Genomic DNA, 134,979 nt, shown 5'->3' with positions numbered 1-134,979 from the left:
GCCCATGGGGAAGCGGAGGGAATAACCTCCATCTGCAAATGCACCCTTGTGGCAGCTCTGGCCTCGGCAAGGAAGGGTGACGCAGCACCCTCTGCCCACACCCTCATCCCCTGCTACCAGGAGCTTAAACCTAATGGAAGAGGAGAGGCAGGGCTGGGGCACCCTGCAGCCATCCGTGCCTGCTGGAGCAGACCACCCCGCTAATACCAGCTCCCTGCATTATTTACAGAGCATCGCAATGTCCCAGTGCGACGGTGATTCATGGGGCACTTTCCTCCCTTTCATTACACTAATAAATCTCCCGGCAAAGCGGGGATGGTGCATCACGGCATGCATCCATCCCACCCTCACGGCCAGCGGGCATCTCTGCTCTCACCTCCAAGAGGATTCTGTACAAGGCAATTCTGGTGGTGGTCTGTAGGATGGAGGAGGGAAAGGCTCCAGGAGGATTTGGGCGGGCAGATGAAGCTGAAAAAGGCAGAACAAGTCCCTGAGTAGTTTCAGCATAAACACCTCTGTGCAGGTTTATGTGCAAAGCAAAGTCTATCCCTGCTGGCAGGTGGGCAAATGCTTTCATTCTGAAGCTCATTTCTGCAAGTTTATTGCAGTAGGAGAAATGGGGAAGAGCCATTAGCTCCAGCAGATGCCTGGGTGCCCCGTGGCACCCCCCATCACCCCTGCCCCGGGGTCCTGCGACTGCGGGCAGAAGGGGCCGGACAGCACGGCTTGGGGGGGAATGCGGCACCCCGCGGGGGGAACAGCATGAGAATTGCAGCAGAAAGGGCCCCCACGATACCTTCTTCCCACTGCAACTAGAGCAAGATCAGAGCAGAAACATTTCAGGGTGGACTTTAACACAGGGCTGTGTTGCCATACGTAAAACCTGCCACGAAGACAGACCTGAAGGCAGTGCAGTCCTGCCCAGCACCGAGGCACAAGGGGCAGGAGACACGCGGGGCGAATCTGAGCACCATCAGCAGAGAAAGCAGACATGTCCCTTGGCAAGCGCAGCTCTGCGACACCAAACCAAAAGCAGACAGGCACAAACAAGTACCCGAGGGGGAGAAAGCATCTTTGGAGGATGCTCCCACCCTTAACTGGGTGTGAAGCAGCTCCGCAGCAGCCGCACGGACATGAAGGTCACTCCAGACCAACCCTTCTCCAACTCAGATTTTTTTATATGTTTTGATTTTTTTTCCTAGAGGCAATATAAAAAGTGTCAGTGCAGCCACAGGTACAGCACAGAGCAGCAGGTTTTGCCCATTTTGACTGACACAGTAGTCACGTACCTTCACTGTGCCCACCTTGCCGGACAGGAGCTCCTGCACTTCAGGTGTAGCTTTGACCTGTACCTGTCCCCAGACCTCCCCACAACTCAGCCACAGGCCCAGGGCTGGCTCCTGGCACCAACATCCACCCCAGAACTGGATCTGGCATTCCCAATCCCACATTTGTGCGCTGGGTGCAAGACCACGCTGTCCCCTCCCAGTGCCTGGTGATGCCACCAGTGTGCTTCTCCCACGAACCGCTCCGGGTGCTGCAGAAGCTGCGTTAAAAATACTCGGGTATTGCAGCCAGGTCAGAGAAACGGGCTTCTTCCCTGCCTTGCCCCTCACGAGTGCAGAGGGCTCCCCGTCCTCTCCACCCAGGCATGGCCCCGTTTTTCTCTGCCCCATTTTTTGGAAGGTGTGGGGGACTGAGGGTGGTGGGGTGAGGACCCATCACCCATGCACAGGGCCAACAGGAAGGGAGTCATTCCCAAGGAGCATTGCTTCTAAACCACTCCAATATGGCAAGGCAATGTTAACCAGCTGGGAAAACGCTTTAAAGACCCTTAATTAAAGGCTGGCTGTTGCACAAGCCCCTTTCCCACCCCCACCAGAAGCTTTTCCCAGTTTCCCGGCCTCTCCCCCGCTGCCTTCCATCCCTCGCACTTTCTTTCCCGCTGGCATCTGCCGGCAGCATGCTGCGGCTGCCGTGGGGTGTCTCTCCAGCAATCAGCCCCTGCCGTCAGATGGAAGTTTGCACTCATAGGAAAAGGAAAAAAAGTGAAAAATTCTGTCCCTGTTGACTTTCAGGCATGGTTGGAGGCAGCAGCTGCCTGCGTGGATGCTGGTGCCGGGACAAAGCTAGCATGGCCATGCTAGCCTGCTCCTGCCCAGGCACTGGAACCATCAGCTTCATCATCTGGCCATGGTCTTCACCACCCCTCACCAGCCACAGTAAATCAGGAGAAATGCAGCTGAATCAGACCGTCTAGCACCGCTGCTCACCTCTAACATGGGCCCTCATGTAATGAGCTGTGGCATCGCTCGGTGCCCCACCACAAGCCAGCCCCAAAGGCCCCGGCCATCCCCCTCCTCGTGCCAGCTTTGTGTGTCTGTGGCCCGTGGGGAAGGAGCGGTGGTGGCAGTGCCCCATCCCACGTGTCTCCCTCTACCCTGCACCCATGGGAAGTAATGGGGGGTACATGATTAAGTCCTGGGGCTTGCCTCCCGCCAGGGGAAAGCTTGCCAGAAAGGCACCAATTTATTCTTTCTATTGATATAAATTGATTAATTATGCGAGGCAGCATGTTGCTGTTTCTAATCAAAGAAAAAAAAAAAAAATCAGAGCTCTTGCATTAGCCAAGGGAAGCACCCAGCCTGTGCAAGGGTGCACAGCCTGATGGGGTGGCTCTGCGGGGCCACGCTGCCTCCGGCCAGGATCTGGCCCCCTCCCACAACCATGATCTCAGCTCTTGGAGTGGGAAAAAGGATGCTGCAAGCAAAAGAGACCTTCTTCTTCCTGACCACATTTGTCACAAACCCCATGCACAGCAGCGCCTTTGTGAGCCCATGAACCCGCCACACCCCTGCCGGCAGCACCAGCAGGATGGAGAGGACTCCAAGCACCCAGAATGAACAGGATGACCAGAGCATTTTAAAATGGCCCTGCAATTGAGTTAAACCTGCACAGGAGGAGGCCGAGACTGGCACCCCTCCTCCTTTGGAAGCCACGTCTGTTTGAATGCACAGGCAAGATATTTAAACCTGAACAGAGAAAGGACTTGCATTTTCAGAATGGTTCAAAGAATACTTTTTGTTTGCACCAAGAAATGCAAATAAACTTAGTGGAGCTGGTTTCCTGCCAGCAGCCACACTGCTTGCACGTCTTTCACATTTGCTCTCAAGAGCCACAGGGTTTGGAAGCAGCAGGGGGGACCTGGGGCGGTGGCAGGATGGGGACCGGGGCTGGGAGATCCAGCCCTCACCTGCTGCAGGACCCCCGGAGACAGCCTCGCGGTGGGGACATGCCAGCAGCATGCCCTGTCCTAGTTTGGACAGGCACTAATCCCAGCAAGTTGCTCACAAATAAATCATTTGGTTAATTATTTCAGTAAGTAACTACTATTTTGCTAAAAAACATCTTGCTGCCTGCTCACAGGCTTCCAGAGGGTCTCAGCACACAGGCTGTGCTCATCTCGCCCCAACTCCAGTTAAACCAGTGAATAACCTCACCCAACATCAGGGCACAGGTTGAACCAAGGCAGCCCAGCTCGCTCCTGCATTAGACACAAGCACCATGTACTGCATTTTCTTTGTTACATTCATCTACCCTGGAGCTGCCTACACCTGATGGTGGTTATTTGTGCCCACATGTGGGATCCAGCCCACGCTCTACATGACTTGGAAGCCACCACCGGGCACCTGGTTGCAATTACAGCAGCCTCTCCCTTGACATGGGCATTTTCTTGTCTATTGGGGAATATGGCATGAGTTTATTTTATGTATTGAGATCACGTCAAGATCGAAACCAGAGCAGAAGCTAGCGGAGTTGGCAGCCCCAGATGCTGCGCAAGGGCTGCGTGTGGTGCTGGGGAGCTTTGCAGGAAGGCAGGACACTGCGAGGGGACAAAAATGTCCCTCCCAAGAGCTCTCCTCTGTGCTGGCCAGGAAGGGAAGCCACCACAGTGTGCCCTGAGGCAAGAAGCATCACAGCCCCAGATGTCCTCAAGTATGGGATGAGGCAGAGGGTTGCAGGTGATGCTGTCTGAGGCAGGCGGGTTGCAGGTGATGCTGTCCGCTCTGCAGCTCATTTCAGCGGGAAGCACGGCCGTGTCCTGCGGGGATAGTCCCAGCCCTGCTCACTGCCCCACTCCCACGGAGCCACTGGGCCCTCATCGTGTACCAAAGAAGCACCAGTGGCCCTAGGGTGAGCACTCGGACACTCGGGGAGATACAGGACTGCACCATGGGACAGGCAAAGCTCCTCTTGCAGACCCCGAGCACAAACACTGGAAACCTCAGGATGCACCAGCACCCACAGACGCTCCCTGAGCACTGCTGCTCCATCCCCAAACACCACACTGTCCCTACAGCCCCCCCCCAAGCAGCACAAAGGATGCCTGACATCCCTGGCAGTAGACCCCCTGTCCCCTCTTACGAGCCAGCTCCTGCTCCCGGAGCCGGGACAGCCCTCGGCACTCTCCACAGCTGGAGCAGGTCCTGCAGGGAAGATCCAACCCCCCCCGCCCTCCCTGCATTTATAGCCTACAGGTGCCCCACAGCCCTGGCAGCACCAGCCCCACCTGGGGTCTGTGCTGTGGGACACACACCCCGTGGCAGGCAGGGAATGGGGACGGATGGGGCATTTTCAGGGAAAAGCGTGGCTTTCCCTCTTACAGGTTATAAAACATTCCCAGGGCACATCAAAATGAAATGTGTAATTGCAAATTAGTCCTGCTGCTCTCCTGCAACTCCAGACCTACGCAAAGGCAGGGAAGTTTTAATTTCTTCCTTTTGGAGCTTTTTTCCCTTCTATTTTTGTTCTTTCCCTTCTGCCCTCCTAAATTTGGTATAAAGGCAAAAGGAGTAAACAAAAATTTTGGAAAGCTCTTGCAACCCTGCTCTTCCTGGCTTATGAAGTGGTTGGGATGTAGGGGGAGGCCCAGGGCACAGGAACCACAACACTTTGGATAGCTGGATTTTCAAAACAAAAATGGGGTTAGAAATGGAAACTTTGGTTAACTGAGACAGGGATGAAAACTTCATTTCACACTCAGAGCAAAGCTGGATCTCCATCACCCTCGTGCTCTGGCACTTCCCCTATATAACCTGGTGCCCCAAAGGCATTTCTGTAGCTCTGGCAGCGCAGAGGATCTTGCCATCGTCCTCTGAGCAAGCAGACACGGGCACGCCACTGCCCAAACTCTCCTGGGAGCTTACTTGGAAACACTTCCCCAGGGAAGCACCAGCAACGTGCTGGGGAGCGGATAGACATCAGGTGCTGGCCTGAGTTTTTAAGCACATTCTCCCAGCACCTGCTGTCCTGGGGGGAAAATATCACCTTCCAGGTTTCTGGATTTTTAGCAAGCTGAGATAGACACAACTAAAGGAAAAAGTCATAAAAGCAGCCATGTGGGACTATGTCCCCTCCCCAGCACACCCCAGGGGTGCGCAATAGCAGGCACATATAAGACATCAGCACAACTCAGGATCATCTTCTTATAACTTTATTTCCAGAGGTCTTGTGCGGAAAGATACAGCCGTGATGCCTGTCCCTGAGCCTCTGCGGGAGTTTTCCGGGGGCATTTCAGAAAAATTCCTGACCCCGCAGCATCTCCCGCGCAGGGACCGCAGTGCACCGGCGTGAGCGGTCGGAGCCCCACCACCCTGGCCGGCCGGTGGTTCCCGGTAGTGCCGCTTCCCGGCAGCACCGCGGGGTCCCGCTGGCTGAGACCCCCTGGCCCCTGCCTGAGCCTGGCAGCAGCAGCCCCAAAGCCAGGTTGCACGGGCTGATACTAATGATTACAAAAACCACTGCAAAGGGGGCTTCAGCTTCAATTTTCCTAAGAGCCCACTAGCCTGTTATCAGGGAAAGGGTTCCCAAATAAGCTCCACCAAAGCACCTACAATAAACAGGCAGATTTCTTTTTCTCAGTAGTCCTCGGCTCTCGGTGAGACGGCACAAGAGCTGCGTTGTGCCTCCACTCAGGTGTGAGCTGACACCTTCAGTAAATCAGCTGCTGGTTTTTCTTAAATCTCCTTTTTTTAATTAGGTGGCTGAGGCAGTGACGGCAAAGGCGGTTTCTCCTCCAGATAGACATGAGAAACATGTTGCACTAGCACGTGATGGGATCCCAGTCGGGCCAGTGAAGAGAATCCACCCGACCCTGGGGAACGAAACATCACGGTGGAGAAGTGCTCGGTGAGCACGCTGACTTTCAGGCAATCGCTGCTCGAGCGATGCCCACCCTTCCCACGCCCCAGCCCTTCCCTTGCACGCCGACTCGCTTCTCGAGCCGAAACCCCCGTGATGCTGGGTGGACCCACACCACAGGACAGCGCGAGTGGGTACGTGGATGCCACGTCCCCCCGTGCTGCAGGTGACCGGAGAGCGACGCGGCACAGATCTTGGCAGAGCCACCGGCCCAGCCGCCATCCTGCACCGAGCAGCTTTGGTTGGAAGCGCATCGCTCCGCTGGGGCTCTTGAAAGCGACAGAAACGACCCAAAAGGCTGCCGTGCTGGACATAAGCCTTTGCTTGCGCTCAGAGCAAGAGCCGGGAGATTTCACCCCGGGTACCTTCCCCCTTCCTACCCAAAGCCGCTTTTATTGTCTTGATCTAATGAAGTGCAGACTTCACCTGGACAGACCCATAAGTGGCTCCTCTCGGAGGCAATGAATACAAATACTTGACCTCATGAGCTGCGGGGCAGCAATTAGTTTAAGCAGGGGGTTTGTGTAACACTTCAAAAGTCTTAATCCGTGCGGTCAGCCCTGGCACGGTATTTGCCAGAACCTATTGAGTAGTCTTAATGAGTCTGCAAAGCAAGCTTTCAATACATTTTGGGTCGCTTCAGATGCTTTAAATGGCATAGTCTATATGGTATTGTGCGGCTTTAGAAAGGCCCGGGCTTTAAAAAAGTATGGCTCCCTTTCACAGGGCAGACAGAAACCATCTTTAGAGCCGGGACCCTTAACGTTTTGCATATCAATATGGCTGGGGCTGAATGCAGTCACTCAGCTGAGAAATAGGATCACTATCAGCGTTTCCAGGCTTTCACAGGCACTTGGGAAACTTTAAAGCCCTTCGTGGAGAATAATTTGGTCGAATGTCGTGGCTGGAAACAAAACCTAAACAAGCAGAGCGCAGTCCATCATGCGGAGCTGCCAGCGAGGCTGACAACAGGCTCCAGCCGCTCCGACATCCAGCCCCCAGCGGGTCGGCGGCCGGGGCACTTGCGGTCCCGGGGGGACCCCGCTCTGGGCGCGGGGTGCCGAGGCCCACCCGGCAACGGCTGCGTCCCTCGGAGGGCTCCGGGATTTTAACCAGTCCCGATTTCAGCTCTTGTTACTGTTCTTTTACAATATCGCGGTTTCTTTAGAGTGGCCACAAAGCCCCCAGGCTCTGGCATCGCACCGGTGGCATCTGTGTCTGTCCCGGCACCTCTCACACGCGTGGACCCACGCCACGACACCCCGCGCAGAAACAGGCAACTGTTTGCATTTAACTCCAGCATCACATTAAGACCGTCCCCGCACATGTCACTTGTCCTGGCAGTGACCAGACGAGCCCAGGGGCTGAACTGGGCAAATGGGCTCAACTTCAGCTACAGCCCGGAGCATCAGTACAGAAAATACGCGTCACCTCCAAGGGACACAAAGGAGGTGTCAGCAGCCGGGACGGAGGAGCAGGGAGAGCTGTGCGGGATAAAGCACAACGTGCTGGTGTAAAACCACTCCTGGAGCTGCGAGGAAAGGGGCCGGTGCCTGTTGTGCATCCCAGGAGAAGGGGTACCTGCCGCCTCCATCACTCCTGGAGAGCAGCAGCGAGGAGGGGAGGCGATGGCACGCCTGGCAGGACACGCCTGGCAGGATGGTCAGCTTTGCAGGATGGAAGAAACCACAGCCAAAGCATATTTGCAAACAATCCAGGGCCTGAGGGCCCTTGAAAACATGTAATTAGCTCATTAAAGAGACAAATACAAGTCACTAATAAGATATTAGAGGTTAATTAAATGTTTTCCTCATCTTTAATTAAGGGAAAACTAGTTAATTCAGATTAAACTAATTTCTGCAGCCTCCCATGATGGCCTTCTATGGCTGCAGATTTGAAAATCTATTGAGATTATTGAACTGGAAGGTCAGAGTTTGGGGCTTTTGTCTGCTCTGCTTGGGTGAATTTAGGGGAAGCAGGGATTTTCATCCTAAGGGTTAGAAATGCCCTGCTTTATCATCTGGGTTACTCAAAGAACACAGGAAGGTATGTGATACGCAACTCCCTCTCCCTAACCCCAGACCTGGCATTTATTCAAAACTACTGCTGTTAATTGTTTTTCTTAACTAGGAAGTTCCTGCAGACTATTTTCTGTCTGCAAAACATACCCCACGCTTGGGGCCTGCTGCTCGGCCGGCCTCACCCACCACCCCACGGCAGCCGCTGCCTGTGCTCAGCACCGGCATTTGATTTACCAAAAACCCACTGGCCGCACAGCCCAGAGGCTGACTGGTTTCCAAAGCTTTTATTGTGGATGGCAGAGCCGTCGTCCCCGTGCACGCACACGCACCCATCCATGCACTCACACACTCCCACTCGCCACTCAGAATGGTCATGGTTAATATGGATTAGCAAGATTTATATGGAAGAATATTTAATCTGGTCAGGGAGGGGAGAGGGGTCATCTGTGTTTTTATTTCTTAAATATTTCTCTCTACTCCAGAAGGGTCCATTTCTCACCAGAAAAGGTCCAATATAAATTAGAACGAAGGGAGGAGGTTGCTGGTGGGGCAGCCACGAGCATCCCTGGATCACGGTCCCGTCTCTGCGCACCGCTGGGCAGACCAGGTCCCAGCATGGTGGCATGCCCTGTGGATAGCTCAGTCCCACCCGAAGTCCTGCCCTGTCATCTGGTAAAACTTCATATTGAAGGGTCTGTAAAACTCCCGCAGGCGCTGGACCACCTGCACGTCGATTTTGGGGTGCGGCCGCCCCTTGGATTTCCCCAGGCAGCGGGGCTTGCTGCCGCCCTCCGGCTTCTTCAGGCAGGGAAAGCCCTTGGTCTCATTAAAATAGAAATGTTTGTCCGTCACCACCCTCTTGAGACCCAGAAAGTCCTGGACACGGCCCATCTCCCCGGCTGGGTCGCTGACGAGCCTCTCCCCACTGACGAAGAGGAATTTGGAGAGGGGGAAGTACTGCAGCCAGTTGTCCAGGTGCTTGGCATAGATCCCAATCCTCACCGCGCTCCAGCTCGTGTCGATAAGTCCCGTGCTGATGTTTTTGAAGGCCAGGGCCTGGAAGCTGGGGATGGCGGGGTTTTTGGAGAGCGTCTGCGTGTAGTCCGAGATGGCGCGGGTGACGGGGTTGCGCACCACCACGATCAGCTTCGTGTCCCGAGACATGTTGTAGATGCGCCGGGGAGCCTCCTTGGTGACGAAGTAGCTGGGGGTCTTCTCCATCGTGATCTGCCCCTCCAGCGTGCGCGGCATCAGGCTCCTGGGGAGAGAAAGGGACACGGTCAGGGCTCGAGGCACGGCTGCTCCGACCTGATGCCACAACAGGGACGAGCGGGAGCAAACCCCCAAACTCGGCCAGAAATGCCCAGGGGCTCCTCAACTGCAACCCCATCTCTCCTTCCCCTCCGACCAGCCAAGGACACTGCCTTGTCATACCCCACCGGTCACCTCCTCGTCTTCAAAAGCCTTCCTAGGAGCCCCCCTGCCCGGGTCTCTCCTTTCCTCACCTCATTTCAGCCTCCCCTTCGTCCCCCCTGCCAGGGTCTGTCCTCGGGAAGGGACTCCCTGTCACTCTGCCCCCCCAGCAGCACCGTCCTAGAGGGCACTTGCAGGCTGTCGGTCCCCCTCAGAGGTCCCCGACAACCCCCTTCCCAGCCCTGGAAATTCCTCCTGCCCCCTTCTCCTCCACCCCCATCAGTTTCAGCATCTCGACATGTGGATTTTGGGACAGGGCAGGTTTTCACCCCAGCCTCCAGACAGATTACATGTCCTGGAGGTGCTGACTTGCCACGTAGGGTTGCAAAGAGGAAAAATCTCACCACGGGGGTGTGCACCCATGGGGGCTAAGCCCAAGTGGCGGCTGGGGATGGAGATGCCCACCGAGGTTCCCAGCTCCTCTGCCTCCAGACAGCAAGCAGTTAAGGCCAGAAAAAGACTGTTTCCTTTTTTAAAAAAAAAAGGGCAGAAAATGTCTCAGGGCCCAGCCATTGTGCTGTGTAAAATTCACTGCCCTGATTGTTCTCTTGTGCGCTTTAATGAGGCATTAATAGCCGAAGAAATTACCCAGGCATGTCACCCTATGAGGAAAGCCAGGGGCTGCAGAATGGGACCTCCCTGCCACCAGCGCAGGCACCTGCCCCAGACCCCCTCACGTCCCCCAGAGCCCCTCACGTCCCCCTTCTTCTTGGGGGTGGACACGTCCCCTCTGGGCGTCCTGGCGAAGAGAGGACTTGCTTTCCCCAACGGCGGAGCTCCACGAGCTGAGCCAGCCGGGAGGCAGCTCAGGGGTCCCTGCGGGCACAGCCCCCAGCGTGGCTCCCCGACACGCAATGCCACCCCCAGCTGCTGCTGCTCCCCACGGATTGCCTTGCTAGCAGATGCTGCAGATGTGCCAAGGGACCGACAGCTCTCGCTGTTGAATCCCAGCCACGTCCCACCAGCTCACTCCCGCAGCACCCATGGGTGCCCTTGCCGATGCACCCCATGTCGCTGCAGCGATGGGGCTTGTTCTTCACAGGGCTCATCTGGGATTGAAACGACTTTGTTTCCTCCATGCTGTCACAAGCCACGGTCCCCATTCCCTCCATCGTGCTCGGGGTGACATGTGTGCTCCCCCTCCCCGGCCACATAAAACAGAGTCTCTTGGCTGAAAGCCCTGGGCTGGAAACTCATTCTGCTCGGAGCCCAGCAGCGTTCTGCTCCGGTGCCAGGGGCTCAGCCCTGCTGTCCACCCGACCCGGGCAGCTGCCCTTGCACTGGGTCTGTCCCAAGCGGGAGGCTGCTTTCCCACAGGGAGGGGACATGAGGCTTTCAGAGGTTTAATACTTTGGGAAATGACAAAACCGCTTCAGTAGTTCTTCTGAAATAAAAACTATGCGTCTGGGCGTACACAGAAATAGATATAACACATACACAGAATAAGCATGCCCTTTGCCCCCACCTAGGACTTTTCTTAGCAGATGGCAGAGCACTTAACCCAGCAGGGAAGCGCTGGTTTACAAGGGGAAACTGAGGCACCAAGCAATGACATTGCTTGCGTAGGAGCTGCTGTGTAGATGCCTACATCCATCCAGCCAACAAACATCCACCATCCTGACACAAAATCACTTGTATGGGTCAGCGAACACATGGGGATTCAACCCAAGCTGCTCCATACCTAGAGGCATCCCAGGATGAGCTCCAGGGATCAGGAAGTCTCTTGGAAAAAGTACCAATACCCGAATATTAACTGTGACAAGGGATAAAATAAAGAAAAAAAAAAAAGGCTAATCGTGATGTTTCACTTAACTGAAAGGAGAGAGTTGGGACTGGACAGACTCTTTCCTACAGGGACTTTCCCTTTTGCCTGAACTTGGAAGAATTCTGGTTTTAAAACTCGAGGTTCCCCCTAGGGTCTCCCCTGAACTCCTGGGGCTGCTCCACCTCGTGTTCCTTGGGGTTCACTGGAAAGGAGAGGAGCTTCCCCCGCCTGCCCCCCTACACCTCTCCTCCCTCACCCAGGCAGGGGCAGGTTTTTTTAACGTCTGTTGTTTGAGGCCAAGCTGACCCACACAAGGGCAGGGAGAGCTCCAAAACCCTGCTCGGGGGATCCCTGCGGGAACGCTGGCAGAGCAGGAGGATGAGGATGGACCTTCCCGCCCGGCTGCGGCTGGGTCCCGCAGTGGGGCCAGCTCTTGGCAGCGGCACTTTGGGGCAGGACGGGGTGTTTCAGGGATCCCCATCCCGCTGCTCGGAGCAGTGGTGGCACTGGAGGATTGTGCCCGGCGAGGGAGCTGGGTCCCCACGGCGGGAGGGGACAGGCCACGCAGCAGCCGGGGCTGTGCTGTGGGGAAGCCGGGGCTCTGCCCAGCAGCATCTGTTCCTTATGTAATGGGAAAAGGCTTGAGGTTTCTGGGTTTTTTTCCCCTGGACGCAGGAAAGAACACTTTATTAAAAGCATTTGCAAGCGATGCTGGGCCCCGCACAACTCCCTCCCCCAAACAGAGGCAAAAGCCACTTGTGGCGTTCCCCCCCCCCCCCTTTTCTTCTTTTTTTTTTGGACAATGCCAGCATTTTCAGAGCCACTTCTTGTCCCCGACGTCACCACCCAGCAGCCCGGCCCCTCCGTTTGGCACCAGTGGTGCCCGGGCAGGCAGGATTCCCTTCGGGTGTACATGCATCCTGGGGCAGCAATGGGTGGTTTCCCCAACCTTTTCAGCACCTTTCCCCCTCCATCCCAAATAACCGTGCTCACCAGAGGGGCTGACTGCTGGGGTTCCCTCTGGGAGGTGTCTTCCCAAACCAGGATCAGGCCCTTACAGCCCCCCACCCCGTCCCCTCCCTGCCGTGCTTGCCCAGAGCCAAGCAAAAACCAACCGTGCATCTCCGAACGCTGCTGTTAGCACACCACCAACCTGCAGTTTTGGCTTTCCCTGCCCTGCAAGCCAGGCCAGCAAAGTGTGTTTAACTCTAATTACATGCAGAAACCTGCCAGGCTGCTTCACGCAGCTTCCCTGGGTGACTCGTTGAGGCGTTTCTGCTGCTCTGCAGTGCTTGCCCGGATGCCACCGGGATTTCCGCACAGCAAAACGGCTCCTTCCTCGTGCTGCTCGCCCGCCCAAAACCCTCTCTCAGCAAACACAGGCTTAAGACCTAAATCAGTCCCTCTCCTCAATGGGCAACGAAGTTTTTATTACCAAACAGTGAATGCTTGGGATTACATGATCCAAGAGCCTGGAGAGCTCACGTTAAACCAAAACACTGTTTTTCTCAGCCTGTGCTCCCCAAACCGGCACTGATTTGACCCAAGCTCAAGAATTCATGGTTGTGCTCAGCTTTTGTAGAGCAGGATGGTTTGGGTTTGCTGCAGTTGCCATCGTGGTGTTCCCAAGGACATAAACCAGAGAGGAAACCCGTGAGCTACGCCTGGAACAGCGGTGCTCTCCGAGAGCACTGACGCAGTGACCACAAAGAATGACGTGAGTCTGGATGCACCAGCAAAGGTTTTGCTAAAATATTTTAATAAAAGCCATTTTACTCCCCCTTTTCCTTTTTGCAGGGAGACAGCAAGGGCCAGGCTGAGTCCCCTGGTCCTGAGGCCATCCCTAAGGGGTCTGTGGGGCAGGAGGACCTCCAGGATCCCACTCACCGCAGGCAGCCCAGGAGACCCACACCCAGCAGCACCAGCACCTTCCCTGCACTCATCCTGCTGACCAAGGGTTTCTCAGCACACAGGAACAGCACCAAATTTCATTAAAGCCAACCACACCACCCTAGGCTTAATTAAAAAGTAATTAAAATAGAATTTTTAATAAAAGCCCGTGTTGGGGCAGGGATTCCCACTCTGTTTGCACAGGTACCACCAGAGCAGCGGCAAGCGGTTCGTGTGCCTGTGAGCTCTGACGGGGTGCAGAGACCTTCCCCCCCACCAGCACAGCCCCATACTTGGTCCCCCCCAGGGACAGCAGTGGGGCAGTGATGTCCCATGCAAATCCCCCCCCCAAGGCTGGTCCATCAGAGCCGTCAGCTCTGCAAGCCAGCACTTAGGCGGACCCTCGGACAGGCTCCAACACACCTACAGCTTTGTTTCTGATGGGAACGAAAGGCGCGCGACCCCCCCACGGGCTGGACATCGCTGACTTGGTTCTAAACCCTCGATCCGGCACTCGGTTAACGCGGAGCCATCAGCTGCTGGGGTCAGGGCGGCGGCGGCGGAGCTGGGTCCCAACATCATCCCGGGACCGCATTGGGAACGGCAGCCTCCGAGCAGTTAATTGTGCAACACCTCCTCTTCCTCAGCAGCTCAATCACTCCCAGCTACTTGCAAGATAATTACACTATTTCACATTTTCATTAACTCCCTAATACTTTCCCCTAAATTACTCCAGTTAATTATTGATAACCCCTGTCTCCCTCCAGATCTGGCTTAAACTGGCAAAGAGCAGACCAGGCTTCCGTTATGCTCCACTTCAGCGCAAGCATTGGAAACTTTAATTAAATTTACAGTTAATTCTTATTGACCTTAAGAAAACACCTTGGGAATGCTAAGCATTGCCTACAGGTAGGCGACACTGCAACAAGGGAGCACCTTGGCAGCCTTGGAGGGAATTTGTATTTCAAGAGGAGGCCGTGTGCCCAGGCAGCGAAACAAAACTCTTTTACCTTTCTATTAAGCTGATAAATTAGACAGTAAAACAACTGGCATTTGAGTGGCATCAGAAATGGGATTTCCTACATAGAAATATTCAACCTGGGAAGCTGTTAATGCTTAAAGAAAATAGCAAAATCACAGAGAGGGATGGGAAATGCCACCATCTACTTCAAAGCCTCCCAGGAGCCATTTAGCTCATCATTTCACCGAGTTTTCCTTTCCACCCACCCCAGTGACCCATCCTCATCCTCCTCTCTCCCTCCCAGTGGTACCCATTTGCTCGGAGGCTGCGCAATGACTGCCGTACCACCTCGTACTCTGCTCGGGCAGCCAGCCACGACCCGGGGCTGCGGTTACCACTCACCGAGGGGCTCAGCCGACAAGCTCACGTCTGTAACATCCCTAATTGCTCTCAGCCGAGGCACATTTCCAAGGGCTGCTGGACCTCTCCGGGACATTCCCTCTATTATAGTCAATGGGAAATTGCAGATTACGGCTGTGCTCCCAGGGGCCCTCGTTTAGATTAATTACCTCCTCTGTTGAGGTAGCAAGGTGCAATAACTTACAGCCCTGATAAAAATGCAGAAAGCTGCATTAAATACAGATTAACAGCCATAGCAGGCAGGTAATCAAAGCAGACTTCAAAAAACTGGGCTGACATAACTTTCCAGGGTTAATTGGTTCATGATTCCTCAACTCCAGGATGATTTTGTTACAGACAAAGGAGAACTCCTCCCAGTACCGAGCTGAGAGCATCAAGTGATGGATGTGCCCATTGGAGGACAACCTCACCGATAAATAAGTCTCCAGCCCGAGAGCATCCCTGCGTTCGCGCCCATGCCGGTTGCTTGTGCAGCAGCTTCACTGCTGGTGGGGCAGGCTCTGCCCACAGCTCATCCCCCCTGAAAATGTATCTTTAGCACGGATGCAGGTCCAACCTGTGCTAGGAGCGTGAAAGGAGGCTCCGAAACCCCCAGATAAACCACAGGTGTGGGTGACGGGTGCCATCCGGATCAGGGCTTGCAGGTTCTGTGTTATCACCAAAAGTGGAAGAGAAAAGGCAGCAAAAAAACCCCTCTCCATTATTATTAAAAAAAAACGAGCACTGACAAAAAAAGCCCCCGACAAAAGCAAGTGAAAGGCAAGGGGATTTCTGCCAGAGGGGATATGGTTGAGAGCTTTCTGCAGGGCCAAAGAAAGTGACTCTTTCAAGGCGATAAGATGGGCGATGGGATGACGTGGGGGACAAAACCGGCCGGGACAGCCCAGCTTAGCGCCGGTGACGGCTCCGCTCGCCCACCCCAGCCCAGCCTTGTCTGGGCAGGGGGCACCCAGTGGCGTCCGGCTGCGGTTCCAGGGGACCTCCTCTCTCAAAGGCGGGGTGACAGGCTGCCCGGGACGGGGCTCAATGGGGGACAGAACCTTTTTTGTGTAAATGTAAAACAGTTTGGAACCAGGAGAGGGGGACAAGGCTTGGGACAGATTTATCCTCTCTCAGCAGACACCCTGTACCACCCGGATCTGCATATGAATCGCCCCAACAGGCTTATCTCACCCGGCGGGACAAGGCTGCCTTTGTGGCCGCACAGTGGCTATGAAGTTGTTAAACTGGAACCAGTTATGTAGACTTTAAGATACTGGCCTTTTCCTTCAAGGCAGCTAAAATAGCAGCACCTTTGCTGGGAAGCAGGGCAGGAGAAAGCGGCGAGGGGGATAGGATGTCGGGAGGGACAGATCCAGCCTTGTGTCCCCGCTCCCGGCTCTGCCACGGAGACCCCGGCTGCCGGGGGTCATGCTGGACCCCCCATTCCCCAAAGCGAGGTGGGGGGCATGTGTGGGCAGCCATGCTTACCCCCCCACCCCAGTCCCCTCCATCACCTCCTCTTCCCGGAGGAAGCACCGGGGCATCTGTTGAACCTCAGTGCAAGGCAATGGAAGGCTGAACTCGCCGGCAAGCCGCTCGGGAGCAAATTAGGCCATGTTCCTTTTTACTCCTAATTACTGTGATATTCCCCCTCTCCTTCCCTGCCGCCCCTTTGGAGGAGGCAGCGGGTCCTGGCAGCACCTCCCCAGCAGGCAGAGCCCCCCGGGCGCTTTCCATCCCAGGCCTGCCTCCATTATTTTTGATTCTTTCACCAATTCAAAAATGTGCAAATGTGGCCACGGCTTCCCAATCAGGCCTGGCCAGGAGCTAATTGGCTTTAAGCAGGGAAACCTGAATATGCTAATGATCGCAGTAACAAGCCTGTGATGCGCCTGGAAGGGGAGCCAAGCCCTCGGCTCAACGATCGGCTGACTCTGAGACACGTCAATTAACAGCAAGGAAGATAATTTATTAATGCGCCTTTGCACCCCCCTGCCCTTTGCTCCTAATTACTGTTTGATACATGAAACATCGCGGAGGTTTGCCCGGTCCTGCTCCCAGCTGGAGCATCCCTGCACAGCCCCAAGCGTCTCCTCCTGCCCCTGAGCAGCCTCTCGCTGGGGCGATAGCCCAGGACCACGACTGGAGGGTCTCCAGCCAACGCAAAGGACCCCGGAGCTCTCCCACCATCAGACCACAGGAGACGGGGTCCCTGGGCTGGGATTCAGCCTGGTCAGGCTGCAGAAGAGGCTTGCTGGAGAAGGGAGATGCGATGGGCTGGGGGGTGCCACCGGCCAGGGCTGCTCCCCGCGGGGTCCGAGCCCCTCAGACCCTTCCCGAGGGGCTCCCTCGCCGGCTGCAGAGCCCGGCTGCTTCATCCTGCGAAGGGCATGGGCTGCAAAGCAGGAGGGAGGCAGCAGTGGGGTCTGTTGGGGGGCTCCAGAAAGGGCCCGGAGCTGGGGAGTTTTGTGTTTGACTTAGCATCAAGATCAGGGAGATGTGGAGCAAGGGAAAGAGGAGAAGCTGGAGCCAGCATTAGCATTTCTAATGGAGTGGCTGCTTTCGCAAGTCACCCGACACCCATTTATTAACCCCAGTAAGAACCGGGGCCATCTGGGAAACCACAGCTGCTTTGCCCACCTATAAAGCCACCCAGACCCCTGTGCACCCCAAGTCCCCAGCCCTGGCAGAAAGGTGAGAAAAAGGCTGTTTCCCCCCCCCCCCAACACCACAGGGCAGCCGCAGCCCCCTGCACCCTCTCCTGCTCCCATGCGGACCCAGACCCGCTCCTTTCCGCCGCCCGGCATTTGCATCACGATCCTGCTCATGTTTACGGCTAGGGGTTGCAATTAGGGGCAGCTCAAGGCCCTGAAGGTTTTTTTCTTTGCATGGTTATTCCAGTGGGGTCGTTAAGGCCAAAGGGCTCCCGGTGAATGCACATAACAGCATATGATTATGAAGAGCAGACACCAGTGTTAATAAGGGCACAGCTCCTTCCCTGCTCGGGAGTGACAGTGCTGGAGGAAGAAGAGGCTGCTTGGCCTCTGTCAGCATCCAGAGGATTCAGAGATGGTCCCTCCTCACCCTTCTCCGTTGCGGAGCTATGATGCACGGGGTCACCCCAAAAATGCAGAGCAGCTGAACTCCCCACTGATGCCTGCCAGGGACCCGTCACGGCCAGCACCGCTCAGGTCCCCCCCGTGCTCTTGCCGAAGGCAGTACCCCCCTCGGCCAAGCCACGGCCGCCCTCGCACTCCTGCTCGCTGCTGGAGCCATCGCCCGCGGCTGCAGCAGTGAGCGTCGGGCACCCCACAGTCCACGGGGACATTTGCTACCTCGAGAGTTCACCCAGAGACAGAACAAGAGCGGGACGGTGCCGCCTGCAGCCCTCAGCTGCAGGAGAGGGATCTGAAACAAAACCGTCCTCGTGTTCCCGGGAGCGATATTTCGCTTGCGACAAGCAAAGATGTATTTTGAACAACCGTTAGTGAAAAAGCAGCTGAAACCGCTGCTTGGGTTAAAAAAGGTAGGAAACAGAATAGCTACGTGAATCCCCCAAAAAACCCTACAGAAAGCGTAGGCTGACATGTGCCCAGCCCTGGTGGGATGTTGGACTGGGGCCGGTGTAAGGCGAGGGCAGGGCTGCAGCGGGCACGCACTGCTCTCTCCATCCCTCTGGAATGAAGCGCGTCTGCAAGGCAGCAATTAGAAATCCTCTTCTCGCTGCTCGGTCCCCGGTGTCCCTTTGATTCCCGAGTCCCGGCGGCCCCGGGGGCATGGGGACAGCCTGTGGCAGGTGTCTTGCCTGTGACCCGGGTCAATCGAGGGCTCTGATCTCCAAATGACCCTTCCCAGCAGTGAATATGTACCCGCGCTCAAACAGCTTGCAGATGAAGGAGCAACAGACTGGAGATGATTTATTCAGGAATTAAAGGTTCAGTACCCCTTTTAAAGGCTGCGCCTCGGCACTGTCAGCCTTCATTGCACACAATTAAAGGGGTTAGCTGCCCTGGCCCGCCACGGCCCTCCTCCCTTCCAGGGGAATGAAATCAAACAAAACCAACCCCCCCCCGCATGCTCCCGCCAAGCCCCGGTCCGGTCCCTCCAATGTATGTTTGGGGGCACGGCAGAAGGACTTGCAAACTCGGTGCACGAATGGCCCTGAGCTCCAGCCCGGGAAGCTGCTCCGGCTCCGTTCTCTGCCAGGGACCGGCTCGGCTCTGCCCGGGATGGGAGGATGCAGATGCTCGGGTTTTGTCCCCACTGGCAAGGGGGGATGCTCGGGGTTGGGGTCTCTGCTTGGCTCGCAGCGGAGCTAGCCCCGGTGCCATCTGTGCAAAGCCTGTTCCTGCAGCTGGGATCTGGCGAGATGCTCCTGGAGCCCGGGACTGGGGAGCAAGGCATGGGGCTGCCCAGGAGCAAACCTCCTCTCTTCTTTATGGCTCTGGAGCAAGACCCGAGCCCCCTCTACCAGCTCAGCACCTTCAAGCTCCGAGCAGGGAAGGCGCTGGTCGCATGTAAGCTCACACCAGCATAATTCAAATGCAGCCTCGAATTTCCCTCTCACACCTGAGAGGGGAGATAAGGATAAAAATTGGCATCGTCCGGATTATTTTTTTTTTCCCTTCCAAATTGTGAGAACTGATGGGGTGGTTTGGCTGCGGTGGGGGGAGCACCGCTCGCGGGCGCGAGCAGCAGGAATTCAATGAAAAGCTTCCTTCCTCTTATAAAAGAAAAGGAAGAAATCTGCTGCCAGCAGCGCCTGCTGATAATCTCTTTCCAAGGCTGTAAATTTTCCAGCAGCTACCCCAGCAAGTAATCCAGCAGATTATTACACCTTTCAGCGGAATCAGCCTTTTAAATACACTCTCCCCTCACCATGCATCTTGTGTTTTATGACCTGACTTGCTGTCTGAGCACAGGGAAACACAAATTACACTCTTCTGCAACCAGACTACAGGCACCGTGACAAATTTTATACCTCTAGTAACTGGGATCCTTGGGCGCTCCAATAAATAAGGAAAATTTGCTCTTAAAGCTGCACGGGGCTGGGGGCTCTGCATCACTGCGGCACGACAGCCTGGGGAGGGGAAGGGACCCCCCCATCCGCTGCTCTGGGCGAGCACCCCGCTAACCCAGGCAATTGCAATGCACACGCCGCTCGGACGGGCATAACACGGTTAATGCATACTTATATGCTTCTACTGGCCAGCTATTTTTTACGGACCAGTTGTCCCCAGTCAGAGCACTCCAGGCAGGGAGCACGCTTCTGGCAGGCCATTCAGATGCAAAATTTACTGCTGTTTAAAAAACTAGAAAAGAAATCCCTGAGATCACTGTAAGTATGTCTAAGGTCTTTGTTTTCAATTACAAATAAAATATATCCATATTGGTTTTCACTAAATTATCCTCTGGCAGCAATGGACTGATCGTTCCTGGTTTCCTACCTAGACCGAGGAGAGCACAGGAAGGACATAAAAAGCCCACAAAATTTCCTTTTTTTCAGGTTTAAAGTTACGTGGCCAGCAGAAACAGGAATTCCTCCACTTCCCAATGCTTGAGGGGGTAAAAGGACAACCGGTCTAGCTAAAAAGCAGTTCCTAAAAGGCAAATCAGAAAGCACAAGGACATCAAGACTGGTTTTCCCATGGCACTGTGCTCTCAGGTCATGGCATGAGCGGCGCAAAACCCATCCCTCCGACTACCTCCTCCCCAGCCCTCACAATTCTACCTCACCCCACGCGGCCAAACTATGGCCGGATCCTGTCTGGATGCTCCAGGGATGGAAAAGCTGTGCACCCACCGTGCGCCCAGCACCACAGTCACCCTCACCTCCGCCCCGGGAGCTCCTCGGGGGAATGCATGATCCCAAGGATCTCTGTGCCCACGGGCAGACAGTGTTTTCCTCTCCCATGGCTTAACCCCACAGGCAGCCCAGCAGCATCTGCTGCTTTTTGGAGGGGACATTAAAAAAAAGAGAATTATCTGTAATTTTGCAGTTGCCTGCGGGGCCTTGGGCCGCTGCACGCCAGCGCCCGCCACGCCGAGGAGCTGCGATACACAAATCTGAGGCAGAAATCCTACAATACTGCAAGCGCATCCATCCCCTCGCTGCCACGCGGCGCCACGTCCTGGGGGACAGCGGCTGCAGGCGGTCCCAGCGCCACGAGCAGTGCCAGCCCAAGCCGCAAGCTCTCAGCTAATTAGCTCAGACTAATTAGCCAGGGCACGGCGTTGGTGGCAGGACCCGCACCGCCCTCGGCGGCGATGGGTCCCTGGGATCCCTCCTTGTCTCCATCACGGGGTGCAGGCGAGGGGCATCCCCGGCAGCCCTGCCCAGCCCCGGGGAGGGCGCGTGGGCAGGAGCCCCACGTCGGACACCCCGGTCCCGGCCCCGTCGCAGGTGCAGGAGCAGCGGGAGCCGGCGCGAGGGAGGAAGAAAGGAGGAATCCACACATGTCTGCCAGAGCGAGACCTTCCCGCTGGCCGGCGAATTGACAGCTGCTTTGATTTGATTAGCAGATGCTGACGAGGCATCGAGACAAGTCCCCAGAGCCATGAATAATTTCAGTGTATTTGTGTTTATTTGATCTCAGTATGGGGCTGGACCCACTGCCTCGCCCAACCCCGGCCCGGACCCTCGCGGGGCGATGGGGAAGGGACTGCCGAGCTCTCCAGATGGCTGCTCCGAGGCCACCGCCGGCAGGGCTGGCTGTCCCCCTCCGGTGTGTGCTCCGGGGAGCAGAGAGCCCTTTGCTGCACTCCTCCACCCGCTCCTCCTGCACAGCCATCCCACCGGGCTGGGGGTGAGGAAGGGACCCTCCCAGCAGCCTTCGAGGAAAAGGAGAGATCCCCCAAGCCTCACAACTTTTAACATAACTCATTCCAACATTTTCAGGTCTTTTTTGCCTTTCCTCCACTTTTAAACAGACAAAAAAGGGAACTTGGAACTTCCTGGTTCCTGGACCAGAGCTGGGATCAGAAGCCATGTGCCAGGGCCACCAGGTCCTGCTGGCATCACCAAGGATCAGATGCTCATTAGAAAGCAATTAATGCATTTCAGAGCCATGAATTGGCCATAAACCCCCCCGGTCCGACGCATAAACCCACCAGAACTTACTTCCGAACCAGTGTACCCAAGCACTGCACCAGGTATTGGGTCTCCCCCGTAAATGAGGGGGTCGGGTGGAAAGGAGAACTGGCCCGGGCTCCAAACCGGACAGCCAGCGGAAAATGCTACTGGCAGAAGGGATCAAGAAAAACTCCCTCCCTGGGACGGCCCGGGATGCTCAGCTCCTCTGCCCCAGCACCACGCTGCGCGATGGCACACGGACCTGGCCAGGGCTGAAGAAAGGGGGTCTGAGCCCAGGGCGAGACCTGAGATTCCACTTGGCTCCTGCCAGAGCGGCTGTGGGAGAAGATGAGCCAGGACCACGCTCAGCAGGCACAGCCTTTGCCATGATGCTGCTGGGGGTCTCCCTGCATCTCCCTGACTTGAGGACCCCGGGTCCTGCTCCAGTAGGTAAATCAAGCAGTAAAAGCTAGGCACAGTCCGTATTTTAAACCAAGCAAATTCAACTGCTTTAACAAAAGCAATTTTAATGTAATTCTCCTGCCCACATGCCCAGTTTAACACTGCACTGGTTGGATCTGATGACTTAAAAATCAAAGATGCTCTGAGCGAGGCGAGAGCCCAAACCTTGCCATCAGAGAAACACCTCTCCCATCACCAGGCACCCATCTAGCACGTAGTGAGTCCATCGACTACATTTCATGGAGGCTTCTGCAAAAATGCTTTCCCAGTCTGGCTCTCCCCTGCAGAACAAGCACCGAGTCCTGTTCGAAGCTTCAGCTTCATACTAACCACGAGTCATTCTGAAACGCATCCAAAACTGTCTCATTTCTACCTAAGAAAACATAAATCAGTCCTCGCACATGAACTGGAGCCAGGTCTGAGGTCTGCAACAAAGCCGTGGGGATCCATCAGCAGTTTCCAGTGACAGTTTTAAGCTCTCTTGGCTGGATCCACAAAGGTATTTGGGAACCTAACGCTCACCGAAATCACCGGTGACTGCACACCTCAATCCCCCTGCGATCGGGATCCCCTGCTCACCACCACCCCAGCCCTCCGAAGGAGGAGAACCGAGCCGGTGCCTCGCTTTGCCCCAGTTCCCCCCACCCTCCATCCCAGCCTGCCGCTGCCTCGGCTTGCCGGGAGCATCCCCCCCACGCTGCCCTTGCGTGGGGGGACCCCACGCCCCCGCAGCATCCGAACCCTCCAGCGCCAGACACCCACTACCAGCAGCTGCCGCTGGGACCGGGGTTTGAGCAGGAGGGTGCCCCGGGCTGCCGGCAGCGAGGGGGGACAGGAGCCAGCAGTGCCAATCCTGCCCTCGCTGCGCGGCGCGGGACCAGCCCAGCTCTGCTCCGAGCAAGCCGCAGCTTCAAGAAACAGCCCAAAGTGATGCATGAGCTGCAGGGTTTGGCTCGAGGGAGGAAAAGCACCATATTGGTGCAATTACCTGAGTGTAGACAAACCTCCGCGGGTGCCTGGGCCGGGTTCAATAGCTGGCAGATGAGCGGCATCATCTGCAGCATCAGCTCTCGGCTGGCGCGCGGGGACCCTCCGCGGCGCTGCCGGGGGGCTCGGGGCAGGGAGCAGATGTCCCGCCGGCGTGCGGACCCGGGACCTGCTGCAGGTGTGGGGCAGGGGGGCTGCCCGCGGAGGGGAGGACGGGGACGCAGCGACGGGGCAGCTGCGCCGCAGGCAGGAGGGGCAGAAATGTGCTGAGGCAGCAATGCCGGCGATGGCAGACCCCCCCCGCCCCGGTCCCCAGCCGCGGCCAGGCTGCGGGCAGGATCCGGCCGTTGCCATCTCCCCAGCGCCGCTGTAATGCCTTTGACAGCTCGAGCGGGCGATGGCTGGGCTGCTGCCCGCCTGGTCCTGGCAGCAGGCATGGCTGCACGCTGCCTGCGTGCTGCCTGATGGCCTGGAACAGGCAGCGCTTCTGCAGAGCAGCAGGTTACCCCCAGGTGAACCCACCCAAAGGCGACGGTTACCCCCGATCCCGAGAGAGCTGCCTGCAAGGATGCAGGGATGGAGCCAGGGCTGCCCAGCCCTCCTCGCCGCCTTCCCCAGCTGAGCAGGGCGAAGTAATGAGAAAGCTTTCACCCTGCGGCTGCAGAGCAAAGCCCAGAGGGTGCCCAAAAGCCCCCAGGCAAGAACAAACCATCCCCTTGTCTCCCCTTTCCCTGGAGCGGAGGTCGCGACAGCATCCATCAGTCCAAACCCCTGCATCCCCCCAGTGCTGCAGTTTGCACCCTCCCTCCCTGGCTTTGGGGGTTGACAGGAGAAATTTTGACTTAAAATCCCCTCGTCGTGGTCACCACCTCTGCACCCGGCTGGTGCCCCCCAGGAGCAGCTCCCGGCTCTCTACAAACTACATGCTACATGTGCTACAGCTCATGACGGCTCCGAGCTGGAGGAGCTCGTCTGCCCTCCCCACCTCCGTCAACAACAAAAACCAGAAATACGGTTTGTTTGGTGTTTGTCTCGGGTCGAATGCTGTCATGCTGCTCTTGTTGGGATGGAAAATGCATCCAGTTTTCCACAGAAACAAAAAAGACTCTCCATCTGTGTCAAATTTATAATACAGCCTGGGGGAAGATGGGAAACAAATTTAGCTCTTTTTTTTGCTATTAGAAAAAGCCCCGTTTCCTGGCCATGAGCAGAGCCGAGTTTTGCCCCGGAGCGCGGTGACGATGTGAGCCACCAGCGCTTGCGCAACCCGAGCTGCTCCGTGCCATCCCATCCTGCGGCATGTGCCGAAACACCGGCAGGAGCCGGGCAAAGGGAATTGGGAGAGAAGCCCTGACATGCAGCTCGTGGCCCCGGAGCGGCTGCCAAATGGTTATTCTCCCCGACAACCTGCTCAGCCGCTTCCATGCGTGTGCAGGACTTCCCTCCCCAATCTGCAGCCCATCACATGGGAGCTTATAACTGTTTCCTCTGCAGATAAGGGAGAAGCTTCAGAAATCCAGCCAAGCCCAGACAACAAGGCTTTGGGATGCTGGGGATGCTGCTGGGCTCCCAGCGGGGCAGCAGCCCGTCCTCCCCCTCCCCTCGCCCTGCGGTTCAGCTGGTCCCCAGGCGAAGGAAATCCCCCACCGAGGAGGGAGACGTGGGTGGATTACGCACTTTGCTGAAAAAAAAAAAAAAAAAAAAAAAAAGAAGCTGTTTCTCCAGCTCTAGAGAAAGGGGCCACGGAGGCACGGGGAAGGCTCAGAGGATACGAGGGTTTCTCCAGCCCCGTGCCCAGGCTGAGCTGTTGGCAGCTCCCAGCTCCCCATCGCTCGCGCTGGGCGAGCCCCAGGTGCTCGGGCAGAGATGGAGGGGCTCCATCCGCAGCCCAGCAGGTTCGGGTCTCTCGCCCCGGCATTGGTGCTCCTTCCCTCCCTCCCTCCCTCCAGCAGGAACAACTGGGAATTCTCTAACAAAACATTTCTTCACTGGAAAAGCATCGGTTTGTGGCAACCGGAGCTGTTTGTGGGAAAGGATTGGATTTTGATTATTTTTAGCCTGGCTTCCTAAGGAAATGTGGCTTAAGCAATCACACGGTCTGTCTGCCTGTCCGCCCAGCTGTCTGCCTGTCTTCCCTCAGCCACGTCTGATCCTACCGGCCGATTCCAGCCGGATTTGATGGAGGACAAGGATCAAAAATAGGAAGTTTGCACATTTCCATTAAAAGCTGTGGCCGAGCGGTGGCCGGGACCCCGACCGCTGCTCTCAGCTCAGGGCAAGGCAACTCCAGCACAGCCCAAAACCCAGCAGCCCCGTCAATGCCAGCTTTACTGGGCTTCAGGCTCCCCAGGTCCCGCTCAGTACCCAGGGTATTTGGGTGGCCAGCATTGCAGAGGAAGGAGAAATACACTCCTTGCAACTAAAACTCATTTGCACAAGCTGGAAAGACTCGTAATAATCTTCTCTTTAAGCAGCTCCCCAGGCAGAGCCAGCTTTGGCAGGCGTCCCTGCCCACCCCACTGGGCACCGCTGCGCTCACAAGCAGGAAAGTCCTCCCTGGAGCCAGGGGCCGGACTCTGCCAGGTCTTGGGCATCAGTTAATAACAGCAGCCAGGCCAGACATCCTAAGGGTCACAGTCCTGACCCCACACGCGGGGGTAATGCCGGCCTCTGGGGACAGCCCGCTGCTGGCTTGTCCCCAAACTGCCTTTTTCATAAGGAAAAAAAATGAGCAAGCATCCCAGCACGTCCCAGCCCCACGATGTTAGCGTGTCTTGCTGCCACAGCCTCTCTTCCCGATGGGGACCAAGACCCTCAGGTCAGGCAAAACGCTGCCTCCGCAAAGGCAAAGCCAGGCAGAGAAGCCGCAGCAAAGAAAAGGCATTTCTGCAAAGTCCCAGGCTCAGGGCTTCAGAAAGAGGGAAGAGGAATTCAAAGGCTACATTATTTGCTCCCAAGTTATGATGTGTCTTCGTATATATCTGAGACAGTCTTAAGCCCTCAGAAGCTGGTGGCCAGCAGAGCAGCAGAGGTTGAAGTGTGGAAGCTGGCAGAAGCAGAAAGCTGTTCTTCATTTTACCCCTGTAGAGGAGGGGAGTAAATCTTGCGCCGCCTTTTCCACTGATGCAGCGACGATAATACATACTTAATTTAATTTGTGCTGTTTCCAGTCACCAACTTGTACGCGCTCCCAGGAAGCAAAGGGTTGACTTTCATTTCTGTGTTTGAAAATTGGGATGTCAACCACCAGCCAAGGTGGTGCTCCCCTGAGAGCTGTGCCAGCTGTGCCAGCACGCTGCCACTTCCACGGCTCATGGACGAGCCCCCCGGCTGCTGCCCAGCCCTGAGTGGCGACGGAGCGAGGGGCACCCAGACCTTCAGCCCCTCTCCCCAGTGAGCTGCCCCTCTCCTGGCTACAGCAAACAGAGCAATGCCTCCATCAGCGAGCGTGGTCCAAACCAGGGCTGGGCATCAGAGACCAGACCTGCCGGGAAGCCCCCGCCATCCCACCGGTGTTTGCCGAGGCGGCAGGACCGCATGAGGTTCTGCCCCGTAGGGATGCTCGGGACTCCATCGGGCTGCCCCTCTAAAGCCAGACGGGACCCTGCCTCGCTTTTACAAGAGCGGCGGCTCCTCGGGAGCCCGAGACCACCGCGTCTCCGCCGAGACCACCGAGGCGGGGTGGGAGGAAATGCTTGTCTGCCCTCAAGCCAGGTTTTGCTGCTGGAGCCGGAGCCTCGGGCTGTAAACGCCGGCAGCTCCCAGCCACCGCCCCTCCAAAAACGACAGACCCCCAAGCACCGCTGCCCCTCATCCCTGGGGACTGATTTAGGGCAAGAAGCACAGGCAGCCCCACAGCGGCTGACCCTCTGATGTGGGCTCTCTCGTGTCTCATAACGTGGGTGAGCTCATACTGAGGCCACCCGTGTGGATTCTCTGGTGTCTAATAACGTGGCTGTGCTGCGGGTGCAGCCCCTCCTGGGAGGGCATCTCCCCAGGACAGGACTGGAGGGGCACAGGCACTAGCGGGGGTGCCCCGTGTGTGTGTATCCCCCCCACCCTCAGCTGTTTACTCACAGCCTGTAGGTTTTGCCCCTAAATTTATCAGCAGTAAAATGTTTCCATAAGCACCAGAGGCTCTCCCGCCTCGGACCGTGGCAGAGCAGGGAGGGAGCAAGGCACAGCAAGCGGTTCTGCAGCAGCAGAGACCAAGGCTGCCCAGGACTGACACTGTCTCCCCTGGGCTGCAGACAAACAGACAGTAACTCCCAGGAGAGGTAAGAACCCAGCTCATTCTTTTAACCCAGCTCATTTTTTGAACCCCACTCGTTTTTCCTCTGAGGCACCAGCAGCAGACAGGCTGGCGGCCACCTCGGCCACCTCCCTTAGGGACCTGCAGGCCAATTGCTGCAGCACAAAACTCTCTTGGTCCAAAGAGAGTCAGACCCAACTGCAATACATGGAAGGACCACAGCCACCTGGCACTTGAGTCATGAAAAAGCAAGAACCATGTTCCCATGGGTTCCTCGCTACCCCAGAGCCCAGCACGGGAACACATGGACACTCGCTTACCCACCTACACAGCACTGGGAATGGTTTGGTGTACCTGGCTGAGAAGGAAAGCAGTAATTCCACCAACCAGGAGTTTGAATCTATTCCTCATCTCCTACAGACTCACTGTGTTAGCATCCTTAACTAGACACTTCAATATCTGGGTGATGATGGATGGGAGGAGGGATGATGGATGGGAGCGTGCGGCTAGACAGACAGATCGATCCCCACATCCCTGGCAGCTTCTCCCGATAACCCAGTCCTAGGCAGGGAGCAGGTGGGGGCTTTGCGAGGGCTGGAGTCTGCAGCTGGGGTCCGGATGGTGAGTTTGGACTGCAGAGCCTGAGGACACGTGGAGCGACGCCCACACCAGGGCCATAACCAGTACGACAGGCTGTATTTAAAGGACTGGTAACACCAAGGCTTGCAGTGGCTGATGGTCCTGCTGGGAAAGAGCTTCATGAACAGCCACTGATAAGGAAAAGCACTGGAGACCACAGCTGTGGACACAGTGAGCGTAGCAGCGCAAATTTGGGCTGTTGTCTGCTAATACCCAGCCTAAGAAATCATCAACAAACAGCACTCATGGAAACCCCGTCCTACACAACTGATGGGGACAGCGAGCACCAGGCACATAAACCCAATGGCAGCCCGGCTCTCCTGCCACCGTCCCTGTCCCATCAATCAGCAACTGCAGCCAAAGAGTCGGTCCATGACGAAGCCCAGCACCACTGGCACGTGAGCCGAGCACCCGAGCATCCACAAAGGCAACGTCTTCGTGTGCTCCTGCAGAGAGGCTGCTCCTGCCCGGCGGGATGCAGCATCTCTGCAACCGGGACCAGCTCCTAGAGCAGCACAAAGTGCTGAACTCCCAGCTGGTGCTGAAACAACCGTGGTGGGCCACATCAGCCCACTGCTCGCCAACACCAGCGCACTGGTCCACCAGTGTCCCTTGGCCAGGTCCCCAGCCACCACACAGCTGAATCGACAGGTCTTTTATCCCCCAGCACAACTACACCCACGCTCACGCACGCACCGAACAGCATCTCTGTTAAAAACAGCCACGAGCAGAGCAGAGCAAGGGCCAGATCCCAGAGCCAACATATCACCAGCCAGGAACAAGGCAATGATCCCATGGCTCCGGCAGGATCACCCACTTAGCAGGGAGCCCGCGTTCCCAGTAGCCGTGCCGGCAGAAAGCGAGCGGGACTCTAGCGTAGTCTGCGTGGCCCCGGGAGGTGTGTGGGGAAGCTCCCCAGCCCACGGCCCCAGCGGCTGCTGCGGGATGACAATTTTCTCTTTCTTCCCCTTTTTGAATGCAACAGAGGAAAAAATCCGGGGCCGTTTGGAGCACATTGAGTGGTGGGAGGCCAAGAGGCGTTCCTCCCAAGGCACGTTCAGCCGCCGGCCGGCACGCCTGGGAACTCCAGCTGCTCTGTAAAAGCAGGGAGGACACTGGGAGCTTGTTTGCCGCTGGACTCACGCAGGGTGGGACGTTACGAGCTGACGGGAGCATTTCCCAGAGCCCCCCCCCCCCCCCGCTGACTCAGCCTCTGGGGTGCCACCACAGCCCCCCCACCCGTGGGACATCTTCCTCCAGCATCCCTGTCCTCAGCTCTGCACTTGGTGATGCGGAGAAGGCACACGATGGGCTGACCCCCCACTCCCCCCCAGCTTCACGCCCCGGGCCAGGCTCTGCTCCCCCTCGTGCCGGGGCCGGCGGCTGCGGAGGAAGGGGAGGCTGGAAATTGGGAAGCTGCGCTCTGGTGTAACGCGGCTCCGAAGACGACCAAGGGCTGCTGGGGAGCAGCGGTACAAACTGTCCAACACGGGAGGGACTCGCTGCTCCACGCCACAGCCACGGGAAGCACCAGCTTAAAAGCCTCCAGGGATGCAGGGGATGTTGTGAGGAGGATGCTGGAGGATCCAGCCAGAAACCCCACCTGTAGAGCTGGGACCCAGGCACAGCCGGGCTCTGGGTGCGGGTGAGAGGCAGCGGGAGCTGCCCCTCTGCAGGGAGCCCCGCGGTCCCCAGGGTCAGCCAGATCACACTCCCATCGGGTCCCCCCACTCCAAAAAGAGCCACACACAGAGGCACCGCGGCACCGTGAAGGTGCTCACGCCGGCTGCAGGGTCACGGCCCCGTCTGCAGGGTCGCACCAGCCCACGGACCCCCGGACCACCAGGACACCGCAGCAATGAGCCCACGGCGTGCCAGTGGCCGGCGTTAGGATGGGAGGGACTGGGGCCACCTCTCCTTCAGCGCGGGTTTTCCACTCCACTGTGTAAGGAGGAAACGCAGAGCACATGGCAAATTAACCCCGGGCTGTCAATGGCAAATTAACAACCAGCTGCCAGCAGCGTTCGCGGGGACACCAAGGGGCACGCGGACTCTCTGAGCTGCGGTCAGGGTAGAGCAACCCCGATGGAAAATGGCTTTTAAGCCAGGGTTGGTCTTTGCAGGCAGGAACGGTGGGCATGAACAGAGCTCTCCTCCCGGTGACAGCAGGTCACCAGGCTGGGCTCAGCCAGGGACGGCTGTAATGGGAAAAATAAAAAGCAAAACAAAGCAGGGGATGGAGAGATAGAGGTGCTGGCATTGGGGAGGGATGGCACTGAGCGCTGGCTGCCTGCGCCCTCCCTGCCCGCCCGGCTGCTCTGCAGGCCAAGGGGATGTCTGGGATGCTGACAGCGATGCTGCATTTATCGAGGTTCACACCACTCACTAAACTCATCTGTTCCACTCCTCAACACCACAACTCAAACTTTATTAGCAGATAAAACAGATCTATTGTTAATCTGCTAGCAGAAGCAGGGCGCTCACCCGGCTCGAGTTCACGGAGCTTGTTTTCAGAATCACTAAAGTCAAAACGATGCAGAGAAAGCACACGTAACCAAATGCCCCGAGAGCCAGGCAGAGCCGCTGCCGGCCAACTGCGAGCCACCCACGAGGACAAGCCTGCAGCGAGGGGACTTGAGCGGCTGGAGAAGCTCAGCACAAGGAACGGGTTTCAGTGTGGGTTGCACAGGTCTATAGCACACCAAAAAAAAATCATAACAAAAGAAAAAATAAAAAGAGCGAGCGATACATTGGCCGGAGCCGGGGCAGGACCGCGCATGCGTCACCCCATGCCAAGGGAGGATAAAGCTCCCATTTTCTCCGTGGCATCCGACTGGATCGCAGCTTCCCCTCAGTCAAACGTCTCAATGGCAAGAGGGGTGCACGCTGCGAAAGCTCCCCGGCCGTCTTAGGACGGCACGGCCGTAATTCATGCAGGTTTGTGCCTGACTGGCAGGCAGCGCCCGGCCCCGGTGGGACCTCCTGCCTGCAGTGGCATTGCCCATGGGTTTCCCATCCCATTCCTGGGGACTGGGCCAGGAAAGCCTCGGGATCAGAGGGGTCGGCGCAGCGAGAGGCAGAGCGGGGCAGGACGGGGCGTTAATGCTGCTTTGTACTCGGTTTTCCAGGGTGAGGGGGAATGAATGGAGCCCATCGTGGAGCCCCACCGCCCCTGCGGGCACCGGACATCCCTCTGTCCGACTTAGATTGAATCGGCCCCTTGGATGGATGGATGGATGGACGGACAGCAAGGCAGCCCAGAAAGCGCTGGTTGTTTCCATTTCAGAGAGAAGTGACCACAGGAATGATCTGTCCTGGGATTTGGGGGTCCCTCTGCACCCCAGCAAAGGATGCCCTGCCTGCCCGGAGCACTTCTCCCGGGGGTGTCCGCCCACGCACCCCCCACCAGCATGGGCTTTTTTGCCGACAGAGGGGAGGATGGGAATCCCGGTGAGAGTGACACCGCACCAGGGTCCCACCAGAGCCCCCGGGCTGGTGCCAGGCACGGGGCACACGCGCCCCCCCCCCCCTCTCCACCAGGGACACGACCCAGCGGGCACGGGGATAACGCCGCACCAGATCCCACCGCGCCGGCGGGTACCAGCCGAGGATGCCATGTGGAGACACATTGGTGGTCAGAATGAATTCTGCTTCAGGATGAAATTTAATGGGGAAAAAAAAATCGTTCTGAAAAGTCACTTTCCAGTAAATTGATTTTTTTCCATGCATGGCAGTAGATTTAAAGTAAAAAAACACAAAAACAAAACAAAACTTCTTTAGGCATTTCAGAATAGTTTTTCCTAGTTATTGTGAAAATTTAGATCAGAAAACGTGTTGGGTAAAATATTCAATTCCCTACAGCCTGGAGAGCCGCATCAAAAATCCATTTGAAGTGTTACTCTCAAATCCCTTACGGCAATGGGATATTTTAAGGTCAGTTAAACTTATTATTCACTCAAGATTTCTTTCAGGTCCCTGCATATTTCAAACAGATTTTTCCCCATCTCTAGCCCAACTGTGTTACAAAAAGCCCTTTCCCCCCCCCTTTTCTTTTTCTGAAAAGAAAAAAAAAGTTGTCAAAAGAAAAGATACTAATCAGAAACAGCTTCCGAAGTCTTAAAACCTGCTACAGTTTGTACTTGTTACCAAAAAACATTGACGCTATCTCCAGATCCCTAAATCCCTTGACTTCTAAAACATTGAATGGAGCTGTGGTTGGAAAAGAAGAATTAACTCAAATTTGTTTTTCTTATTTGCAATTCATTTTCCTTGAAACAGGGTGTATACACAGATTTTTTTTTTTTCTCCCTTCCATTGTGCAAGGAAAGAAAGCAACTTCAAAAACTTCAACCTGCATTATTTATGGATTATTTAGGATTTCCAACTTAATGTAACTGCAATTTCTGTTCCTACCATGCCTTTCCCCTCAAAGGACACCAGGCACTTCTGTTTGGTTGTTGTTTTTAAATAAAGATCACCCAAAGAATATGATTGTTTAATTTCTGAAGTGTCCCCACCTTGGGGAGGAGCACAACAGCTCTTCTAGCAACACATAAAAACCAAGAGGGGTCAGCTCTCAAATCAATGGTGCCTGCACAGGGGTCAGCAGGATCTGTCCCTGAAGAGACCACACAACAACCCTGAATGCAATTTCTCTGCTGCAAAACAACAAATATTTTAGAGAAAATATAACAATATCTGTTTTCACAACCATCCACAGAGAAACTTGACAGCCGATTATGAAGTTCTGAAGTAGCAAAAAGATCAGCCTTTCCCCTAAAACACAAATGTCCGTTTTCTGCTCAAAACCTCCCCAGTTTTGAAACACCAACACTGACCAAATCGAAGATTTCACTTGGAAGATCATCGCTTTCTTTGTGTTTAAAAAAAATGCAAACTCCTGCTTTGAAGAAAATGAAACTTTCGGCCACAACAAATAAAAGCTTGAATTCCCCCCAACAAGCCCTGCAAAGGGCTTGTATTTGTGTCTTCCCAGAGACAGAAGCTTTTCGGGAGAGGAGACGAATTGCCGACACAAAGCAGCAAATCTGATTACCAGGGCCCCTCAGAAAGGTGCGATTTGGGGTCATTGGCAAAGCCAGCCACGCGCCTGCACAATCCCAATCTCCCACTTCTGGGAAGCTGGCTGGTGGTGACAGCAGAGCACGACTCCTGAACGCTGCAAACCTCTCCTCTCCTGTCCTGGCCAGCAATATTGCACGGTCAGCATTTTCCATCTTATTTTGGCACTTCCAGATCTTCTTGGAAACTCGGGGAGAAAATCAGCTGCTAACCTTGCAAGAGGTTGAACGCGGGGATGGACCAGAGGACACAGGTTCCTGCCTGCTCCAGCCTGGTCCCTGTCCTTACACCACCACCCTGATCATGCCCCGAGCCTGCAGCAACACCCCCCTGTCCACCTCCTGCCCTAATTCATTGCGCTGCATCCACCACCTCCTCGCACCCCCTAAGGAAGGCGAGATATCTGGCCACAGAGATGTAGTGTGGGGAAGACGAGGACACCTGAAGAAAGCTTGGGCTGGGAGGGTCCTCCAGAGTCTCCGAGTCCTCCCTGGCTTCCAGGGAGGACAATGCAGCAGTGGGTGATCACCAGAAAACTATCCTGAGGACCCATCCCTAGGAGCACTTCAAGCACCTTTATCTTCATCCCCAAAGCCCTTCAAACACATCCTTCCTCCTCCCTTGTCCCACGTAACACGTGGTTCAGCCACTGCCAGGAGGAGGGTGGCACCGCGTAGGACCTGGTTTCCAAATTTTCTCCTGGGAAGGACGACTGCTGCAATGCAAATGGTCTGAGCTCAGCTTCTCTGCCGAGTTATACGGTTTGGTAGGAGCCAGAGGAGAGCCGGTGCAAACCAGACCGAGATCAGTGGCTGGAACACCGTGTGCTTGTCCCACGGATCTACTCGCGCTCTGCTCCAGGGAGCTGACAGTGATTTTGCTAGTGTTCAGCATAGATACTCCTGTTTTCAAACTGGTCCAGCCGGGTCAGTGCGAACTAGACCGAGAGACCAGCCTCCCCCAGGACCTCCCCCAGTTACTGCTGGGCTGTTCAGACCCTATAACATATATGGGACTGGGACAGCCACAAAGGCACTTCCAAAGCCCCACCTCCCTGGGACGGAGAGGTCATCCTTGCAAATCATTGGCTGCTCCCTGAAAGATGCTCAACATTTATACCCCAGATAATAATTTCACAAATTTCTGAAGGTCACAAACAATATTAAGAGCTCTACCCAAAGCCAAGAGTAATGCAGCCAACACAGGAGGCAAATTGAGCAGAGAGGAAAAGATTGCGAGTGCCCATAATCTTGCTCCAGAGAGCAAAGTGTTTAGATATTATTAAACAGTTCTTAGTATTTCCAGCCATCTGGCCTGCATTTCTCCATTTATTCAATCAGACATATGTTGCTTTTATCCCCACCACTGCCAGCTCTCTCCTGTTCTCTGAAAACATGTGCATCCTCCACTCTCTGCTCACTTTCAGCTCAGCACAGAGCAGAGGCTGCAAGTTCGGCACAGTGCAGACTTCTAGCAAGTGAACATGCCCGTCAGAGCCACTTCCACCAACAGATTTCTCCCACTTGTGCCTAAAAAATCAGTGTTTGCACAAAACAAGGCAGCTCTGGCAGACTGAGATGAAATTTCAAGTTGGGAATCCCACTGCTGCAAAGCAGCATCACTCCACCGAAGCCAACGGCAATCCTATCGATTCATACCAGCCAGGGTCTGGAAGGAGAGATCTCCTCCAGCTGTGAAGGCGTGGAGGACCAGAGTCCACAAAAAGAGTGTTTTCTCTCAGATCCCACACTGCTCTTCAACCCTACTACCCACAGGCTCTGCCGTACACTAACACATGCGATGACACATCCAGGCCATGCCCGCCAAGGGGTAGCACCACAAACCTTCTTGATCAGCCCACTCTTTGCACCTTTCATTTCCAGCTATGATTTCTTCCCTCTAATGAGCAGAATGCCTGTCCAGGGGGACCAGAAGCCAGAACTGCAAATAACAGACAGAAAGAGAGAAAGAGGAATGCTGCACTGCTCCAGCAACGCAGGCTCCCACCGCTCGAGCCAACAGCATCGCCCTGGACCTCTACAGTCTTCAGAGGGCAAGAGAACAAGGAGATCCAGCTGCCTGTCTGAGGATGGCCAATGCTGTCACACTAGTGTTGGACACGGGAAGAGACCTACGAGCCTTGGAGGCTGTTTCAGAGCTGCAATCATCACTAGTAAAAAGATAGAGCTGTTGGTTGGGATCAGGCTTAGCTCCCACCAAGCCTGAAAACTCCAGCCTTGGCTCTTTCGCCACCTGGACGTGACTGCTTTCCCACAATACGACTCTCATCCCCCAGCAGCCTGCAGCAAAGCACGTCTTCATCTTCACATCAACTTTGGTTACACGTTCCTCTTCCACGAGGCTTCTCCGAAGACCGCCCTTCACGCAGGAACAGCCTCTTTGAGTCCGCAACTGGGCAAGGAGTGAATTATGTTTAATTACACACTGTCCAGGGTCTTAAGTATCAGGCCAAGTGTTACCAGATGTGCAGGGATTTCTGTCAAAGCGATCCGCAGGCTTGAATGCCTGTTTGGATATTTAATATGTTGGTATCTGGGGTGTGAGGGTCAGAGACGGGGTTTTCGATGCAGATGTTACAAATCTTTTCTACTCTTACCATCACCCTTTAATAACACCATAAATCATCAGGCACTTCTCAGGTGACCACGTAATTGCCCATTTGTGTATCTGAGCAAGCTTATCTGGACTCTTACTCTTTGCTGCCATACAAAACTGCCAGCAAAGGAGACCTGCTGAGAGCAAATTCCAGGCTTTTGCATGCCCCATCTCTCCTTCAACAAGTCATCTCCTGGCATATGTGCTTCAGATGCATTGTGGCAGCACAAGAAAAAGACAAGTAACTGATACAGGAAGATTAAAAAAAGGTTGGATCGGTCTGTTCCTAATGCAAGCCTTGCTGCTCGTAGTCCTTTGATTGCAGCAGAAATAAAAGATGGAAATTCACTGGAGGCAAAGGAATTAATTAAAAGGAGAATAAAGGAACATCAGTCTGTTGGAGTCCTGGCATCAATTCTGAGACTAGTTTTGAAGTGGCAACAGTTTTACTTGTTCTTTAAAGCTGTTCTTCTACCTCCTGCACGGTGACTCGGGGAACGAACGTGCAGCGTGTGCAGTGCCTTACGCTAACAGCCATCCAGGGACGAGGTGACCCAGCTGGCACAGGACCCACCTACCTGCCTGCCGGTGGGGACACTCAGCCACTGCCCCGGCATCCTTCCACCTTCTTCTGCTTCAAGGGTCTTCCTCCAGACCCTGGGCGAAAGGAGATTTCTGCAGAAATCAGGTCTCTTCAGAACCTCACGTCACGATCCTATACTGCACTGCTCCTAACTGCTTTCCTCTGATCCACTGAGACCTTCAAACCATGGCGGAGCCACCGTCCGTCACCGGGCTGCCAGCGCTCATTTGGGGCTTGTAAACTGTCTCTGGACGGTTTCATAACTCTGCAAGAAATAACTGCTGAGGTTTTTCTGTAGGTGAGAAGAACGCTAACCACCTTCAGCCGAATCACAGCTCAAACTGGGCTTGTCTTCAAATACATATGGACTATGGTTCTCCAAAGCTTTCTTCTGGTTCCTGAGCCTTCAGTTTTCTTGTCTTCAGGAGATACTTGCTTCAAGCAAGAACTGAAACTCTCCCTGTCCCATGACTCCAGGAGCCACAGCTCAAAAAAACCCATCAAGTCTCTTGAGATTCATAACAAAATCAGAAGAGTTCCCAACCCTGCCCTCCACCCAGATTGTGCTTTAAAAATTAATGTTCAGCTGCCATGCGAAAAGCAGGATCTGTCACTGAGAGCATCCCAGCTGAGCTCGGGAGGGTTTCACGGCCAGATTTCTTTCCAAAGGGCACCGGTTACTCTTCCTCTTCATCCAGGAACTTGGCTCCAGCTTCACCCAAACAGAAGCATGGGGTTTGGGGATTGTTTTCAGGTCAGTGCTGGGTACATCGCACACACACAACCGATTATGTAGTTCATCAGCCTATGATGTCATGCAACCAGAAACCCACTAGCAACAAGGTGTATGTTACAGGCAACTCGTTGAGCCGTGATGCAAACACTGACATGAGGCTCCCACAGCTGGACACAGCTGGAGTTAGGTGGTGACCAAACCTTGGCAGGATTTAAGCCTGAATTTGCCTTTATTTTAAAGGATGTTTGCCTAGAAAAAAAATGTTTAGAAGAGGTCTTGCACCATCAGAGTGATTAATGCTAAAAAGGAATCGCTCATTCAAGGATCCTGTTCAGTAATTCAAGTTTTATGAACCTTTTACATGACAGAGACCTTATTGTGATCCCTGCTAAGTCCTGTGAATACAGCAAGCCCTCACACGCTTCCTGATACACCTCGAAGGAGACAAATATTAATTTTTAATATACATAACAAGATCAGAACTGAACAAGGCTATCCCTCGTTATCTGCCTTGTAACGAGATCAGGATCAAACCGAGCACGCTCTCGGAGAGGAGGCGGTAGCTGGGTTACACCAGCACCGCACATCCCTCCCATCTGCACAGCAGGTAATTAGCCGGCACGCCACGCTCGCAGCCCGCGCCCGGGCTAATTACGGTGACCCGCTGGGACCCGCGCGGGCCGTACCGGGCTCAGCAGCCCCATCTCCTCCCCCAGGCTGACGGGCTCTGCCGCTGCCTCCGCTCCCCCGTGGGATGCGGCTGAAGCACCAGAGATGAGCTCCGGTGCCCAGCACAGGGCGATGACCCCCTGCCACCGCACCCCGAGGTCCGGGGCAGGTTTGGGTGACCGTGGCAGCGGTGGTCTCCTAAAACAGCCCAGGCATGCTGCAGAGACAGGGACCTGCAGTAGAGCAGGGGGGAGGGTGGATGGGGACGCCCTTCCTTACTGACTGGAAGAAAGGGAGGGATGGGGTGCAGGTTCCCCTGGAGGCAGGGGACACGAGTGACCCGGAGCTGTCTGTTGGGGCTGACACCAGAACAGCACCCTCCAACAAAACCATAACCCACCATCCTCCCATCTAAGCCAGGCGCCTAAGACGGGATCTGAGCTTCAAACTGGGGCGGACACAGAGCACTGCTATCCTTCTAGCAACCCTCCCTTTCCACACAAACTCAAAATAAATAATAAAGCACGACTTCTGCTGCAGGAAGCAGCCAGACGCAGCCTGGACCCTGGGAAAACCTGGTAGGTGAGGGCAGGACAGTGTCCTGCCACTGCAGGTTTGGTCCCATTCCTGCCCGCAGCCCCTTCCCCGGACAGGAGCGCCGGGATGCTCCCACCATCGCAGTCAGACCCTCGTCTCCAATAGATGCACCGATCCGGCAGCAGCACATGCCCTCCCTGTGGGGCAGGATCAGGCCCCTGGGGATGCCTTTCTCCCTTCTTTTTCTGGCAGCAGCCCGGCCCCTGCCCGACGGCTCCTTTGTGAAGGAGAGGCACCAGCGACAGCTCCGCGCCGCCCGGGTGGCAGCGGAGCGGATGCAGGTTGTCACGCTTGGGTCTCTGACACCGCGGGGGGACGTTCAACTCCCTCCCTCCCCCCAGAACGGGCTTTTCATGGAGACAAACGATCCCTTCCCTCAACAAAACCTAAATTCTCAGCCGAAAGTACTTGGCAGCGACCCCTTGAAATTTTTCTCATCGCTTGTGTGGCTTAGGAACATGACTTTTTGAAATATAAAAGCGGCCGGAGGAAGCGGCTGATGCTCTTGTTGAAGAATAACCCCCCACACACCCCCGGCCAGGCGTCCCGCTGGGCTGTCGCTCGCAGGGATGGAGCCGGCAGGTCCTGGCCAGCCAGGTCCAAGCAGCTGGGAAAAGCTCTGCCTGGCCATCAGCAACCCACCCGGCCCTGCAGAGCCACCACCACGCCACGGCTGCGTCAGCCAGGGACCGGGGGGGTGGCCGGCAGCCCCCTCCTGCTCCGCAGCATCTATTGACAAGTGGCAGCGATGAGGGATTGCGCTGACGAGCACCTGATCAATGGCACTTATCGAGCCCCCTCCGCACTCCCGGTAATTGGAGGATTTCTTTCGCTTCCACTCTTATTGACGTTTCCTCCCTGGCAGGGTGTCCGTGGGGGTGTGTTGTCACTTAGAATTACGGGGGAGCTCAGCGGCACAGGCAGGATCGGGAACCACGGCACGGCACGCGGTGCGAGGCGTCCGGCAGGTAGAGGCAAGGGAAACCTTCGGGGCACAGTCAGCACCCACAGCCAGCCTCGAGAAAGGCAAAACCAAAATAAAATAATCTGACGTAGGACTGCAGGGGTGGCAGAGGATCCCAGCCCATCGGCGCGGAGAGGCAGAGAGCTGCGGGAAGCAGCTCGGGCACCGCGCAGGCGGCTCTGCCTTCAGCTAGGGCAGGGAGGCAAGGCTCTGCTCCCGGCTCCCACCTCCCCGCGCCGTGGTTTGCTTTGGGGGCTTGATTTCACCTGCAGCGAGAAAAGAGTCTGCTTGAGCTCATGGAGAAGCCATCCTGCCCTCGGCCGGGTGCTGGTGCGGGGAGCAGGCAGCAGCCGCAGGCAGCCAGCCCTGCCCACAGCCCAGGTCCCCCCCCAGGACTGGGGTTTGGGATGCTGGGGGCTCTGGAGCAGCTGGGAAGTTGGGCAGTGCAGGAGGGCTCCGCCAGCCCCCGCCGAGCGGCACCACGCAGCGCCGGGCAGGAGGCAGAAGCGTGATGTGGCCTCCAGGGATGGGATCTGTCACTTTTCTTCTCCCTTCCCATCAATCACTGGCAGGTCCTTTTTTTTTTTTTTTTTTTTTTTTTTTGCACAATACGGTGCCCACCAGAAGCGGCTGCTAATTCACCGGCTGACCTAGCCCAAAGGGTGCAGACAGGGGCAGGTGAGGAGATGGCCAATTCTTCATTCCAACCGCAGAAACCACCTCCCGTGCACCCACACGTGCCCACGGGTAGGTGGGCACGCAGGCATGGCCACACACACACGTGCGCTGTTTAGGGCCTAAGTAATAAATCAATAGCAAAGTGGTCAGCCTTTCCATCAGCAAGGACGCTTAACAAGGTCACATCCTTATTCTCTCCAGACTAATGAGTGGAGATTACTAATAAGACCTCAGTGACAAGTGACTATATTAATGTAATTCTCTTCTGCTTGTAATCAATTTTGTGTGTTAAAATGCACAGCGATCTCGGCCGCCTGGGATCCTTGTGCCACCCCCAGCGCCGCGGAGCTGCTGGCTGGGAGAGAGGAATTTTATTCCCCTTGTGTCCCCGCCGGGCCTTGGGGTTTCCTCGGCAGAGCACGCTCGGTCATACAAAATCACACCCAGGAGGAGCCCAGCAGCGCATCCTGCTCCCAAAGTGCTGCTGTTCCCCTCGGCCACCTAAAAGGTCTCTGTGCTGGTGCTTTAATAGCCCAAACAGGGAAAGTTTCCTGCAACTGCTTACAAGAAGCTAATTTCAGCCATTTCACCCCGTATGTCAGTCTCGAACGGTGCTGGTCCCAGCACTCTGCATCCTCCAGCTCAGGGTGCTCCTTTTGGTCTGCGGCTCTTGAGCACCTCAGCCGCGCAAAGCCTGGATCTCTGCAGGCAGAGTCATCCCTGCTGTCTGCAAATACCAGCAGCACACGGGGGTCGGGCATTTACAACCCCGTGTGTCGGGATCACTGGCAGGTTCAAATTCAGTTAGCCGGGCATGCTGCCTCTGTGCCTTGGTTACCACCCCAGTGGCCTGACTGACTGCAATATTCCCTATTTGCATTTCAAACGACTCTTCAGATCACGAGTGACTCACTTAAAAGATGCATGAATAATTTTGAAGATGTTTAGACTGCTATGATCTGCAAGCTGTCTCTGCGCAGAGGGAGAAGGAGGTGAAATCAAATGAGTTGCTGTGAATTTTCCACCCAGGACCTTTACCACAAAAGGTGAGTGTGTAAAACGTGAGCAGCCACGAGCACATGGTGCCCTGAGCACCGACACATCGGGACCTCAGACCCTGCCCAGGGGAAAGCCCTCCATCGCACAGCCCGGACGAGACTCCCCCAGCCCAGGACACCCAATGCACACCATAATACCAGGCACATGGTGCCCGGGACTTTAGGCAGAGCTCCGGTAGCTAATGGAGCGGTGCAGGATCAGACCTGCACTTCTCTGGACGATCAACATATCTGCAGAAAGCTGCGATGTATTTCTTGTGTCTAACCACCACGTGTCTGTCATTTCTTTATTACAGAGCAGAGCTGGCCCACCCCACTCGGGGGGGCTAATTCGGACAAGCCCAGGGTAAGACACTCTGCTAGAGAGATCCCAGTCGGGTCCTGCAAACCCCGACTCCTGAGAGCAACGCATGGTGTCCCTCAGAGCCCCACAAGCTGCTGGGGAGCAAGGACTGTGCTTCACACTCCGTATTCCCACATCCAGCCCGTACATCCTCTTGCAAGGAAAGACTCATCTTAAACCACTGCCCCGGCGGTGCCCAGGGTTGGTTTTTCTGTAGGTGAGAAGACACAGGCTTCCAACCAAGTGCTTTTCAAAGACCCGCAGAAAGCCATCCAGAACGTCCCTCTGCTCCTCACTTTAATAAATTTCTAAACAAACGCACCAGAAAAATGTGGTGGGAGGCGCAGAGGGAGATCGGAGAGCTCCGCCGGCTCCTCTGCCACCCACCCCCAGGTAGAGGAGCTGATGGTTTTTTAGCCCGCTGGAGCCAGGCAAGGAGGGCACGGCTGGCAGAGACGCCTGGCACAGCTCCGGGCACCCTGCACCTCCTCGGTGCTGGGGGACTCGGAGCATCTCGGTCTCCCCCACAGCACACGGCTTGGCCCTCGCTGGAGGGCTGAAACGTAGCATGAGAGCAAGGGCAGGAATTAAACCGAGCCGTCCCAGATGCTCCACGGAGGATGGCAGCAGTGGGGGGCACCTCGCGGGACCCGGCTGGGGGGAGAGCAGACCACCCCGAGGGGCTCCGGGCTGGCGGCCGGGCGATGCCAGCCTGGCCGAGCCCCTTTGGCCACCCCAAGAGCTGGGGTGCGGGGAAGGACCCCCCAGGCTCAGGTCTCACCCAGCTCCCGGAGCCCCGTCAGCTCTCGCTCCGGGGCACAGCACGGTCCTGCAGGACACGGGAGCATCCCTCTGACGCCGGCCGGCTCCCTAAGCAGGAGGATTTCCAAAGCCCTTTGAAAAGCCATTTAGAGCTAAGTCCTGGTATTAAACCTGGCCTTTCATTAGTCAGGTTTTCAATCTCTGCCCGAGCCTGTTTCAGCAAAAAGTTTTTTAAAAGGTCAGGAAGAAGCTTTTAAGCATATTTGCCAATTAACTATTGTAACCCCCTCCTCAACTCGACGTGAGCTGCCCACTTCCGTCTCAGGGGATGGTAATTACTGTTTTATAAATAAGCTTTGAACTCTCTTAAGTAATAGTCTCTCCTTGCATAAAAGCACCCTCTAAATCCACTGGCCTTTTCCACCTTCTGTCACTGCCTGCATCTAAAAATAATCTAGGAAAAAAACCCATAATACTTTTAAGAAGAAACTCTGAAACACTCTCTTACTCTGTGATGACTGTTTCTCTGGCCCCTCAATAATTCAACTAACAGAAACTCTGCAGCTTTCACCACTGTTTGTGAACTTTTCATGATATTTGACATCTTTTCGGAAGTTCTCTGGAGTTACATGTAGGTGATAAAAAAACCCATCCATGTTTATATGTTTAAATTTCTAGCCCCTGACGTTACGAAAGAGTTACCAGGGGAGCACAAGAAAAAGGGCATGAATGAAGAAGTGTTTTCCAAAGGTATCGATTCACATAATATTGATTTTTTTTTTTTTAAATCAGCCCCATGATTTCTAGGTGCCCAGCTTTACATATTTATTTAAGCAGTCTGGGATAGCAACAGTGGCAGACTTGAAATCCTTTAGAAACTCAGGTTACTTCTGCACACCCCACTGCACAGGCTGTATATAAAACCACCATTTATTTAAAAGAGACAGCGACAGAGAAAGCATTCCTCAGTCAGGAAGACCACAACTTGTTCCACTCTGCAAGTCACAGCTTTTATCCGAAAAATCGCAGCCAACACTAACATGCAGCTTTAATCGCTTTAGCCTGACACTATCTACGTAACAACACATGGAATAACCTGACTTAATTTTGCCTTGCAGCTGAGCCAGGCTAAAATTCAGGCTTACAAACCTGCTTGTATCAGCAAGAAGCACTTCATCGGCTTCGGCGGGCTTTGGATCGGGAACAAAACTCGGGAGCGGCCACATGAAAGCAAGGGAATAACGTCAGCGTGAAAGCGGGGAGCAGGAGGGCCAAGTCATGCTCCTTGCCCCATCGCCGACTCGGTGCTGGTGGGAAAGACCCCCCTAAACAAGGCAGGCACAGCCCCTCTCGCCTGCCCTCAATAATATCTGCCTAGGAGCCCTTTAAACGGTTTCAAATGTTAATTCCTCATCGTGGCAGTAAAATCTATTTTTAATCCCACGTGAAAGCAGTTTGCAGAAGACTAAACTTTGCACGTATTACAGATTGCTTCCTAAGGACAGGCGCTGCTGGGCGGTAGGGAGCAGAGAAATGGGGGCACGCCATCGCGGGGAGACCTGTCCGGCTGGCACGGCCGCACACAGCGCTTGGGCTCTCTCCTGAGTCTAGAGCTGGGACTAAAACATTGTACAAACAGCCAGCAATCTAAAAGGGACATAGAGCCCCTCTAAACACAGACACATTTGTTCTAACAGCAAAGTAAAAGCATCAAAATATCTTCTTCAGAGTTACAAAATTACAGCTTTTTCACAGATTTCCAGCATTTTTTCTTTGCATTTTAGGATTTATTTTCCAAACACGGGGCTGAGGATAGGGGAAGCTGATAGAGAAAGGCCCTATTTTTGTAACGAAAGTTAAAAAAAAAGAGAGAAAGAAGAGATCACAAAGTAATAAACCCAAGAAGCAGGCTGCAAAAGCACCAAGAAAAACAAGGGCCACTCTCAGCCTCGGAAGGTTGAAACGCGAGTCCATCAGGAGAACAGATTAGCCGGTGTCAATGAATAAAGATAATGTCCTGGAGCAGCTCTCAGTGCATCGCCATCTGACTCCTCGCAAGATTCTTTTGTCTCTTCCCACCTATGTATTTCTTAAATGTGCCTGTGAAAAGCTCACCCTGGAAGGGGATACAAGCTCTGTGCCAAAATGCAGCCTGGTGACTCCAGAGTAGCTGAAACGTCGGATTTTATTCAACAGCTTGTGCTATAGAGTGTCTTGATCTGTCTGTACAATCACAACACACACAAAAACCCCTCAAGGCATCTACTTAGCTCTACTTTTCAACTGCCAATAACACTCACAGCAAAAGTCAAAAGAGCAGCGCTGGAGCCGCGTCCTTTCCCTGCCGCTCAAAGGCTTCAGGGTTGCAAGGTTCGGAGATAACAAAGTCTGGCTCAAGAAATCCTGGATGCCTTTCAAGAACGTTATTAGCTCCCATGAATGGGTTTGAAGGAGGGGACAAAAAAAAAAAAAAAACCACCACCAAAAACAAAAACCAAAAAAACCCAAACCACATCGCATGTAGCGGCTCTCTGCTACCCGTCCACCTCCCCTGGGCACACACAGATGCTCCCAAGCTGGGACACCCCCAGCGCTGTTTAATGCATGCACGGAAGCACGGCGCAATGCATGACGAACCACATGAAAAGTTCCTCCCCCCGCGTGCAAACCTGCATGCGCTGCATCTCATCAAAAGGGGAAATGACAATAAAAAGCTAAATTCAGCCTCCAAGAGATTCAGGGCTCCGGGACGGCTCTGCAGTGCTGGAGGATGCTCAGCGGCAATGCCCGCTCCTGGCGTGCCACCACAGCCAGCTGCGGGGCTCCAGCCTGGCCACTTACCAGGAGGCATTTGCCAACTGTGACTAGCCATCCCATAGTACTTTTTACTATTTCTGGCCCAAACTGTAAGAAAATAAGGAATTCATTACAATTCCTATGACATCCAGTGTGTGCCATGACCCAGAGCACAACCCCAACGGCTGCTTTCTTGTGTGTCCTTCACTCAGGGACGTGAAGGGTCGTTGGGAGCCTTGGCCCAGCCCCATTCCTGTGCAACTCTTTCTTTGGCTATTGGAAAAAAGCAGGAAGAGGAGATGGAAAAGAGGGGCTCTGAACATAGATCATACGAGGAAACACAAGCAGAGGAAAAGCGTCACGTTGAGCTGATGTTGCTGCAAAGTTTTGGTGGATGGAGACAAGGACACTGTTCTTTGTACAAGCTACATCAGGCTGAATTCCCCAAAACTTGCTTTTATGCAAGCCAGTGTCTGCAAAGACCCTTCCCCACACCGCCTTCGTGCCCCAAAGCCGCTGTTATCCACCGCGTCTCCTGCCCTTTTCCCCCCAGCACCAGAACTGCCGAAGCTGTGCCGAATTACGGCTCAAGGCAGATGGAGCAGTCCGAACCTCTGCGCAAAATCGCGCGGCTGCGTGGGAAACGAGCCCGGCTCTGGCAGCTGAAGAGGGAACAATCCCGTGCAAAGATCTCGGCTACGCCCCCGAAATGTCTCCAGCGGAGCAGAGCGGGGCAGAGAGCAGGAGCAGAGAGCCTGCAGCCCCGCTTGCACAGGCATCGTACGAAACACAAACGCCCCGAGCACCCCAAATGCCGCCTGTGACCCTGACCCCGCTCCCCCTCGCACCGAGACGTCCCTGGGCTGAAAGCGGGCGCTGCTCTGCAGACACAGAGGGGCTTACACCCGTTACACCCCATAGCGACTCGGCCCACAAGTGCAGTTTTTCTCAATTCACACAGGCAAGGGCAGGATTTGGCCCCGTGCCGTCACGCTGAGCATCTCTTCAAATTTTTGCAGTGAAGTTCTAAATATCACTGGCAAACATCTCAGATTCAATTAAGTTCTTAATGTTTGCCTTCTTTGCCTACATTCCCATAAAGCAGACAGGCAGACAGAGAGCAAGCAAGGTTTCTAGAGTCCCAAACGGGACACTCACACTCCCCAAACCGCTGCATGAGCGGAGCAGTAGACACGCCAACATCACTTCTTTTTATTGAGGTTTACTTTCAGCAGTACTGAGTTCCCAAAAAATTAAAATAGTGTTTTGCTTTAGGATAAAATGTCGTATTGTACTTGGATTGTCCATTAGGTAACTTATGTTGCAGTCTAGAAAAGGTGTTTAATCTTCTTATAACTAGCTAAACCTATAGTAACTCAAGGAATTTCATATGAGGTGCTTGCTGCTTTTGTAGAACGTTTTCTTTTCAGTAGCAAAAAGAACTAGTCCAAAAAAGGGACTTTGGGCTAGCTCAAACTTAAAAAAAATAAAACACTCCAGTAAGAATAAATGGTTTCAGTCGGCAACTTACGTTATAACGTAAACTACTTGGCACCCACAAGCAGATACTCCTGCCACAGCCATGAAATCGCTACGGGACTGAACTACCAAGAAAGAACAAAATAATTCTGCGGCGATATTTCCAAGGGAATTTTTTTTTTTCCACATTTACTTAAGACAAGCATCGACCTACAGGTGCCTTCGGGCCAAATATCTTGGCATGAGAAGCAGTTGGTGTAATTTTGGTTTCCTAGCAAGTTCAAATATTTTAAAAATGTTTACACCACTTTGAGATATTCATTGGAAAAACCTGAACTTCTGTCCAACTTCTATCTTCCTCTGCTCCAACACACCCCAGCTTTAAACATTTAGCTCTGTCTGGCTTTCCCGGGAAAAAAAACCCTCAGTATAGCAAGGTCTTGTAAGAAGACAAAACAAGAGAGGCAAAGAGAAGAGGAAACTAAGGAAAATAGTTGTGCATGTGATTTAAAACACACTTACTCTATGCAGAGTTAAAGCAAAACATCTACTGATGTTTTTCTCACTAGAAAGGATGCAACTTCTTCCCAGTGCAGCGTATGCTTCCCTGCGATGCATCTGGCCGCGCCGAAAACCTTCCCTGCTCTATTTCTCCAAATTTACCACAACCATATGCAGAACCATCTTAAAACATCACGCTGGTATCAGGCCAGGCTCCCCGCAAGCACTTCCAGCACTAAAAACTCACTACACAGCAATCCAAAACTAAGATTTATCTATTCTTCTCTCTCTGTGGTCCATCCTGCGAACGTCTCGCCGGACTACGGCGAGCGATATGAAAGCGTTCCATCTTCCACACTTTAATTATGTGCTCACAGTCATTAAACTCCCATTCTGCCAAGTGAGATCTATCTTGTAATCCTCACCCAAAAAGATTACTTATCATCATTATTGTTTCTAGAGCAGCGTAGATACAAATGGAACTGAGAAATGAGCTAATAATTCACGGCAATATTAATACAGTCATAAAAATAAGTGCGCTACTTACTGCGTTTGAAGGTGTGTTAAGTCAATAACTTTACAGTCCAGATGTGGTCTCACAGAGCTGAAACTCTGTGGGTAAAATTACCACTAAAATTACACTTTCCATTAAAGGCACTGATTTTCACAGCTTATTATTTTGGCGAGGATTGCCGAGTTGCAACCTCCCCCAAAACATCGAGAAACGTTAAAAGCAAGTAAGAAATAAAGTATTCCCGCGGGGCTCGGGGAGAAGAGGATGGAGAGGCAGGAAGGACAGGGATCGCTACTCCTTTTATTGTTTTCAGATGTTTCCCCGAGAACACCGCAGTGCTTTTATAAATCTACACATTTGGACTCTCTTCAAAATAATGGACCAGATTCTTTCACTGGCTTCAAGGGACTTAGCGCTCCGACTCCATTTGGCCCGGCCACTCCGGAGTTGGCGAAGAGACGGGAGTTTAATAGACACCACATGCACAGTAGCTGCTCTTCCGAATGCTTTATCGCCTGAAGAGTTCAATTCCATTGAAACCCTCAAAACCAAACAACTCCCTTGAATCAATACGGCTCTGCCCTTTGACATAAACCTACCGAGGAATTCGAGCGATACCGTTTTACCCTTCCCCGTCCTTCTCCGGTTCACGGTTTCAGCGCGCAGCCGGGATCAAGCCCGGTCCTGCAAGCCGAGGTCCTCGCTCGCTTTATTTTTATAAGCCACTCGAATTAAAATTAATTCCTAAAGGAACCCGGTGGGGAAACGGTGGGACGGCTGAGAATAAAGCGTTAAAAGGTTAAAATCGCAAAGCCGGGAGAATTAAAAAAGCCAATTTCTGCTGCCGGCTGTCCCGCTCCCGGCCACCTGTCCCCGGCCGGCTGGGCTGCGGGATGGGGGACACGGGGGACGGGGGGGGACACACACGGGGGACGGGGGGGGACGCGAGGGAGCGGCTCTCACGCTCCCACCGCTCCCGACTTCAGCCGCGGCCGCGAAAAAACCAGCCCCCAGCCCCCTCCCCATGCAAAGCGGAGGGTCGGAGCTGCCTCCCCCCCCCCGGGAACCCGCAGCTCGGCTCCTTCGCATCCCCGCCCGGGACCCGCAGCCTTCCTCCCCCCCCGCCAGCCCCCGCCCGTTCCTTCCCTCCTCTCAGCCCCTCGAACCCCCTCCATCTCCAGGGAGCCGCCGCGCTCGGACCAGCCTGTTGCAGAGCAACCCCATCCCGGCACGGGAGGCAATTAAAGGCGGTTCGGCGCTTAATTAACGCTCGCCGGGGCCGTGCCCCCCCCCCCCCTTCCCCCCGCCGTTACCTGTACCAGCGCAGCCCCTTCTCGTAGCACCTGTCGAAGAAGTGGGGTTCGGCCCCCACGGCCCGCACCCCGGGGTGCGCCCGCAGGAATTCCAGCAGCGCCCGTGTCCCGCCTTTCTTCACGCCCACGATGATGGCCTGCGGGAACCGCCGGCTGCCGCCGCCGCCGCTCCCCCCCCCCGCCGCCGCCGCCGCCCCCGGTGCCGGTGCCGGTGCCGCGCCGTCGGGGAGCGCGGCGGGCGGCGGCAGCAGCAGCGGGGGGGGGCAGCGGTTCGCAGGGCCCCGGCAGGCAGTAGAAGAAGTAGGTGAAGAAGAGGATCATGGTGAGGAGCAACGAGGCGCGGCGGCCCCCGACGGGTCCCAGCAGCCGCCCGCTACATCCCATCGGGGGCCGCTCCCGGCCCCGCCGGGCAGCGCATCCCGCACCGCCGCCGAGACACCCCCCCCCCCCGCACCACCACCTACCCCCCCTCCCCTCCCCTTCCCTCCCCCCCTGCCGCCCACGTCCCTCCGCGCTCCCCTCCGCGCCTCTTCCGCGCCCGGCCCTCCCCTCCCCTCCCGCGCCGCCCCCCCCCCCCCGCCCACCCGCGGGGCGGGGGCGCGACACGCGCGTGGGGGCGGCAACGCCCCGGGGCTTGGGGGGGGGGGACGACACCGGCACACGCGTGGGGCACCGCCGGGAAACCCTCGGGGGAAGAGGGCAGACCCCCCCCTCCCCGCCCCGGGTACCAGCCCGGCCCCCTCCCGCCCCCTCCGAGGAGCCGCAGCCGAACGAAACGTTCCCGGCCCCGGGAGGATGCGTTTTCCCATGTTTTCCCATCCCGTTTCCCGTTTCCCATTTCCCATCCCATTTCCCCCCTCCCCCCCCCTTTTTTTTTTTTATCATTTCAGGGGCTGCAGCGGGTGTTTTCGGCCGCTCGCATCACGCAAAGGGCCACGCAGGGAAAGCAGCGTTGCGGGATCCCAGGCAAGCACCGGGCTGGAAATAAAAAGCCCCTCCCCGGGGGTGGGGGGATAGCCCAGTCCCACGCAATTAGCAAGTAGCACCGTGGGGCAACGCTAATTAGGCTGCAGGGGCTCCCGCTGCAGGCGTGGAAACACAATGCCCGTGTGCGTGTATTTATTGTTTGGGATGGGAAGGACGGGCCTGGGTTTCCACCCTCCAAAATAAGCCCCAAAGCAGGAGTTTATGTGGTGTGATTTAAAACGCGTGTGTGTAATAGACAGTGGGGTGGGATGAGGTGGTTTTCCTGCTGCTGCTGGGGAAACCCTGTTCCCTGTGCCCCAAAGCAAAGTGCATCCTGGGTGCTAAATAAATCCCATCCGGTGCCACAGCATCGGTGACTTGTGGGAACCGGACCCCATGGCAAGTGGCTGTGCCGGCAGCACCCCCGGGTGCCACTGGCCAGGCCTGGGCTTCGCGTGCAGCGATGGCACCATCTCAGCTTGCTCTTGCCCTCCCGGCAGCGTGTGCCGTTGCCGAACACAAAATAGCCGAGGTCCAGCTGCCACGGGGCCACTGTGCCTGGGACCCGCTGTGGCTTCATTGAAATGCCCTGCACCTCGAAACACTGAAGCTGATTTCCAGTAACGTGTGCTAAAGCCTTCCTTTTTTGTATCTGAAATCAGCAGTGTCTTAATTAACCTATTAATATAATTAGCTCTTTTTGTAATTAGATCCCCTGAGTCTTCCAAGAGCTAGAGCATGGCGGGGAGAGGGAGATCCGTGGCCTGAGACCGGAGGGGGTGCAGAGCTGCACCAACACAGCTGCATCGAGAGGCAGCGATGCTCCTGCGTGGCTGCGTGGTGCCACACCTGCACTGTTGCATGCTTGTACCATGGCAGGGCTGCAAGGCGGCACAGCTGCATGAGGGCACTGTTGCAAGACTGCCCGGTTGCATGACAGCAGGGCTGCACGATGGCAGGGCTGCATGACGGCAGCTGGGCTGCAGGGTGGCACAGATGCATGATGGCAGGGCTGCAGGGTGACAGGCTGCAGGGTGGCAGCAGGATGGGGCTTTGTGCCCTCTCGTGGCTGGTGCTCGGAGGCTGCACCGGGGCTGCCTGGCCTGTCCTGCACAGTAGCTTTTCAACGAGAGGAAAAAACTATGTGAGTGCGACTGGAGATCCCTTCCAACTCGCAAGGCGAAGGTTCCCCAGGGAAAAATGAGGAGGAAAGATTATGACGAGGAAGTGAATCTGTTATCGGGAGCAGTTTGATAAATAAAAACGCATCCAAAATCTGCCGCACGGCACTTGCCAGCTCTTGTTGGGTTTACGTAAGCGATTAGAAATAGGAACTGTTTCACTCGGGGCGAGAGTGGGTGGGAACCACTCCAGCTCCCTGTTTGGGTTGGGGGGGGGGCTGTTGTTGTTGGAGAATGCCAATTTGTCAAAATGGAAAAGTTTGGCAAGAATATATCCATTTTGACAAACTTCTGTCAAAACACAGCCAGGGAGACTCGGGAAAGGCAGGCGGGGAGCACAACACAGCACACCCACCCTCCTCATCCTCAGCGCAGGGGGATCCCTCTGGGGCGCAGGGCTGGGGCTGCCCGTGGCGAGCTGGTACAGCGGTGCCTTTCGGCACTGCCAGCTCCCCGCCAGTGCCGCGGGGCGCTGCCATGTCTCAGCGTTCGCCGCTGCTTGGGCACTGTAGGAGGAGCAGCGCCTATTCCTTTCTCACCTTCAAAATTGGGGAAAAAGGATTAAAACGTGAGCTCGGGGCTCGCTGCTGGGGCCAGGCACACGGCAGCAAGGAGGGAAAGCACCAAGGACCGCGGGCGCGTGGGCTGTGCCCGAGGCTTCCCCAGCCCCACGTTTGGATGAGCTGGCGGGTGGCCCTGCAGGAGGGTCCCCAGCTTCAGCTGAGACCCCACTGGACAAGGACCAGCTCCCCACCTTGCCGGCAGCTCAGGCAATTAAGGACAACAAGCACACAGGTGCAATTTTTTAAGCAAAATTAGGACGTCTTGTTTGAAAAAAAGGCGGCCTGAAATGACGTTCCCCATGCTCAGTGCCCTTGGTGGGTGGCAGACGCCATCCCGTCCCCGTGGCCACCCAAGGATGGCTACGCGGGACGTGGGACAGGGACCCGGGCCAGCGGGGCCGGTGCCCAGTGCCTGTCTGATCCCTTGTCCTCTGCCGGGACGCCGTGTGCCTTCCCCCTCCGTTATCACGTCTTCGTCTGCAGCTCTGATAACACAACCTAGAGCGCAGCTTTCCGAGAGTTTGGTGATCCTGCTGAAAGGTCTCCCGCTGCAGCTGCTCGCCGGGCTGCTGGCGATGCTGGTGTCTGTCGAGGGATGGGGTTGCCTTCCCCGCACAGGAGCAATGCCACTGTGATGGGCACCGAAGTGTTTGCATCAAGGAGCTGAAGCCGAGAGGGCAGCGAGCAGCAGGGTGTGGAGTCAGCACAGCCACCGTGGTGGCCGTGCCTTGCTGGCCCTTGGTGGTGCACGACTGGGAACGGTGTTGGGAGGATTTTTCCTCGCCCCTGGGGAGAGCAGGGACAGGCACCGCCGTACCCCGTTCTCCAACAACTCAGCTCGCTCCCAAAGCTGGTGCGCAGCAGGGTCCCTGCCCTGGGTCACTGTGTTAGCCCTGGCATCAGGGCTCTGCACCCTCGGGTGGCACCCACGGCCCCAGGGGGGCCTGGGGGGCAGCGGCCCCACGGGCACCTCTGCAGCACGGCTGGTCCCCAGGGCCGCTCACGGCACGCAGGAACCACCGGGCTGCTCTGGCAGAGGCAGATGAAAGTGTTCGGGGCTGTCACCGGCGTTATGGATGGGCTGCGAGCGCTGGCGGGGAGCGGCACGCAGACACCGCGGATGTGGAGGGAGCCTCCGCGTTTCCGACCCCAGATTGATGAGATGCAAGTGCCGGCCGTTTCACTTACTATATCACTATTGCCTCAGCCCTCTGACCGGGACGAGGGTGCTTTGAACCCCAGAGACAATTGTCTCCACCCAAGGACGAGAAGGGTTGTTTTTTTCCCCCCCGGGTGTCCCGGCAGGAGCGAGGAGGTCCCCGGGAAGCCCCATCGCCTGGCTGACTGACGGCTCGGCAGCTCCCCAGGGACTGGGGGTCTCCAGCAACCGGGGGGCAGCCGGGCCACCACGGCCAGGAGGAAGAAGATGCTCCGTGGAGCGGCTGGAGCGAAGCCAAAGGAGCGTGCGATGGCTGCCAAGGGGAAGAGGTGAGACGCATCCGAGCTGGCCGGGAGCTCCCATGGCAGTGATGCCTGGCGCTGACAGGTGAGCAGCAAAAAAGGGAAAATAAAGCAGCAGAGGGGCCTGAAGCTTGCTGGTGCCAACACTGCCGGGCTCACAGGAGGTACCAGGGAGCAGTGAGTGGTGCTCCAGCCTGCAGGATGCTCAGCGATGGTGATGCTCCATCCATGCAAAGACCCACCACCAGATTTGCAGTTTGCCTCAGGGCAGCCTTTTGGAGGTGACAGACCAGCCCGGCTGGCTGTGGGGGTCCCCGTGCTGCCGGGGGCTGCCTGCCTGTGTGCTGCCTGGGGCTGGGGATCGCTGCAGGCTGCCTCCTGCCCTCCCCACCTTGCCTGGGTCCGTGGTGATGTGAACTTTCCCTCCAAACCGCTCGGGCTCTGTCACTGCAGAGCAGGGACCCCCACATGGCACAGGGACAGACGGGGAATCACCGCTCCGGGGGGTGCATCCCGGTCCCGCGGAGCCAGCTGCTGTGCCTGGCCCCTTGCATCCCCACCTTGCTGGCGTGGGGCAGGCAGCCGGGACTCCCCGGCTGGCGATAGCGGGGTGCAGCAACAGAGCAGCATCACCACGGTGCCACGTAAGCTCAATGCTCCCCTTGTCCACCCTCTCCCCCACCCCAAAACCAGTTGGTGCGAGCAGGATGGGACCCCGGATAACCAGCCAGAGCAGCCTGACCGGCCACCCCAGCACCACGACCCAGCCAGTCCTCCAGAGACCTTCCCTCTGCCCGCCGCAGCAGGCAAGCAGGAGCCGCAGCGTGGGTGCTCTGGGATTTCCCAAAGTTTGTTATTACAAAGAAAGAAAGAAAAGGGCTGAAGGGATCAGCGGGGATGAAAAATGCTTTAGAAACACGGGAGATCATTTAACAGGTCACCTCCGCAGCGGAGTTTGCCAAGCTGATAAAGGCGAGCAAACTTATTAAGGCGCGCACAGCTTGATTCGAAACGGCTGCTCCCAAACAGCCAATTACTCCGGGCCGTTCCAATCCAATTAGGAAGGCTGTTTCCCTGATTATGGCAGTGTGTTTTACAAATACAGCACAACTCCTTGGGTTCAAAGAGCAATCCGTAAAAGGGAGCTCGGTATGAGGCAAGCCAGTGCCTGCAGCTGGGGGAGGCAAACACGATCCCCATCCCCGGGGATGCAGGTGTCCCTGTCCCCAGGGATGCGGGTACCACAGGGGATGGGATGCCCAAGCCCCGGGCACGGTGACACTCACTGGCAGAGCAGCCCTGTGACTGTCCCTAAAGCAGCACAGCCCCACGAGCCAAGGAGACAGGATCTCTGAGCTGTGGTCCCCACTAGGAGCTGGGGCCCTGGGATCATCCGGATAGGGGATGCCACCGTGGTCCCTGTCAGTGCTACCCCTCCATCGTCCCCTCCAGGGTCTCAGTGAAGACCACCCCTTGTCACCCAGCTCAGCTGGCCTGTGACGTTAGCAAGCCTTTCCCCAGGGACCTGGCAAGCTTTGAGGTTTATCCACCAGGTATTGAAAAAAAAAAAACCACCCCATCCTCAATGTAACGTTGTGGGGGCATTTGCCCTGATGCTGCCGGTGAGGAGAGGCAGGTTTGACAGAGGGAGAAACCCAGACGGGACCACTGGGTCTTTGCCCGAGCTTGCCAGGGCCAGCCGAGCTGGGATGGATACGAGCGCAAAGGAGGAGGAACGAATCATGTCTCCCTCTAATTGGGATCATGGGTGCTGCGGTGCAGCAAACAGAGCCGACCCCCTCTGGCCCACGTTTCCCATCACCTGGGGCAAAGGAGACACCAACAAACTCATCACTGCTCTCACGCAGAGGATGAAAAATGAACTCCCAAACTCCGTCCTCGGTCCAAGAGGCTGAGCCGGTCGGGGGGGGGCAGGAAGGGCCAGGGCCGGGGCTGAGCCGCGGCTCCAGCGCCTTCGCTGCCGTCCAAACCCTCACCGCAACCGCTCCAACGGGTTCGCTTCAAAATCCTGGCGCCCGGCCACCTCTGGGGTGTAGCACAGCCCCTGTTATTAAAATGTGTGACAGCAGCTCAAGATGGAAAGTGAAGTTGTACATTCTCCATCTGAAACTCTGGGAGGAATTTCAAGCAGGGGAATGCAATTTCCAGCCTGGAGGAGAGCCAGCAGCACCAGGGCGAGATTTTTCTTAATATGGGTTTGCAAAACTTGAACACAGAAAATTGCCCGTAGCTATAGCAATACCAGTGAGCTGGAGACAGCCCCACTCGGGGAGGAGGCGAGGCATTTGCACAACAAAAACACCCACCAACTCCAACAAGCGTGCTGTCCCCTGCCACCGCCGGGACGTTCGGCCACCTTAGCTCCCCGCTCCAGCCCGGTCTCCGCTGGGATTTGGGGGCTGAGCCACGTGGAGGCTGCACAGACGAGGGCAAAGCCGCTCTCCTGCCCGAATTGGGAAGGGAGCACCGTCCCGGGAGCGAGGGTTTCGGCAGGGAAAGCAGTGCCGCCAGCAGCGGGTGCTGGCAGCCGCCTTGCAAAACGCCCCATGGGATGGCAAGACGTGGCCGCGCAGCACGATGCACCTTCCCGCAGCGGTGCAGGCGACCGAACAGCGACACATTTCACAGAAGGCAAAAGCTGGCACTGGCAGCGCCGAAGGGAGGACGTGGCTTTTCCCAGACCCTCGGCGCTTGCAGGTCTCCGCTTCCTCCATCAGCCCGGGAGGGACGCGGGTTCAACAGCTCCATGTTATCCTCCTAATGGTGTTTTGGGGCAGTGGCAGGGCCCCAGCGAGGCAGCAGTATCCTTGGCCACAGGACCCCCAGCCGTCCCGCTGCCCTCAGCCTCCGCACCAGCCCGGGGAGCACTGCCCGCTCACGGCAGCGCAGACGCGGCTGGCTCCCGGCCAGCTGGAGTTACAAAAGGAGCCTTCCCCCTATTTCTGCTTTTGATTTAAATAATCGCAATAAGGGGATAAAGCAGCCAAAACCCACTGATTTTTTTAAAGCTTCAATTTAAAAAATAATATACATGAAATGTGCGATTTTTATTAGAGTAGGCAGAGCTGCAGAGTATCAGAGACAACCCTTCGCTAACCAAACCTCTGTCCCCAGGACACCAGCTATTAATTGTGCCATCGAGAGTGCTCAGACATCCTCCGCACAGCTTCCCAGCTCTGCCTTGGCCCCGCTTTCCTTCTCATTTCCCATGAAAACACAAACTCAGGGCTGGCTGCAATTATTCCTTTATTGATGCCCTCCTGGGCGAAGACGCAAGAGTGACAACAGTTTCGCATCATCCTGGGACTGAAAAATTACAGGGACAGGGACGAGGCACAAAAGCAAAGGTGCTTTTTTGTGTGTTTAATTTGCTGTTACCCAGCATCTGGTCACACAGGTCTGTGGAAGTGGAGGGATTTCTTTATCCTGGTTAGATGTATGGGCAAAAAAGCCATTTCCAGCTGAGAAAGTCCCCTTTTGAAGAAGCCAGGCGATGCCACGCAGCCGGATGGTGAAACATTGCTGTCTGCAGGTGGCCGATGGCTGCGGCCAAAGCCGACCATGAAGCCCATCTGGCTGCAGCCCACAGAGGGAGCGGGACTTTCAGTGCTGTGCCCAGCACCCTGATGGGTGTTTCAGGGAATCTGCAGCCCAAAAAGCCTGGGGACAAGGTGGGTCAGTGCTGTAGAGGTGGCAAAGTCCCTGTGGGTTTACCGGAGCCACGACGCGAGGGCGAGCCAGCGGCACCCCTGCCTTTCTTGGGCAGCAAGGGAGCAAAGTCTCAGGTCCCACCGTCAGCCCCTCGTTACCAGCCTCTCCAACACCCCTCACATCCCCTGCAGTTGTTTCTGCATCTGCTACGTCAATCTGCACAATAAGTGGTTGACTGAGCAGCCAGGGGTATCTTGACAACTGCTTACCTGCTCTTTACAAGCTCAGTAACTCGATGGAACCATAATTATATGTTCATTGCTGATCTCATTTAGAGTTAATTACACGCCAGATAGACGTATCTCTAATGTGCTTGGAAGCATCCCAATAAAGGCTCTGAGCAGCCCATCAATATGTATGTGAACGCGGATATTCATTCTGCCGGGTGTTTCACCACCCGGTGCTTATTTGCAGGTCTAAATCAATAGTATCATCCCATTTGGGATGGGGGAAGATGTGGTGTTGGTTCTGCTCCGAGGCAGGAGGCGAAACCCAGGGAATCTCTCCTGGCCACAGCAGGTGAGACCCGACCCACGGCAGCACCGGCACTGGGGGCAGCCCCAAATCCATCCACTCTGGTAGCAACATGGCTAGGATGGGGCCAGTCCAGCAGATAAAATAGCATGCCACGCTGAAGTTGCCCATTTCTTTTTTGAAATGCATCAACAACAGGCTAGTAATAGGGTCACGGCATGGTTTAATCCCACGTTTTTAGCCTAAAACTGGAGCTGACTCCATTTGGGTCATGCCTCCGTTGCATTTCCCCCCCACTGCTCAGCTGGGGGCTGCGCCAAAGGCACTGGGACAGCGCTGGTATGGGATTGGGGAGCCTGGAAGCTGCACCAGCACCCTGCAAAATGATGGTGGCAAGGGAGAGATGCCAGCCCTGCGCCCGCTCATGCTGTCACCGCAGTGCTAAGCCCACGGGAGAGAGCCGGGAGGGCTGGAGCCCGGCCGAGCTCTCCCGCACGCTGGGCAGGCAGGGCTGGCTCCGTGCCGTAAAAGACAGGCACAACTTGTCGCCTTGGAGGGCAGAGCTGGAGAATTATATCCTATACACTCCCCAAATGAGCGGGTAAGTGCGCAGAGCTGTTCCCAATCAAGCAGTGAGCCGCCGCAGCTGGGGCGCATCCTCACCGCTCGCTTATGGCACGCTGGCTTCCCCCGCGTCGCAGCCGGCAAGCTCCGCACCGCTGTGCCCAATCTCTGCGGGAACCGGCTTTTTTCAAGCAAATCGGTTTACAAGTTTCCTCTTTTTTGAAACAAACAAACAAAAAAAACCCAACAAAAAACCAAAACCATTTGGGGGTAGGGGGTTGTTTTGCTTGTTTGCCTTTAAAAAATAATGTCACCAGACGCAGATGGCCACGTTTACGAGTCTATGAAGCTCTGGCATGCCCGCTGCTAATTCCTTGCACAGGTGGGGGTAGCTTTCATTTGGCTCTGGTTCAGCCAAATATTCAGTGGCCAAAGGGAGAGGAAGGTGTGGGATCGAGAACTGGAACATCTGGAGCAGAGCTGAGCAATAACGAAATGCAAAGTTTTAGAGAAAATGCCTCAAATGGATGGAGGAGAAAAAGCAGAGTTCAAAGGGCTCCCCTCTGCCAGCAAGGAGGGAGGCAGGCTCCCAAGTGTCCTTCTGTCATGCATTTGGTTGCATTTTGGAAACAGGAAAAAAACCTGAGGGAGGCAAAACCAACCACTGGATTAAATCCTGGCCAGCAAAACCTGCTCCTCTGCTGCGGGCAAGGCAGATTCCAGAGCTTAATGCAATAAAACCTGAATTTCAGAGGTTTTTTGGTAGTAGCAGAGGGATGGGACTGCCAGTTTGGGTCAGAATCCTGACGTTTAGCCCCCACAAGACAGGGATGGTCCCACTCCCTGTGCCAGCCCGGAGCTCTCCCTCCATCCCACGGTTGATGCTGGGCAGCCCCTGGCACGGGCAGCGGCTGCAGGTGCCCCCGGCATCACGAAGGCTCCATTCCCCAAGCAGCCCTGCCAACAGTATTTAAGTCATATAGAGGAGTAATGCATTTTCTTTGTCTGTTTTCATTCTCTATTCCAGTGTTAATTCTGCAAAATCCCTACGACAGCAAAATATTGCACCATTAGGAAGAGCTAATGAACGGATAATGAATCGGGTAATGAACATAAGGAGCTAATACTCTCATTCCCCCAAATAGTGGCAAGCATCACGTGCACTCATGAATTACAGCTGCTGAAATCAAAGCCCGAGCGGCCACCAGGTCACACCGGAGCCGCACATGCCAAGCGTGCCACGACCCAGCTTTCCGGGTGAAAAACCTCCGCTTTCCGGCAAGACTTTGGGTCTCACCCGGGAGCGAGCAGAGGCGAGAGGAACGGAGCCGCGGGGAGCATTGCCGCCCGCCGGGAGCTCCCACCGGCGCGAGGGCAGGGTCCGGCCCCGGCTGCCATGCCTTGCCCAGCAGGCAAGGGCCGATCCCGCTCATCTCTCATCATCTGTGATGCACATGCTGAAGCAATCAGCGGGGAAAGGCTGGAAAACCTCCAAAATGGGAGAGGGCGCAGGGTACGCTCGCGTTCCCACAGCCCCGGGGCTGCAATACCTCCCGCACCAGTAAACCGCAGGTGCTGGGGGATTGTGAGCACTTGCCCGCGAGCTTCAATAGGATTCAGATCCTGCTTCCCAGTACTCCGGTCTCTTCCCGGCTCACACACGGCAGGGGAAGCACTAGGGGGAAAAAAGCCCCATTTAGAGACAAAAGCCTCTTGGTGGTGAGGATCCCCTTTCCTGGGGACAGTAGGCATCTGGTTCCCATAGCACAGACACCCACATGTGCTGCATGACCCCCCCCCAAAAAGGCAGGTCAGCGCTCGCCGGCTCTGCGGGAAGGAGCTGGGGCTTTGTCTGGAGCTGGATCGACGACAGGAGCTTTCAGGCAAATCACCCAGGCTCTGCCGTGTCTGGGAGAGATGGAGCCGGGCCCGAAGCTGTCAGTAACCTGAGGCTCGTCAGCCCCAGAGCTCCGCTCCGCAGGGAGAGCCGCCCCGGGGACCCTCGGACCCGTGTCGCTCCACGCAGGCTCGTGGTACCCACCAGCATCCCATGCCTCAAAGCTTCATCTGAATATTTGGGTGCTTGTGCTCCGGGACTCTCCTGTCACTCCCCATGCCACCATCCCACGCACACCCATGGGGGCTAGCTGCAGAGCGGCAGAAGCCCCCGTCCCCAGCCCCATCTCATCTACCCAGAGCCCTCTGCCTGTTCCTCCACCTCCTGCCAAACACATCCCAACAGCACCAGCCTCCGGCCCCGTGGGAACTTCACGGATAAACCCCCAGAGCCCCACGGAGAAGGGGAGAGCCGGCAGCCCTCGCCAGAGGGAATCTGGGAGCATCCCCACCAGCTCGCTGGGCTGCAGCACCCTCCCCGCAGCCACCGGTACGTGGTGATGTACGTCCCCGCCGTGGGTCTCACCCAGCGCCTGACCCAACTTCTGAGCACAGATACAAACAACAAGAGAGCCCATGAGTTTCAAATGCTGGGAACAGGTTTTAGGATCGCACCTTGGGGGTGAAACCCAGACAGACACCCGTCCGTACCACACATCCCTCCCGTGCTGGGGCTCGGGTCCCCACCACAGCGCCAGAGGGGACCAGAGCAGCCCGGCACAGGGGACCAGTGTGTTCTCCGGGCACTTTCGCATGCTGGGGGTCTCACACAGCCATAGCCGGGCTTTTGCATCCCAGGCTGCCAGGGTGAGGCCAAAGAGAGGGATGGACGACAAGCCAAGGGCAGCTGGGGGAGCTCAGACACAGGGGCCGGCTGCTCACAGCCCCCCAAACAGGGACATGCCTGGGACCAGCCTGCTGGCTCTGCCCTGCCCCTGCCTTCCAGGGCATCCCTGCATCCCGCTGCCTCATGTCATCCCCACCTTTAACTCTCACGGCTGTCGGAGTTCCTCGGAGCATCCTCTGCCTCCCTGAAACAGCCAGGGCTGCCCGACGGGGTGCTGGGGGGCACTTGGGTGCTGGGATCCCCAGTGGTGCTCGCCCACCCCATGCAGCACCAGGCTCAGAGCCGGGAGTGGGGCTGGGCCCCCCCAGCCCCATTCCCACTGCCCCCTGCAGCAGGACCAGCCTGTGGGACCCACCATCCCAGGGCTCATGTGAACACCCCGTGGTCATTTTTAACCTCAGATCTTTGGCATTATTAATAACATACATGTGGGTCTCACTTCCCCTATGGGATAACATCTGGGGGATATTCATCATGGCCACCGCGGGCTGCAGCCCCCCACTCTCCCCGCGGAGCGGGATGGGTCACATCTGAGCACCGAGCCGCTTGATGTGGAGTCATTAGCATGCACAGACTTCCAGTCCAATTACTTGACAGATGAAATCAAGATCCGTTGGCCTTATTGTTTGCATCTGGAGCACTGCATCCGCACACACACTCCTCCTCCTCCTCCTCCTTCTCCTTCTCCTCCCCAGCCCGGCCATGGCTGTGCCAGCGTCGGCTTCATCTGGATGTCATTTACCACAGCTTGGCATATGGGAACATATCAAACACACCATAATAAAATTAGCCCTACACAACAGCAATTATCCACAGCACCTTCAGAGAGGGAAAGACGCACCATTTCCCGACCCTCCTTTCGCTGCCCGTCTGTGGGGAGAGGAGCGTGCTGATTTTCCTCCCACGAGCAGCGCTCGCACGAGGTTTGCTCGCGCAGGAGAAGGTTTGCTCTCCCGGCAACCACGGAGCAAAGCTCGGGTGGATCACACCACAACCTGTTTGCAGTTCCAGTTTTGCAGCCAAGCCGCTGCTATTCTACCGACCGATTTTACACAAAGGAACAATTATGCTTCATTTCTACCCATTAACACGTTCAACAGTGTTGAGCTCCCTTTAGGAGAAAGAAAAAAAAGAAAAAAAAAAGTTGCATGAAAAATATTTGAGGTGCTGAAGTCAGCACGCAGGTGTTGGGGCTGACGCGGCGCCCAGCAGCATGCCAGCGCCAGCCCGAGCAGAAAGCTCCTAATCCAGGTGATTATGGCCCATAAACGTGGGCGTGGGGATGGGGTTCACGCTCCTCACAGCCCAGGCAGCACCGGCCACTGCAGCGGGTGGATTTGGCTTTGCCCCGGAGCCTCTCCAGGAGCTGTTAATCAGGGGAGAGGAGGTTAATTCTTGCCACGTGTCTCCCGCTGCGCTTTGCTCCTCAAGGAGCTGGTGCTTCGCCGGGGGCTCTGCTGCGCTGCAGGACGGGAACTCGGGGTCTCTCCAGAAGAAGCCCCGAGTCCTCCTGGGCCATCGGCGAGGGTCGGCCGCGGGCAGCGAGCAGGGATGGCCCTGGCTGCTGCAGGGGCATCGTCCCTGCGTGGCATCGTCCCCAGGGCAGAGGTGCTGGTGTCCCTGCGGTGGCTCGTCTGGCACGCAGGAGGATGCCCGTCCAGCCCCGTGGCCAGCACAGAGCTGCAGCGGGGATGAGGGGCTGCCTCGGAGGCAGGCACCGAGCGGCAGAAGGAATCTGGGTTTCTTTTTTCCCCTGTAACCCATCTGTCCTTAATTTCTTTGGGGGTTTCACTCCAAATTCTTCAGATTCTACGGCAAATGCTTTGCAGTCCTCGGCTCAGCTCGCCTCGGCGGCTGCCCAGCTCAGAGCTACCCACAGCCAGAGCAGAGGGAAGGGAAAATACCAACCCTGCAAATTCACCAACAAATAACCCACGTCCGACCAGCATCACCAGCGGCAACGTGGAGGCAGTGGGAGCCTTTACTGGGGTCCCGGCCCTCTGTGCAGCAGCAGGGGACAATAGATTTTGTGGCAGTTGACACCAGCCTGTGCACCAGCCCGCATCCATCCATCGCTATGTGCTGTGCTCCACACACGGAGCGGGGTTCCGAGCTCTGGACGATTTTTCCCAACACCTGGACCAAGCGGTGCCAGTCCTGCCCGGGAGGCTGCAGGCACGGCCATGCTCTCCCCGTGCATCCCTTCCCTTCCTGCAGACCACAGCGCCAGGAGGCAGATGTCTGCCTTGCCAGAGCTCTGGTGGGAGGTGTTTCCATTTGCTCTTATCATTTGTAGGAACAAATCACTTGTTTTGCCCTAATTTTGCAATTACAACACGGTAGCTCTAGGCTACAAGCAAATGCAAATGTCTGAGGCTGGGGAGCAAAACAGTGTCGCACATGCACCCATCTCCGCACGGAGCAGCAGCATGGTATGATGTAGACCATAGTTGCTGCTAATTAGCCACTAATTTTACAGACTTCCTTATGGTTTGCAGTCATTTAACCTTTCCCACAGGCTGGAGCCCTGCAGCCAGAGCTCTCCCGGTGGGCACGAGGACGGCTCTGCAGCGGATCCCCCGGGGAGAGCAGGGCGGCAGTGCCGGCGATGGAGCAGGATTGCTGGCGCCAGCCACAACCCCCTCCTCAGGATGCTGGGGACAGCCCAGGGAGCATTGGGAGGCACTCACGGCCCCGTTGAGGCCAAGCTCGGGGCAATCACAGGTCCCCTTGGGTGCTCCCAGCTCCCCGGGATCCGAAATCTCCCCCGCTGCTGTCATGCAAAACAGAAATTCAGATCCTGCACAATACTGGGTAAAAATGATCCTCCTCCAACAGCAACCTGCACAAGCTCACATATAGGTTCAATTTGGGCCCAGTTTTGAAGATTTAAGCAGTGCCTTGGATTGACACGAGCTGTCTGCGAGAGCACGTTTCCGCCCCAGAGCCTACGTCCAAGCCACGGGTTTGATAAGGATCAGGATACCGCGCTGGCCTCAAATGGAGAAATTAAATGAATACCTTGCATATTTTAGCGACTCACGCACGTGAGCAGCTGTAATTGAAGACACGATCCGTCTCGCCTTTCAGCATGTATTGGCAAATTACAGCCTTTCGTTATTTCCCCCAGTTTAATCCGCATCGAGGCAGAGTCGTTCGTCTCACCTTCGCCCCTCGCAGGGAGCCCAGCTCCCAACAAATCCCTCAGAAACAAGGAACGCTCCAGGCTTATCTTCGCCCACCGTGCAAACACCCGTGCCGAGAAAGCCCAGCGCACACGTGGGCGGCTGCCCTGGCTGCAGCCGGGTGTCTCGGCACATCCGTGCCGCCCGGTGCTCGGCACAGCCGGGACGTGCTGCATGGGGGTCTGCAGCGTGCAGACCGCTGTTTTGGGGAGCCTGCGTACGCAGGAATATGCAACCACTGGGTTTTTCTTGTCCCCCCACAAATACCATACCTCCACGCTAAACTGGAACGAGGCAGACAGTGAAAAAAAAAACAAAAAACAGCCAACTGCAGCCCCGTCCTCTCCTTGCAGCACAGGAACCCCAGCAGTGACCCAGCTTTGCGAGGAGCCTCCTTCAGCCCTGGGGAGCCCAAGAGCTCGGGGACGTGTCCCCTGGGCAGGCTGGGCTGCACCAACCACCGTGCTCCAGAGGGAAACCCCCTCACACAGAGCCCGAGGGACCACAGCAGCCTCCTTCCCATGGGAAAGCCAGCTGAGAGCTGCAGCCCCCCCTTTCCGAAGCCTCCAGCTCCCCCGGCAGCCCTTCACCATCCACGTGGGTCCCACCAGGGATGGACGCAAGCTCCAGTAATGAAGTTTCCCAGCAAAGACCTGCTTGGGCTCACAGCTCTCTGGAAGACTCGTGCACCCACAAAACAGGGTGTTCATTGAGGGGGGTGGGTATATTCAGGGCAGGGGGTGCGGGACCCCGGCTGAGCAGTACCCCCATGATCCACCACCCAGACCGGGGGCTCCGTGCTGTGGCTCCCACCCCACAGCCAGCATTTCACCCTGAGGTTTACCAGCATATATGCGACATCTATTGTTCAGTTTTTTAAATACACAATAAAGCGCTTAAGACGAGGGTGCAGCTCAGAGTTGATGTTTAAGTCAGGTCTTGGGGATTTGCTGTGTTCAGCTGACACATCCACTCACCAAATGGGGCCATCATGCAGAGGGTTTGCTCCTGCTGACTCCAGCGATATCTACCTGGAGGATTTTGGGGTCACAGCATTAACAGAGACCCCTCCAAGCAGCCCCTACCCCAAACCACAGCTCAGCTCATCCTTTAAACCCTGCTCTGGGCGATGCCTGAGCCAGGTGGAGCAACTCAGCCCCATCAGTGTTCCCAGACCCAGCCCTGCCCCGTGCTCCCCACTGCACCACCCACTCACCCATCAGCTCTGCAGGCAGGATCAGGCCCACGGTACCCCATTTCTGCAGGGGTCTCGGCAGCCAAGACCCCTCAGGCTCGTGCCTGGCTCCAGCACAGGTCCATGTGCCGGTGAGCCAGGCACATCCTCGACTGATGCATCCAGCTCTGCAAAGCAATGGGACGAGCAGGGCCGAGCTCTCCGTGCCCATCAGCCGGTGCTTCTGGGCTGGGAAAGGACATATTTGCCCATTGCTCAAACTGAGGCTGATTTTTAACAGGTCATTAATTACAGTGAGCTTTAAAGAGCCAGGGAGGCAGACGCAGCCAGCCTGAACAACCCACCCGCTGTGGGCCTTGTGAACCCTGAGAAGTGGATAAAGATAAGAGGTTTTTGGTAATGCAATAGAAGATGGTGTCTCCCCACCTCAGAGGCACACCGGGAAGCACGGCTGAGGCCGAGCCCACCAGCAGCACCGGCAGGGCCTCCGGCTCCCATCCCGCAGCACAGCGGGGTGATGGGATAACCTGGACCAGCTCCGTGGGGGCTGCTGGTCTCTACCTCGCTTCGTGGATGGGCTGGGGGACGGGGAGGGTCAGATCCCGGGTACTGGACAACCCAGGACGTTCAAAAGCTCTTTGAGCACTGAACCTGCGGTCCCTTCGTGCCTGTTTCTATCCGAGCACCGTCTGAGCCGGAGCGGCACAGGCAGACGGTCCCCGCTGGTGTCCCCGCATCCTACCGGAGCGGCAGTGCCCAGTTGTTGACAACCCTCTGCTGTACGTGGGCTGGATGGGAAAAGCGGACAATCTCCAGTATTGCATCTTAGGAGCCATCAGTTAAATGAGCTATTTTAATTAAGTGCAATCTAAGTCATGCGGTAATGTCGGGAGAGATGATAGAAAACACTCCACTTGGCCTAGCTGGCAGAGAAGGATGTATTTCATGAGCTTCATTAGCCCATGACCCGTCACTGACCTCACCCCTCGTGCACGCTTGCACCCACAAACCCCGCTCCCTTCGAGACGGACTTCCCGGGAAAAGAGCATGTCACCCGATTTCTGTCCCGCTGTCCGGGATGGGCCGATGGAAAGCACCGCAGTCAGGGTTACCTCATCCAGACAGAGGGCAGGGAGCAGCGTGCCATGTCCCCATGCCTGGACCGACGGACAGACGGACACGGGACACGGCTGGGAGAGGCAGCACCTCCCGCCTGCGTTACATCCCTGTCAGAGCTTCGATGCTTCACCCGCCGGAGCCAGTGGCTTAAATTAATCCGAGATTAACTAGTTTGATCTCTTTCTTTGAATTTTATGCCTGTGAGATTTTTTTTAAAGCACAGAGAAGTTAATTTCCAGCAGAGCTGTCGTGCTGCTGGCAGGCACAGCCGTGGCCATAAAATACCAGCCCCAACTCAAGACGTCAGAGGGGAACAAAGATAGACTGTGATGCAGAAAAGATGCACGCATTTAAAATAATCTCCAAAGAATGCAGCGCAGCCCTGAAGACACATGTCTCCAGCATCTCTCTCAAGCTGATCTTTTCCTCTTTAAATAGACTGCACCGCTTATTCCCTCCCGGTGGCTTTCCACTCTTTATTTTGCATCTAATAACGATGCAGTTCAAAATCACCCTCCCTGCCCCTCCGGGAAGCCCCTCGCCGAGTGCCGCTCATCAAGTGCGCGGGCTCCTCGGAGGTGGCCTCCGCGCCGCCGCTGCGGAGCACCCGGAGCGAGAGCCCGCGGCCCCGGAGAAAATGTGGGTTTTGCAGAAATTCTTGGCAGTCCTCCCACAGCTTCCCTACTCCTGAAATTAAAGGATGGAGACACAGCAACCCCTCCATCTAAATTAAAACGAGCTATATTTACTGTTCATGCTAATTGAATTATATTAACTCCGAGCTGGATGATAAGCAGAGCCGTCCCTTACAGTTCCTGGTCTTAATATGTTTAGCGTTCAGACAAATGCACGCCAGTGTGTCATCGTGTTCAGAGCGGAGGAATTTGGTCCTGGGCTATTTTCATCCTGCCCCGACAAGGCTGCCCAGGGAACTTGGGGTTTTTTTGGTGGCTGCAGTGCAGAAATGCTGGCGAGTCCAGTGCAAACATCGCGTTTCTTCCTCCGGCGCTGGGGAACAGAAACCCCGCCGGGGCGGCACGCGCGGTGCCGGATGGTGATGGCAGCACCGAGATGGGCTCGGGGCGATGCCGGTGCAGCGTAGGCACTGAGCAGAGGGTGGTACCAGGGACGGGAGCAGCTTCTCACCCCGGTCCATATCCCCCCATCTCTGCAGGGCTGTGGTGGGTCAGCATCCAGCCTCACTCTCTTGCTGCTGCAGGATCCAGTCCCCGCGGTGCCATCCCCACTGTCCCCATCCAAGCGGGTGCACGGCCAGGTAGGCAGGGACAGAGCCTGCAGCACCCACCCGAAAGTCGGGGCAGCAAAGGGGTCTGGGCTGGGGCAGAGCAACAGGACAGAGGTATTGTTGGAGAAGGAGAACGTGCCATCCGCCCTAATGCCATCAAGATGAACTTAATTCGAAAAACTCGGGCAGGAGGCTTCAATAAGTCTCTTGACCCTGCCAAGAGTCACACTTCTTATATTGAAGTGCATAAAAGCTGGACATGTAAGACACGAAGAAAGCATTGTCAGGGTAGGCCAGTGCCAGCCAGCAAATATATAACAGTGGGAACATGAAATATTAATCACTGGTGCATAAAACAATAGGAAAAACCTGCCTTTTGAGGCAGCCATCAATCCTCACTCAGCAGGGAACATCAAGAGACGCTAATACCATACAGGTTCTGCTTAAATATTTGCCTTCCTTAATGCTCACGCAAGAAGCATTTGCTTTGAAGTTGAAAATAGACTGTAAATGTCTTTTGTGTGAGATGAAACATGATAAGACATGAAACCAGGAGGCTAAACTGTAGTTAATCACGGTGGTTTTACAAGCAACAAATCATTATTGTAGACAGTAAAGTGTATCGCTTAAAAGCACGCGCCATGAGGATCGCAGAGAGGAGAGCCCCAGCCGGGCATCGCCCACCACCGGTGGGTTTTTGGGTCGTGGCCCATCGGAGCAGCCACAGGAGCAGCCGCAGGGCTGGACCGATGCTGGCACGGGGCTGGACCGATCCCAGCACCATCCGGCACGGCTTTCCCTGGTGGGGCCTTTCCCCAAGGCCACGGGGGTGATGTGTTTTGGGGACAGTTCATCCTGCTCCACGCCGGGGCGCGGAGCGGGGAGGAGTGCTGTGGGCATCTCCGGACCGGCACCGCCGTTTTGGAGGTTGACACCGGCTCTGTCTGCACCCACGGCATGGGATGGGGTTTCGGCTGGGGGTGATTAGACCCACCCTGGGCAGACTCTGGGACACCCATGCAGGGAAGCAACCCCTGAAAACTTGGGACACGCTTGGCCTGAGGCTGGAGCCCGCGGTGGATGTGGCTGTGGCTGTTTGGGTACGGGGAGGGCAGCACCGGCGTCAGCCCACGCCGCGTCCTGCTGCAGCCGGCAGCCGCTGCCGAGCGCAGGAGCGTGCCTGCACCGTGGCATGCACAGCCAGCCCGGGACGGGTATCTCCCACATCAAAAATGAAGATCATGATTAGAAGCGATGTGCACTTGGGAGCGTGAGATAAGACTCCAAAGCAAGCGTATAAGTATGACTGATTAACAAATAAACCCTCACTAATTGCCTTAAAAAGTCAGATCTCAACAGCCGGGAAGGAAAAAAAAAAAAGAAAGATTTAAATTTTCCTTGGGCTAAACATTTTTCCAGCACGCTCAGACTCGCTCTGAATGTTTCCAGTCATTATCTCCCTAATTAATGCACACCGCAAACCAAAAACAAATTTCCCCACCTCGTGGCTCCTGGAGGTTCAGCTGTAATAACCAAACCTCAGGAACGAGGTCAGCGATTGCCCGGCAAGCAGCGTCTCGAGGTGGGAGGCAGCCTGGAACAGGGAAGAGATGAAGTTATTATCAGCAAAAGAAGTGGAATAAGCCTTTAATTTTCTCCAGCTGTTGCTGGATGTGCTGAGGGACAGGTGAGCTCCCCGGGACGCAGCGGGCGAGCCGGGCGATGGGGGGGCACCTCACCTCCTGACAGCCCCCCGTGCCTCAGGGAAAATCAGGGGCGTGTAGTGGTTTTTTAATTACCATAACTTTATTTTCTGTAATTGACACAAAACCAGCTCCATCCCTTATTGGCCCCAAAAGAATTCAAGTAATCCCTTTTAAGCAAAGTGATGCTCCAGAGCTCATCACCAGGATGGGAACCTGGCGCAGCTCCAGGCCGTGGCTGAAGGCACCCGTTTGCTGGGACCAGACTGTGCAAGAACACCCCAAATCAGGCTGTGCTGCCTTGCCTGAGGGATGCCCCAACGTGTAAAACCCCAAAAGTGCTGCTTTGGGGTCTCGGTGCGTGTTTACAGCCTCCTCCTGCCCTCGGTGTGCCACCACACCTGCAGACCTGCCAGCACAGGGCAGCCCGCGGGCTCAGCTGGAGTGGGGAAAACTGTTGATCAAAGGGTAAAATTAAATAAAACGACACAAATAGAACAGAAGGAGCCATCCTGGACAGCCAACTTGAAATACAAGTGAAAATTTCAAGTAAAAGCAACCAGGTGCGGGCCAGAGGACTGCCCGGCCAGCCGGCTCGCTTCTCCCGCAGCGCTGGCTCCAAGGAATAACGGTAATTACAGCTTCCTAATGCCTCCAGGTCATTTTCTTTTTCCTTGTGTAACATAATTTCTATAGGGCTTGTTGTTGTTATTAGGAGAATTAATCTAAATCTTGCCGTGCTCTGGCTGCTTTGCCGTCTGCTGGAGCCATCCCGAGGAGGGTCAAAGAGGCAGGTCCTCTTCACGGCATGTGAATAAAAAAATAAAAAAATTAAAAATGGAGGTCAGCTGGAGGCTACAGCAGAGGAAATTAATGATTTTTTAAACAACCAGGGAAGTTTGTGTCGGCCTGGTAACGTAATTCAATTTCTGTCATTAAGCCCGTGTTGCTGATGTGGGGCCGCTTTTGTCCAACTAAGCAAAATCCTCTTATTAAGCCAGAATTGTCATTAGCGTAATAATAAAATGAGGATGAATGGCAGAGGGGAAGGACTGGCCGCAGCCCAGCGGATGCGATGGGGATGCCCAGTGCCACAGAGCCAGGGAAGAGCAGAGCAGGTTTCCGAGCACCCGCAGCGGTCCGGGGTAGGACGAGGGACCCCACGGTGCCCGGGATGGCCCGGGGTGCTCGGTGGAGCTGGGAAGGGGCAGGGATGATGGGATCTGCCCTGCAGGGTCGCATCCTGCATCCTCAGCACCGAGTGCTGCCAATCCCCCTGACCAAAATCCCTGCTGGCATCGGTGGCTCCGGCCAGATTTCCAGAAAAACATCCCATCCTTGTTTAAACCATCTTGAGGTTTTTTGGGCTCCAGGTAATTTTCCTTCTCGTTGCTGCACGGGTGGATCCACAGGAAGATGAAGCCACTGCCGTGCCCACCCCAGCCTCATCCCTTCCCTCCTTGCAACGCCTGGGGAAGGGTTAGGAAAAGCACTTGCACCCTCCCGTGCCTGCGTCCACGAACTGCAAGGCAGCGTGGAATTGTGGCTGGGTTCCCCGTGGCACACGGTGCTGGAGAACCCACGAGTGGGAGGAATCATCGCCGTCCCTTCGCCGCTGGCGCTCCCAAGGAAGTTTCCTTCCACTGCAGCATCTCTGGGGAAACCACCCCAAAAATATCTTCCTTCCCAGTGCCGTGGGCGAGGGGCAGCGGGGAGGCATCCTGGGGATGGATGGTCCTGTCGTGTTCCGGGGTGGGAAGCGAAGGGGCAGCTCCTGCCCTCCTGGGCTCGCGTGGAGGTCACCAGATCAGGGGCAAAGCAGCAGATCAGGGGATTAATCGGTCGAAAAGCAGCTTGAACCAGATTAGTAGTTAGAGCCAGAGGTCATCCTGCAGATGGGGAAGGTGGTGAGGGTGATGCCACGGGGCACGAGCCAGTGGCAGGGCAGGAGGGAGACATGGTGCTGGCTCCTGTGCTCCAGAGCAGACTTTACCCCCTTGGAGGAGGGAACTGGAGTCCAGCAAAGCCCAGCTTAAGTCTCCAGCCTCCATGAACCCGGTATTCAACCCTGCTGGGGTGAAGGAACCTTTGGGAGGCAGAGAAGGGTTGTAGCTTCCAGTCTTGCAGGCAGCTTCATGCAGGGAAACTGTTGTGAGACACTACTAAAACTCAGATCCCTTCTGCCCAGAAAATCCTGCCAGCCCAGAAGGTACCAAGAACACACTATGAAACAAGCTAAAACCAGCTTCAGTTGGGCAGAAAGTGCTAACTGGAGTGAAAAGGAAACCTTCCCCAATGAAAGTTTTGTCCCCGGGAATGCTGGAAGGCCTCCAATTCATCAGCATCCTCCTTTCACATGGCAAAACCTGGCGCAGCAGTAACAGGCAGGGGATAAAACGACACGCACCAACCTCAGGCTAACCCTTCGGGATGCGAGACCATGCTGGATGCAAGACACCACGGGTCTGCACCCAGGGATGCGGGTCTGTGGCTGGAGATGGAGACATCAGGTGAAATCTGCTCTCAGCCTTCTGGCCAGGGCTTTGGAGACACAGAAACCTGCCCTGCATTTGTACCTGCATTTATACTTGCCTCGTACGCATCCCACCGCTGGTGCGGCCTCCCCATCCTTGCATCCAAAACTGGGAAAACCGAGCAGAGAAGGAATCCCATGGCAGATGCACCAGGGTGCCATCACTAGTGCTTTTTAAGAGAAGAGGTTATTTCTCCAACACAGTGAATCAGTGCTTTATTTTCAATATTGAAAGAGGTACAAGACCAGCAATGAGCTCGAGGTAATGAGCTGGCGTGTTGCACTTTTTATCACTGCCCTCGTAAGGGTGGGATTGAGGCAAAACGCATGCAGAGAAAAGCCTCCGACATGCCCCTGAGCGCAGCTGCACCGTAACAGCACCCGCAGCGCAGCCTCACCAAACCACCCATGCGTTGCACTAGAGCTGCACCACTGGACCCACGGGTCAGCAAAAGGTCTTCAAAAATCCTAGCATATCGATTTCAGAGGAGGATTTGGTTTCTGGGACAGGGAGGGAAGGCCACGAATCTGATGCCGACTTAAGGAGAAATCAGTGTCACAGCCCTTCCGAGCGCAGAGGGAACACAGACGTGATTCCTAAAGCCTGAGTTGTGCCAAGCGCAGCCCGTGAGCCTGATTCTGGCCTCCCTTGCACCAGTGTACAGCAAGGAGGAACCGTTAGTGCCACTGGAGTTCATAGCACAGTGATAAATCTGGTGTAAGGCCAAGTCAGAATCAAGCCCAGAGGACGCGGGAAATCTAGAACTGTCTCTACTGTGTGCAAAATAGGTATAGGGGTAAAATACCTGGATGCTGTCTAGTGGGATCATAAAATCATCCTTGCCCTAGCACCCTGGAAGGGTTTATATAGGGCAATTCATACCATGATCTCAGCCCAGAATAGCACCAGAGATTAACCCAGACTCTGACCTCAGCTAATCCAGAGTTACTCCCCGGAAATGCCAGTGGAGCGACTCTGGATTGCATCAGTGCCACGGCAGAATCGGCCCCTCCTGGCTGTGATCTGGAGGGTGTCCTGGCTCAGCTGAAGTCACCAGCAAAACCGCCCCAGAGCTCAGCAGAGGCTGGACCGCAGGCACGCGTGCTGCTTTAATGGACAAAACCGAAAGGACTCAGCAGTAGCTGCTGCCGGCAGAGGCGAGGATGCTGGGGAGAACAGATGGTTGGGGAGGGGGTAAGGGTGGGTAAAATGAAGAGCTGTAGCCTTTGCATCACCTCAATTCGTGTGAAACACCCTCAGGCAAAGGTCATACAACCCATCACCCAGCAAGCACATAGCTTCAGCAACCCCATTTTTCCCCTCACTTCCCCCGTGCTCCTCCCGGCACCCCAAATCGGAGCAGCCCTGAGAGGGAACCGGCACGGGGAAACCAGGAGCTTCTTCGGAGTTTCTTTTGCTCCCGGTGCCCCCTTGACCAGACAGTGTGCCCCAGGGTGTGAATGCAGGATCAGCCCAAGAGCCATGTGCCAAGTAGAGCAGCTCGCTTACTTCTCCTTCAGGTCCTTGTCTGCTTTGCCTAAAAGAGGGGGGAGAAAAAATCAGGGCTCGTGTATCTTGCTCCAGAACCCCCAGCCCCTTTTATATGGTTATTTTGCTACATGCAGCTAACATCTCACAGCCATTGTAGTCCAACAAGCAGGAAAGCAAGTTGTGGCCAGGGTGCTGCCCTGAACTTGGCCTCCCAAAGCCTTTTTCTGACTCGGGGGAAGCAAACAGCATGATAATCACAACAGCAAGAAGCCCTGCCCTTCACCACAGACCCGCTCCCTACCCGTAGGGCACCTGCAAATATTCAGAGCTCCCACCTACTTCCCCGAGGAGTGAACCAGCAAATTCTCCCAGCCCCTTTGACGCTGCTGCAGAAGCTCCCTGCCCTCACTTTGCACCGCCAGCAGAAAACCAGAAAACCCCCAAGTCTCAGCCACCCCTCAGACACACAGGGACCTGCAGCCACATCCAAGAGCTCCAGCACGCTCTGCATTTCACCGTGGGAGGTCAGGGAGCTCCTGCCGATCTGCCAGCTGGGCAGACTGATGCAGGTGAGATTTATTTAGGATGCAGGTGGCTCCTTGGCTTATCTGAACGGTGTCCTAGTTTCAGCTGGGATAGAGTTAATTATCTTCCTAGTAGCTGGTATAGTGCTATGGTTTTGAGTCAGGTATGAGAAGAATGTTGATAACATGCTGATGTTTTCAGTTTTTGCTAAGTAATGTTTAGTCTAAAGTCAAGGATTTTTCAGCTTCTAATGCCCAGCCAACAAGAAGGCTGGAGGGGCACAAGAAGTTGGGAGGGGGGACAGCCAGGGCAGCTGACCCAAACTGGCCAACGGGGTATTCCATACCATGTGAGGTCATGTCCAGTATATAAACTGGGGGAGTGGGGGTGGGGGGGAATCACCACTCGGGGACTAACTGGGCATCAATTGGCGGGTGGTGAGCAATTGCATTGTGCATCACTTGTATATATTCCAATCCTTTTATTATTACTATTGTCATTTTATTAGTGTTATCATTATTAGTTTCTTCTTTTCTGTTCTATTAAACCGTTCTTATCTCAACCCACGAGTTTTACTTCTTTTCCCGATTTTCCCCCCCATCCCACTGAGGGGCGGGGGAAGTGAGTGAGCTGCTGTGTGGTGCTTAGTTGCTGGCTGGGGTTAAACCACAACAATGGCTAGCTATGCTCTGCCGAAAGCAGCGCGTCACACGCAGTGTGGCCTGGCTATCAGCAGCTTCCCCAAAAATAACTACGTGGGGCGGAACAGCTGCCAAGCCACAGCTTTTACCTTTCGGGATGAACTTCAGCGAGCTGCTGAATATTCAGAAGCGGGACTGCCCCCTCTTCGGCCCATCGTTGAGGAATTCGTGGCCGAGCCCGTTGCCACACTTGCCACAAGACACCTAGAAACGCAAGGAGAGGGTTTGACAGCAAGCCGTCTTTCTCAGCAGACAGGCTCATAAAAAAAAAAAGCCCATGGGGTTTTGGGTTTTTTTGCTACTTCCCAAATGTTTCAGAATCGTCACCTTTAAAGCCCCCGGCCGCTCCTTGCGCTTGGACACGCTGTCCTCGTGGACGGTCTCGGTGAAGGCTGGCCACGGGGACGAGTGCTCGTATTTGGCGCGGCTGGAGAACAGCTCATGGCCGCACTTGGCACAGACGTAGATGCCTGGGGAGGGCGGCAGGAGAGGGGTCAGTGCTGGGGGCAGCCCCCCGGCCGGCTCCCAGCAGCGATTACCAGGGATTGGGGGGGCTGGAGGGGGGGGGGGGCAGCGGTGAGGACCGGTCAGCAGGGTGACATGGGACACCCACCCACGCTGGACTTTTCCCACATGGGCCACAGCCAGCTGCTGCTGCCAGACCCCCCCAGGCCAGGCAGAGGAGCGGCAGGTTTTGGGACGTGGGGCAGGACCCATATTCCCTATAGGGGCTCCTCTACAGCCCAGCCCCGCAGGACAGGGTCCCTCCCAGGGACCCCTATAGGGGGACACCCCCCCCCCAGCCCCACCTTTATAGGCAGGATCTCCCCTCCCCATGGGGGGAATCCCCCAAAAAGGACCCTAGAGAGGGAACCCCCAGCCCGGTCCCCACGGGTGGAGGATGCCCCACAGGAAGGACACCCCACACACACACTCACCCCGGGGAATTCAGCTTTTTCGGGGGCCACCCCTTGCCCGCCCCACCGGGGAGAAGGGGACCCCCAGACCCCACGGAGAGCCCCCCCCCCCGTTCCCCCCGGCCCCGCTCACCCGGCTGGAAGTGATCCTTGAACACCTCGCCCCCGAAAAAGGAGCAGAAGGACATGGCTGCGGCCAGCGTAACGCGCGCGAACGGGCCAGAACACTGCAAACACGCAAAGCACAACCGCACCGAACCCGACATACGCCGAGACCCACACGCCGCGGACGGAAGGGGGGCGCTGAGGTGCAGGCACGGTTACGGGGGGGGGGGGGTCCCGGTACCCGCGGGGGGGGGGGGCGGAGCGGGGCGGAGCGGGGACCCGGTCCGGTCCTGCGGATGCTCCGGCACCGGCGGCTGGAGAGGGGGGAGCTTCAGCCCGGCACCGGTCATCCACAGCCGACACCGGGACCAGGACGCATATCCTCCGTCTCCAGCACCGGCTCTTCACCCCCGGCACCGGCACCGGCACCGGCACCGGCACCGGCACCGACCCTCCTCTCCCGGCACCGACAGCAGTCCTTGGATCCCCGCACCAGGACCGCCCGGCCTCTTTCAGCACCGGCTCTTCTTCCCCGGTACAGGGTCCGGTCCTCCCCCGGCACCGGGACTGACCCTCCTGTCGTCCTCCACCCCCCGCCCCCGGCACCAACACCGGTTCTCCCCCGGCACTGGGACCAGTCCGTCTCGCCGGTGGCACCGGGGCTGCTCGTCCTTCTCCAGCACCAGGATCGACCCTTGCCCGGCGGCACCGGGACCCCTCATCTGGCTCAGGTACCGGCACTGCGGGAACGGCGGACCCGCGGGGAGGGGACCGGGGCCACCACAGCCCCCCCCCCGCAGCGCTGCCCGGGGTGGGTGATGGAGGTCGGGCAGCTCTTGAGACAAACCGGGGGCTCCCCCACCACGCACACGCCAGGGGCTCAGTGGATGGGGATGCGGGTGCAGGTTCAGTGGGGACCCCCCGTCCCGCCACCCCGGGAGCGCAGAGCCAGGGGTCACCCGTGGGGACCCTCCCCACGGAGGCCAGCATGGGGAGGGGATGCGGGGTCTGGGCTGCGTCCCTTCGTGGGGCTCCCGGAGGAGGAGGAGGAGGCAGCAGCCCCGCATGTGGCAAAGGTAAGGGCTTTGAAGGTGAACCGCAGGCAGCCGGCTCCTCAGCGGGCTCTGGCAAGGGATGAGCTGCGTGCGGCTTCCTTTTCCTTCCAAAAAAACCAGGCACCGCAAGTCTCTTCTTCCCTAGTTTTATCTGAGGACGCCTTGGATGAGTCTTCATCCAGCGGGCTCGCACAGAAATGGCACCTTTCTTGGTGCAAGAGCAAAAATGCCGGCGCCCTTCGGACAGAAGCCAGGGACTGTCCCAAGGAGCCGGCCCTGCTGCCGGAGCCCTGCAGCCCGCAGCAAAGCGCTTGGATGGGTCCCTGCTCCCTAAAGCCACCGAACGTGTCCATCAGCCAGGAGCTCACCCCGGGGCTGTGCCCGGCATGGAAAACCCCGCGTGGGGCCAGCGCTCAGCATGGAAAACCCCGCGTGGGGCCAGCACTCCTGCCCGCTGGATGCTGCCGGTTTGAATTAGGTCAGGCTTTCGTCTCGGGCAGGCTGAGCTCCCCGCTCCAGCCCCAGGGATTGATGATTTGTGGCAGGCACCCGGGCAGGGGGAGGAAGGGGCTCTCGCTGCAGCACCGTGGGGCAGCGGGGAGCCGAGGATGCACCGTGTCACCGCGCGGAGAATGGGTGACTTGCTGTTTTGAAAGCGCCTCGTTTACGATCCACCGAGATCAGACGAGCGGGGTGTCGGGAGAGGCTCCAAATAGACTCAAGGGCCGTGTACGCCTTTGGGGGCGCAGATTTTCTGCCAGTGGAAGGAGCCACAGCGGCCGCTGGGCCCCCGTGTCTCCGCAGCATCGTCCACCTGGATGTCTGCTGCTAACCAGTTCAGAGGGTGAAGCTGTGCCTGCGCTAATGAAATAGTTGGGTGAACCAGCTGGGTCCTTCCCCAGGGCTGTGTCCTGGTGAAACCGGGGCTGAGAGCTCTCCTGTGAGCTGCAAGGGCCATGCCACGAGGGATGCGAAGGTCTGGGGAAGATGGGCAGAGGATGGGGATGGCCGAGATATGGGGGCAAAGCAAAGTCCGTAGCAGAGGCAGGCCTGAGCTCAAGCCCTGGGACAGAGCAGGGAGGGGGGGGGCTTTGGGTGCGGGTCACTGGGTACCAGACCGGGTGCTGGGGCTGGACAGCTCTGAGCACCCCAGCAGACACAGCCGCCCTGGAGCCATTCATGCGGTGCCGAAGCCTGCCAGGCTCCTCGCTCCCCTAGCAGCATGAAATCCGCTCCAGTATCCACCAGTAAATCCCCTGAGAAGGAGCGATGTGATGTGGAAGCGGGAGCAGAAGACAGAGCTGGGATCCCGTGCTGCCCTACCCATTGCCCAAAGTTACGTCTTGAGGTTGCAGTGAGACTTTCTTCAAAGCCCCACGCTCCCTCATCACAGGATAATGCAGAGAGCTCTCCAGTTACAGCACTAATAACCACAGCAATTTGGTTTCTGTAGCGGTATATTGTGGAGATAATTAGATGAGGGATTTCCAGCTTGTTTGGCTGGGTGATGAAAGCCTCCTCTGCGCCCAGGCAGAGCTGTGCCACCATCCCCGCCAGCAGTGCCAGCCCTCTGCCCCAGCCACCGCCACCTCTCATTAACTGCAGAGGGCTGCTGGAAATCAATTTTTCAATTAACTCTCCCTGATTTTACAACAAAAGCAAACACCAGTCGAGCAGTGCCCACCTGGGAGCGAGCGGCTCAGGGCACTGATGGGGCAGATCCCAGCATGGGGAAACTCTCTTTCCAAGCGGTTTGTAGGTATTGCACCCTGGGCTGAGCTAACGCCGAGGAGCACCACGCTGTGCCGTGCTGTGCCGTGCCGCGGAGGGTCCTGCTGCCTCGGGCATGTAAAGAGAGCATTTTGGGGGGAGATGCTCAAAGACACCAGCCCGGTCTGGGCCGCAGCTTGTCTCTGTGCCAGGTCAAGTCCAAGCCCTGAATTTGAACCAGAGCTGAGAGCAAGGAGAGGAAATTCAGAGCCTGGGTCCAGCGGAGAGGCTTGCTGATGTTTATGGCTTTGGTGTTTTCAAAAGCAGCGAGGGGGGTCGGCAATCGTTAGGGGTCTTGTGTCCCTGCCCAGCTGGGGCACTCGCAGCTCTCGAGGCTCTGCAGAGACGTGACCTTCCCGGGATGGGTGGCCCAAGCACCGCTCCTCAAAGGGACCTCCCGCACAGCACCGATCCCTTCTGGGTACCACTGGGGCTGGGCTCACAAAACTCCGCAAGGCAGGTGCTGTGCGGAGGCTGTGGGGAACATCCCCCAAGAGCTGTTTGCTGGTGCCTCTGAAGCTACTGTCATCCCCATTGCTCCATCGCCCAGCCGTGCCCACCCAGCTACCCCCGGCGCTGGATGAAAATACTTGCAAGGACATTCATATTCAATTTACCCCATAAAGAGCAAAAAGATTCCCCCTACCTGCATGCCCCTGTGGTCACAGGCTGGGGACGAGCTCTGGGCTGGATGGTAGGTTAGTGCTGGCACCGAGGAGCCAGGGCTGGGGGTACCTCTGGGCTCGATATTTGCTCTCTGAAACCTGAGCCAGCAGCAAAGCCTTCACCGGGGCTGCTCGTGTGGACCCTCCATCTCGGGGTGCTGGTGGTCCAGCCATGGCACCCAGTGGGGTCCATCCCCGGTGCTCCCCACCCTCCCAGGCACCCACGCTCCCCAGAGGTGGCTGCGTTTCAGCAACATATCTATAGCCCCCGCTGTACTTGACGTCCCTGCCAGATGAAAACTCCCATACAAACCCAGGCTATTATTATCTCCGTCTTCCACTGTGCTAATGGTCTCTCAGGAAACAGTCGTCTTTTTTTTTTTTTAGCTTTTAAAACCCACAAATACCGGAGTGGTGGTGACGAAAAGGCAGGCACGGCAAAGCAGAGGAGTGCCAAGCCCTTGCCAAGCGCCGGGGAGCTGGTGCCCCCCTAAACCGGCAGGGACGGGGAGCGGCGGCCAGGCAGGAGCAGCTGAGGACCAGCCCCGGGGCTTTCTGGTAGGCACGGCCAAGGGCAAGGGAGGGCGATAGGGATACTGGGGATGGCTGTGGGGCCGCTGAGAAACCTGCACGATGAGAGGCAAGTGGGGGTCCCAGCTGCCCCCCACCTGCCGTGCTTGGGTGGGAGGTGTACGGGGCCCCATGGCATCAGGGAAAAGGTCCTTCCTCAGGCCCAGCTCTACCGCTCATTTCCCTCTGCTCGCTCCCCGTTTTGCTGTTTCGGTGCTTTGCCTAGTGCCCCGGACCGCTCCGTCTGCCGGGGGTGCCGGCGGTGCCTGTGGTGCCAGCAGCCCTGCCCGCGGGCTGGATGGCACCAGCCCCACAGCCGGGGTTTCTGCCGAGTGCTGGGTATTACCGGGGTAAGCACCCGTGGATTATTTGGGGTTAACAAGTGGCTCCTGTAAATCAGAAGCAAAGCAAAAGCCGCGAAACGTGAGATTATATAAATGGCGCTGGAGGCAGCTGCGGCACAGCCTGTAATTAATTCGTGGCAGTGAAATGCTTTGAAGATCCAGGGCGACGTGGATGCCGGGTGTAAGGCAGCCCGAGGGGAAGCACCCGCCAGTGGCCAGGTCATGCTCAGCCCCGGCTCCCCTGGGACACCATCCCGGCTCCTGCCGCAGGGATGCTGCCAGGGGAAGAGGGCAGTGACCCACAAACCTGCTGGGTGCTGAGCTCAGCCCCACGATGGCCCTGCAGAGCTTGTCCTGCAGCCTCCGTCCTCCCTCCCAAAATCACGCAGAGGGCACAGATTGGGAGCGGGGTCAGCCCCGTTGCTTTGGCAGGAGTGCAGCAACGGAGGGATCGCAGTGGCTGTTGGGGATGGGACAACACTTTGCCATGGCCAGGAACACCCTCAGGGCTACAGAGACTTTATGCATTAGGAAAACTTTTGTGCCCCCTCCAGTAAAAACAGACATTACCGACCCCCTGCTTCCAGAGCATCCTCGTGCTGAACGGGGGCCACAGCTCGGGCTTGCTTCATTACAGCTTCATGCAGTGCATTAAGCAAGGGCCAAACCACTGTTGGTTAAGCAAGAAACATTTAGAGGAATCAGAGAGTCCTGCCTGCCAGCATCACATCCCCCCTCACAGCCCCCGCACTTGCACTGGCACCAACAGAATGTCCTGGCGCGGGAAAATCCCCCTTGTTTTGTTGCAGACCTGGCTTACGGCTCTGGGTTCTCAGAGGCCCCGTTGCTAATTGCCTGGCTGAGGTTTATCCTCGCTATACAAGCGGTTCCCCGCAGGCTATCATTGAGCTCATCTTACCACGGTGCTCTCTCCATCCCATCCCTGCTGGGAAGCGCAGGAAGAGCCACGAGCCTCGCGTCTGCTGACAGCTCCACGGCCCCAAGGGCATCCCGAAATAGGCTGGAAGGCACCCAGCCCACGGTGACGGGGTCCCCGGGGGCACCCCGCTCCTGCTCCGTGGATCATGGCGATGCTGATGGGGAAGGCAGGACCAGGGCAGGGATATGCTGTGCCTTGAGATGGCATGGAGCTGAGCTGCTTCCTCCCGTTCCCTCGCAGCACCGACGCCATCGGCGATGCGAGCGATGGCAGACCAGGCTGCTGCAGCGGCGGATGCCTCTCCAACCCTGGTACCGTCCCCGGGCTCGCCTTGGCGTGGGGACACTGATGGGCTCACGCTCCATCCCACCGGCACCAGGGAGGACGGCGGCGGACGGGACGGCTGCGGGCTTGTTTTCGCCGTGGACGGGGACACAAAGCCTCTCCCCTCGCCCCAGCCCGGGGGGATGCTCCTGGCCGACCTCCCGCGGACCCCCCAGCCCCGGCTGAGCCCAGCCAAGTCCCGCACGGCCCCGTCCTCCCCCAGCATCTCGCCGTCGGAGAGCCGTGCCGCCCTGCTCCGGCTGCGGGAGGCCAGGCTGGAGGACACCAAGAGACGGCTGTCGGAGGCCGTGCAGGAGCCCCTCAGCCGGCTCAGCCGGCTCATGGCCGAGGAGAGCGGCCCCACGCCCCGGGCGAAGGCAGGTGCCGGGGGGCAGGAGGCGGGGGGCAGCCCCGGGCAGATGGGGGGCCGCGGGGCTGGGGGCCGCCGGACACGGGACTGGAGCCCCTGGGAACCCATCCTGAACTGCCGCTACGAGATCTGCTCCTACGGGGACGTGATCCAGGTGGTGGAGGTGGCACAGCGGGATGCTGAACCCCAGCTGCCGCCCCCCGAGGAGCCGCCGCCGGCACGGCCGGGGGGCACGGTGCCGGGCAGAGCCCTCGCCTTCATCGCCCTCCTCGCCTACGGCTACTTCGTCCTGCCGCTGCCGCCCTACGCCGCCGGCCTCTGCCTGGGACTCATCTGCGGGCTGGCGCTGGGCTTCCTCGCCGTCCTCCTCCTCGTCTCGAAGTCTCCGCTGGTGGCACGGGGACCGCGGGGCCACCTGCGCCCCAAGCTGCTCCTGGGCGAGCCGCAGGAAACCCACCGCCTCCAGGTAGGAGAAGGGTGGTCCGGGATGGGGTGCTGGGTGCCGGCTGGAAGGGAGCCTGGGGTTGGAGGGGCAGCACCGAGGGGGTGCCGAGCCCGCGGCGGGTGCAGGCTGCCGCCCCGTACGGCACAGCGGGAAGCAGCCGGCACCCTCTCCCCCCACCCAGGGCTGGATGAACCAGCTGCACGTCTACGACCCCGAGCTTTTCCACCCCTCCCTCACGCACTCGGTGCTCGCCACGCTGGATGGGGCCACCCTCAAGCTCTCCTACCCCAAGAGCAACATCCCGCGCCGAGCCACCTTCGAGGAGGAAATCCTCGACGCCACCTTCGTCAGCCACCGCTGCTACAACCTGACTGATGCCAAGGTGAGCCCGGCGGTGCCAAGGACCCTCCCGCGGGAGCAGGGGGCTCTCCCCTTGTAAGAACCCCCCGCACCCCAGCCTCACCGCCTCTCTCGGTGTTGCAGGTCTTCCTCTGCCCCCCCAGCCTGGCCCGAAAGCGGACTTGGAACAAGAAATACCCCATCTGCGTTCTTCTCCCCAACCCAGCGGAGGTGGAGTGCAGGAGCAGCGAGGAGCACGACACAGAGCTGCAGAGGGACGAAGGGACAAAGAAGGCGCTGGTGCTGGGGCACGATGTCCCGGGGGACTGCAGGGAGAGGTGCCTGTACCTCTTCGGGCGGACAGGGAGGGAGAAGGAGGAGTGGTACCAGCACCTCGTGCAAGCCTCCCGCGGGACACCCAGCAGCAGCCACGGCGAAGCCAGGGCAGGTGAGAAGCAGCCATCGTGGCCTCTGCTCTGTGCCGGGACTGATCTGGGGTGGGAGCTGCACATGTGCTGGGAGGACGAAGCCCTTGGTAGGCAGTGGTGAGCGTGGGGGGCAGATGGAGGAGCCCAGAGCCAAGAGCGTTTGTAGCAGCAGGGAGAGCCTGAAGGATCCCCCTCGCCGGCGTAGGGTGGGTGGCATGTCACTGGCGTTCACGGATGGGCAGCGTGTCACCGCATGTGCATCACGACACATCACCACGCGTGTATCACAGCCAGGTGGCACGTCACCTCTCACACCATCCTGACCCACTCATGTCCCCGTGTCCCCAGGCGCGGGACCAGCTCTGCGGAGCAGCGGCAGCAGCAGCGGAGGGAGCACCGAGGACATCCCCTCCGCTGTCCCACCCAAGGACCTGGAGGGAAGCGTCCGACAGATTTTCTTGGATTACAGCACCTACATGGCCCGATTCGTGCCAGCGCAGGTGGGGAGCAGCCTGGACCAGAGCCCCCCCCCATGGAGCGCTGGGCAGCCCCACGCCCACAAAGGTGAGTGGGACAAATCCAGCACTGGGAGCGGGACACGAGTGCTAAGTGGAGGCTGACGGACGCTGCGTGCAGCCAATTCCAGTCCTGTGGTTTGTCTCCTCCCTCCCAGCACTGCAGTTTGAGCAGCCAAGCTGTGGTGGAGGGGAGCACCCATCCAGCGCATCCCACCGCTCCTGGGGCCACCTCACTCCAGGGGCTCGTGGCTTCTGTTCCTCCGCAGCTCAGCGACGACACGGCCAGGCGCAGTGAGACGTGCATGGCCTGGATGAACGCGCTGGTGGGGCGCATCTTCTGGGACTTCCTCCGGGAGCAATACTGGGCCGAGCAAGTGTCCAGCAAGATCCAGAAGAAGTTGAGCAAGATCAAGGTGAGAGGCAGGAGCATCACAGCACCCAGGGGAGCCCCATCCCCGCGGACCCACGGCGGGTGCCAGGCTGCGGTGACCATCCCCGTGTGGTTTCTCTCCATCAGCTCCCATATTTCATGAATGAGCTGACGCTGACGGAGCTGGACATGGGTACATCCATCCCCTTGGTCCTCAGCGCCTCGAACCCCACCATCAATGACCGAGGTAAGAGCCCGGTCCCTGAAGCGGGGAGGTTTCAGCAGGCAGACGAGCAGCCCTCAGCCCCTGCGGTGCTGACAGGAGCTCACCCCGTCCCTCTCCCTGGCAGGGCTCTGGGTGGACATGGAGGTCACCTACAGCGGCTCGTTGCAGATGACACTCGAGACGAAGATGAACCTCTGCAAGCTGGGGAAGGAGAGCGCTGCAGAGGACAGCGGCCTGGCAGAGGCAGCCGGAGAGGGGTAAGGAGGCTGTGCACGGCCGGGTTTCATCCTCCTCTTGCCTGAGCGAGGCTAGAGGGTGCTGGGCACCAGGGCACCCCGTGATGCTCTTCGGGGTTCGCAGGGCCAGGCCACGGCTGATCCTGCTGGCAGACAGCGATGCAGAGTCCTCCAGCGCCGGCTCCTCCGACGAGGAAGACGTCACCGTTGCGGAGCCTGCGGGAGCCCTGGGGGAGCGGGTCCCGCCGCCTGGCACCGAGGGGTAAGGGGCCGTTTGGGGTCTGCACCGTGGGGTGTATGGGGAGATGCTGGGGGAGGCACGGTGCTACGCCAGCACAGGGGCTTGGGTCTGGTTTCTGCGGGAAGGCACACACAGGCACCCCGGCACTTCTTGGCAGCCCTTCATAGGGGACCCCTGTCCCTGCGGGGTGCTGTGGCAGAAGGCTGGGGGATGCCGAAACCCAGCACGGCTCTGGGTCTCACCCTGCTGCTGAGCTGTGGCTCCCCTCGCTTTAGCCATGTCAGCGGCAACAGCACAAGCCGGAAGATCCTGCGCTTTGTGGATAAGATCGCCAAGTCCAAGTACTTCCAGAAGGCCACTGAAAATGAGTTTATCAAAAAGAAGATCGAGGAGGTTTCCAACACGCCGCTGCTGCTGACAGTGGAGGTGCAGGAGCTGGCAGGCACCTTGGCCGTGAACGTTCCCCCGCCGCCGACGGACCGTGTCTGGTACCAGCTCTTCTTCCTCCCATGCGGGGACCCACGTACATCCTCCTTCCAGCTCCCCTTGCTCCCTGCGGCTCAGCCAAGGAGCCGGCTCTGGGGCTTCGGGACATGAGGCTTTCTGCCTCTTTCCTTTCCCCTCGCAGGTACAGCTTCCGAGTCCCACCTCAGCTGGAGCTGAAGGTGCGCCCAAAGCTGGGTGAGCGGGAGGTGACATTCCTCCATGTCACCGAGTGGATCGAGAAGAAGCTGCAGCATGAATTTCAGGTGCCTGGTCTGTTAAAGGGGTCAGCAAATCCCACTGAACCATGGGCATTGCTGAGATCAGAGATAATCAGACCTCAGTTTGGACCAGGGTTATCACTACAAAAAGCCAATATCTGATCTGCTCTGTCCAGCTTTGGACAGTCAAGAAACACAACCTAAGTAACCAGCTCCAAGGGCTGGTGCTCTGAGGACTAGAGTCCGTGAGGAAAAGTGGTTTCCTCCCAGCATGCGCAGCCCTGCCCCAAGCAGGGAGGATTAGGAGTGTCAGCAAATCTCAGGCAGACAGCCCCCAGAAGGGCTGAATTCACCCATCCACTCTGGTTTTGGAATGTTTGGGAGATTTACCATCACAAGGCACCCGCTGGATTGTTTTCAGCCTCTCACCTTTGAGACCTCTAGTCAAAGAGCAGAAATGTCCCCACAGATATTTGGGTAGCCAAATCCCCCCAAAGTGCTGCCCATTTGAATGGCTTCAACGTGCTAGTCCCTGCCCCCTGCCATGACCACCCTTGAAGCCATACAGGCGGGCAGGGCAAAGAAAAGCTTCTGCTTGTCCCCACCCTGAGATATCCAGAGCTGGTAATCCCCTAGGGCCAGGCGCAGTCAGCTGCTGATGAGGGGATGGGAGCCCAGGACCTTCTGTTCACAGCCCCGGTCTTTGACGTGAGATCCTGTGCCTCCTGCCGAGGTCACTTCTCGGTATTCAAAACCACTTACTTGTTATTCTGGATTCCTCTTTTCAGAAAATTTTGGTGATGCCAAACATGGACGATCTCATCATTCCCATCATGCGCCCTGGCCTGGTTCCTCAGCCACCCACCGGGGGACTGCCCAGGGACCTACCAGCCAAGGGAGAGAAGAGGCTCTGAAGCGCAGCCCCACGGGCAGGGCAGAGACACTGCACGGAGCTCAGGGACCTCGCTGGGACACGGGGCCAGCCAGGGCCTGGCCACTGACTGCATCCAGGGCTATGCCGTGGGGTCTGAGCTTCTCGGTTCATCTCATCCTCAGCACTTTTTGTAGATGAGCCTCCTCCTTAAATACTGCAAGCACACGTTCAGAGCAGAACCAGGCACAGGGCAAGGGGTTTGCTGGAGACTCAAGAACTTCATGCACCTCCTACCAGGTTCCCAGGACTCCTGGTCAAGGGGGCAACTCTGGACCAGCGGAGGGCTGGGCTTTCCACTGTCTGGTTCCCAAAGAGGGTGCAGGACGCCCGGACCAGTTCTGCACTGAAGGAGTTGTGATCACCGCTGATCCAAGACATCACAGTTCCAAGATGCATCACACCCTCCCCGCAGGCAGCTGGACTGCAAGGAAAACATGGGTGGGAAATGAGTTCAAAATCTGAATAAATCCATCACTGCCCAGTCTTACCTAGCAGCCATCTTATTGTACACAAGCTCCCACACCTGCTGAGGATGTCGGCCAGGATCATGGGGCTTTGTGCAGAGAGAAGTCCACGGGTCATACTTCCAGCTCAGCAAAAGGAGTGCCTGGGTGTGTGTGTGTGAGAGGCGGCAAGGGGAGAGACGGTCAGTGAGACTGGGCAGAGGCAGGTAACGGGGAGGCCCTGTATTCCCAGCGGAAACTGGGGCAGAAGTGCTGGTACCTGCTCTGCTCTCCTCTGGAAGAGAGGAAGGGGAGTCTTCACCGTGGTTTTGGTGAATGCAGGCAGTGGGAAAAAATTCACTGGGCAAAGGAAAGGGAGGATCCAGAGGACAGAGCAGACACTCAGCTGTCCCAGTTAGTCCCTGTCCCAAGTGCTACTTGTCCCATCCTTATCCGCTGAGGAGCCTCAAGGACACACTGCTGCCCACAGGCAGCGCTGAATACAGGCAAGACACCCCTCCAGAAGGAAGACAGGCAGCAGGCATGACTTGAAGCCTTTTTATTGAAGGTGCCCAGTTAGGCAGCCTTGCATATCTCAGTCCTTACAGCTCTTCCTGCACTCCTGGCTTCCCTTTCACCAAGTGTTTCTTCTGAGGGCCCTGGAAGAGAGCAGAGAGGAGAGCTCTCAGTGTTAGTGGCAGACAATCCTGGCCTACAAGGCTGCATCTGAGCTGCGGGGAGCAGAAATGCAGCTCTGGCCCCTTTCTGCTGTGCAAGGCTGCTCCTGGTCTCTGCTCCTCAGTTGGAAGCTCTGTGCCGCCATTCATGAACCACCCCCGGGGCCTCCCTAGCCCTGCAGGAATCACAAGCGGAACGTCATTGCCCTCACACAAAGGGTTTGTTTCTCTGGACAGCACAAAAGCAGCCAGAAAGCGGCAATGAGTGACCTGCTCCGAGCCAGGCGGGCTGTCCTGCAGTCAGGGGACGTGGAGAGGAGCAGTAATTGTGCTGATGAATGCTACCAGGAGCCCACGGTGGTGGAGCGGCTGCTGAGCTGCTGCTGTATGAGCCCTGGAGGAGGCAAGGCCTCCCACAGCCAAAGGCACAGATTCTCATCAGCCAACTCAACAGACCCTGAGGGATTTCCACCAGCTAAGAAATGAGGTTGTCCCAGACCAAATAAGTCCTATGGGAGCAGACGGCAAGAATTACTTACGTGCCTCTACTTCCAGCCAAATGTAAAGTTTTGCCACAGTATACATGGGGGAAACTCTCACCCCGCAGTAGAAAATGGCAAAGAAAACAGCTGCAACCAGGTAAAACGACCTCCTGTCACTAAGATCCACATCACAGGTACTCAGGACTTGCAGTGACAGCAAGAGCAGAACACAGAACAAGCTCCTAACACTGAGATAAAGGAAATCAGCTTAACCTCTAAAGAGCTCTGCAAAGGTACTGCATAGCCAATCCCCCTTCCCAGGGCTAAGGAGGCTTAGCCTGTTTCACATGGGACTTCTAGCTGACAGGCCAGATCCAGACATGGTTTACGTCTGCGTGGTATCCAAGTTGTTTCTTTCATTTCTGCTAGCTGAAGGCCTGGCTTACTTAATGCTTCCTCAATTTCACATTCAGACTTATGCACCAGCCTGGTGTAGGTTGCAAAACTATTCAAGAAACTCTGCTTGTTTTGGATTTATTTAATTTTTTTTTTTTTTGCTCTGGATTTAAGAAAAAAACACTGCTTGGCCTTTTTGAAAGCTTCCTGACAAAAGAATCGCAAATTTGTGTCTGAATTTGACCCAACCTTTTCCTCTTAAGATCATTAAAGTTATAAATCATTCCAAACAAATCAAAGAAGTGCACAATTATGGGTGAAAGGGACCATATGTCCAACGCAGTGCCTGCCAAGTTAACTGCTTGTTTAAAACATCCTGTGGTGAATGGAAACTGGTTGGCCATATGGTATATTATTTGCTAGTTGGGTTGTCTTGGATCACTCACACAACCATCATGTTCTTCCTTAGCATAATATCTGCTGTGTGAATTGAATTCATGCCTGTCTTTTATGCAAGACGGTCCTGATCACTCATTTGGCTGTTGTTATACTGAGAAGCAGATGCTTGGTTGGAGTCAATCAGTTGCTTTAGCCCCAGATGCAAACATAGCCTGGGAGCTGGAGCCGGTGCAGAGCATAACTCACCATGAAAGCCCGCTTCTCCTGAGCTGTCTGGAAGCAGCCATGGCCAAACTTGGAAGTAGTATCAATGAATTTGAGTTCAATGGCTTCCAGAGCCCGGCGGCTTGTATGCACCAGAAGGGACTGGAAAAGAAGAGTCACAATACATCAGGCTTATCATGACAGAAAATCTGGACATTTGCTCTGATGGAAGCAGGGTTGAAATATCCTAGGTGCATCCATTAGCCAAATATCTCCACAAAAATCTGCCTTCTCAGAGAAACACCCTGGTGCTTAGGTGGCAGGTGATGCCTTGGATTGCAGAGCAGCTGTGAAATGAGCCTGCTCTTCACTTAGCATTTCGTTTCCTCACAATCTGCTTATGGCCAAGGTTTCCATTTCTGGGCCCTGCATCACAGCCCTCAAAGGCTTGCAGCTTCTGTCTCCAAAGACAGTAAATCTGACTGCACACTGCCACAAACCATCCAGCTGCGAATGGTCTCACTGAACACCACACTCATGTGCCACATCCCCTCTGCAACACAATGTCAAGGACCCGACCAGTCTCCCTGCCCAGCGCTTGGAGGCAGCAGCATTCTCCACGTGGTGAATCTGTTCACAGAGAGCTACAGACTGTCCCTTCCCAGCGCCGGCTGCACTCTCACCTTACGGAGGGTGAGCACACGCTTCTTTGTGCCCACAACGCAGCCTTTCAGCATGAGAAAGTCGTTGTTGACCTCCCCATAGTGAGGAAAGCCACCCTGTGGAGAGAGGCAGAGAGACAGTTGGCAGGCAGGAAAGCTGGATGGGAGCAGACGTGTCCACAGGTGGCATTTTCTGGGGAAGAAGAAGGTAGTGACTGATCGTCCTTCAGCTAACAACCCTCTGCACCCTTGAGGTTGCCTGCTTGGGACCACCAGAGCATGTCAGCCACACTGACTGCATGACCCCAGCTGAGGAGCACCCCATAAGAGCTGGGGAACCAGTAACCCTGCTTCATTCCCTGGGGGATGTGGGTAAACAGAGAGCAGAGCTGGCTAGGCTCCCGAGTTAACGGTATTTAATATGCAAAAGTGAATTTTTAAGCCAAGCAACAAACATTTATCTGTTAAGTATTAGATTTCTAATGTAATTTATACTTCTTTTTCTTTTTAAACAAAGTTCTCATTTCCTGCCCAAGTTATCAGCTGAAAGTTAAATGTTTGGGTCTACCAATAGACCTGAAAAAACACCTCACAGAGATGGTTTTCCATAAGGAAAGGAATCACTGCATTTCTTTCAGTGAATTTCCTTCAAATCATTTCCTATGCAGCTGTCCCCAGCCAAGGAACTACTTCCCTGGCTCGGATTCCTGCAGCCAGGGCGCAGGGCCAGTCACAGCCCTGTTACCCCCTCAGCCGTTACCAGAGGCGTAATGGTCTTTTCCGTGACGTCGTAGTGCGTCGAGGCGTTGTTCTTCACCACCTTGCCGTCCTCCACGTGGATCCCATGGCCAACGCGGTAAATCTAGGAACAGAAAGGAAATGCAGACGGCGACTATCCTGCCTCCTCACTGAGAGATGCCACAGGGATAACGCGGTTTTCACCAAGATGTGCCCCCTGTGATGAGTTCCTTGAGCGGGAAAAAAGCACCGGGAAAGACAAGGAGAGCAACAGCACTGCAGATCTCTAGGGAAACATCTGAGAAGCTGGGGGGGACAGAGGCCACCATGCAAAGAAGGATGGTGACAGCACAGGAGGAGGGAAGGCAGGAAGGCGCGGTGGTGCTCTGAGGGAGCCCATCTGGGCCATACCTTCTTGTTGAGCTCCGTGCGGTGGTGGTAGCCCTTCTGGCCAGCCCGAGCAATGGAGTAGCCAACCCGGGCCGGGTGCCAGGCTCCGATGCAGGCAACTTTGCGCAAGCCCTTGTGTGTCTTCCTGGGGAGCTTCTTGGTGTGCCAACGGCTTGTCACCCCTGAAAGTGTGACCGGACAGGGCAGTGAGAACACCGGGGAGATTCAGGGCTGGTGTCTGAGAGCTGGGGAGGGGAGAGTCTCATCATTCTTCTGCAGTTCTCAGAAGACACCATGTTGGAAGGAGACCAAGAGCTGTCACCACCATGAGAGGCCAGAGCACAGAACTGTTCTCACTTCCCATGGATCTGATCAGACTGTGATATGTTCCTGCTGAGCACATCCACGCACATGCACAGGAACACCCACACCTCCACACACGTGGCATTTGTGAGAAGTGCAATGGCTTTACATACTCACAGCGCCTCTGAGCCTCCTGGGAGAACTCTGGCCACAGCAGACAACATGGCCTTTCCTGAGATTAAGGAAACCAAGCTCTGCTACAATGGAAATGCATGTCATGGTTGAGGTCCAGAGGCTTTTTGCTACTCCCTGTGCAATAAGTTGGTGGGTTCTCAGCCTGGCTAACACTCCCCTCCCCCAACACTACCTTATGGGCAGTGCCATATGAGAAGGACAGAACCAAGCCCCTCGCAAGGGTCTCCTTGCTCTGTACCTTTCATCCCATGCCCCTTGGTCACACCAATGACATCAATCATCTCGTTCTGGCTGAAGACACTGTGCACGGAAACCTGCTTCTCCAGCCTCTCACGAACCCAGTCAACCTTGTCAGCAACTGTCCCGCCATTCAGCTGGATCTCCATCACATGGGCCTTCTTCTGCCGCAGCGGGAGCAGCTTCATCTGCATTAGACAATGCATTAGGGAAAAATGTTGCCCCTTACCTCCCAGGCACGAACATGAGGCCAGGGCCGCATCACCCACCACTTGTGAGGGACACAGAGGGTGAGCAGGGCCAGCCCTCTTCACCACCCCTCCCTACCACACTGTCGACCCCTTCCATAACAGCCAGCGACCTGGGTCAGCATGCCTACATATCTCTTGGACCCAACTCCTTGTCCTTGAGTCCAACCACCCCACTCCCAGTGCTCCCATTCCAGGCAGGACCTGATGCACACCCTCTCTCTCCAGGGAGCACAGGAACAGGCCAGCCTCATCCTACCCCAAGAGTTAAGCGCAGTAGTAATAGCCATGGTAAATGCCCCAGAGAAGCCCATCACCAGAGCACTGTCTGAGGCTGAATGCTGTGCCCAGCCAGGATGCAGCTCTGTGCTCCGAGCCAGAGTCAGCACCTGTCCTTTGGTTGTGCTCCACCTCTGCTTCCAGACTGAGCAGTTATTTCTAGTTCCCACCAAGAGATGCCTCCGCTCTGTCCCAGTTCCAGCTCCCTGTGCAAAGCCCCTGCCAAATCAATGCAGCGGGACTTTGAGGGTCTGTGCCAACCACAAGTAAAGACTTGAGCCAGCTTAGCTCTGTCCCAGACTCCAAAGCAGCCATTAACTCCAGGGATCAGCATGAAAATGGGCCCTGTGTATCCAGCATTCAGCATCTGGAAAAACTGTGCCTGCCCGTGGGTTATTTTTGCCCAAACATTTGACACCCGTTGCTAATTTGAGGTGATCATGGGGCCTAAGGTCCCTCGCTGACACAGGGCTCACCACCTGCTGAGGCTCTGTGCAGTCTGCTCTTCTCCATGGGGAGTGTGGGCTCCCCAGCGTGCCCGAGCCACAGCCCCCTGCAGCAATCCCCCAACCAGGAACTCTGCTGAGCCCGGCTCAAAGGGACAAGGTTGGTGTCAGGAGGTAGCTGGAAAGGTCGGCCAGCACGTCCCATCGCCTGCACGCCCTGTCCCACACCCTCTGACCGGCGTCTGCCTGCTCAGCCTTCTGTGACCCCACCAAGACACCCCCACGATCCCAGCTTCCAGGCCCTCACCACGCTCCCCAGCTGAGGAAGACCCTGAGCCCCCCTTGCACCCCCCCCAGCGTGAGGCTCTGACCTGCGTGTGTACAATGACACGAATGACCTTGCAGTACTTTTTCATAGCCGCAAAATCCTTCTCCAGCTGCCTTTTGCCATCCTCATCCTGCCATTTTTTGCAGTACTTGGTGAACGCCTTCTTCTTGCTCTTGTGCCTACGACAAAAGTGTTTTAACATCCAGCAGAGCTGAATGGTGAAGTGCTTCTGCACTTTGCTGTGCCCTGAGACAGCCCAGCGTGGGGGGACAGATCACCTTGCCAGACATTTCCCCGAAGGCACAAGGTACTTGTGGATACCTGAACCTCGCCTGACTGTCAGGGCCACGACACAGGGCTTTGAGGTGGGAAGAGGAAAGTGAATAATGAGCTGTGAAAAGGGCTGGTAATTCAAACCTTTTTGCATGAGGAATCCAGTTGTCTCCCACTGACTGGCTCAGTGCCATCAAAATACAAGCACAAAATCAGAGCTAAGTGGAAAAAGGAGAAAACAGGCTCCAACAGGGATCAGAGGCATGTGGTGGGTGGATCTCAATGGCACTTTCGCAGAAGACACGATTCCTACAGTTATGAAATTCATGTTTCCATTTTCTTCTCTGCTGGTGTGGGATTTGGGACGTTGATGTTTACAAGGGCCAGAGGTCACATTCTGCATCAATTTTTCCCCTGACAAATCTGGTTTTACTCCCTTCATTTAGTGCCTCAGCTCAAGTATCCCAATTTAATGGAGAGTAGATGGGCCCGACCTACACAAAGGAAAGTGAACCTGCAGCACGCACTGCCATATGATATTGTGGAGAAAGCTAACTTAGTTCAACTATTAGAATAAATTTACATATGCATATGCTGATTCCCAGCATCAAGCTGTTTCCAGTGTCTCTGTGCATGACTAAGTAAATAGCAGTTTCACTCCACCTCAGAGCCAGCTGCCAGTAGCTGAGTTGTTTGCAATGGCTGGGCATCATGGACAGCCTGTGGAGAAGACCTGCAAGGAACTCCCCACATGCAGTACCCCAGGGACCCTCCCCAGCCACGGAGGCACGTACCAGTTCTTGTAGAAGCGCCGTCGGCACTCGTCACTGATGTGCTCAGCAAAAACAGTCTTGAAATTCCTCAAGCCCTTCGGTGTCTCTATGTACCCCACGACGCCCACCACCACCATCGGGGGGGTCTCAATGATGGTCACGGCCTCCACCTCCTCCCTTTTGGAGGTCTCTGCAAGATAGCAAAGGGAAATGGTGCTCAGCATCATCTAGGATCAGATCATTCCCTGAAGGCATTCATGGCCCATGATGTTACAGCGAGGCAGCAACGTGCTGGGGGCAAGGTCACACTCTGCTCTCACAGCCAGCCTCAGCCCTTCCATCTCCCACCTGCTGGAGGACCATGCAGGGTTTGATCCCCAGACACTGAACAGGTTATACCCTGTGGCCCAGCACACTTTAAGCCATCTTCCCCAAGCTGGGGGAAGCAGTACATTGGATGGTTCTTGCCCTGGAGTTTGGCTCCAATCCTGTGGGCATCCTGGAGGGTAACATTATAAAATTCCCCAGCAAGATGCTCCAAGCCCAGGATTTGTCAGGTAGTTACCCTGCAGGGTCCTTCTGCCAGCAGGATCCAACAAACCACTAGTCACCATACCAGTGTGGGAACTTCCCAGGAACCCCCAGACTCAGCTCACACTGGCCATGAAGTGGCCTTTGGCCATCCAAGATCTGGACAGCATTACTGCAGATAGCCGGGAAGCTAAGTGCTCCACCGCCCATTCCCAGGAGCAGCCTTTCCCACCAACAAGTCTGTTCCCTTGTTTCCCTCCTGGATGTGGCTCCCTGCTTCCATCAGCCAAGCCTTACTGAGCCCAGGTCTGTGCACCTCCCGCACAGTGTGTGTCATGCCAGCTTTGTAGCCCAGGAAAGCTGTCAGGTGGACTGGTTTGCTGGGATCATCCTTAGGCCACGTCTTCACCTTCCCTCGGTGGCGACGGCTTCTCTTGTGGGGGAGGAAGCCCAGGTGGCCATGCCTGGGAGCAGAGAACTTGCGGTGGGACTGCGGAGAGGAAGAACAAAAAAGGTCAGCTTCATTTTCAGGTCCCAGAAGATGCTGGGAAACCAAAGCACAACAGGAAATCTCCCCTTTAACATCAGTGAATGCTGGAGGGATTCTGGGCTTTTCCTCGGTTCCAACATGACAAAAAGAACTCATAACAGGATGGGATTTTGTTCAAGCTTCCGTCATGTGCATGGAAGAATTTAACAAGTTTCTGGACAAACGGTGCCAATGAAATAGAAAAACTTGAACATAATCTCCCTCCTTCTGCTTGAGGACTTTGAAGGAGAAATAATAGGTCTGCCCTTCTGTGATGTTAATTATAATGAATTATTTTGTAGTCTACAACACCAAAAGGGCCTGCTAAGAATTCATGGGCTTCATGTCGTCAAGGCAAATGGCACCAAGCAAGCACAGCTAAAGATCAGAAGAAACGGGAAAGGATACCCAAAGGAATCAGTAATAAGAACATGTGCAGGTTAAATATGCACCTTGAAAACCAAATGAGAAGAGCTAAATATATAAACCCCAATCGCAAGGTCATGCTGAGCCAGGCAGAGAAAAGCAACAGCACTTTAGAGACATGGACAAGTTCGCACACAATTGGCTTCGAGGCAGGGGAACAGGGGGTCAGCCCAAGCAGCGAAGGGTTAGATCTACCTCCACTGCAACTCCCTCCTTGCTAAGATCGGTCCCAGCACCTTGTTGCACTTTCCACCGAGCTTATTTTCCAGCCCAAGTGGAGACATGTCGAGTTCGACCCCATTTCAGCTGCACTAACACCGCCGGTAACCCAGCCCTGCTCACTGTCCCTCTCCACACAATCAAAAGGTAGCAGTGCCGAGCTTTACAAACCATGGGACGTCTTCAGCCCAGGTCAGCCGCGGAAAGAGGCTATCAGTAAGTGCCTCTCCCGTCTAATACTTAAGATGGTTATCGGTCTGAAGACACAAATTTAGCTCCTAGCTTCACCCGCTGCTATGTTCATTTCGTACTTGGCCAAGCTGGCAGGTTGGACGTAACAGTTGCGGTGTGATAAAGGTCAATTGCCGGTGTCTCGGTTTACGTTCCTCCCTCCTAAACAACTTGAACTCGAATGGCAGCCATTCGGACAGGTTCCTAATGGGGCACCACACACCCAGAGCCGTGAAGGTCCGCACCGGGCAGCCCGAGCTCGGTGCAGCCGGCAGCTCTGCGTAGAGACAGACTAAAAATCCCTCCATCAGCCCAGGCAAGAAAGACTTTGCGATTCTGACTGGAAAAAAGATCGAGGCAATAGACCCGGTTGTGCAGGCGGGCTCTGCTGCCCCTCCAGGCCGGAGCCTGAGGCCTCGGGGGGGGGGACTACATCTCCCAGCATGCACCGGGCCCGGCGGCGCATGCGCAGAGCGGCGCCCTCTGACCCCCGCCGCCGGGGCTGTGTGGGGCGCCGCCATCTTCTCCGCGCCTCCCGCCGGGCCCGCCGCCGCCGCCATGCCGGAGGACAGGGACTGGGAGGCGTACAAGGTGCCTCCGACCCGCACCCCCGAGTCCGAGAGGATCACGTCGGTGCCCAACCCGATCACCTTCATCCAGACCGTCTTCAACTATGTCATCGACGCGCCCGTCACCTTCGTCCGAGGTACCGGCGGGCCCCCTCACTACCGCGGTGGGCGACGGCTGCGGGAGCCGGGCCGCGGCACGGCCCCGGGGGGGGGGGGGGGGGGGGGGGGCAGGGGGAACTCGGGCAGCGAGACGGGCACGGGGCAAAGACGCGAGGACGCGGGACAGGAACACAGCGTGGGCACTGGGACATGGGACAGACAGACAGAGGGACAGGCACAGGGACACAGACAAGAACACAGGATGGACACTGGACATGGGACACAGACAGACAGAGGGACAGGCACAGGGACGTGGGGCACAGACAAGGATACATCAGGGACAGACACACAGACGTGGGACACAGACAAGGACATAGCAGGGACAGAAGGATGGACAGGGACATTGGGGCATGGACAAGAACACAGGATGGACACTGGTACATGGGACACAGCACAGACAGGGACAGACACAGGGACATGAGACACAGACAGGGACAGGCACAGGGACGTGGGATGCAGACAAGAACACAGGATGGACAGTGGACATGGGACAGACAGAGGGACAGGCACAGGGACATGGGGCACAGACAAGGATACAGCAGGGACAGAGGGACAGACACACGGACGTGGGACACAGACAAGAACACAGGATGGACACTGGGACATGGGACACAGCACAGACAGAGGGACAGACACAGGGACGTGGGGCACAGACAGGGACAGACACAGGGATGTGGGGCACAGCAGGGACAGAGGGACAGACACAGACAAGGACATAGCAGGGACAGAGGGACAGACACAGGGACATGGGGTGCAGACAAGAACACAGCATGGACACTGGGACATGGGATAGCACAAACAGAGGGACAGACACAGGGACGTGGGGCACAGACAAGGATACAGCATGGACACTGGGACATGGGGACACAGCACAGAGAGGGACAGACACAGGGACGTGGGATGCACACAAGAACATAGGATGGACACTGGGGCATGGCACACAGCACAGACAGAGGGACAGGCACAGGGACGTGGGGCAGAGACAAGGATACAGCAGAGATAGACGGACAGACACAGGGACATGGGACACAGACAAGGATGCAGCAGGGACAGAGACAAGGACACAGCACAGAGAGAGGGACATAGGAACATGGGACACAGACAAGGACACAGCACAGAGAGGAGGACTGACAGGCAGATGGGCACACAGGAGCTGGGAACTCCAAGCTGGACACAGACATGGGGTCCGCTCGCTAGTTGTGGGCCAGGGGCTTTTGACCGTGGGGCTGTTGCTGCAGAGTGGATCGAGCGCCAGCAAGCCAAGAACAAGTTCTACTACTACCACCAGAAGTTTCGCCGCGTGCCTGACCTGAGCGAGTGTCTGGAGGGCGACTACCTCTGCTTCTACGAGGCCGAAGCACAGTGGAGGAGGGACAGGTACGGCTGTCACTGGGCTGACACCAGGCGAGACCATAGCAGAGCACGCTGCTCTGGTTAGTCAGCCCTGGGAACTGCAGCGGTTGTCTTGAACTGACAGCATTTTGGTGGAGTTTGGGGTGTTGAGGCAGCACCTCCTGCCCACCCCATTACAGAACACCCCTTTTTGTAGGCCTGCTGTCCCCTGCAGCACACCTGAGCTGAGCAGGGTGGCATTAGGACACATCCTCCTGCACAGCCTGGTTCCTACAGCACTGCTGCAGGACAGGGCAGGATCCTGTAAAAACCCAGAGCTGACCTTCCAGAGGGTATCGTCGCCCCTTTGTTCAGCTTTTCTATCATCTCTTGGCTGTGGTTGCATTCGTCATCATCTTTCCCGCAGGATGGTTTGATCAGGAAATCGTGGAGATAGTCCGGGAAAGGCTAGGCGCCTGCAAGCAGAGGGAGGGACCCAACCAGTTCCAGAACTGCGCCAAGGAGATGGAGCAGCTGGCGCAGGTCACCAAGGCATACCAGGACAGATGTGAGTACGGCAACAGCCTGCGCACCTCTGCTGCGGCTGTGACAGCATGCGGGAAAAGGGGGTCTTTAAGCCACCTCCCAGACTTCCCGTGGAACCCAGAGGCTTGTTTCTTTTTAGAAGACTTTTTAGACTTTGACTTTCTTTTTAGATGGTGATCTTGGTGTCCATGGAAATGCAAGGACGTGCCTGATGAAGCAGAAGCACAGGATGATGGAGGAGAGAAAGGCACAAGCAAAGGCATCTCAGTAGATCTAAATGGTTAGCACCTCCCATGGTGGTGCGTGTATCGAATACTGCGTGTTGCATCTTTGACACTGTTGACCTCTACAATAAATGTGCAACCCAGACATCTGCCATACAACCAGAATCTAGACTCATTCTTTGAAAAGATCTGCCAGCACTTAAGAGAATTCTTCCTTTTTCAGCTCTGCATTCCAGCTGATTGTTACCATCCTCTGAACCACAGTCAGCCCCCACCTCCAGGCACTCTGGCTGCCCTTACTGGGATTTCCCCTCTGGAGCTCTCCCCCACCTCCATGAACCAAGAGAAACACTGTGCTGCTCTGCCCAGCCCTGGCAGAGAATTCCCTCAGTTAGGGTAAAGATTACATGCTATAGGACAGCACATTAATCTTCAGAGCTGGTTCTAGACCCCATTTAGGATCAATACATGATCAGGATAATGTAACATACTATTTCATTCAACAGATGTTCAGGCTCTGGCCCACAGACCTGAACCTACTCAAATCCCCAGCAGAGATTTCACCCATCTGCCCAAGGCATTAACCATCCCGTCAAACCAATCACAGTTTCTTGTTCACTGATGACTTTATTGTCTGGTACAAAAACCACTTAAGTCGTTGCCACAGCAGCTGCCTGGGTTCTCTGCACCGAGACTCTGGTGTGGGTCTTTGCCAGATGATCAGTGAACTCCTGAAAAAAAAAAAAAAAAACAACCAAAAAAACCCAGTGCTTTATTTTCTTAAGCCACTATCATGGGTTTCTCAGCACAGCACCCCTTTCCAACAAGGTGTGTGGGGGGGAGGGACTGGAGTAGTTCAGATCCAACATTTCTACTTCGTATTTCAGAGCCTTCCTCTTCTTATTTCCTTTGTTTCTGCAAATTGCAGAAATACTCTTACCTGGTAGGGAGACTTGGTGAACACAGTCTCTTTCCAGAGGTCAGGGGTCAGATAACTGTAGGTCTTGGAGATGGCATCGAAGGTGGCTTTAGCTACAGACAGAAGTCAAAGATCACTCATCACAGCTACAGAAACCCCCTCACTAGTGCCCGCCCACGCAGCTCCAAAAATGTAGAATTTAGGAAGGAACAGGGAGACCACAGCAGGGTCTCTCTGATAATGCACACAAAACTCAAGTTTCTTTCTCTCTCCATTTACGACAATTACACTACTTCAAACAAGTGCAATCGCGCAGATTGGGAGATTTCTTTTTTTACCATCAATGCACATATAAAAACACAGTTTCTTGTAATTAACTATTACGGAACTTCAGGATCATCTACAGCAGGACTAGCCTGCATTGTAAAAGGTATCAGCAGAAGTCTTGGCTTCTGCTTGACTACAAGAAGCTTTTGATTCCACACAGATTAAAAAATACTACAGAAAAGGGTACGTTGTGTCCCCGTCAATGACAAAAACAGCAGCGTGTACAGCTAAGCTACAACATGAAAGCCTAAAGCTTACCAAAGTTGCCAAGGGTGGCAGTGCAGCCCCTGGCCGAGGTGTAACAGTCATCGATACCAGCCATCATCAGCAGCTTCTTGGGGACAGGGGCTGACACAATCCCTGTACCACGGGGGGCCGGGATCAGACGCACCAGGACAGATCCACACCGGCCAGTGACCTAGGCAAACACAATGGGTTAGAGCTCCCAAAACACAGGCTACAGCACGATCACCGCGACCGGGCCCAGCAAGTCATTCTCACCTTGCAAGGCACAGTGTGCGGCTTGCCGATCTTGTTCCCCCAATAGCCTCGTCGTACAGGTACAATGGATAATTTGGCTAAAATAATTGCCCCACGAATAGCAGTGGCAACTTCTTTAGAGCATTTAACACCAAGACCGACATGGCCATTGTAGTCCCCAATAGCGACAAAAGCCTAGGGTCAAAAAAAAAAAAAGTTCTTAGTGTCAGCTGCACTGCACAGGAACACTCTCTCAGCAGAACACAGTCCATCAGGGTCTCTCACCAAAAACAACCCAAGGTGCATACGCAGCAGTGAACACCCGCAGCTCGCTCCAAGTACAAATCAAAACAACACCTGCTAAAACTTGCACAGCAGAGCTCACAGTTCAAGAAGCCCATTTTTCCCCTTAGAGCTTGTCCTTCAGTCAAAAACAGCTGAATTGGGATTCGATTCCCTGCTACACCCTCATACTGGTCAAAAGTCCCAATAATTTCCAAACAGCATTCCCTCTTTATACTTGAGACTTCGCTCTCCGCCACAGGCCCTGAAAAGCCAACATTGCTGCACAAGCATGACTTAATTTCACACTAGGGCTGTTTCAATAACACTTGAACATATTACTAGGGTTTTAAAGTTAATACAGTAACTTCATAAGCTACACAAGCTGCTCCCCATATCAAAATATTTACTAGATGCTAAAAGAAATAAAGGTATTTAAACTAATTCATTAATACAATACCAAAAAAGCAGCAGACAACACACTCCAAGTTTTCAACATGACAAAACAGAAGAAAGAGGCTACCTTAAACCTGGTACGCTGACCAGCACGAGTCTGTTTCTGGACAGGCATGATCTTCAAAACCTCATCTTTCAGAGAAGACCCCAGGAAGAAATCGATGATCTCTGACTCCTGCAAGAGTCAGTCATTTAATCAGTCACACAAGGCCACGCTTTTTAAACAAAAACAACACAGCTAGTAAGGTTCCTACAATTTAACTTCAACAATTCTATAGACATGTATTTTAAGCGATAGGTATTTAACTATGTTAAATTTTGCAGGCATAAACTTATTCTAGCATGCTAAGCAGTCCAATATAGCAAGTTAAAACTTTTTCCATCACCAAGCAGAACTATGATAAAGAAACACTCGAGCAGCGTGCTGCCCTCTCCACACAAGGCAGAAGGTAACACACAAAACCCACCACACTTCGCTACAAGCGACTGCATCGGTCCTCGGCTCCCATCGTCATTAACAGGACCACTCTTAACCTGAGCATCCCGAACAGCAAACGCAGCAACTACTGCGAGCTCTGCAGTTCAGATTAAGATTCTGCTGCACGTTACCTCAGCCTTCACAGCAGCTTACCTTGATCGGAAGCGAGAAGAGATAGATCTCCTCGAGAGACTTGATCTTCATATCCTTGACCAGGCGACCAAGCTTCGTGACAGGAATCCACTAGCAAAGAAATCCGTGGAAAAGGGTCACCGGCAGCCCCCCGCCACCCGGGACGGCCCCGCGCAGCCCCCTCCGGCCCCGGCAACCACTTACTTCCTTATCTTCGGCCTTGCCTCCGCGAGCCCCGCGGCCTCTCCCTCGGCCCCTACCGCGGCCGCGCCCGCGGCCCGCCCGCAGCCCGGTCCCGAAGCCGCCGCGGAAACCCCCTCGGGCCGCTCCCGCACCTCCCGCAGCACCGGCGTCGTCCGCCATTTGCTAGACCAGAGAGAAGGAGACGTTAACCGGGATACCGCCGCCACCCCGGTCCCGATGGGGACGGATGGAGCGCAGGCCGCGCCGCTCCCCCGGCGCCACACTGCCCGCCCGGCCGCCCTTACGTGAGCTCTCACAGTAGAAGGCCTTACCGCCCCACCACTCGCTATTTATACTGCGCGGAGATCTCGCGAGAGCACCGCCCCGCCGTGCGAGCCCCGCGCGATGAATGAGAAATACATTACGGTGCAGAGCGGCGCCTCCCGCTTACTTATACAGGGTGCGGGGCGCACAGACCCGCTGGCAGCCGTGCGCATGCGCGCTCGCCCCTACATAACGGGGCGCGCACGCGCGTAGGGTTCAGTCTGAGGCGAGCCGAGCGGAGGTGAGGTGTGGAGGGCTGTGTGCTGCCTGCTGCGCTCCTTGAGCTTTTAAAAATACTCTTATGGTGTGCTTCTAGTGTTGTCCGAGCCGGTGTAGGGAGGGGAGGACCTCGGTGAACGGCCTGGGAAGGTTCTTTGGGGTTCGCGTTAGCTGTGGGCGCCAGGCGCGGTCTGAAAATCACTTGGGGTCTCCTGTGGCCCCCGGTGAGATAACTGTGCCGACAGCATAGGGAACATTAAGCTTATTGCCCACGGTAACGTGTGTGGGGAGTGAAACCCATGTTCCCATAATCCCTGTACTGTGGAGGTGTGGGGGAATAATGCGTGCTGAGGTCATGGCTGTTTCTCAGAGCGACCTTCTCCTCCGCCAGCAGGTGCTTAGCGCGGCCCGGGAGTGCTCGGCCTTCCCGGACGGACGGCTGATGGAGAGAAGCGGACCTGCCGGTGCTACTGGAGGTGGCAGAGCTCGGCCCTACCTTCACGGCTGCGAGCTGCCAGCCCTGCGGCGTGCGGTGCGGTGGGCTGCTGCTTCTCCTTCGGCGTCGTTCGTTCCTCTTGGGCGCTGGTGAAGGTGAGCCTGGCAAAGCAAAGGGGATGCTGTAGTGGATGATGACAGTACTCGCAGCCGGAGGGCTTTTTGTGTTTTTATGCGCAATAAAAGATGAATTACTTGAAAGCTTGTTTGTCGAGTCTCTTTATTTGTCGTTCCCGTTGTCTAAAAATCCCACTTTTCCCTGTGGTTGGAGGGGGGAGGGCACGGAAGTACCGGGAGTTCTTTCCCCGCCATCACGGGCGCCGCCTCCTGCCCGCACCAAGGATGGCGGCGGTGTCTCCTCCCCCGGTGCGTCACTGGCATGCGCCGGAAGTGGTGGCCTTCTCCCGTGGCAACCGGGAGCGCCGGAAGCGGCCGGCACGCGGAGCGCGGCGGGGTCGGACATGGCGGCGGCGGAGGCCGCTGTCAGCGCCGTGCGCTTCAAGAGCAAGTGAGGAGCGGCCGGGACGCGACGGGATCGCCGGGGCTGGGCGGCTGTGGCGGTGCTTGCCCTGGGGCTTTGCGGTCGGGAGCGAACAGGCCGCCGCAGTTTTGGTTTAACGGTCTCTCTGCGATCTCTCTCTCTTGTTCCTTCTAGCTACGCTGTGTCGAGGAAAATCGAGCCTTTCTACAAAGGAGGGCGAGTCCAGGTACTGAGGCAGCGAGGGGCAGGTTTGGGAATATCTCATCTCCCGGTCCTGTAACGTTCCAGGTTTCCATTCCCTTTTTTCCAGCTAAACCGAGATGGAAAGTTCATGTTTTGTCCCTGTGGGACCAAGCTGAACGTCATCGATGTGGAAACAGGAGCTCTCCACAGCCTCCAGCAGGTGAGGAGATCCAGCCGCTGCTGACGGGTGGTGAGACTGCTGAGGGTTTTCCAAGGCTCCTGGGGGGCTTTACCACGATCGCTGGCTGTTGATCTAAAGCTCCCAGGAGCGAGAAGTGGAGGGGAGGATGAGAATGGTGCTGAACGCCGGCAGATGCTCTTTGTGTTGTCTGGCTGGCTGTGCTCAGCAGAATCGTGTAGAGAAGGGAGCTCTGAGAGCTCTCCATGGGTGGTTTAACCATGGGGGTTTTTTACCTTTTGTTTTTATAGGATGATGAAGAGGATATCAGTTCGTTTGTTCTTAGCCCCGATGATGAGGTACGTGTTTGCTTTGTGGTTTTCTGTGCTGCTCTCTCAGGCCTCCTGGTAAAGCCAGTGAACGCTGCAGGCTGTTCCACCTGGAAGCACCCTCCGTTTCCAGAGGTCTCTGTGGCGTTTTCTCAGGCGCTTCCGTCTGTCTCCCCTTCTGGGCTTAAGTCAGACAGAGGAATGCTGAGAGACTGAGCTTCGAGGGTGTCACAGCAGCTGGCATTCCTGTGCTTTGTGCATAGGCACTGAAAGAAACTGAAACCTAATTGGTAGTTAATCATGTTTTCCTTCGCCTTGCGTTTGCCTAGATCCTCGTGACAGGGAGCCGAGCCCTGTTGCTGAAGCAGTGGAACTGGCGAGAGAACAAATGTGTTCGTACATGGAAAGCCGTGCACATCGCGCCGGTTGCTAGCATGGTCTTTGACTCTACTTCAACGTTGTTAGCCACGGGTACGGTCCTATTTCACTGTCACACGATGGGAATGATACTGAGTGGCCCTTCTGCTTTTGAATAATATAGCTCAGCTGGACACAGCCTGAGGTAGTAATCTGAATTCAGACGTAATCAGAAGAGCTTTTACTTAGAAGTGACATCTTGACAGACAACAAGATACTTTCAGTGTTCTATCTAAAATAGATGTAGTAAAACACTGATAAGTATCAGGCATCTATAAAACGATGCGGTGTTGCTATCCTGGTGTAGAACAGGGACTCTTGGAGATGGAGGAGGTCAGGCATGACCTAGAACGTAATTGTATTTCAGGTTTAACTCTGAGCAGTCAGGTTTTGCCCAGCTCTCTGAAAGTGTAAAGTGCTCCATGGACTTCTCCTGGTGTGGGTTGTTGTTATTGGATTTGTTTTTCTTTCTGCTGCCTTTGCAACCCATGAAATTTTACAGTTGCTGATATGTTGGACCTCGTGTGTCTCTCTCCTCCATAGTTCATTCTTATATGCCCTTCTTTTGTCAGGTGGCTGTGACAGCACCATTAAGATCTGGGATATGATCAAACAGTACTGCACGCACAACCTAAAAGGATCTTCGGGAGTTGTACAGTAAGGACGAGTCATACTTGTCAGTTGCTGTGTTAGTGTGGTGCTTGGACGCTGGGATTGATGTGAAATGTCTTGAGTTAACGGAATATAAAGGCCCATTCTGAGCAGGTTCTGGGCTCTTCTGCTTCCTGATTTTTGAGATGTCTGGTGAAGGAGCAGGGCTATGACTGACTTTAGCTCAGAGAGGAAACAGTTTGGTTAAGAAATTTGTTGGGATCTAAATAGAGTATCTGTGCTTGCTAGCTGATGTACTTCAAGAATGTGGAAAGACTGGCAAAGATCAGTTGTAAATTTTCCTGGTGGGCAGCAGAGGAATGAAATCCTACAAAGAAAGTCCTCTTACAAATTCACGTTAATTGATCTGACAAACTCTTTGTGTAGAATGTGTATTTATTTAAATATTGGGCTAATGCCAGTATGCCAGATAGTTTATTCCTGTCCTGCTCAAGTGCATCTCCTTCTGTCTAGTCTTGTTGAGTTCCACCCAGATATCTCCCGTCTGCAACTCTTCTCCTCCTCAATTGACTACAAAATCCGCATCTGGGACCTGAATTCCAGCAAGTGTGTTGCTATGCTGGACGGCCACTTCAGTGCTGTCACCTCGCTGGCATTTGCAGATGGAAACACGCTCATTAGGTAAAACCTTGCAGAGGCTTAGCCTTTCTCCCGTTCACCCTGCCTCCTGCCAGAGACTGGGTGTTTCTCTAGGGTCTGGGAAGGTTCTCCTGTGAGGAGGACTGCTACAAGTGTACAGTCTTTGCTTGACCATACAAGTGAGTAACTGAGGGTGTCAGCACCTGTGTTTCCTGCAGTATACTGTGTTGCCACATGGAAGGCTGGTGCTTTCTTTCACATGGGCCTTTTCAGAGAGGTGTTGAACTCCCACAATTCCAAATTTGCACTCAGAGCTTGAGTTTTGAGAGCCTGAGTTGAATGGATTTAGCACTGAAACTGCTCTTTTAACTTGCAGTTCTGGCCGTGATAAAATCTGTATGGTGTGGGACCTGAAAACCAGAGAAAGTAAACGAACCGTCCCTGTCTATGAGGTGAAATTGCATTTCATTTATTCCTTTGAGATCCTTTGTAGTTTCTAGGTCACGGTCCTATGGTACTTCTCCCTCTTCAGGTTCCTGTATATTGTGAAGTCAGGTTTCTCTCCCTTGTACTTTCCTGAGAGCTTAAAACTCTGTGTGTAAAGCTGTTTATTTTCTTTCTCTCCTTGCTTGGTGTGGTCATGCCTGGGCAGTTTGAGGAAATACATTCCACCAGTGCCTGAGTGCTGGAGGAGGAAGGAAGGACAGGCACATAAAAACTTTTTTCTGTCATTGTATCTGCCTGCCTGTCCTCGGTAGCCATGCAGTGGAGTGTGGTGTGTGTGCGTCTGTTGGCACTAGCAGGCTGTTGCACAGCTCTGGCTGCTGAAATGGGACTCTGGTCCCTTGTGCTCAGCTTGTATTTCGCGCCAACTCTCTTGCAGAGTGTGGAAGCTGCCATCTTGTTACCTGGAAAGGGAGATTTCTCTCAACTGGGTGTGAAGAAACAGGGGTTGCACTTTGTCACAGCTGGCAGCAAAGGTGAGTGTCCTGGCATGTTGCTGCCAGATTTGTAGGCTGAGGAAAGACAGTACTTAAGACACTGCATTGCCATTATTCCTGGGATGTACGTTCTTTGTGTGGCAGAAGCCTTGGGCTGAACTCCTGAGGGCTGGAGAGCAGAGCCTTCTGGCTCCCTCCGACAATAGTGTATGAGCAGGATCGATCAGGCATGCTGTGGAGCTTTAACTAGGTATGTTTTCAAACTGCAAAAAAGTTTGATTTGGAGAAAAACCTTGTGGCCTTTTGTGCTCCTATGGTTGGATCTCTTCACAGTCCTGCTTTAAAGCTATGTACCTTTTTCCAGTAGGCAAGGCCAGGGTTTGTTTTATATTCTTTGGAGAATTGCTGTCTAAAACGGTGGCTCTGACAGATAATTTATATCATCATTTTTGTTAGGCATCCTGAAAGTTTGGGAAGTTGCCACAGCTGCTTGTGTATATACCCAGCCTGTGCCCTTTGAGTTGAAGGAGGAGGCCAGCGAGCGCAGTCTCACCCAGTGCATGCTTGTGCCCGAGAGAAATGAGATTGTCACAGTGTCTGTGGAACACAACATTGTTTTCTATGATGCTCAAACTCTTCAGCTCAGGAAGCAGGTAACAACCCTTGGCCTCCCTTTTCCTGTTCCTTTGTCTGTACTTGAGGATCAGCTCTGCTTCGGGTGAAAGCTTTGTCTGGGGATGCTCTTGTGTCCTGCCTGTTCTTGAATTGTTCCTTGGTTACAAGCCAGAAAGCCAGTTTCACTGGTGGGGTTGTTCGGAGGAATATTGCACAGAGACAAACATAGGAAAAAGCAGGCAGAACAGGCCTAGCCAGAAATGCCTCCTGTGCTCTGGCTTATGTCTAATAAGATTTTTACATGCAGTATTAAATAAAGGTAGCAGTAATGCAGCCTCACTGAGTGTGGTGCCATTTGGTACTTTAACCAGCTGGCTTCTCCCTGTTAAACTGTTTCTGTTCTGCCATCCTCAGCTTGCAGGTTACAACGATGAGGTTCTGGATGTGAAGTTCCTTGGGCCTGGTGATTCTCACATTGTTGTGGCTACCAACAGTCCTCAGCTGAAAGTGTTTGAACTGGCAACATCACACTGCCAGATCCTCTATGGCCACACAGGTGTGTGTGCTCAGCTCAGATGTGGGTGGGTGGGAGGTGTGCAAGTATTGCTTTATCCAGCTTCTCTCACAACTCTTATGTGGAGACTGGAGTCCTCAAGTTCTCTCTGGAATGGCATCACAACAGGTTTTGGAGTTGTGTGGAGAAAGGATATATTATGCTGTCTTGGTTTTGCAGACACTAATTTTCTTTTTCCAGGTCTGTCAGTTCAGTCCCTCTCACTAGCAGTGAGATCAATTTAAATTGGAGCTAAAGATGTAGGTACATAAATGCGAGCTCTGAATGAAGTTTTGTGCCTGCAAGTGACAGACTTGCCCCAATGCCATAAGCAGCCAGTCACTCTGTAGCGAGTGTGGATATATTGTGTTCTGAGTGTCCCAAACCTTCCCCCAGTCAGTAAGCAGTGGACTAACTAATTCACACATTTCTGTTGTCCTATTTCAGTATTACTTTGCATCCAGCTGTTTTTTTTCTTCTTGTCTAGAAACAATTCTTGCTTTGGATGTCTTCAGAAAAGGCCTCATGTTTGTCAGCTGTGCTAAGGTGTGTTAGTTTTCTTCATTTAATGAAACTCTTCATTTCTAGTGATCTTTATGGGCAGAGTTGTATTCCTTTTTGGTGATCCAGAAAGGGCTTTTGTTCAGATGGAATTCCTGTCTGCTACATCCCCCAAATACAAGGTTCTTCCACTATCCCTTTTTAATTGTCCCTGGGGAAATGCGATTGATTGTATTTTATTAGCCCAAAAGGAGATGTCTCATTCTTCAAGCATCTTGCTCTTGCATTACAGTTCAGACATGTCATTAGTGTGAGACTGATGGGGAGCTGTGCATAAAAACTGTGTTGGAAGAAAAGGTGCCAACTGCCCTGATACACCCAGAAATAAACCTCCATGCTGGAATCCCAGCCTGCAGTGCACCCTGCTTGGCTGTGTCTGCCCTCCCCTGCTCTGACAAATGCAGGCAAAAGTTCAATCTTGAAAATAAGTGAATAGTTACGCTCACAGATGTGGTGAATGCATGGGGAACTGATCACTTGTCAAAAAGCACAGCGGTTTCTGTCCTCTCCCATTACAGGACAAAAGCCTTCGAGTCTGGCGGATGAACAAAGATGGAAGGGTGATCTGTGTTGCCCAAGGATTGGGTCATGCGCATGGGGTAGGCGCTGTCTCTTGCTCAAGGTAAAAAAAATCAGACAAGGGTTTCCCTTTGCAAATGTTGAGTCATGGCTGCTTTGCTGATCCTCACAGTGAATGTTTTGGTGGATGCCTGCCTCTGAGCCATGCTGTTTCTCGTTCTTGGTCCCAGCTTGACATGGTGCTCCGAGTTTGAAGGAAGAATGATTTTTTTTTTTCTTCGGATGCACATCTGTCTGTCCATCGGTTTGCATTTCTTTGTCAGTCTAACTCCTGGTTGCCTGAAAGAGCAGCAGCTGGATAAGTTGCCAGATAAAGCTTGAGTGATCTGGAGAGGAGGGTTGGGGAATGAAAGGAATGTGTCTGTGAAGGTGCTTGCTTGAATAGCGTGTCTGTTTATCAGCTTTTCTCCTTTCTTTGTGCTGCCTAACAGTCTGGAAGTCCAGCTTGCCTGTTCAAGAGCTGCAGTATACCTTTGTCTGTAAATGAAGAGAGGTAGCAGTGTTCTTGGCTAATGTCTGAATTACTGGAGGCTGTGCCAGGGACCTAAGTAAAATGAAAGACAGCTTGAAAAAAACATTAAAGCACTCTGTTTCACATCCCAGCAGAGTGACTGAATGTGTGTAGATCCCAGTAGGGGAGGAGAATGCCTTTTTTTCTGTGCAGGGGAAGCCACTGTTTTGCTTCCTTACACTTGACATTTTTATTCCTTTCAGACTGAAAGAAAGCTTCATAGTAACCAGCAGCCAGGACTGCACAATCAAGATCTGGAATATCCCGGAATCCCTCACTTCCAAAGCAAAAGCAGCCTTGATCTCCAGTCCAGAAACCCTTCATGCAAAAGTGACTGAGAGGGGTCATGACAAGGTAAAGCTCTGCCTGATGTTAGAACATGCTTTTAGTACTTAAATCTTTCTCTCCTGTGTTGCACCCTGCATTTATTACCTGTCCGACAGAGCGAAGACTTAAACTGCTTTGCACTCTCTGTACTTCTGTGACTTCTCTAGGACATAAACAGCGTGGCAGTTTCTCCAAATGACAAGCTGATTGCCACAGGCTCGCAGGATCGGCTGGCCAAGCTGTGGTCCTGTTCTGATTGCTCTTTGCTGGGTGTCTTCACTGGACATAAGCGTGGAATCTGGTGTGTGCAGTTCTCCCCAGTGGATCAGGTCTTGGCCACCTCTTCAGCAGATGGGACGCTGAAGCTCTGGGGTCTTCGGGACTTCAGCTGTCTGAAGGTAATGAGAACGCAGACTGCCCCTTGCTCTAGGCAACCCGTGCATGCTACAGGGATTAAGGCTGCTTCAAAAAAGAACGTGCTAGTTAGTGCAGCTGAAATGTAGCAACATGGCCATGCTGAAGGAAGAGCTACCCAGGTCTAGCCTTTTTCTCCAGGATCTTGGATCCATGAGCCGCATGCAAAGCTCCAGGACAAAAGCATCCGCACAGTGCTCAAGTGATCTTTCTCTTCTAGCTAACCAACGAGCAACATGGTTGATCACAGGGGAAAAGCACATTCATGCTATTGAAAGAAAGCTGGCTTTGCCTGACACAGCTGAGGCCATCAAGTTAAAGCATGCACGTTTAAATTTCAGACTCGCTCTTTGTAGCAGAGCTATCTTTCCAGGCCAGTAGTGTCTCACTAAGACCATGAGAAGGCAGTTGTGAACTCTGTGCCACATTCTGCCCAGCAGTGTTACCTCACCAAATGGGTGCTTCATGCAGTGGCAGGGGAATCGACCTTTTGGGGAGATAGCCTATGCAGTTGGCATCACCATTCAGACCATTTGCAATATGACCTCGGGCAACAAGATTAAGCAAGCGGGTTGTCTGAAGAAAGGGTATGGGGACCAGTCATTTCCTACTGCCCTTTGAACCTACAGTAAAAGTCCCAAGGATAGAGGCTGCTTTTTGGAATTTATGTATTTGGGCTTTAAGAGTAACTATTATCCTCTTGAAAGAGGACTCTCTCAAAAGGCCTGGCAACAACTCTTAACACCTTTGAGCTTCCTTTCTGTTTTCCAGACCTTTGAAGGTCACGATGCCTCTGTACTGAAGATCATTTTTGTAAGCCGAGGAACGCAACTGCTCAGCAGGTAAGTGCCTGCACCAGGAGTCTAGAGGAAGATGCCAAAACTAATCAGAAGAGAAATCTCTTAGCTGGTATCAGCAGCAAGAGGGAAGAGTCTTGTGCAATGGATTTAGTTTTGGAAAGACTGATAGGAAGATGCCATGTTAATGCCAAGCTTTCTGCAGGGGCTGACTTATCTTCCTCTTCTCCAGTTATGCTGGGGATTCTAGTTAGCTGCTGTGACATTGCTATAGTTGATGACATACGCTATAGTTAGGCAGAGCAAAGGGTGCCTCTTGTCCTTGACATTTTTGGTTAGTTCTGCTCCTGTGTGAAAGGCATTGAAATGGGACGAGTTTCTTTGATATTTGAGGTGGGGCAGAGTGAGAATGGATCTATCCAGTGATTCTTTGTGTTGTGTTTCTTTCTCTTCCAAAAGCGGTTCCGATGGTCTCTTAAAGCTCTGGACAATTAAAACAAATGAGTGTGTGAAAACGTTAGATGGTCATGAAGATAAAATCTGGGGTCTTCACTCCAACAAGCAAGATGATATGGTTGTGACAGCATCCAGTGACTCCTGCGTCATGCTGTGGAAGGTGCAGTACGGGGTCTTTCTGTGTTTCCTCTCTGGGTTGGTAATCAGAATGCAGTTGGAGAGCTCAGGATCCCAGTGGCTTGTTCCTCGCTGTTCCAGTGTGACACGTGCTCTCCTCATTTTCTGCACTTTGAAATTGGGTCAGTAAGGCATATCTTGGGGTGTGTGGGGGAGGTTGGCCATACTGTATCTCCCCAGTCGATGTTGTAAAAGGAACAGCAGATGGGCCTCAGCAGCCTGCCCTGCTGTGTTCTAAAGGTGGTTTGGAGGGAGGCTGCAAGTTGCTGGATTTAACACTTAAATTACTTGACCTACAGATCTTGCTGCAGAAACTGGTCTCCTAATCACTTGATGGCTAAATAAAAATTCATCTGTATTAAAGCAAGATCTGACAAAGTTGTATCCTGTTGTTTTTTTTTATAGGATGTCACTGAAATTGAAGAGAAAGAAGCGCAAGCTAAACAGGAGGAGCAGATTATGAAGTAAGTTGATCTTGTGCAATAATGAGCTGTGAAAGGCAAACTCTGTCCAGTGATACTGTCCACACCTAGAGCTGTCTAGCTCCATCTAATCCGAATATTACATCATTTAGCTATTTAGAGGCTGTCAAGGCACAGTTGTCTCTTCTACTTTGTAGTTTATCTTTAGTTCCTGCAAAGCCTTGCTATGATACTGTCAGCTTGACAATTGATTAGTTTTATGTTTATGCACTGCTAAGAGAAGCAAAGTCACACTGCTGAAACCTACTTTCACTTTCTCCTGCTTCAGCCAGCACTGCATAGTTCAGGGAGCCCTTGAATGTGCCAGGGTAATTATCTGCATGAGGGCACTGAGGCATTCATTGGCAAGCAGTATTGACGTTTTGGCGTTAAACCTCTGCATGCTATTATTGGTAAATCTGCTACTTTCTGTATAGCATTTTTTCCCACCAACCAAATATTTGTCTTGCTCTCTTGACCCTGATTTGTCTTCCAGAGAGCAAGAGCTTTCTAACCTGCTTCATGAGAAAAGATATCTCAAAGCTTTAGGGTTGGCAATCTCTCTGGATCGTCCGCACACAGTGTTGATGGTGGTCAAAGGTGAGTCCACGCTGTGCTCTGAAGGCGGTTTTCTGCCCTCTCTGCTTTCCAGAACATCTCTTCCAGGTAGATGACAACTACAAAGTCCAATTGTCTGAAAGCCTCAGTTTTCCCTTTCTCTTATGACTCCCCTTTTCCTAAGTGAAATCACCCCAGAGAACAAATGGTCTCCCTGCTCTCAGCCCATGGGTGTGTGGACTGGACTCTTTCATGGACTATTCATTTCTCTTCTCTGCAGCCATCCTCAAGGAAACTGACGGGAGAAAGCACTTGGAAGAGAACATTGTTCGGCTCCGGAAGGATCAGAAAGGTTTGTTGCAACATGGTTTAAGTGCTAAATAACCTTCAGGTTAGGGGCTTGTTTTCTCAACTGAAATTAAAAGGAGAAGAATCTCCCTAGACTCAGCGTTTACCACTGAGCTCTTGCCACCCTCGAGCAGGACTGCTGCCCACGGCAGCTTCTTTGTTACGGTGCTACTTGTGGTGCACACCAGCAACTGCTCTGAGCTGTGCGAGTGGCTTTGCCTGGCCTTACCACCCCCTTGTTTAGGGTGACCCTGTGGCAGCTCAGGAAACGGTTCTGTCCGTAGTTGTTCTGTCCCTCTGGGCTCGTCAGTCACGGTGTGTGGGAGCTGAACCACTCTGTGAGAGAGAAGAGATGCTTTCTAACTTGGCGTCTCCTGTGTGCCAGTGCCTGTGTACAAATTTCCTTCTTCCTCAGAGGCGGTGTTAACGTTTTTGGTGACATGGAATACAAACTCGCGAAACTGCCACGAGGCCCAAGCTGTCATGGAAACCCTCCTGAAGCACGAAGCACCGGACAGCCTGCTGCAGTACTCGGGCATTAAATCTGCTGTGGAGTCCCTGCTGCCTTACACCGGTGAGTCACACTGCAGGGACGGGCTGAGCCTCAGGTCTCCTCCTGTGTTGTCAATATTCCCTCTTTGCCTTGGTCTGAAGAGAAGGGAGACTTTTCCACCCTGTTCTGGTGAGCTTTCTCTCCTGTGATGCTCATCATTGCATTTCTCTCTTTGCAGAGCGCCATTTTCAGAGACTGAGCCGATTGCTACAGGCCTCCATGTTCATCGATTTCATGTGGCAAAACATGAGGCTGGCTGATGCATCCCAGCAGGAAGATGGGACTTTATGACCCTCCTCCCCCCAGTTGCTCCTTCTGGAGGGGAGAGTCTGAACTGCTTTCCCACCAGGTGTGGCAACTGGAATATTCCTGTATTTTATAATAAATTCTTTAAGTTTGAATTTCTAAAACAAGTCCAGCATTCAGTCTCCTTGGGGCTTAATGAGAGGGAAGGGTCATTTCTTTGGCCAAGCTCTGGTTTCCCTTTGTATTTTCACCCCTGAATTTTCAGGCCCAGATACTTCAACAAGACTTAGTTTGGAGAAAAGGCAGAACCTGGCTCTGGACAAGCAGTTGGTGTTTACTGGGGATTTCAAGACTTTACAGAGTGGAGAGGGGCTACTGGCGATGTTGTATCACATCCCAAAGCCCAGCTAGGTGGTGTGTATTGATCAGTGTTGTGGCATTGAATATTTTCTTTGCTTGGGCAAAATGCAGCCTGGGCCAAGGCAGGTGTCTTGCCTGTGCCTGGCCTGAATGTTAACACCTGGGAGGGAGATAAATGCAATTTTAATTCCCCAGCTGGCAAATTTTTGAAGTATAAAAAACAAGCAGTCTTTGTAGATATTTATGTGTATTTTATTTTAGAGACAAAAACCACCTCACAAGTTGGTTAAATTGTTTGTTTCAAAAAAAATTAACAGATACCTGGGAGAATAAAATTAAAGGTAGCAATCTATATAAAAGTCTTAAGTTTTCCTATAACTATTTTTCTAACTCAATTCTAGCAAATGAGTTTAGGATGAGAACTGCTGTGAGTTTCAGTAACAATCAGACCCCCTTGAAAGAGGAATGTTTTGTTCATAAAAATGAGCTCTGGCCCCCTTACTCAGTTGAGAAACAAGCTGCTGTACTACAACCACTTTTGTTTCTGTGCCTGCACAGACATCACTGCAGGGAACAGTCAGAGATATGAGGTTCCTAGCCAACAGATTTTTTTTGTTCTCGCAGCCATTCAGCAGATCCCCTGATGAGTTAAACCACTAAAACCTCTCCTGCTAACTCCAGTAAAGCCCCTCCTGGCTCCCCAGCCTCCCAGTGCAAGCTGCAGCACAAATCGTGTTACCCAGGGAGGCAACGTCCACCTGCGTGTTCCCTCAGGATCTAACTGTGTCCTTGGAAAGCAACAGTCCCAAGCCCTGGTGCTCCCTGTGCCACTGCCCACGGCTCCTGCAGGACTTTGGTGAGAAGGGTGCCTGGCTTGGCTGTGGTGCTGGCCCAGGGCTGGGTCCGTGCCCCCCCCTGACTCCCCGGGGGCACTAGTGCACGCTCTGGAGAGGGAGCAGAGCCTGGAGGGCCGGCCGGGAGGAAGACTGCTGCACGGCTCGCTTCGTGATGGTGCTGCACTTCTGGAGGATCTCGTGGGCTGAGGGGCGCACGGGCACCTTGGGGACACAAGCGGCCAAGTCTGGGTCAGTGAGGGAGTAACTTAGATCAGCCGCAGATGACTCCACAAAGCCAGAATCGTTCCTGTCCTTGTGGGTGAGGCGTGGAGACTTGCTGCTGCGCGTGGCCAAGGCACGTCCCGCGGGAGAGCTCCTGGCCTGCTCGACTTCGGGCAGAGATCTTGACAAGTCAGGCTTCCAGCTCAGCCAGCCGTCCTGCTCGCTGCTGCTCCCCGAGCTGAGGGACAAGCTGTCTGACTCCAGGTCCGGGGTGGAGCTGGCCCTGGGCAGAGACTGCGATCTGCTTCTCTGAGAGCTCATGTCCTCTTCAGTCCGGTCAAGGGAAGAGCAAGCCTGAACCCTGTGCTGTCCTGCAGCCTCACCCCGCGGCTGGGGAGCCGTCAGGGAGGAGCAGAGGTTCGGGGTGGAGATGTTGAGCCCGCAGCTTATGATGGTCTGGAGCTTGTGGTGAGGATTCTTGTAGGGCTGGAGGCACATGGAGGGCATGTAGCCGGTACGGCCGTTGTATCTGAGGGGCGAGGATGAAAAGGAACACTGAGAAGAGCCCTTCTGCCAGCTCAGACCACGGGGAGGGAGCAGAGCACCCAGGGGACTCAGCCCAGTGCTGTACACAGGGCATGAGGAAGGGGAAAACCGTCCCTAGCCAAGGGCAGTCAACTCAGGGGGAGCCCCTTTGCACCCTGCTTGGGGAGGAGCAGGCAAGAAGCACCTGCAGCAGGTAACCGGCTCCCTCAGGGAGTGAGCGCTTCGGAAAAGCCTCCTTACCGGATCAGCCACCAGCCATTGTCAGATTTCCTGACCACCTCCACGATGACACCATTGTTCAGCGAGAGCTCGTCTGCCTTCTGCGACTCATAGGCCCGCACAACAAAGTACAAGCTGCCTGCAGAGAGAAGGGGGAGGTTGGTTTTGCCTTGCGGAGAAAATGCCTCCATCCCTGTGACAGACCAGCTCAGCAGCCCTGGGGAGCAAGTGAGAGCTGCAGGGCAAGTGTCCCTGTGAGTGACTGATTTGCTCAGAGACCCTGCTGGTGGTAGGGCTCATCAGAAAAGTCAGAGCTCCAGAGATCCAGGCAGGGACTCCAAGCAATGGTTAAAGTGGCAGTGTTTTTTGCAGAACTCATTTTTTTGAAGGCAGAATGTGGTGTCCCAGGGATCAGAAGCATACTTACCTTCCTCATTTGAGCTTAAGGCATTCTGGATGTCCTTGTGGACGTCAATCTCTTCTAGGTATGAGGCTGGGAACCAGGCTATCTGCTTGTCTGCGTTTTCCACTAGCCACCATCCTGCAGCAAACAGCAAAAAAAAAGGTATTTAACAGCCTGCAAGTAGACAGATGACCATAGTCCCTGGGTAGGGGCTGCTCTGCCACAAGAGACAGGAGGTACACTCTGCAGAGTAGCTCAGTGCCTGGCTGATGCTGTACTGACACTTTGTTCTTTCCTCCCGTGTAAAGCCAGGTAAGCACACCACATGTGCAAACACGCGCCTGCACTTGTGATGCTACTGACTCTGTATTTGCCAAGCTATGAATCAATCTACACCATCCATCCCTGAAACAGAAGAATCCCTATCAAACATACCAGTCATGTCCTTGATTAACACTTCAACAATTTCCTTCTTAGCGACTTTGAAAGTCTTGTTCTTTGTGTCTTTGGTTTCAAAGGTTTCGATGCATCTGTAGCTCTGGGATGCCTGGGGATGTGTAATAGAGGAGAGCTGCTGCTGTGGCTGGTTTTTCTTTTCCCCTCCAATTTCTGATGGCATTATCACAACACTAAAAATAAAGTTTAATATTGGTTTACTGAAAACTCACTGAAGGTTGAGTTTAGTATTAATTTTGGTAAAATCATCTATGCAATAAGCTAAGAAAAGCTTAGGCATCAGAAACAACACAAACATGCATTAAAGCATTCAGTAGAACTTCCCTGCTCTGCTGCCCTGGTATGTAACCACTGTTTCTCTTCTACCCATATTCTATAACATTTCTGTTTCATGAAGACACATACAAACAAAAAATACAAATATGATTTCATACCTGTTTTCAGGGAAGGAGGGATCTAGGTCTTGGGTCTGTGCCTTGAAAAACTGAATCACATCTTCACCCTGGGAGATTTTAGCATCTGTTTTCAGCAGCTCCTGGGAGTAAGTTTCCAGCAGTTTCAGTATCTCCAGGCACCTGTTCAGCTTCCCACTCTTCCTCTGCTTCACATTTGCATCTTTAAAATAACAAGAGCAAAGTTGGTGTAAGACAACAACAGATCTGGATGCCTTGAGAGCAGCATCTTTTGCCTGAAGATGGGGGTCCCCTCACCTACCACCCTTTCCCGCAAAAGCCCAAACTGTAAGAAGCCAAGACAGCAGCTATCTCTGCTTCCCTATCATTTTCGATAGTGCCTGATACAATTTATGAATATCTAAAATTTATCCTTGTTCACATTTAAATGTTGCAAGGAGCTCTGGGCCAATATTTAAAGTATAATATTAATTTACCGAGTGCAATTATCTATTTAAAAAAAAAAAAAAGTCTTTCTGGGTTATTTTAAGTCTGTAATAGACCCAAGCACATCATTGATATAACCCAGCAGTACCATGCCACGAGCAGGAGTGAACTGTTAATCTGTTCCAGAGGAGGTCAGACTCAGAGACTGAAGTCTATGTCATCAGTTACAACTGTCCCCGACAGCTCTATCGTGTTTGTTGGTCCATCAAAGATTTGTTCTCCTTACCTTTAAACCTGGGTATTGTCCGGTCAGATCTCCTGAGTGAGCCACTCTCGATAGGGAATTTTCTCTTCAGCTCTTTCTAAAAGTGAGGAGAAGGAGAGAACAGTGGTGCTTCGCAGCCCTGACACATGGCTGGGCTCCTTTTCCCCCTCCCCAGGACAGGAATCGTATTTTTCAGGGAAATATTCACTTACATGGAACCTCTTAAAGTCTTCAAATGTCCGGTAGATGAGAATGTTGTTCTGATCTGACCAAGACACAAACATCATGTAGTTCTGAAAAAATAAAAGGGAAAAGAAGTGCTTTTTTTTTTAATTACAATGTTCAATATTGGATGCTTTCAAGCAATCAGCATTTGCCAGGATCTGTGGTTTAGTTCTGGCTTCAGGCTGCAGGACTGTCACATTAAAAAATTAAGTTATACACTAGACCTAAAAAAATATTTCCTTAATTTTAGAGTCCCAAATGGGTAATCATTGTTAAAACTGGAAGAATTTTATGACACTGTGAACAGAAAGACAGCAGAATGGAAGATAACCATTTTCTTATGATATTAAGCCCATTAAAAAACAAGTCCAAGACCCCTGTCCTAGATCACAAGGCTGTAATCCCAATACCGTGGGGAAATGAACAAGTATACCCCTGTAAGAATAACTCAAAAAGCCCTCTAGTTTCCCGATTTGTAAATATTTAAGGAGGAAAAAAAAACCAACAAAAAAAGCATTAAAGTACCTTCTGCTTTCTGCATTGCATCAAGCCTATAGCCTTCACATCCACTGGGTACCTGCCGCAGCTCATCTTCCCCAAGCCTGCTCCTCCCTCCCCAGGGCAGCTGGAGGCTGAGCAGAGATGCAGCTCCGGGCACGACTCCCGTGGTTAAATATGCTGGAGATGGAGGCAGGGCACAGGCGTTCCGGCGCTTCCTCCTCCGCCCAGTAACGATGGCAGAAATTCCGTAATTTGGCAAACTACCGCGTGCCTTTTACCTGCCCCCCTGCTTGTAACATGCAAATACTTTGGAGTGCAGATGGCAAGGCCATAGTTCAGAGAGCTGGGGAGGAGAAGCATCTTATCACATCCTTGCTAGAATAATGCCGGGAAGCGAGCCTGACCCTGCGACTGAGTCGGTTTATCATCCCTGGGTGTCTGGGAGGTCACTGGGGCAGCAACACCTGCTGTGAACTAAAATACATTTCCAGGGATGGATGTGTTGTGTTTATGGCTATATTGCACAGATGTGCCTGTCGGAGTTGCCTGCAGCTTGGGCTGTGCTCACACCAGGTCCAAAAACTGATTAAGAACACAGCTTCTTGTAAAGCACAAATCAGGCACAACTCGACGTGTGTGCTAGCTGTTACAAATCTCTTTACTGCCTTGTTCCATCTGCTAAGATACTTCATTTTAAATGGATTTCTGGTAGCTATATTAATATTTGCATGCTCTCAGAAAGCAGCGGGAGATGCTGATGCCAATGTTGCTGGAGCAAAGGATGAACAAACACATCCCTGGGGTGTAACTGAAAAAGTCCCAAAGCTTCTCAGGTGTAAATACGCAACAGAGACTCAGCTCCAAGTGCCTTGTGCTCTGTCCCGCATCGAGCCAGGTGTCCGTACCCACCCAGGGCGACCAGCAGCTCTTCCCATGGACCCGCTCCCACTGCCTGGAGGCACGGCAGCAGCAGTAATTACAGCCCTGGAAAGCCTGTCCTTTCACTGAACTGCTGCCTTTAGCATGCCTCAGGTTATGACTTGGCTGATGGGCATCTGTGTGATCAAACCGCCTTCTCAGACCTCCCTCCCCCTCTTCTTTGATGAAGCCTAAATTGAATCATTATCATTACTGGAGCCCAAATTGAGAGGCTCAGCCCTGCCTTCCCTTTCATTTTCCAGTTACACCTGCTGTCTCAAAACGCTCAGCAACAGCTGCAGATGATTTTTCATCTACCAGAAACACCCCACCAGAATCTGAATGGGAAGCCAAACAAGAAGATTCCTTCTGGATGGCCAGAAAATACCGTGAGCAGGGCCATGGTTTGTGTTTCATGAGCATGTGAGGCTGTTCCTGCGCAGCAGGATGGCAGTTTCTGGGGACAAAGGAAGTGTTTTCATTGCAGTTTAATCTATTGCTGCTGGATATATGTTCTGCATTGGGAAGGGAAAGTTATCCAGAGAGCACTGCGTTCCCATGTGCAGAGTTGGTGGGAAAAACCCTTCGATGGCATCTCCAGGGCACTTCCTGGCTCATGAAGCTAGACAGGAGCTGCCCTGCAGAAAGGCAAGGCAAAGCAGCTCGCTGCCCTCAACAGCCCCAGAATCAGACCCTCCATCCCGCTGTTCACAAAGGGTCCAGCAACAGCACGTGCTGTTAAATCTACCTGGCTCAAAAGGTAAGGTTTTTATGTAGAGAGAAGAAATCACTTTGTCCAGCAAGTTTATTCTTTACGATCGTGCTTATCTAGAAGCTACTGCTCTCCGAGGTGGCAAAACCCTTTGCCGACTCCCTGTCATCATACCCACGCTCACAGACTTCTCCTTGGGAGCCAAGCCAGGGCCAAGCTCGCCTTTACATGGCTTTGTTACATGGCTCTCGGAAATAGCTGGAACCAGACTCTCAGCAAAGCACATTTGATTGGTTTCCTGTCTCAGAGTAAACACAAAACACAATGTATTTCCAAGAATGTAAAGGTTTAAACAAATTTACCCTGAATGGGAAAAACAAAAGACAATTAAGATCTTAGAGGAGCTGCAATCTCTGTATGCGCAGGAGATGGCCAGGGGAGGTTCAGACGTCACTCCATGTCAGCAGGTACTGCGGGTGCTGGTGGAAACAAGAGTAGGAAACAGCCTTGGTTTCAGCAATTGCTAGTTCCAAAAGCTTTGCCGTATTTCACCATTTTCAGGGAATCCAGGCAGGAGGGGGACGTGGAAAACATACGGTCAAATGTTACAACAGGAAGGTGAAACTACATGGAGGTTTGCAAGTCACCTGATGCTGAAGAGCCAGCCATGCAGTTTGGAGAGCCGAGTTTCTGGGGGAGATTGGCTGGTGACAGGGATCTCAGGTAAAGCACAGTATGAGCAAATCTACTCAAAACTCAATAATTGGTTATTGAGAAAGCATATTGCAGAAGCAAAGGTCACTGCAATGCAGAACAGAGGTATGGGGAGGAGAATGGCCAGGGACTACTCCAAGATAACAACACTTCTGGTGGTGTCCCGGAGAGCTCAGTTCAAGGCTCTGCAGTTGTTATAGCAGTATCGTTGCCCTGGTGTTGTCAAGTTTGATGTCAAGAAACTGTCTGCTCAAGAGATTGATCTAATGAGTCACATCACAGTAGATCAATCTCTTGAGCAGACAGTTTCTTGACAACACCAAGGCAACGATATTGCTATAACAACTGCAGAGCCTTGGTGTTGTCAAGTTTGATGTCAAGAAACTGTCTGCTCAAGAGATTGATGTAATGAGTCACGTCACATTAGTCTAAAGTGACGTTATCTGCGAATCCGAAGGAAGGGCCGTGCCTTGATCCCAACACAAGCACTCCCCAACAGCATTACTGCACCTCCTCCTACGCAAAACCCTGACAAGTCAGGGCCATTTCTGTTGGGAAGGATGGATAACTGATTAGGAGAGGCCATTAATTCCACATCTTTGCTAGATGCATTTGAGCACATTTACAAAAACCAAAACAAAAGACCGTTTTCCTTACATTGTCAAGTTTACTTTGCATCTTCTACTACTTCCATATCATCCTGCCATAAATCGGTACCTCTTTATGTGTAATTATTAACTGAAGGTTGGGAGTGGTCTGCCTGGGAAAAGTAAAACTCAGGAAGTATTGCTGGGTGCTGCTATTTCATCATCAGTATATATTTACATAGTTTTTGAGGACAGCAGTTGCTTTTTTCTTTAGTCATTTTACAAGGTACAAAAGAGATGATAAATTAACAAGTGATATATAGGAGCAGACCATCCAGCTTTGACAAGACTGAGGAAATGCAAGTTTTCCTCCATAATAACTGCAGTTGTTTTGCAGCCTGCTTCAAGAAAGCCATGCATACGTTGCAAAGGTGGAGCTCTGCCTCCTGCTACTCGAGGAACATCGCTACCACCATAAAACAGCCACTCCGGGTATACGAAATACTTTTGTTTGTGACACAGAAAGTGACTAAGGTCTAGTCATGGGGAGTCCCTGCCCCAAATAGCCCACAGTCTGAAGGACAGGGTAGGTCATCCAGTGGCTTCAGGGAGTCCCCCCTGTCCACCCGGCCTGTCCCCTCCACTATTTCCATTACCAGCTTCCCTCCAGCGAGTGTAAAATATCCATGACAAATAAACACCTAGGGTCTGGTTTTCTTTTCATTTCAGTGTAGATCAGGAATAACTTAATCCAGTGTGTTTAACCAGAGTACAGCAGCCTAGGTGGGACAAGTGCCTGGACCAATCCTTCACTGTGTCCGATGAGAGCCAGAGGTAGAGTTTGAGCATGTGGCTGCTCGGGGGTAGCCAAAGGCAACTCTTCACTAGCTCCACCACAGCCATTTTCCAAGTCTAACAAGCAATGGCCTTGGTACAAGTGCACGCACATGAAAAAGAGAAGGAGCCATGTTATGAACATCATTTACCACGTACACAGGTCAGGTCCGGGCTGGTTAGTGACCTGTACATCTCATGGCTGCAGATGTGTGGGACTCTAAATCAGGCATTTCTCTTTCTATGCCCAGAACAGGAGGAACTGCTAGAGTTTAGACTGACTGACGTCTTGCAAACTCACCAGGGAAAGGCAAAGAAAGAAAAAGTCCTCAAACCACCCTTGAGGTACTATGGCTGCAAGAAAGAGATATGGAAAGGAGCCGCAGGCACAGCCAAGGGGGGCCCTTGCCTGGAACGATGCCGGTAGGAGAGCTTCATCTTTTCCCACCATCACCTTCAGGATCAAAACCTGCCCTTTACTGTTCTTGAAGGTCACCTGCGATAACACATGACCTATCAGCACCTTTAATGAAAAGCCCAGCTGCTAAAAGCTGATTTTAAGAGTACAAAGAGGTTTTAGACTTCCAATAAATAGAGAAAGACTCTTTTAAAAAAAAAAAAATCAGACACTAGAGCTCACAAAAATATCCTTCACCTCATGAACAAAGGAAGCAGTTGAACTTTCACACAGCCTGGGATGAGGGATTTTGCAATATCTAATCCAGAAGAAGATATTTCATTTCCTCCTAGTTTCAGCAGCTGCTGCAGGCACTAAAGCATTTTTCAGTGGCCAGTGGAATCCGATTCAGAAATACTTTGAGCACACACAGCAGCGCGGCACTTCTCCACCCCCAGAAGCGGCTGCATTGCAGTAGCTTCAGAAGATGCACGGCCATCTTCAATGCAGGGGGTTCGCTAACTCCTCATAGGCAGGTTTACTTTATGATAGTTAGGACTCAAGCATGAAGAGCTGCGGTAACTGGCACTGTATGTACAATAACAGTAGAGCTGGACGGTAGGTATCTATACCGGGGCTGTGTGCAGGACCTTCCTTTCCAGGTGATGAACTTGCAGTGTGTGCACAGCACCAAGAATGCATTTTGCAATACCTGCAAGCTGAGTTTTTATTTAGATCACAGTGAATTGCTGCAGCTTGTAATAGTTTTCCCCTGCTACAGAGACCAAAGATCCATTAAGGCTGAATGTGTTTCTCTGTTCTCCACCAGCTCAGGCTGGTAAGGCAGCATTTGCTGGAAGGAAGAAAAAGTCATTTTGCAGTGCTGCTACCTGAGCTGTCTTAGAAACAGTGCCAGCCAGCAAGGCCTCCTACAGCAGTGCTGGGAAAAGACAGTGCTCATTTTCTACAAGCCCTTGATCTGCCTTTTCCACGAGGAAACTGTACGCAATCGCCATGGCTTTGTGAGCCGGCGCATGGAGAGGGGCTGGCTTCCTCAGGCACTTTCATTCTCCTTTCTGCTCCATGCCTGTCTCTGCTTTCCTCTGCCACCCTCCCACCTCAGCATGAGTCCCACTCCCTTTAATCTGCAATCTCCTGCGATGGACTTGTGCCTGGGGCGTCCCTGGTTATTGCCTCCATGCAGGAGACCAGGGCTCAGGACACAGGGGTCCCATGCCCCCACCGGGTCACCGACAGCGTGGCCTCAGCCAGATGGCTGGTATAAAATCACAGCATTGCATCAAACTCCCTCAAACCTCGCACTGGCCAGCTGGGAGGGGTGAAAGCAACAGAAAATTTTCCTTTAAATGCCCTTGGGATTCAGCTGCCCAGCCCAGGGAGAAAGCTGCCTTTTGCAGGAGGTTTGCTCGCCGCCTAGGGCATGCCGGGCAGGCCCCTGTTTACCAAGCACTTGTTGCAATAATTTCATAGCTCCTTTGTAAAAATGGCATGACTTTGTAGGGTTATGCAAAGGACAAAATCATGATTTAAGAAGAAAACTTCCAGGAAGGATGAGAATATAACTTAAGCTGCTGCAAGAGAAAGTTTCCTGCATTGTTTTCTACCGAAAAAAAAAGGGGGGGGGGGGGGGGTGTGTGCTTGATGAGTGCCTTGTGTGGTTTGAGGCCAACACAGCATGTGTACATGCTGGGACCTGGCTATGGGATGTGAAGGGAGACAGAAAGCAGGGTTGAGTTTCCAAGGGGTTTCAAGCCTCGAGGAGGCTGTGCCTCTACAGCGCACAGCCCACCCTGCACGCTCCAAGAACTGTCAGGGGAAAATCCCAGCAACACAACCTGTACAGCTAACGGTGAGCAAAGCAAGCACTGGTGAACGTGTAGAAATACTATTTTCACTTGGGCAAAATCTATTCTTATTTCACGCTACATATGGTAAAGTCTGATCAGAGACAAGACCGTTGTATTCCTCCCAGATTAGTCAGAGAAATGCTCATCCTATTCTTACCCTTTCCTCATTCCCCACTGCCATCAATAAGCAGAATATGCAAAGTGCCTTATCTCTTCTGAGGTTTCCACCAGCACTGGTAGCTCACGTTAAAAGTTCACCTTTATTTCAGAGCAAAGACAAGACCTTTGTGTTCCTTGCCCCCTGCAGAAAACAAGGAAGACAATATTTAATCTTCACTCAAAAGCCTGGCGGGGAGAAGAGTAACGTGGAAGGAGAACTGTTGTTTCATTAATGTTTAATTCTTAACGATTCAACACATTCTCATAGCAATTGTTATCTGAGAAAAATCTCTTCCTCTACCATTGATTGAGACTTACTACTGTCCCCTTGCTTTGACCTACTCCTAGAAAAAGGAATTACCCCAAAATCAGGAAAAGCTGCAAAAGGATGAGAAAAAAGACAGAAACCACCAGGTATACCTGTCCTGTACAGGACAACTGATTTCAAAAGCGCAGCTCTCAAAACCCAGTTTTGCTGTGTTCCATGGATGCTTGGAGAGAGTCTGGGGTGTAGGAGACAGACTGGAGGATGACACGAGTGTCAGAGAACTGGCTGTACCAACATGCAGAAAGTAATTTGTTTTTTTCCCTATCCCTGCCATTGCAAATATATACACCACTACTTCTGAGTTCTTATTTTGATCAGCAAGAGGATCCACAGGTAAAAACTGCAAAAACTTCAAAATAACTTACTGCAGTGTCTGGGTATAGGCCCCTAGATTTGAGCAATGCAGAGTCTTGGTATACTCTGTGTGAAGTCTGAACATACCTCAGACTGTTTTGAACAGATTTTAATAGTTCTGGACAGATCTGAACTGAGAGTGATATCTCACCCAATCACTGGCAGTGAAGTGTGTCAGTATGGCAGCGGGCTCCTTCCTGATAACTGGGAGATAAATTCATGCCTTGGGAAATTTTGCAGGTGATGCATTTCTTGTATACAAACAAAACTCTTCAGTATGATTCCCCTACCTGGAAATATACATTAATTTTTTCTGCTGCTATTTCCTAGTTGACTGTAATTTCACAAACAAACAACTGCATGACTAATTCCTGATGCTGACTTTGTAACTAGTTGGACTTCAGGCTCACATCTTTACCTGTAAATACGAGTCAGCTTCCTGTTGGTGTACTCCCCTGGAGAGGGCAACAGTTACATTCAGCTGGAACTACCTACAAAACCATCACAAAAACCATGGTAAGAATCCTGAGATGTGTAGGGTGAAATTTTCCAAATAACTTTAAATAAATTAATGAAAAGTCAGTGATGTTCAGGTTCCCAAATGACACAGAAGGCTCTATTCTCATTCTAATGAGAATATTATTCCTTGTTCTGTGGTCAAAATCTAACTTTTTATTGCAGTAATGGAGAGAAATGCATGCCAGTAGGCAGTCTGGGCTCACTGACCCTGCAGGCTATTACATTTCCATACAATCCTGTTGCATCCTAGAGAGCGAGCTGTGCAGATAGCAGCAAGAGTTTTGTCGTCTCTGTGTTAGTTAAGCCAGTTACCTTTGAAAATTAGCAGCCTTTCCGTAGATGTAATCATATCTGTACATAAATACGCATCCTGCTGTAACCTGGGGTCAGACGGCTGGGAAAAGAGCTGTGTGAAGTCTCCCTGGGGTCACCCCGCCTTGGGGTCTCCTCTCCTTGGGGTTACCCCTCCTTGGGGTCACCCCTTCTTTGCTCAGGAGCTGCATTTAAGCTCAGGCCTTTGTCCTCGCCTGAAGCCCACTGTGGGTATGGCTGTACCATGCATTTTTCCCATCCTGACTCGACTTTCTGACCACAGTGCAGTGGGACTCAGAGGGCCAAGGAGGTGTCCGGCCCCGGGGTGGGTGTCCTGACCCAGCTGCCACTGTCATGCTAGAGAGTGGGCAGAGGGATGCATATCTGGCCTCAAATAGGGGTCATCTCCCATTGCCAGCCCGTTTCTTCTTCCTTCCCCGTGCACCTACTGTCAGCTGCCAGTTCCCAAGCTCTTGTTTAGCAAGTGCCAAAGATAAAAGCAGAACATCAAACAGCAGTCTTCCTCTGAGAAAGGCAAACACACCCTTTGCGTTTTCTCAAGCACAGGTTTTACTAATGCTTCCTGGTAATTACCGTCATTGCCGTCCTGTGCATTACCCTGTTCCAGTCACAGATTAAGCAGCTTTTGGGAAGAGGCACCTATTCAGTAGACTTCAGTGAGCCCGGTCTCACGGACATAAGTAATTGAAAAATAGGTGCTTTGTTGGTAGCACCCACGCCCAGGAGCACTGCAAGGTGCCACTGTCAGCAGGCGCCTGGACCACGCACCAAGGAAGCCTCGGCCGGACAGCGCGGGATGGAGCCATGCTTTGCTCCCTGCCCCCAGGAAGCAGCCGCTCTTAGGAGGGGTCTTTGTTAGGAGCTCACTTGGTAACAGGCTCTACAACACTGGCAGCTCCTAAATCACAGGGCTGGAACCGGAGGGTTAGGTGGGAGCATGCACCACACCGGCCTGCCGGGGCTCACCGCGGGTTCCTTCGGCCCCAGAGCTCCATCCCCACCGAGCTCACATGTTGCGCACCCACACTGCAGCTTCTCTGCCTGGTCGGAGCACCCTCAGGCAGGTTTGGAGCAGACGGCGCAGCGGTGGTGCGAGGACGCACAGGGATGCTCCAGTGTCACACAGTGCCTGTGAGGGACACGCGGCTGAACACTGGCACCCATCGGGATCTTCCACGGGGCATCCACCAGGCTCCTGCTGGGACGTAACAGAAGGGTTGTCCAAGGGAGAGCAGCAAGGAGGGCTGCCGCGTCCCGCCTCTGCTCTGCACCATGTTCCTTCCTTCGGACAGAATTAATTAGGCCGTACTCTTGGATTCAGTTAGAGACAAAGTGGATTTCCTTGCTCTGATTTGAATGTGAGCATCTCTCCATTTTTTTCCTCACCTGCTTTGAAACAAGATGGTGCTGGCCATGAAGGCAAATAGAGAAAATTGGGAGCACCTTTTCCTAAAGAGCCAGCTCTGCTCTTACAGCCGGCCAGAAAGGGGCAGGTGAGGCAACACTGAGCACAAATCCCTCTGTAAGCAACAGCTTCTTTCCAGGTTATGAACCTTTTCCTTTTAAATAAAACATGCTTATATTTTAACTAACTCAATAAATGAAATCACTACAGAGGAAGCAAACAGACTGTTAACAGCTGAACAAGGAGATTGCTTTGACTTAGAAACATCTCTGCAGCTATTTAATTGCTTGAAGGCTAAGCAATAAAGCACTGTAGGAAATTCCCCAGGTCTCTCTTCCAGATACCAGCATAACTTTTTTCCTGAATTAAAAAAAAAGAATGAGGTCATAAACACCATTTAAATATTTATTGGTGGGTAAGGAAAACAAATATAAAGAATGTCTTTTCCCCTACTTGAATCTTTCCTTCAGAATTTAGATATATAGTTGTCTATAACTTCAGACAAAGCCATTTCAGTAGTTCCTATCAGTTACTTATGTCTCTTCTCCCTCCCTCATGAATATCAGCAAAGAAATGCTCTCATGAAATTGCAAATAAAAAAAAAAAAAAAGGAGCACTGGTAAATAGGAGGCCTAAAGATGGAGATCCAGATTATCAGCTCAGCGCTACGCAGACCAGGAAACAGATCAGCCATTTCCACGTAAATCACACTAAGTTTTGAAATCTTTTCAAAGGCAAGTCTTTGAAGCATTTCTCTAAAATAATGCATTACCTGCTAAACATTACACCATGCTGTGTTAAATATATTGGAGGATAACAGCTGAAAATGAGCAGTATTTTTCCAGCAACTTTCATACAAATTGTGTCTTCGCAGAATTGGTGGCACAACAGCACTTAACATCAGGCAAAAGCCTCAAGATGCATTTCAAACAGGCTATGAAACAGCCTGGAAGAAATAGGATGTGGAAAAGTACAGCTATTTGTAGGGGCAGGAGCTGCGAAGGATAAAGGTCCCAGGCCATGGCTGCCTGAAGGGACACAAAAAGGGCTGGTGCTGCCTGAAGGGGAAGAGGAGGAGAGAAGGGAGGCAAAAACCTATCCCAGCCAGCCAATACAAGATTTCTTAAGATGGTATTTTGGTCCACCTCCATCCCAGCCATAAATGTTTGCATTAAACAAAATAATCACATTTGTCACTCAACCTGCAGGACATGAAGAGGTGAAAAGTGGAAGTGGATACAAAATTCACATTCTAGAGTGCGCTGTCCACATTGGGAGACTCATCCTGTAACCTCAAGACCTCTAATGGCACAACAACGCCAAGCCAAAAAGAAGGAAAAGAGCAAGTCTGTGCTGCCCTCTGACTTTTCATCCTGTGACACCCATCAAGAATTTCCCAAGGCCGCTGTGTCTCGGAGGCTGGCTGCGGGGTGTGCTTCACGTGGTCACACATAGGATGAATGGGCCAAAAGCTTTATCTTCGCTTTTAGCATAGTGCCAAGCCGCAGCTAATTAACCTTTCCAAGGGGTGAGAGACCCAGCTCTGAAGCTGATGCTGTGCTGGACCGTTGCCCAGGAGCTGGGTCACCGTCCTCACGTGCTCGCAAGCCTGTGGCTCACCAGGAGTAAAAGGAAAGCTGCTGAATGTCCGCTCGAGACGGAAGAGCTGGGGCAAGGCCTGGGCTCTCCTTCAGCCCCGAGCAGCCCAGCCACAGGTGAGGGCTCGCTTCTTCGACGTGCCTGCCCTCATGTAACACGTGCAAATGCTCTCGGAAAGAGGCAAGTAAATCCTTCCTCAATATAGTTTTACAAGCATGCGACAGGTGTTAAAACACGTAAAATTTGATACGGGCGTGTTCTCCTACAGGTGCATGAGTTGGAAATGAGCTATCCATTTGTTTGTTCTTTCAGTCACGCTGTTGATTGTATCACTGTGCTGGAGATAACGCTGAAGTGTCCTTCGCTGCTGCTGTCGGCATGTAGGAGAGCTGCTCCATGCCATGAGCTCTGTGACACACAGTATATACATATATATATATATACACACACAGACGTGAGGTGGACAAGCACTGGTGGGAGGCTCATGTCACTGCACCGTGTGAAGGAAAACCCGCCCTGTTCTCCTCACACACAAGATTCAAACCCAGAGCTTGCTGCCGTATTAGCAAAAAACCCATCAGAAATGCACGCTTCCGCGTGTGGTGTTGAACGGCAAACGCCCAGGCCGAGCCTCCTCGCCCAGACCCGGGAAAAGCCCCGTCCCTCCAGCCAGCGCCCGGCCGGGGGTACAGCGAGGCTCTCCCGAGTCCCCGGCCCCGGGTCCCCGCGCTGCCGGGCCGGGCCCGGACCGGTCGGACCGTCCGCTGCCGCCTGAGGGAAACCGGGGACAATTCAAATGGCGGCTTCCCGCGGCGGCCCGTGGTGCACCGCGGCGCCAAGATGGCGGCGCCCAGCGAGGGCCGGCCGGGTCGCGGCGCTTCGCCGTTCCCAGGCACCGAGAGCGGTTCCTTCGCTTTTCCCTTCGCCGTCCCGCACGGCGCCGCGGGCTCAGGGGCGGAGGAGCCGTCCAAGAAGCCGTGCCGAGCCTGCACAGATTTCAAGAGCTGGCTCCGCGAGCAGAGGAAGCGGGCGGCCCCGGGCGGCGGGGTGAGGCGGCGGCCGCTTTCCCGCCGGAGGGGCGGCGGGAGCCTCCCCTGTCACCCCGGGGGTCTGGGGGGGCTGTCGTGTCCCCCCGCCAGCCCCTTAGAGCTGTGAAGCGGGCCTCTACCCTGCCCTCCAAGTGCGATGGGGCTGTGTCCCCCCCTCCTCAGGGTGTGAAGGGGCCAGGGGCAGGGTTTCCCCTCTGTGAGAGTGTGAAGGGGGCCTCCATCTTCTCCCCACCGGGTGTGAAGGGGAGCTCTGCCGTTGTCCCCCGCTGAGGGTGCGAAGGGCCTGTTTCCCCCCCATCTCGTCCTCCCACCTCAGCGCAAAGGGGCTGTTTCCCCACCAAGCACCGGCCGCCACTCACAACCCTTTCTCCTGCTCCAGGACACCACGGTCACGGAGGAGAAAGAGCCACCGCCGGACTGTCCCCTCGACAGCGAGCAGCTTGGCCGAAACACCTGGGCATTCCTGCACACCATGGCGGCGTACTACCCCGACCACCCCACCGGTGCCCAGCAGAAGGAGATGAGGGAGTTCATCAACCTCTTCTCCAAGTTTTACCCCTGCGAGCACTGTGCTGAGGATCTGAGGGAAAGGTGAGTTGGTTTGTCAGGGGTTTTTTTTGGTGGCTGCTGCTGAAGGGGCTAGCCTGAAATGCTGGGCTGCAGCAGCTATTTGCATATCAGTAGCTCTTCCTGCATTTGGGGTTAGCTACCTGAACTGGTTTCTTCCACTATTGCATAAATCAGAGGTACACTTACTCAAAAAACAAATACCTTTTCTTGTGCTGTTAGGTCGTGTGCTGCCTCCATGGCATCCCTGAGGCAATTTCGGGATTTTCTTGTTCAAACTGGATTTGCACGCTGTTGTGGAATTAGACTGGGACTTGAAATAATTTGGCTTTCAGGAGGCAAGTGTTCTTCTACCCCAGAAAATCCCCTTTATTGGCAACCTCAGCAGTGGCAGCAGAGACCAAAATGGGCTGTGATGTTTGATAAAGTGTTCTACTCCTGTTGCTGTCACCTTGTTTCTCGAAAGTTTCAACTCCTCTTTTCTGGATGGTGAACACAGGGAAAAAAAGCTTGAAACCTAATTATTGATTTAGCAGGCATCACATGGCAAAGCATCTGTTCAGTTTTTTTCATTTTTTTTTTATTTTTTTTTTTAGTTCAGCTTTTTGATGAACTCAAGTACTTCTTGCTTTTTATCATAGATAAGCTGGTTTGACTCCTGTGTCTTTTCCAGTTGACAAGACTAGGCAGTGAACGAAACCAAGCCAGTTGCATCCATCAGTATTTTATGGTGGACATTTTGGCCTCTGATAATTACTGTTCTCTGTGTGCTCTCTTCTGGGTTCTCTTTGTGACTCATCTTGCAATAGCAGAAAAGGCAACTCTGGCTGGCTGTGTGCTATGGGCCTGCTTTGGGTATTGAAGTTGGTGACTGTAAAGAAGTAACATTTGTTTCCTCTTCCCTGTTTGCAGATTACGTACAAATCAGCCTGATACTAGCAACAGAAATAACTTCTCCCAGTGGTTGTGTCTTCTTCATAATGAAGTGAACAGGAAACTGGGGAAATCTGAATTTGACTGCTCTCGTGTGGATGAGCGCTGGAGAGATGGTTGGAAAGATGGTAGTTGTGATTAATCCATAGAGACTGCTTTGGAAATCTAACAGACCAATTCAATCTGGTGTTGAGTCACTACAGGGAGAGGTGCGAGTCAATAACTGTGTTTGTGTGCTTGTGTGTGTGACTGATAAGGCTTGTGGAAATAAAGGTAAACCAATTCTAAAAGTAAATTTGAAAATCTTATCCTAGTAATATTTTGATAAAAGATGACATAAATGTATCACCTGAGGGATTGAAGCCTTACATTTGACACAGGAATTGCCAGAAGCCTGTGAAATTCAGTCACTGATAAACTTGTGGAGACTTGTTCATTATGACATTTCCTTATTTTAGGGGCATTTGCTTATTTCTGTGACTAGAAATCATTTTCCCTGAACACAGTTGTAGAGGGCTGCCCTGTGGCATTTTATGTTCATCGGCAGATATTATCCTGATGTTTTAGAAAATGCATCTGATTAATTGTAATTTTCATTTTTGTTTTTCTGATAGAGAAAACTCATGCTGTGTTTTGTGCCAAGTCTGTACCCCCAGATCTTTCTTTCAGAGCTCTCCAGTGCTTCTCGTTAAACTTGCATCCAGTTCCTTTGATAAAAGGCCGGAAGGCAGGTACATTTAATTTAAATACTAAAATCATGGAGCTTAGATTTCTTGTTTTATTTTTGTCTTTCAACTTATATAAGAGAACATTGTAGAAAGGGAAACTAAAGCAGGACAAAAAAAAAAGACTCACCTGACAAATGGAATGAAGTGTGAACTGGGTGAAATTCAAACATTTTAAATTAATTGCTAATTTTCTTTGGATTCAGAAGTGATATGATGGTAGGTTCTACCAAACTACTTAATCTTAAAGCAGATGACCTCTTCATCTCTGCTGTGAACTTTTTCGTCTGTCGTGAAAATAGCTTGAGACTGATGTCTGTAATGGAGCACACTCAGCTTTGTTTAGCATACAGTATTCCTGAGATGTCACTTGTGTTTTGAAATTCTTAATTGGTACTCGCTGACCTGGTTGATATTCTGGTGTTATCCCCTAGCTAAAAATCTCTCTAGAACAAAAGAACTTTACAAGGCCCCTGCAGTACTTCAGTCCTGCTTAAGACTGCGATGTCAGCTTTAGATAGTATTTATTGCGGAGGGGACTCAAAAGAGTCCCTACAGTAGATTCCCTCTGTAGAAACTGGTCAGAGTCCATGCTATGTGTATTTTTCCTAGGTCAGCTATACTGCATCAGTGTTTTGATACATAAGTGAATTTTGGATTCATTCAGCATAAATGATTTACACCACAATGCATATAAACATGTCTGTCTATAAAAAGAGACAGTTGATGAAAAAAAGTCAAAAGAATTTCACGTTCTTAAAGTAGATAGTGATATCATGCCCTTATTGCATTTCTGGCTGTGAAAAGTTTGCAGGAGTTTGCACAAACCATGACAATAGTAGGCTTTTTGCTTCTGTACTTCCTGCTGAGCTTTCTTGCTTGTTTCAGTGAGCTTCCTTATTTCATGCACTACAGTACATTTGTAAATACACTCTTGCTAATTGTTACCTGGAAATGTTAATGGTACTTTTATGATAGTATCAGAGTGATGACAGCTCATATCCAAGAACTTTGATCTTCAAACCTGTGTGCATGGGGCTCATTAGTGTTTAGAAAAGCAGTAAGAACTTTGGAAATACATTTTAATGTTTTATGGCATATTCAAGTTCTTTCAAGTTGGACCTGTTAAAACAGCATGAGACAAATTTTATGGACTGGTTATTCTTGAAGTTTTTTATGTAGTAACATTTCTAAACACAAACCCAACAAAACTAATGATAAGGCACTTTATCAAGTATGCAGGCTGACTTAGGACTTAAAGGTATCATTTGGGTTATTAAAAGCACTCAGAAAATTTCCCTATTAGCATGTTGAGGTTCTTAGAACAAATAAATTCCAGCCCTTGGTTTTTGTCTTTTCGGTAATAAACTCGGTCCCCAAAACGAAGCTCATTGATATCCACTAGTGGGGAGAGGACCAACAAAAAGGCTGTAGCCCTCCCCTTTTGTCAGGCATGACCTAAATTACCCAGTTCTGTCAGGATAGTTTTAGCAGCTGGGGGTATGGACAGGCATTTTCTTCTGGACTTGGTTGTGCTAGAGAAGGAATTTACTGTTCTTCCTTTCCAGTCTGCCCTCAACTATTATAGAATCATAGAATCATTTAGGTTGGAAAAGACCTTCAAGATCATCGAGTCCAACCAATAACCAAGCCCACTAAACCATGTCCTGAAGTACCCTGTCCACTTGCTTTTTGAATATCTCCACGGATGGTGACCCAACCACTTCCCTGAGCAGCCCATTCCAATGTTTGATAACCCTCTCAGTAAAAAAATTTTTCCTAATACCTAACCTAAATCTCCCTTGCCTCAACTTGAGGCCATTTCCTCTTGTCCTATCTCCAGCCACCTAACAGGAGACCAACACCCACCTCACTACAACCCCCTTTCAGGTAGTTGTAGAGAGCGATAAGGTCTCCCCTCAGCCTCCTCTTTTCTAGACTGAACAGCCCCAGTTCTCTCAGCTGCTCCTCATAAGACTTGTGCTCCAGGCCCCTCACCAACTTGGTTGCCCTCCTCTGAACACGTTCCAGCACCTCAATGTCTTTCCTGTAGTGAGGGGCCCAAAACTGAACACAGGACTTGAGGTGCGGCTTCACCAGTGCTGAGTACAGGGGAACAACCACCTCCCTGTTCCTGCTGGCCACACTATTTCTGATACAGGCCAGGATGCGATTGGCCTTCTTGGCCACCTGGGCACACTGCTGGCTCATGTTCAGCCAGCTGTCAACCAGCACACCCACGTCTTTCTCTGTGACAATTTCATCGCCCATGGAGCAGATGATGAGATCTCTTCCTAATTTGCTTCAGTGTAAACGAGCAGGTTGGTAAAACACCTGTCTCATCCCTTTTCATCTTAATATTGAAAATGGACCAGATCGATGGGTTGCACTTACTTGTGCAAGTACACTTGATCTCTGCTGCCAAGTCGTAGGACCACTGCTGTCTTGTGCTGGCAAGCTGCTGGTGATAGGCAGGTGCATGGTAACCTTGCACCATATTGCAGCATCTGTCCACATATTAGAGTGTAGAGAGGAAAATAAATGGGTATCCTGCTCAAAATCAGGGGGAGCATGTGTGGCAGCACAAAATTTTTGTCACCTTGTGTTGTTCAAGGAGGTGGTAGAAGTGTGCAGAAGGAAAGGCCCCTTCTGCCAGCATGTACAGTTCTGCTGGCCTGGCAGCGGTGCAGGGGTAGGGGAAGAGCCTTAAAGCTGAAGCCAGCATCTTTAGCAAATGCTTCCTAATAATGAGGCCACCAGCTGTGGCTGCTAGGATGTTATTAGGGCAGTTTGTAACTTTGCTAAGTGGCCATTTGGTAAAATATATGCTTGCAATCTGTGCTCTCATGTTTATGGCTTTGCAGAAGAGCTTTGATGTTTCTCAGACATATTGTCATCTCTGTGGACATGACTGTGCACGGAGTGGGGGGGATTTT

At 54.0% G+C, this 134,979-nt stretch overlaps 9 protein-coding genes, 1 long non-coding RNA gene and 1 other non-coding gene across 13 annotated transcripts; 6 read left to right on the top strand and 5 right to left on the bottom strand.

Annotated features, from left to right (window-relative positions):
* Window positions 1-8,372: 8,372 nt before the first annotated feature.
* HS3ST6 (heparan sulfate-glucosamine 3-sulfotransferase 6) lies at window positions 8,373-49,285 on the bottom strand. The gene is given in 3 exon segments (XM_030002482.1): window positions 8,373-9,480; window positions 48,817-49,079; window positions 49,081-49,285. Coding segments are annotated over 3 exon segments (1,002 nt in total). The 5' UTR covers window positions 49,201-49,285; the 3' UTR covers window positions 8,373-8,861.
* A 22,395-nt stretch (window positions 49,286-71,680) lies between these two features.
* On the bottom strand, window positions 71,681-75,317 carry MSRB1 (methionine sulfoxide reductase B1). The gene is made up of 4 exons (XM_030001492.1): window positions 75,250-75,317; window positions 74,527-74,669; window positions 74,289-74,403; window positions 71,681-73,019 (listed from the first exon to the last, which is right to left on the bottom strand). The coding sequence occupies exons 1-4, from the start codon at window positions 75,302-75,304 to the stop codon at window positions 72,988-72,990; spliced, it is 345 nt and encodes a 114-aa protein (XP_029857352.1). The 5' UTR covers window positions 75,305-75,317; the 3' UTR covers window positions 71,681-72,987.
* Window positions 75,318-75,470: 153 nt separating this feature from the next.
* LOC115335584 (testis-expressed protein 2-like) lies at window positions 75,471-86,187 on the top strand. The gene is given in 16 exon segments (XM_030001488.2): window positions 75,471-75,626; window positions 75,657-75,952; window positions 79,099-79,269; window positions 79,508-79,631; window positions 80,806-81,725; window positions 81,886-82,086; window positions 82,188-82,491; window positions 82,820-82,995; window positions 82,997-83,035; window positions 83,256-83,402; window positions 83,507-83,606; window positions 83,710-83,842; window positions 83,946-84,083; window positions 84,338-84,550; window positions 84,691-84,811; window positions 85,555-86,187. Coding segments are annotated over 16 exon segments (3,318 nt in total). The 5' UTR covers window positions 75,471-75,517; the 3' UTR covers window positions 85,681-86,187.
* Window positions 86,188-86,687: 500 nt separating this feature from the next.
* On the bottom strand, window positions 86,688-95,156 carry RPL3L (ribosomal protein L3 like). The gene is made up of 10 exons (XM_030001489.1): window positions 95,050-95,156; window positions 94,002-94,194; window positions 93,195-93,363; window positions 92,171-92,306; window positions 90,828-91,014; window positions 90,113-90,273; window positions 89,724-89,825; window positions 88,985-89,080; window positions 88,344-88,463; window positions 86,688-86,802 (listed from the first exon to the last, which is right to left on the bottom strand). Exons 1-10 carry the CDS (start codon window positions 95,050-95,052, stop codon window positions 86,746-86,748), a joined length of 1,224 nt encoding a protein of 407 aa, XP_029857349.1. The 5' UTR covers window positions 95,053-95,156; the 3' UTR covers window positions 86,688-86,745.
* Window positions 95,157-95,585: 429 nt separating this feature from the next.
* On the top strand, window positions 95,586-98,098 carry NDUFB10 (NADH:ubiquinone oxidoreductase subunit B10). Its single transcript, XM_030001493.2, is given in 4 exon segments — window positions 95,586-95,815; window positions 97,076-97,222; window positions 97,597-97,737; window positions 97,886-98,098. Coding segments are annotated over 4 exon segments (537 nt in total). The 5' UTR covers window positions 95,586-95,667; the 3' UTR covers window positions 97,987-98,098.
* A 448-nt stretch (window positions 98,099-98,546) lies between these two features.
* RPS2 (ribosomal protein S2) lies at window positions 98,547-101,520 on the bottom strand. Its single transcript, XM_030001490.2, has 8 exons — window positions 101,502-101,520; window positions 101,218-101,379; window positions 101,035-101,124; window positions 100,471-100,578; window positions 99,687-99,860; window positions 99,444-99,603; window positions 98,880-98,971; window positions 98,547-98,670 (listed from the first exon to the last, which is right to left on the bottom strand). Exons 2-8 carry the CDS (start codon window positions 101,374-101,376, stop codon window positions 98,590-98,592), a joined length of 864 nt encoding a protein of 287 aa, XP_029857350.1. The 5' UTR covers window positions 101,377-101,379; window positions 101,502-101,520; the 3' UTR covers window positions 98,547-98,589.
* A 94-nt stretch (window positions 101,521-101,614) lies between these two features.
* LOC115335589 lies at window positions 101,615-102,435 on the top strand. 2 transcript variants are annotated; one of them, XR_003921467.2, is made up of 2 exons: window positions 101,615-101,761; window positions 102,134-102,435. It is a non-coding gene; the product is annotated as an uncharacterized LOC115335589 (long non-coding RNA). The 2 variants fall into 2 exon arrangements; XR_003921466.1 differs by having other exon boundaries at window positions 101,738-101,824.
* On the top strand, window positions 101,926-102,052 carry LOC115336053. The gene has a single exon (XR_003921602.1). It is a non-coding gene; the product is annotated as a small nucleolar RNA ACA64 (small nucleolar RNA).
* Window positions 102,436-102,649: 214 nt separating the features above from the next.
* TBL3 (transducin beta like 3) lies at window positions 102,650-113,325 on the top strand. Its single transcript, XM_030002282.2, has 22 exons — window positions 102,650-102,742; window positions 102,890-102,941; window positions 103,026-103,118; window positions 103,388-103,435; window positions 103,735-103,876; window positions 104,395-104,479; window positions 104,948-105,115; window positions 105,450-105,525; window positions 105,957-106,053; window positions 106,471-106,667; window positions 107,044-107,185; window positions 107,670-107,728; window positions 108,262-108,365; window positions 109,037-109,187; window positions 109,328-109,558; window positions 110,346-110,416; window positions 110,831-110,987; window positions 111,410-111,468; window positions 111,962-112,065; window positions 112,304-112,375; window positions 112,787-112,945; window positions 113,103-113,325. Exons 1-22 carry the CDS (start codon window positions 102,696-102,698, stop codon window positions 113,213-113,215), a joined length of 2,427 nt encoding a protein of 808 aa, XP_029858142.1. The 5' UTR covers window positions 102,650-102,695; the 3' UTR covers window positions 113,216-113,325.
* Window positions 113,326-113,792: 467 nt separating this feature from the next.
* On the bottom strand, window positions 113,793-118,231 carry NOXO1 (NADPH oxidase organizer 1). Its single transcript, XM_030002365.2, has 8 exons — window positions 118,067-118,231; window positions 117,529-117,609; window positions 117,338-117,413; window positions 116,647-116,827; window positions 116,192-116,385; window positions 115,781-115,894; window positions 115,375-115,492; window positions 113,793-115,117 (listed from the first exon to the last, which is right to left on the bottom strand). Exons 1-8 carry the CDS (start codon window positions 118,130-118,132, stop codon window positions 114,463-114,465), a joined length of 1,485 nt encoding a protein of 494 aa, XP_029858225.1. The 5' UTR covers window positions 118,133-118,231; the 3' UTR covers window positions 113,793-114,462.
* Window positions 118,232-129,588: 11,357 nt separating this feature from the next.
* Window positions 129,589-133,393, top strand: GFER (growth factor, augmenter of liver regeneration). 2 transcript variants are annotated; one of them, XM_030002293.2, is made up of 3 exons: window positions 129,589-129,816; window positions 130,198-130,409; window positions 131,298-133,393. In XM_030002293.2, the coding sequence occupies exons 1-3, from the start codon at window positions 129,610-129,612 to the stop codon at window positions 131,458-131,460; spliced, it is 582 nt and encodes a 193-aa protein (XP_029858153.1). In that variant the 5' UTR covers window positions 129,589-129,609; the 3' UTR covers window positions 131,461-133,393. The 2 variants fall into 2 exon arrangements, with proteins under 2 accessions (XP_029858153.1, XP_040976279.1); XM_041120345.1 differs by lacking the exon at window positions 131,298-133,393 and adding an exon at window positions 130,608-131,287 and having other exon boundaries at window positions 129,604-129,816.
* Window positions 133,394-134,979: the final 1,586 nt, after the last annotated feature.

This window comes from Aquila chrysaetos, chromosome 25 (genome assembly GCF_900496995.4).
Source record: "Aquila chrysaetos chrysaetos chromosome 25, bAquChr1.4, whole genome shotgun sequence".
Classification (NCBI taxonomy): Eukaryota; Metazoa; Chordata; class Aves; order Accipitriformes; family Accipitridae; genus Aquila; species Aquila chrysaetos.
The sequence above is the reverse complement of the archived record's forward strand: the minus strand, read 5'-3'. Positions and strand labels throughout refer to the sequence as shown.

Coding starts and splice junctions, on each gene's coding strand:
- RPL3L (XM_030001489.1), bottom strand. Junction 93,364..94,001: donor GGTGCACAGACCTGGGCTCA/GTAAGGCTTGGC, acceptor GCTATCTTGCAG/AGACCTCCAAAAGGGAGGAG. Junction 86,803..88,343: donor AGGAGAAGCGGGCTTTCATG/GTGAGTTATGCT, acceptor GCTCTCTTCCAG/GGCCCTCAGAAGAAACACTT.
- RPS2 (XM_030001490.2), bottom strand. CDS start 101,376: ATGGCGGACGACGCCGGTGCTGCGGGAGGTGCGGGAGCGGCCCGAGGG. Junction 101,125..101,217: donor GCAAGGCCGAAGATAAGGAA/GTAAGTGGTTGC, acceptor TTTCTTTGCTAG/TGGATTCCTGTCACGAAGCT. Junction 98,972..99,443: donor TGCCACCCTTGGCAACTTTG/GTAAGCTTTAGG, acceptor TTCTGTCTGTAG/CTAAAGCCACCTTCGATGCC.
- TBL3 (XM_030002282.2), top strand. CDS start 102,696: ATGGCGGCGGCGGAGGCCGCTGTCAGCGCCGTGCGCTTCAAGAGCAA. Junction 102,942..103,025: donor ACAAAGGAGGGCGAGTCCAG/GTACTGAGGCAG, acceptor CCTTTTTTCCAG/CTAAACCGAGATGGAAAGTT. Junction 112,946..113,102: donor GTCCCTGCTGCCTTACACCG/GTGAGTCACACT, acceptor CTCTCTTTGCAG/AGCGCCATTTTCAGAGACTG.
- NOXO1 (XM_030002365.2), bottom strand. CDS start 118,132: ATGAGCTGCGGCAGGTACCCAGTGGATGTGAAGGCTATAGGCTTGATG. Junction 117,610..118,066: donor TGCAATGCAGAAAGCAGAAG/GTACTTTAATGC, acceptor TTATTTTTTCAG/AACTACATGATGTTTGTGTC. Junction 116,386..116,646: donor CCCTCCTTCCCTGAAAACAG/GTATGAAATCAT, acceptor CTTTATTTTTAG/TGTTGTGATAATGCCATCAG.
- GFER (XM_041120345.1), top strand. CDS start 129,610: ATGGCGGCGCCCAGCGAGGGCCGGCCGGGTCGCGGCGCTTCGCCGTTC. Junction 129,817..130,197: donor GGGCGGCCCCGGGCGGCGGG/GTGAGGCGGCGG, acceptor CTCCTGCTCCAG/GACACCACGGTCACGGAGGA. Junction 130,410..130,607: donor GCTGAGGATCTGAGGGAAAG/GTGAGTTGGTTT, acceptor TTGTGCTGTTAG/GTCGTGTGCTGCCTCCATGG.